Genomic DNA, 144,179 nt, shown 5'->3' with positions numbered 1-144,179 from the left:
TTTTATAATAAATCTAGTAAGTATAACTGATCCTCACAGCCAATTGCATCGCTTTTTTATTGATCCAATCAAAGAGGTTTATAACTCATAAAGAGGTCACAATATATAAATAATCTTGTTAAACATTTAAGTTTTAATAGTCTTTTGATTTATTGAATGATAACTGGGATTGGAAATGAATACACCTTTATGAAATTGTCACAAATCTACATTATCAAGACTTGAATGAATACATTTGAACATTTTCTTCTATTCTGCCTTTTCATAGACAGTTTCATTCTGTTATCCAAGCCCACTTTAACATCAGCTCTGCTCAGACAGCTCTGCTACTTATGAATTCATTGCAGAGTCTTCTGCTCAGACAAAACTGTAATAAAGTGCTTTGCAAGGATGTTGGCCTACTTCCTGTACTGCCTCAATTGAAACAAAAGGGCCAATAATCCTTATGAGAGAGTTTAGTAGATGAAACTGAATATTTATCTACATTTTATGAGAGATCAGGAGAGCTCGTTTTCCAAAATCCAAAAGAATATAGTTCACTGAGGTTCTAATTCTATTACCACCTCACCTGGGTACTTTAGTTTTGCTCATTTATAAACCAGTATCATAATGGAGCATGTCACAGCTGTAGTAATTAGGAAAGCGTCTCCTTCCATTTTTCAAGATGACATGAAAACAGTTGTCAGGAAACAAACTCATTTTCTGACTCTGCCATGATTTACAGGGTTTTAGGCAATGATGGTAGCTTGTCTGCTTGGTTTAAAAGAGCTCTTGATATAACAGAACCTGACACTGTTTACTTCAGCCTATTATGCTTGCTGCATTCACTGAATGCTTCATTGGAGAAGAAAAATCGAAAGAAGCCTATTCATTGTAATGCCAGATGCTTTTTGAAAAAGAAAATCAATTTTTGCTTGAGCTCAGAATGTACTCAGCAGGTCCAGAGTGACCTACCACTTTTGATGTCAACAACAAAAGGCTCTGCCTGCATTTCCCACAACAAATCATTCAGCATCTCAAAGAACATTGAAAATCCTAGATTAGTTTCATTTTAGTCTGTGTTCAAATTGGTATCCACTCATCCCCACAATATCACAAAATAGAGAACCTTGGGTTACAGAGCCAGAATGTAGGAGGCTAAGAAGAGAACTTGCTTCTAAACATGGGCTGAGTTATAAATTACTTAGAGCCATTTTATGACTGAAATAATTATATTTAGTATTTATAGCTGGTATCATGATGCTTTTCTCTACTACTAATTAATTATTTTATGTCCAGCATGTTTCAAATGTAATTAGGTATGGTGATAATCATAATATTTTGCATATTCATGACAACATTCTGCCTATATACAATGGAATTTGTGTATCAAAATTAGTTATTGTCCTTTTGTTACTAGGCAGGATAGTTATAGAAAAAAAACTGAGCAAATAACGATACTTTGTTCTTCAAATAACATTGTCACTCATACAGGCACTCCTGCTATTTTGTACAGGGAAAAAAAGATCTTCCAAGTGGTAGAGTTTGGCTATGGCTTTTGATCAACTCAAAGGTCACTAGCAAAGACCTTTCCTTTCTTATATACAGCTAGAGTTCCATTGAGGTCTCCAAGTAGGAATTGGAAAAAGGAAGGAATTTGGAAAGAGAGGAAGTTTCCATTGTAGTGGGAAATAAACAGCAAATAAAACAAAGTAGGGAGAGAAGTTTCAAAAATGTGAATGGCGTAGGTTGATATACTTCTTGAAATTTTTGTTTCCAGCTTCACCAACAGTTTGTTAATGTAACTGCTATCCTATAGCTAAGACACTACAGTTATGGGATGCATTATTAAACTAGATAGCATCTGGAAGAAGAGAACGAGAATGGTAAAGGATCCTGAGAGAATACTTTATAATAATCAATTAAAGTGGAAGGGAAAGGGGTATTTAACCAGGAGGAGAAGAGGCTTTAGTAAAGGTGTGATATATCACATTGTAGTAGTGTGCAAAGAACTTGGATCCAGAAGTGAGTTCAAATTTGAGCTATGCTTCTTGCTATCTGTGTGGCCTCAGGAAACTCATTTAACCTCTAAGTTTCCTATCTTTAAAACCAGAGTGACAGATATATGACCTCTAAATTCCATTCCTGCAATCCTGTACATACTGTTTTTCAGGTGAAGGTGGGAAACGGTAATGGATTGGAGTGGACAGCATGCTTTTATGTGGAATTGAAAGCCTAAGAGGGTTGAAGTCTAAAGTGCTCAGAGATAAAATTATTGCTAGATTAAATTATTGCTCAGAAGGAATCTGCTATACTGGTTGACTAATATAGAATTATTAAGTGAGCCTTAAATGAAAAAAAGTTAGAAAAAACATGCTCTTTGAAGCATTAAAATATTCTCAGTTAGCTTGTGGACAAGATCATGATGTATGCTTTTTTTTCCCAATGACTCTCCATTTTCTTTCAGTTTAAATCTCCTTGACCAGCCACAATCTTATATTTTTTCCTTGTTAAATATGCTTAGAGAAGCACTGAAAATAGCAAAACCTAAGTGTAAGGATCTATCCTCAAACCTCATTTTAAAATTATTTTTATTAAAAAACATTCCTAGACTATAGAACAATTCAATATTTTGTTTAAAATTTTGTTTATTTCTTTCTTGATTTTCTGAATTTATAATTTTGTGTTTAGTTGATTTTTAAAAATTTGTTGCTTTTCTAGTTTTTTAAAAAATGTCCATGTTCTATTCTTTCTCTCTTTTGCTGATGAAAATATTTATGGATATATTTTCCCTTAAGCTTTGGCTGCATCCTAAAAATACTGTCTCATTATAATATTCTTTGATAAAATTATCTATTGCTTCTATGATTTTTTCTTTCACCCACATTTCCTTTAGGGTTATATTATTGGTGTCTATACTACAATGTAGCATCTTTCAACTAATTTTGGACTGCTACCCCAGTTTGTATTTTAAAATATCTTAGAAACTTATTATCCCATAAATCTTGTCTTTTAAGTCTTAAACTGAATTGTAAGCTTGTTAGATACATGTATTTTTTTGCCTATACCTTTTTAAAATTAATTTGTTAATTCATTTTTAGTTTTCAACATTCACTTTCACAAGATTTTGATTTCCAAATTTTCTCCCCACTTCTCCCCTCCCGCACCCCAATACAGTGTGCATTCTGAATATCCCTTCTCCTAATCTGCCCTCACTTCTATCACCCCTCCTTTCTTTTATTCCCTTCACCTTCTATTTTCTGTAGGGGAGGAGAGATTTGTATACTCAATTGCCTATATATTCTCATTAAGAAGGCAAGCAATTTGATATAGGTTATACATGTGTATTGATACAAAACACTTCTGTAATAGTCATGTTATGAAAGACTAACTATATTTCCCTCCAACCTAAACCCCTATGCCATTGGCTAGAGTGTTCCTAGGAATTTTCCTTTGGGGATCTCTTTCACAAGGTGGATTCTTTCAATTTCTATTTTACCCTCTGATTCTAAAATATCAGGGAAGTTTTCCTTGATAATTTCTTGAAAGATGATATCTAGTCTCTTATTTTGATGATGGCTTTCAGGTAGTCCAATAATTTTTAAATTATCTCTCCTGTTCTATTCTTCCCTTCATTGGCTTTTTGGACCTCTTTTGCCTTTTGAGTTAGTCTACTTCTTAAGGGTGTTATTTTCTTTAGTATTTTTTGGGTCTCCTTTAGCAAGCTGTTGACTCGTTTTCCATAATTTTCTTGCATCACTCTCATTTCCCTTTCCAGTTTTTCCTTTACTTCCCTTATTTGATTTTCAAAATCCTTTTTGAGCTTTTCCATGACTTAAGACCAATTCATATTTCTCTTGGAGGCTTTGGATGTAGGAGTTTTGGCTTTGTTGTCTTCTTCTGGTTGTATGTTTTGATCCTCTTTGTCACCAAGGAAAGATTCTATGGTCTGACTTTTTTGTGCAGTTTGCTCATGCTCTCAGCCAATCACTTGAGTTGTAAACTCTTTGTTAAGGTAGGGGTCTGCTTCAAGTGTGGAGAATGTACTGTTCCAAACTTTGGGGGTTTTGTGCTGCTGTTTTCAAAGGTACTTCTAGGGACCTGTAAATTTTCAGTTCTTCCAAGGTGATATGATCAAAGGAGAGGTGTTTATTCCTTTTCTGGCCTGTGTTCTGGTCTATGAATGACCACAAGTGCTCTTTCCTGCCTTGGAACTGTGAGGACAATGCTTCTTCACCACTGCCGCAAGCTCTACCATGCCAGCAGTCCTCCTTTCCCCAGGACCACCACCCAGGACTGTGACCCAGATCCAACCACAGGCAAAGTAAGAGAATCTTGCCTCAGCAAGAATGAAGAGATCCCTGCAATCCCCCTCTGATCAGCCACTTGATCCCCCCACTGTCTACAGGCCAAGAGACACAGAAGTAGCCACTGCCTTAGCCATTGCCCTGGGGCTATGCCAGGGCTGTGACCAGACCATGCTCCTCTTTCACCCAGGTCCAACAGACCTTTCCTTTCTATCTTCTAAGTTGTCTTTGGCATTTTGGGGTTCATAAGCCTAGAAATGGCCACAGCTGCCAGTGATTCAGGCCCCTGAGGCCTGTTCCAGGTTCACCAAGGCCTGTCTTTGCCTGTGTAGCCCATGTTGAACTGCACTCCTCTCCCAGCCTGGTGTAACAAATCTTTCCATCAACTATCCAGGTTGTCTTGGGCTGGAAATTTTTTTCACTCTGTCTTTTTGTGGGTTCTGCTGCTCTAGAATTTGTTTGGAGTCATTTTAACAGACATTTACAGGTATTTGGAGGGATTTGGGGGAGAGCTCAAGCAAGTCGCCGCTTTTACTCCACCATCTTGGCTCCATCCTTTCCTACATAATTTTTAACAGTAATAGAGAATACAATGATGTAAATGTTTCAACTATAAGAAAATTCACAGGCAGAATCACCTAAAACCATCAGCTCTGACTGGTGAATCTTCACAGATGCTGAAACAACAGTTCACTACTCAGTTCTCTAAGGATGATGAAGTTTCTCAAGAATTCTCCTTGGTATGTCTTGGTATATCGGTTTTCTAAAGTTGCTACAGAGTCCTCACAGATTACAGTTAACCCTGTCTCTCATCAGGTGACATTTTTCTGTAGATAGACCATTATATTGTCTATCACAAAGATTCTATTTTTTTTTCCTTAAAGAGATGATAACAGTATCCATAGTCTAGAGAAGAGGAGATTTTTAAGGTAGAGTTACTTAAGCAAATAAATATTTGACCAATGACTACTTTATATTTAAGTGAAAACCCTATTTTCTGTGAAAATGAAATGGTCATAAAATTGCAGAATTGAAAAGAAACTATGGAGAGTTCACTTGGTCTAGCCTTCCCTGACTTAGATTAAACTATCTTAAAGCAGGTTCTGTTCCTGAAAATCTTTAGGAAGGACAATGCTTTTCTTTGGGAGGCAGTGTTGTTCAATAGAAAGAATTTTAGAGCTGCAAGCAAGGGATCTTGTTTTCAATTCTTACAGTCAGTTGTTATTTGTGTTACCTTGAAGGAGTCAATTTAAGTCTGTTTTATCATCAAGCTGAGGTCCCTTCTAGTTCCCTCAAAGTTTTTTAATCATACCCATGAAAAAATTCTTTCTTATAGCTAACTAATTTAATTATAGTTCAACGTGGGGCAGCTAGGTGGCGCAGTGGATAGAGTACCATCCTTGGATTTAGGAGGACCTGAGTTCAAATCCAGCCTCAGACACATAACACTTACTAGCTGTGTGACCCTGGGCAAGTCACTTAACCCCATTGCCTAGCCAAAAAAATAATTATAGTTCAACGAACATTTATTTTTCATCTACTGTGTGCAAGGAACTGGTCTTCTGTTTTAATTTAAGTTGATTTTTAAATTTGTTTGTTGAAAATAGAAAATAATTGACATATTACTGCCTTAAAACCTTTGGTGTTTTTGAAGACAACAATTAACTTAATCCTTAAGCCTTCTCTATTCTAGGCTAAGGAATGCAATTTTCTTTTAACATTTCTTTGGGATTTATTCTTAATCTTCTTTGTCACTCTTCTCTGAACTCCCTCCAGATTCCTCACATTTGCAGATTACAAAAATAGTCTTCTAACTGTCTTTCATTAGACACCTATCTTAATCTCTTAAATATCTGCCAGCACTTTGTTCCAGACCCTAAGTTAATTTTTCAAGTTTACTTACTCTGGTATTAGTCATAGACAAGTTATTAGCCTTGCTCTTGAAACGTGAGCCTATTTGGAAGAAACTTTTAAGAAGTGAACCAAAAGTCAGTGAATGATCCCCATATATACTGACATACTATTTTGAGTATGGTACAAGAGAAAGAGCTCTGAATCTGGAGTCTGAGAGCCTACATTCAAATTCAATTTACTACCTCTTTTTCCTTAGGTGAATCACAACTTCTAGAACTTATTTTCTTTATCTGTACATAATGAGGACTGGACAGTGTGGGTATATAAATTTGTATACACACTCAATTCTGGCCAAGTAAAAGTAAAGGACTTTTCATTTACTACCAAGTAAGTGACAGGAGCTAGTCATAGAATATTTGTACATTCTCTGAAGTGGAAAACTAGGACCTTCCATTCCATATCATCAAACCTTCTTCTACCATGTAGTTTGCCCTCAGCCTATTGTGCATGGTCCTCATTGGTCAGCAGTCTGTTACATGTAAAATGTGTGGGTTGTATTAGATGACCTCTTTTAGCTCTTTACATATGATTCCATGATCTTCACATACTGGTTTAATTTAATTTAATCCAATCCTAGGCCTTGGGATTCAGGTCAGGACGAAGAAAAATTCAGATGGTATAGGGATAATGTTTCAGGGACACTGAAAGAAACATTAGGAAGATTAGAAAGTTTGGGAATCTTTATTTTTAGCCAGTTTTGGTCCATTCTTGGATAGAACTCTAGTCCCTTGGGGATCCCAAAGTAATCACCTAAGGCAAGAGTAATTAATCTAGCTTTGTTAATCTGTTAATTTGTCTTTGTAACTTCTGGATTTAGCTTTGTTGTATATCCAACTTCACAAGCCAAAGTTGTGAGTTTGGCCAAACCTATTTCATAGGTCGTCATGTGGCAAATAAAAAGGTGAGACTTGAGGAAAGACTATTGACATGTCCATATATTCTACTTTGCTTCCTCATGGTTTATCTATGGCATTTAGGAATATGTATAGATTAAGAAATTGGTGGGGGAAGGATTCATTTTGCCTTTCTTCTCTAAGGAGCCACACTTAGATTTTTCTTTTATAGAAAAACAATGTTGCAAAGTTCTTCTCAAGGATAGAAATTAAAAAAAATATATTATAGTCCTAGTGAAATGCTTATGTTTATAACACAAAAGAACAATGGCATAAAAGAAATAAGCAAGTTATTTTTAGTAATTGAAGCACCTAATCAGTTCTGCCTATAATGTCTCCTGTCATCTGTTATACCTTTCTTCAGTTTACAGCAATGCTTTTAAAAAGAATATTATGGAGCATCTGTCTTTCTACAATCTGAATATAGTATAAAGGTTATATTAAAAAGGAAACATCCGTAACATTTTTTACAAACTGATATTTTATTCATTGTTATGAAATATCACTATTGCACTTCATTTTACACAAAAATTGAGAGGCCGTTTTTTGGTGATTGATTTATAGATGACAGTTGACGCATTTGGAGTGTTCCAAGAAGCACAGTATAGAGTTTATAGTTGAAATAATATGGTTTTGAAAAAATGCAGGCTAGCTATTTGAACAGAGTGAATTTATTTTATTTTTAGTATAAAAATAGTGTCTGACACTATTGCTAAGGGGTTTTTGTAGTATTATACATTGTATACTATGTCTTTCTCACTATAATGTTTCTAAAGCCTTTATTATAAATAATATCAATGTATTTTCATAAATGTTGACTTGAAGAATTCTTCTAAAGAGATTAGTGCTGACATATGTGTAACAGTACCTCATAGAATAATATTAATATGATTTATGCTGTATTGTGGTAGCTTTTAGTGTATCATTAGCTACCTCATTTTCTAAAATAGAAACTGATACATTGGACTTTGTAAATATTAGACATGACCCACTGATGACAGTATGGGCAAATGTGTCAGTATTTCTGGATAGTATCATTGACTGTTTTTGCTTCACAATGGGGATGTAAGAAAAGTAAGAATGATTCCTGTGTTTCTCTTTTTCCTCAGCTCCTACTTATTTTCATTTGAGCAAGAGCAAAACAAAACAAAAAATCACGTCAGTAGGACAGACAGTTAAAGTCAGGAAAATTCATGTACAATAGGGTTGGAGAATTTTTTTGATAGAATACAATTCTGTATATATCACTTACATAAATTACTTACATATTTACATAGTTATATTATATTTTATAAAATAATATATTTTCATCCAGAAATATGTATTTCAGGAATACACTGAAATTCTTCTCATACTGAAAAGGGTACTCTATTTGGAATTTGAAGTTCTAGATTGAAATATTGGCTCTGCTCCTTATTTCCTGTATAAAAAAATTTACTCTCTCTGGGTATCAATTGCTTCATCTTTAGAATGTAGTGTTTGAAAGACCTATATAATTACTAAAAACAGCTCATTTATGATTATGTAACACAATGTATTCAGTTATTCCCCCGTATTTGTGCAAAAATATTAATAACAATTCTTTTCTGGTGGCTAAGAATTGTTCTATGCTCTCAGAAAAACCTGTAAAAACCTTCTTTTATCCCCTTCCCCTCCTACTTTTCTATGGAGTAAGATAGATTTCAATACTCAACTGGGTGTATATGTTATTCCCTCTTTTAGCCAATTTTGATTGAGTAAAGTTCAAGCTCCCCCCACCCACCTCTTCTATCTTCCCCTCCAGTGGAAAAGCTCTTTCATGCCTCTTTTATATGAGATAATTTACCCCATTCTACCTCTCCCTTTCCCCCTCTCCCAGTTCATTTCTATTTCTCACACCTTATTTTTATTTTTGGATAGCACCACATTATATCCAATTCACCCCCATGCCCTCTGCCTATGTACAGTCGTTTTAACTACCTTAATAATGTGAAAGTTCTTAGGAGTTACAAGTATCAACTTCCCATGTAGGAATATTAACAGTTTAACCTCAATGAACCCTTTGTGATTTCTCTTTCTTCTTTACCCTTATATCCTTTTCTTGAACCTTATATTTGAAAGTCAAATTTTTCTCTTTTTCATTAGGAATGCTTGAAAGTCTTCTATTTCATTGGATGTCCATTTTCCCCCCTGAATAATTACTTAGTTTTGCTGGGTCAGAAGGTGATTCTTGATTGTAATCCCAGCTCCTTTGCCCTCTGGAATATCATATTCCAAGTCCTCAGATCCCTCAATGCAGAACCTGATAAATCCTGTGTGATCCTCTATGATCTTTGAATTGTTTCTTTCTGGCTTTTGCAGTATTTTCTCCTTGTCCTGGGAGCTCTTGAATTTGGCTATAGTCTTCCTGTGAGTTTTCATTTTGGGATCTCTTTCAGGAGGGTTTTTGTGGATTCTTTCAGTTTCTATTTTGCCCTCTGGTTTTAGAATAGTTATCATTGAAACTATTTAGTATTTACTAAAAACACTTAAGTAGATTAGTGGGGGAGAAAAAACCGGACAAGGAGAATCAGAAACAACTGAATTTAATAAGTTAGTTTTTTTTTAATAAATCCCAAAACACTTTACCTGGGAAACAATTCTTGACTTGACAAGCATTTCTGGGAAAACTGAAAACAGTTTGGCTGAAATTAAGCTTATTCCAACATCTTTCCATTATTTAATACAATGAAGCAAAAATGAATGTCTAACTTGAATACAAAAGACCACACCACCAAAAAATAGAAGAGGTCCAGAGTAGTTACCTTTCAAAGCTATGTGTTGGGGTAAAATTTTAACTTCATGAAAAGTATAGGCACACACAAAAGATAACAGGAGGGCTAGGTGGCTGCAGTGGATAGAGTTCTAGGTCTGGAGTTTCTTGAAATTGAAAGCTATGATAATATATTGATCAAACTTGATCTCAGAGAAAAGATATGATAAAGCATTTTCCTCCCTTCTTTGTGAGACTTTGAGTGTAGAGCATTTTAAAATATGTCAGATGTTTTAAAATATGTTGGTTAGTTTTATTGAAATGGGTTTATCATTAATATTTTGTATTCTTTGTTATGAATGATCACTTTCTGGGAGATGGAAGAAAGAGATATAATGGGGAATGTGGATGATATAAAAGGAATTTTTTTTTAAATGAAGGGTTTCAATAGGATAACCTGAAGTGCCTTCTAACTCTAACTTTGTTGTATGGTATATGGAAAATACATTTTTATATAGTGCATATAAACCACACATTATTCTGTATTTTAATTATCTATGTATATGGTATATAACCCTAATAGACTGTAAGCTCCTCAAAGGCACAGATTTTATCTTATTTGCATTTTGTGTCTCTATCAGTGCTAATTGTAACTACTCACACAGTTAGTGCCCAATAAATGTTTTGTTATCTGAAATAAATGTGATAAGGGAACTAGACCACAGCAGGCATTGAAGGGTTACCAGGAATTACTACATCACATGAAGTGATTAAATAATTTAAATCTTCTGGGCTATAGTTCAACTATTGTGATATTGGGGGTATGTGGCAGATGTCTTTTCTCATGGTACCATTAAAGTAAATTAGGCAGTACTTAAATATGTGTTTTCTCACATTGATAGTTTACCACTTTACACCAACTGATTACCTCTTGATTCTCTTTTCAAATTCTCTAGATTTTCTCTGGTACTCAACTGACCAAATACATAATTTCAATAAATAACAACAAAAGATTTATTTTCAACACACTAAGAAATCTAGATAGGCAGAAACTCCTAACTCCTTCAAATGGAAAAAATAGTACTTATGTAAGTATGATTGGTTTGATTTTACTAGGATGGAAGCAAGTTACCCAACAACAGATACTATATATGTTACAGATATTCTTTATAGCACTTAGTGTCTAGTGATAAAGATATAAGTAATTGCAGATATTACCTATATGGTAAAGTATCATGTATACATACAATAATGATAGCAGCTAGTATTTATACAGCACTTTAAAATGTGCAGTGTTTTATACATATTTCATTTTATTCTCTCAACAATCTTTGAAGGCAACTACTATTGTCTTAATTTACAAATGAGAAAACTGAGACAAACAGAGGTTATGTTGCACAGAATCACTTAGTTAGCAAATATATAAGGCTGGATTTGAACCCAGACTGTCCTGACCCCAGGTCTAGTATTCCATCCATTTTGTCACCTAACTGCTTATATTACAAATCAAGAATAGAATTTATTTTTGTTTTACTTTGAAAGTAATGTGCTTATGGGAGACCTCTGATAATGGGTGATTCTAGATGTAAATTCATGCTTACTAGGCCTAGTATATAAAAAAAAATACATTGCCAAAATTTAAAATGATACAAACATAAAGAAGGTATTATGCTATATAGGCAAGAAGGACTGTTCCCCAATGGATGCAACTGGCATTTTTATTTGACAGAACACTGGGGAAACTTGCAAAACTAGATTTAAAAATATTTCTGTAAAACTTATACAATTTAATGTGAGAAACAACATTGCCATTTATCAGAATTTACATGTGCTTTCAATATCTTTGGAAACTGATTGAGATTCAGCAAAAATGATGCATTACAAAGAAGCAAAACAGCTCAGCTTTCTTCCACAACTACTCCAAAATGACGAAGAAGACTAGAACAAGTGATGATCAGAAAAATGCAAAGAGAAATATTGATGGGTAATTTTTTCAACCTCAGACTTGTCAGACATCAAGAAAGTATTCGTTTAAGGAGGACCATCCAGAATTTTCTAGCATGCATCATTGGAACTGGGCAAATGCTCATAGCTTTATACAGACAGGAAATAGGAAGAAGAATGGGCCCTCTGGATCCCAGAACAGGATCTCAGATTCAGCATGGACTGAGGCTGAGACTTGTAGCTGAGTTGCCAGAATTTGGCTTATACCTGTGTTACTCAGATCCTGGAACATGATCCCAGATTCAGCCTATAGAACTGGTCTAGAGTCTATAGAACTCAGCCTATATCTGAGTAACTGGAACAGAGTGAATGTGTACCAGGACTAGGCTTATATATCTGTTGTTCTGAATCTGCAAAGTCATCTAGCTGTCTGATGGATGGAGATCATCAACTGTTTATCAGAATTTCAACCAGAGTAAAGAATGAAGTTGTATTGCTCAGATGAAACCTCTGTGGGGAGCCTGTACAAAGAGGACAGTTATTACATAATTGCCTACATCAGATAACTTATGGTTCACTGAAATTTTATAACAACGCTGACATGAGGCATCTCTGAGATCATTAAAGTATACTAGGCCCTAAGATCCTTCCCAGAACTCCCTAAAAGAAGAATCTGGCCCTAGCACAAAGTCCCAATTGACTGTAACTTAGGCTCAATTTGATTTCTCCTCTGTTGAAACTAGAAGCCAGAAAAAGTAGGATTTCTTCTCTTCTGAGCTATCACCAATTCTCTTCTCACATGTAGAGGGAGCATTGAGAAAAGAGTCTCCACCAATGGGAGAGTTATATATAAATAGACTTGAATCCCAGGTAGGTTGCTTTTGGGAATACACCAGGGAGAAACAATAAAAAGAAAAGACAGTGACGTTTAAAAAAAGATATTATGGAGCCATGAATGTTTAAGACACAAATTTAAAAAAAATATAATAACTCCACAACATTGTAAAACAAAGTTTCAAAGAAAAATACAGTTTGGCCACAAGGTAAGCTAATTGTCTTGGGAGAAATGCAGTAGAATCCAACAATATTTTGCTTACAAGAAGTAAACTTGAAGCACAAAGATTTACAGTTAAAATAAGATGCCACAGTAAATTCCGTTATGCTTCAGCTGAATCCTAAAATCTAAGAGTGACAATAATGATTTCAGAAAAGGCAAACATAGAAAAAAATTGGAAAACAATGTTGCATTGAAAGGTACCACAGACAATGATGTAATAGCCGTGTGGTATAGTGAGTAAAGTCATGGACTTGTAGTTAGGAAGCCCTGAGTTCAAATCAGGTCTCAGATATGTACTAGCTGTATAATTCGGAGCAGGTTACAACCTCTTTCAACCTCAATTTCCAATCTGTAAATTATGGATACTGAAAATACCTACATTGTGGAGTTTTTGAATGATATAACATATATAAGGTGCTTTATAAACTTTAAAGTGCTACATAAATACTGATTAACAGGGTCCCCTCTGCCCTAGGAAAATAGGCTGGCCAATGAAATAATAATGTGTATGAACAAGATATACAGAGAGCTCTGAGCTATTACCCCTTGCTGCCATATCCCTGATTACATCATCTCCCTACCCATGTATTTTCTATAAAAATCGCTATTTTCTCCTGACTGCTGCTGATGTCTCCCTTGGAGAGAAGAGCTCTCCAGGAGCATCACCCCAAATAAATGCCCTTACTTGGTTTGGAGATGGTCTAAGAATGAATTCTTTCAAGACGACACCACGACACATGCCTTACACCCCAACATCATCATTGTCAACTAGAATTAAAGAGAAGACAGCCAATTTGGCAAAATTTATGATCTTTAATGGAGTCAAGGAAGTTGCAACTTGTATATACGCAGCAGCAAGTTCTAGGAAGCTGAAGAAGAGGTTTGGGTGCAGGGTTCTTATAAAATATTAGGGCACAGGGAGAGGGGCTGCAGGTGCAAGGGGACTGGTATATTCCATGATTTCACTAGGTAAGTTGTTTTTCATAACAGCCAAAGTCCATAGAGAAAGCTTGGGAATTGCCAAGGGGAGAGTATGGGGCATTCATAAAATAATCAGAAGATGGAAGTATGACGTCTGGCCAGCTTCAGGCAATTCACTGCTCTGGAAATGCAGACAAGGTCAGCTTTAGTCTACTCTCAATCAACTGCATCCCACATTTCCTCCCCTAGGGCTAGGTAGATTCCAAATTTCATTGCTGCCCAAAGGAAAAGCTGGGCTACAAGGCGTTCTTGTGCCTATTACCTTTCCAATAGATTCAGGCTCTGGGTTCCAGCTGTAAGATAGACTAGTCCAGGGCTAGGTCCCTAGAAAATGACTTAGAAACAAGATAGTTAAGGTCTCAAAAGGTTTTGAGTAAGTTCCAGTGGTAGGACAGAAGGGAAACTTTGGTGGTGAGAGAGTTCCCATGGGGCAAAAGGATTAAGGGAAGGGCTTTGATTCTAGCTCTAAAAATGCCCAGGTAAAATCTGGGAGATCTGTCTTTAGGGAACCAGAGAAGTTCTACTGTAGATGGTCATTGTATCTTGGAAAGAATGCAAATAATGGACATTATGTGGCCCACTTTTTTCCTGCCACTTAAATCAACATGTGGCAACACTTATTGTTATATAAGCTTAATAAAAAAAAAGTGTCATATGCCATTTAAGTGACAATGGAAAGTTACAAGATGAATACATAATTTCTCAGGGTGGAAAATCTACAAAGAAATTCTCAAAAAGGAATAGCAGAAGATTTGTGAGGCTCTTAGGTTTTTGCTCAAATATATGAAAAGAGAGGTAATGATTTAAATTTGAACCTATCAATATTAGGAAAACTATCAGCATAATTAGCCATATCAATAACAAAATTAACAGAAATCATATGATTATCTCAATAAATGTAGAAAAAGTTTTTCACATACAACACCCATTTCTATTAAAAACACTGGAGAGCATAGGAATAAATGGAGTTTCCCTTAAAATGATTAAAATGATAGTATCACCCATTTAAAACCATCAGTAAGCACTGGGGACAAGCTAGAAGCATTTCCACTAAGATCAAGATTGAAACAAGGATGTCCATTATCACCACTGTTATTCAATATTGTACTAGAAATGTTAGCTTTAGCAATAAAAGAAAAAAAATAAAAGAAAGCAATTAGAATAGGAAATGAAGAGACAAAGCTATCACTTTTTGCAAATAATGATGGTATACTTAGAGAATCAACCAAAAAACAACTTGAAATAATAAACAACTTTAGCAAAGTTGTAGGATATAAAATAAACCCACATAAATAACTGCCATTTCTATATATTACTAACAACAGCAAGAGGGAGAAAGAGAAATTCCATTTAAAGTAACTGTAGACAAAATGAAATATTTGGGAATCTACCTGCCAAGACAAATCCAGGAACTATATGAACACAATTAAAAAATGCTTCTCACACAAATAAAGTCAGATCAAAATAACTGGAAATGTATGGGTTGCTTATGGGTAGGACAAGCTAATATAATAAGAATGATAATTCTACTTAAATTAATTTACTTATTCAGTGACATGTCAATTAAATTACAAAAAATTATTTTAAAGCTGGAAAAAATGATAACAAAATTCACCTCTAAGGACAAAAGGTCCAGAATTTCAAAGGAATCAATGAAAAGAAGTGCAAGGGAAGGTGGCCTAGCCACACCAGATCTAAAACTGTATCATGAAGCAGCAATCATCAAACTTAGTAGTAATTAAGAAATAGAGTGGTAGATCAGTGGAATAGGTTAGGTACACAAGACACAGTAGTGAATGACTATAGTAATCTACTGTTTGATAAACCCAAAGACTCCAGCTTCTGTTATAAGAACTCATTGTTTAACAAAACCTGCTATGAAAACTGGAAGAAAAAAAGTATGGCAGAAAACAGGCAGAAACCAACATCTTACATTATATACCAAGATAAGGCCAAAATGTGTACACAATTTAGACATAAAGGGTGAAACTATAAGCAAATTAGGAATAGTTTGCCTGTTAGATCTATGATGAATGGAAGAATTTGTGACCAATAAGAAATAGAGAACATTATGAAATGCAAAATGGATAATTTTGATTACATTAAATTAAAAAGCTTTTGCACAAACAAAGCCAATGCAACCAAGATTAGGAGGGAAGCAGAAAGCTGGGAAACAATTTTTACAGCCAGTCTCTCTAATAAAAGCCTCATTTCTAAAATGTATAGAGAACTGAATTGAATTTATAAGAATATGTATCATTCCCAAATTGATGAATGGTCAAAGGACATGAGTGGGCAATTTTCAGAGGAAGACATTAAAGCTATCTATAGTTATATGAAAAAATGCTCTAAATCACATTGACTAGAGAAATGCAAATCAAAATGACTCCGAGGTGCCATATCACACATATCAGATTGGCTTACATGAAAAAAAAGGAAAATGATAAATATTGGAGAAGATATGGGAAAATTGAACAGTAATGCATTGTTGGTGGAGTTGTGAACTGATCCAACCATTCTGCAGAACAATTTGGAAGCGTGCCCAAAGGACTATCAAGCTGTGCATACCTTTTGACCCAGCAATAGCACTTCTAGGTCTGTATCCCAAAGAGATAATAAAAATGGGAAAAGGACCCACATGTACAAAAATATTTATAACATCTCTTTTTGAGAGAGCAAAGAATTGGAAATTGAGGGGATGCCCATCAATTGGGGAATGGCTGAACAAGTTATAGTATTGACAGGATAATAGAACCTGAACACCTAAAAAGGGAGAGACCCTCAGTCCTTGAACTTTCTCACACATCTCAGTCCTGGTGTTTCCCTGAGGCTTCTGGCCCATCCCAGTATAATCCTTTCAACAGTCCTTTATTGTGGCCTACTGTTTACCTCCATTGTCTACACCTGGCACACCCCAGGCTACTTGCCATTCCTTGATCCCATCCAGATCCTCCCATAGTCTTTTTTTTTCCATATAAGAATCAGTCTTGTCCCTATCAAATTCACAGATTTACTAGATATCTTGCTAACCTAATTTGTGTATAATAAAACCTCACTACTCAGACTGAAAGATGGCTTGAGTGGTCCAATTCTTTAGAGGCAGGACTACCCTGTGCCCTTGCATTTAGGGGTTTCTAGCACCCCAAGCCACAACAGCATATGAATGTAATGGAATACTCATTCTATAAGAAATGATGAGCAGGTGGATTTCAGAAAACCTGGAAAGACTTTCATGAACTGATGCTGAATGAAATGAACAGAACCAAGAGAATATTGTACACAGTAACAGTAACACTGTGTAGTGACCAACTTTGATAGACTTAGCTCTTCTCAGCAATGCAATGATCTACACAATTCCAAAAGACTCACAATGGAAAATGCTGTTCACATCCAGAGAAAGAACTATGGAGTCTGAATGCAGATTTAAGCATACTATTTTCTCTCTCTTTTTGTTTGTTTCTTCTTTCTCATGGTTTTTCCCTTTGGTTCAATTTCTTCTTTACAGTGAGTAATATGGAAATATGTTTAATATGATTGTACATGTAATGGAATACAGGCCCAAGCAGACACCTTTGCCCCTCACTCCAAAAAGAATTTGGTTCCCATTTCTACGGGACTCTCCTTGAAATCTCCTGCTTCATCAAGGAAGTCTCACAGGCTATAATCCTATCAACTAGCCTTTCCTTATTGCCTATACCCAACCTTCCAGTTCTTTGTTACCCTTAATTTAGCCCATCTCCCCATTGTCTGTTACCTCCACATTGTTGCTGGCCACTTCCCACCCTTAATCCTATCTAGACTCCATTCTCCCTTGGCCACAAGGTCCAGGTCCCTGGCTTCCTAGTCACCCCACCTACTGGCCACTCATATCAAGATACCCCTTCTCCCAGACTCCTCCTCCAGTCACCCCAAACTACTTGGCTACTCTTAGATAGTCTTTCTATGTCATTTAGGGACTGAGACTTCCTCATGCCCACTGGTCCTTATGAGTGTCACAAATATTCAGATTCCTTAAGAGTCTGGCCAATGTGGCTGATCTTTATTAAACCTTGTCTTTGGCTGAAAGAAGGCTTGGGTCAAATTCTTTTGGGCAGGACACACATGTCACAATTTTGGGGTCCCAGAACCCCTGACATCTAAACCTTCACACATGGATATCCTATATCAGATTGCATGCCCTCTTGGGGAAGGGGAGGGTTGGGAGGGGGAGATAATTTGGAACTCACAATCAAAAGAAATGAATGTTGGAAACAAACAAACAAACAAATAAATATATAATAAATAAATAAATTTGAACCCAACAGTCTAATGTAGTACCTTACACGTGCTTGACTTTTAATGAAAAACTTGCTGACTCAATGAACAATGTAATTAAAGTTTTGATACTGATTTAAATGTTTTATTATTATATTATGTTAAGCTGTAGTTGATTTCAACCCTATTAAATAAAAGGCTACAGGAAAGAAATGATTCAGGAGATTTGGATGCTCAATTTAATAGCCGGAGTCACTATCAAGTGCTGATTTAAATAACTTTTGATAAAGGTTCACTGTCCCCTCGTGCTCAACATGAAAGTGCAGAAAGATTCTGAATGCTCCTTAAGGAGTATTTGCTAAATGTGAGATTGTTTGAACATGTGACATTTCCATCTCAATCCCTTTGGCAATGTATCTTAGAACAACTACAAACATATATGCATGAAAGAGTAAAGTATGTGACAGTCTTTCAAATGTATTAAAGGGTAGGAAACCAAAAGCTTCTTTACATAGATAGAGAATTGCACCAAAATCCATTATTGCTGCAAACCCGAATTTTGCCTTCAGAAATTTAGATATGTAGGGTGCTGGTAGGTGGTGCAGTGGATAGAGCATTGGCCCTGGAGTCAAGAGGGCCTGAGTTCAAATCTGGCTTCAGACCCATAACACTCACTAGCTGTGTGACTCCAGGCAAGTTACTTAACCCCAATTACCTCACCAAAAAAAATAATAATAGTAATTTAGATATGTGCTCTTCTGACTTTAAATTAAGAAACTGTTTCATAGAGCTATTAAGAAACTGTCAAATATAGCACCAAGGCTAAGTAGAACAGATGTTTCCCCAACCTACTGAGAAAACCTCTGGTTTTCAGATTTTCTGAAATCTTGTGCTTTTAATACTGAGAGGCTGAGTGATTTTACCCAAGATCACACAGTCATTATGACAAGGGGAGTATCTCAGTTGAGAGTGGTGTCTCTGTTTTTGAGATCATTTGACTATGTAGCTTCTCCAAGTGTCCAAGCCTAGCAGGCTTCCAATATGCCTTATAACCTTGGCAAGGTTGGTTCTGATTCCCAGGTTTTGATTTTACCTGGAAGCCATTTAGCTTAGTCAATCTGTGACCAAGAATTTAGTGCTTTTAAATTATCATACAAAAAACAAGTAATTAACAAAGGTTAAGTAAACTAGGATTGTGAAGTTTTCCTAGCCCAGTAGCTTCCCTTCTGCCCCAGAGCTATTCAACAATTTAAATATGCTACGGAGGGGGCTTTGCTTCTTTGTTAAGATTTGACTTTAATAAAGCTAAATAAATGCAGGTGGAATTTACTTTTTTTAATTTTAAGCTTATTTGTAACCTTTCCCATAGTTCTTACACCTTTGAATTTTGTAGATTTGAGGTTTAAGCATTATAAAACCTTATATCACATCAACAGCAGAGCTGATGCAAACTTATAGCCCTACCCAAATAGCACAATTAGCCCAAATAGCCCAGGCTCTAAAGAAGCAGGTCAAACTTGATGAAGAATATAGGCAAGATCTGGTGCTAAAGTGAGTGGGCATGACAATCAGATGCCCATCCAACTTCATTTGGAATAGGATAAGCTGTTAAGATTTCAAAACTATTAGGGCAGTGTGGTATAATGAGACTCTCCTCTTTCTAACTTTTAGTTTTCAACTAAAATCAAACCATCTTACTTAAACAAGTCTGGCAAGATCCTAGGACTCTGCTTTTCATAGATGGGGACATCTTAAATATATTCCTGCAATTCCAAATTCACATTAAATATGATAAATATCTATTGCATTTCTAAATGAGCAGTTTCAAGTATTTAACATCATTTTCCTCCAAATAATTGAATCTGTAACAATTTAATCTATAACTCAAAAAATATTGATCTAAAATGATCAAATATCCACATTACAGACTGGTAAACTGAGGTAACTTGTTTTAAGATTAACAAATGCTGAGATTGTGCACTTTAAAAACACTTTGTCCGAATGCCACAAAGTACAATACATCTTCACTTATCAAAAGCATCTTACTAAAAGAGCCATATTTCATTTAAAATTAGACCAGAATAAATTCAATTACACTTGGATCTGTATTCCCCAAATGGTATTCTCAATTTATCTAAGGCCCATCTACAGTTAGTATTTCAAAAAGAGAGCCTATTATTATTAATTAATTCTTTTTAAAGACACATGGTGACAATTCACAGCTTAAAACTCTATTTGGTGACCAAGAAGCCCAACTGCTCCCCAGATATAAATTGAACACAATATACAAACCTTAATTTTGGGGTTTAATTAGACTTGGATTTACAATGTCTAATGTTCCAGATCAATTTCCAATTAAAGTTTTAAAAAAATTACTTAAAAGCAGTTAAAAAATTTAAACTGTAATCATCTTCTGTCTCTCTGCTTAAATTACCTTTCTGACAATTTTTGCTTTGCTTGGTAGACAGATTTGCACAGCTCAGTGAGCTACATTATCAAAGGTAAGGGGTTTATTCAAATTAATTGGTTGGGGAGGAGAAAGGGAGCATCTGGCTACTGGCTCCCACACCTTCTCCCTTCCCCCTTCTTGGGCTGCTAGGTGGATAGGAGAAAAAACAGCTTGCTTTGTACTCAGGGACATACACATACACAGCACACTTTTATACAAATCACACTCTACAAGGACAGGCACAAAGACAGCAAACAGTAGTGGCCTACCTTCTTAAAAAAAAATTAATGTGAACAAATGTAAGTCCCCCTCCATATCCTCAAAGCTCCTTCAATTTGAGGCAGACTAACTGGTCTTTTTCAGCAGGGGCCTCTATTCAGAGGAGGTGGTGAGGCAGTAACTGGTGGCTCCATAGCTTATGCTATGGCTTGCATCAAGTTTTCTTCTAATGACTTTTTTTTTTAACCATAGAAGCACACCTAGTCACTCCAAGGGCTTGGGGCTTGCCGGGAGGGGGAAGGTCTAAAAACAGAGGAGAAAGTGGAGGTCTGTTTCAGGGCCTCTTTAAGTTCTAAGGTATCTCTTTTTAAAGCCTTCACCTGACTTTTGATTTGTTCTTTCTCCTTTAATTTGGAGACTTCCTCCTTAAGGTCACAGACCTCATTCTCAACCTTTCTTTTTCCTGATCGCAACTGTCAAATATTCCCTTGAGTGAAGGAGAGCTCAAATTCAGATTCCTGCTTGGTTGTTTTGAGGAGACACTGGGAAAAGACATCCCACTTAGGGACCTCAATCCTGGGGCCAGAAGAATCAAGAGTAAATTGCAAAAAGTTAATTGCATTGTGATCAAAGGAACCCCACTGTGGCCATTAGCATTGCAGTTCATACCTAGTTAAATTCTGCCAATTTTTCAAGTACTTGCACGAGAAGGTGCATACTTTGAAAACATTGTCAACTCTGGTAATAAATGACCAAAGAGTCACAGAGATTTTGCAACCACTGTTAATTCCAAAAATATCAAAGACCTCACATAGCTTAAAATTAAAAAAAAAACTTTCTTTATTCTGTTGCAGCAGAGACATCAGACATAAGTGTCAGGGACTCCTCTAGTAGGAGACTTGAGGCAGTAGAGCTAAACCTTGATTTATATATTCATGGCTAGATAAAGAATCAAACACTGCAGTGAAGCATCAGTGGTAAGATAGAACAGCAATAGTGACAAAAAGTCCATTCTTTTCAGGGCTTTACATCTGGGCCTGTTGGTGCTTGCCCTAGCTCAGGGGCTATCAGTTCTGTGATTTAGTTGCAGCAAAGTTCATCGAGAGAGTAAAGGATTGATGTTATGCCAAGCTCAGGGCACAGCTTGCTTGTTGGATCTTAGCTCTGGAAAAGAGGGTATCTAAAAAGAGAGGGGTGATCTTGGATCCTAACATTTCCCCTATGAACTCTAAACCCCATGAACCCCATTAACCCTACTTTGAAACAGTCTGCTCTAAGAAAGAGACAAATGAAATTGGGGTACATATGTCCACAGTTTAATTTCTCAAAGTGGCTTAACATTCATTGCATGGGAATTCAGTCCAAAACTGGACCCCCCTAATGGGGCCAGTTCAGAACTGGCTTAGTTTGGGAATTTGGGGTACAGCATTATATGCCCCAAGGGGGTGCTAATCAACCCTGATTGGTTAACATGCTAGGAGGTGGGTGGATCCCTTACATCCCTCAATCCACAGGGGTCAGTATCACCTGCTGTCAAAGGAAATACCACCCCTAATCTTGGAAGTCTGTCTCTATCCAAACCTGAGTAAGACAAAATCAATTCAGGCCTGGGTTGGAGTTTGTTCAATGCAATCTCATTACCAGAGATGTCCTTCTGAACAACTTTGGACAGAAGACTGACAGGGTGGAACTCTGAGTCTCCAAAACACAGCTTACCAAGAGAAATCATTTTTCACATCCCCTTTTGGCCCACGAGGGAGGGTCTGAAAGAACCCCATCCCTTCTGGTCAAAAAAGGAGAGGCAGGCACAAGCCAAGATGCCACAAGAGGCCAGTTGGGCCAGGACAAGATGTTGAGTTAAGGGGCAGAGCTTAGGGGTGAAGGTGGCAGATCTAGCAATTTATTAGCCCCTCCCTCTTGTTATGATAAAATGGCATTTTTATCCCAGGAGACCAGTTTCTTTAGAGGACCTATTGGGAAAGTTTATCTCAAGTAACACTGAAAAACTCCCAATAGGGAATCAGGGTCTTGGTGGTTGGGTACATAGCAATCTAGAGAAAAAAAAAACAACAGGTAGGAGAGAGGTAGTTATAACAATGTCATATATCATAACAGGGGGAAAAAATTCCTTTAGTTCTGTTTGATTCCAGGCATAAGTCATATCTGACAGCCAATCATGTAGTTACAGTGTTGAAAGTGAGGCTCAAGATTAACCAGATGGAGAATTTTCTTTTTCAGAAAGGAAATAGCACAATGGGGAACTAGAGTTAGGAGGATCCTACTTAGGCCATGCCAAAGTCTTACCCAAAACTTCCCAGGAACAGACATTCACCTTTAGCAGTTCTAAGACTGTAGCACATGCTATTTTCTACTATTGGCTTCATGACAATTCAAACAACTATCTCTGTAATCAAAACTCTAAACAGTAGTAATTACGCTCCTACAAATTTTTAGCTTAAATAGCAAAATTTCACTAACCACAACTTAGGGTTTGAATATCTTTCATGAAGTTTCCCAAACACTTAACATTTCATTTTTCTTTTACTTATAAATTAAAACTAACCATATTTTGGGGCTTCAGATAAACAGCAAAAACCTGATAGTTGACTCATCATGAATATGTAGAAGCTACATCTTTAAACCACCATATGTTTGCATAATAGCCAAAATTTTTCAAATGAAAAATTGCTGTTTCTTAAACATTATTTGTTTTATAACAAAATATAGCTCATTAAGTATTTAACAATTTTCAAATATCTATTTTTATGATATCCTTTTAAAAGTCCAATTCATATGTAACAGCATGCACATTAATTAAAAGGGAAGTTTTGTTTAACAGCATTTCTGTTACAATGGTGTCTCAATTTTCACAACATAAGAGAATTTAGAAATACTATAATAACACAAACAATATCATGCATTTAAAACATGAAATAAAACTTCAGATGACATCAATTCAGTTAATTGCATTTCCAAATTATCCCATATAAAAATCACTAATCTTATTACCTTTGGCATTTTAAACCCACTTTACAGTTATCAGGTATGTAATAACACTTAATTGAAGAAATAATAATATCATGCTCAGCATATGCCTGTCACTGTTTTAAGCATTTTATAATTATCATATCATTTTGATCCTCACAACAACCCTAGGAGGTGGGTACCATTATTAATATCCCTTTTACAGATCAGGAAACTGGGGCAAACAGAGATGAGATAACTTGCTTGAGATTACACAGCTAATAAATTTCTGCAACCAGAACACAATTTAAATTTCCCTGCATTTTTCCAGCATTTCCTTTTAGCACCTACATTTGGCAACCTGATCTGACATGAGAGGGATTAATAGGATAAGAGGAATATAGTCTCTGAATTGTGGGGGGAGAGGAGTGACAGAAGATCTTTGGTTTACACAATCTTTTCTCTTTTCATGGTCATGGAAGGGTTAACAAGAAGTGGCTACATAGTGCGAATGGTATACTTATTTTTTTTTTCTCCCTAACTCTGGAATTAATTCCAAACTAGCTACTTTCTTTCATTGCCCTAAAACAATGAAGCTATCAATTTTCAGAGGAATTTCAAATGCCATTTTACCTTTTATAGGATTTAATTCTTATTTTTCCTTAAAACAAATTCTACAGAGTGGTACCCTAAAACTTTTTAAGATATTTTAGAAGGGAGTGAGTTCTTGGAATTACTCACAATCCCAGGAGTTCTCCCCTGGAATCTTAAAAATAATAAATCTTCAAACTCCTTACTGATTAATCTCCTTAACCTCCAAAATCTACCAGATGTTTTTAGTTGTTCTACAAACTTTGGTTATCTAACTTTATTTCTTTAATTCCAACACAACCAAAGCTGAGATGACAGAAAAATAAAGTGTTTTACAGAGTTTCTCCTCACCATAACCTAATCTCCCACAGAAAGCCTAAAGCAAGAGTCAGTCCTGCTTACTGGGACGATTGCTTCAAATATGAGAGTTCATTAATCTTTCCCAGTGTTCTAAACTCTGTCCACAGTCCTTAAAAGTTTTTCTGGCTGGCTGTATTTTAAATCTCTCAAGGTAACAGAATTTACAAACAACACAAACATGACATTTGACATTTTACAAAGACACAAACACATACAAAATGATAAGACAGACACATAGATAGGACAATTTTATTTTTAAGGGAATCTAAGTTACAAAAGGCTTCTCACTTGGTGGTTTTGAGTACCATTAATCAAAAACATCTCATTTGGGGTATTTAATTTTCTTGCTGGCTTCATCAAGACATTTCTTAAAGTAATTTATTTTATCCCAATGAAAAGAACCTCAAGTTGGCCAATGGGGATGGGAGTTGTTTTAGGTCAATTTCTACCAATTAATTACATATCTGCTGTTTTGAGGCCCATGATATAGAGTTTAAGTTGCTGTTTTCTGAGGTGGATAGTCTTTGGCAGCTTGTTTACAGGCCTGAAAGAAAGCAGTACCCGTTTCTAAAGATTTTCTTAAGACCCACATTGAAACAAAGTCCAGATAAGAGACAGAAACCCAAAACCTCTCCTAGGGAGGGGCCAAACAAAATCTCTCTTGAGGGAGGGCTGATGACATATAACTGGTAGCTGTCCATTCAGGGGGACTTGCCAGAGCATACTCAAAGTTACCAAAGTTACTCATGGGTATCAAAAAAACAAATAAACCCTTGAATTAATAATAGCTTTATGAACTCAAGCAAAGAGATCTAAGTTCAGGATTTGAGAAACCATTCACCTAGGCTGGCCTTAGAGTCAAATCCAGACTAGAACACAAAAAGTTTACCACTGGTACCAAACATCCTGAGTTGAAGACAGGGCTGGCCAGACAGGAGGTTTTGAATCTCAGTGGGACCTCCACTTATGTCAACCAAAATTAAAGAGAAGGCAGTTAATATAGCAAAATTATGATCTTTAATCAGGGCAAGGAAGTTGCAACTGGGGTGACACACAGCAGCAAATTCTAGGGGAGTTCATAGACAGGCTGAGAATGGGGTTCTAACATAGTATTAGGACAGGTGCTTAGAGGTTGGGACATTCTATGGTTTCACAAGGTAAGTTGTTTTTCATAGCAACTGAAAGTCTATAGGGAAACCTTGGGAATCCCCAAGGAGAAAGTTTAGTCATTTAGAAAATAATCAGAGGATAGGAGTGATAATATCTGGTCAGACACAGGCAATTCAAAGTTCTGGGAATGGGAGCAAGGTCAGCTTCAGTCAGCTTACAATTCATTTCATTCCACATCATCAATATTGTTATTATTATCATTAAAATGTGATAAATGGCATAACACATAAGTGTTCAATAGAAAATCTAAATATTAGAGGGAAAAATAAAGGAAAACTATAATAATTTGTGAACTAAATATACTCCTTGCCAGTCTAAAAAATTTTCAAAACAATAACCAATAAAAAAAGAAGTAAAGAAAATGAATAGAATTTTTGAAAAGCTAAATATGATAGATCTCTGGTGATTATCAAATAGCAATAGAAAAGAGGATGCATATTTGTCAGCACTTAAAATATCTTTACAAAAATTCAACAGAGCCATTTACCAGTTGCTAAATTATCTAAAGATATGAGCAGGCTCTTTTCACAATAAGAAATTCAATCTATCTACAGCCACATAAAAAGACTTCATGTGACCAGAGAAATGCAAATTAGAGCTATTTTTGAGTTTCTATCTTAACCTAGCAGATTGGCAAAGAAGACAATAAAGTATAAAGCCAAATGTTTTATTGTCATGGAGTTGAAAGGAAAATTCTTCATTTGGGCTTTCACTCTAATTAAGGAGGCAAAACTCAGGACAAAAAAAAATTTAAAAAGGAGTTTGTTATAAGTAGGTCAAGGTAGCAAAACTTGTCGGTTTATTGCTGTAGATCAGCAATGGCTTCAAGGTGGGTCAACTTTTATAGATAACTTTAAGACATTTTAGATAGTTCTACTTCAGTTAAAGAGCTTGGGCCCTAGGATCTCAATTCCTCCCTAAGGTAGCAAGAATGCGACGATTTGCAGGTAGAGGCACAAAGGTCATAGGTAAGGTGTGTGTGTATGACAAAAAGCTGCAGAATTGGTGTCACCTTTCCCAAAACTGATTGACAAGCAGGGCTTGGAACAGTAGCTCACTGAGCCAACATAACTTTCAATAATAGGAAAACAGAGACATTAAGGCACTATCATAGCTATGAATTGGTCCAGCCCATTATTGACAGAGGAGTGATGGAACTAGAGTGCTGAACAAGACATATACTTTTGTATATAGTCAAAGTAGAACTTTGTTTGCTTGATTGTGTTGGGTTATTTCCTTCAGGTTATTCTTTTTTTAAAAAAAGTTTGTTTTTGGTTTTCAACATTCATTTTTATTAAGATTTTTGACTTCTAAATATTCCCCCTTCCTCCTCTTTTCACTTCCTAAGATGGCTTGCAATCTGATACAGGCTATACATGTACAATCATATTAAACATATTTGCACATTAGTCATGTTGTGAAAGAAGAATCAGAACAAAAGGGAAAAATCATGTGAAAGAAAAAAAAAGAAAATATCATGCTATCGGTTTCTGTTGATTTAGTCACAAAAGGCTCAGAATGTAATCTAAAGTTCTACTGAGATGTTAGATTGTAAATATATCTATGCTTTCATCCTTTTATGAGGTATGAAAATATCTGATTGAGTCAGGAAGGGAACAATTGATTAGCTGAGAAAATAAATTAGCCATACTCTGCTGAGAGCTTTAAATGACTGAACCCTTTGGAGAATGAGGGAGTCAAAGCTTAAAACAATTGTGCAATGAGACAGTTATAACATTGGAGTGGAGAATGGAGCTGATTTCTCTCCCTTTAAGATTTTGGAAAAGTAGATTTAGGATCCCATAGACAAAAATTCTACAAGGGGAATTAGTCCAAGATGGATATAATATTCTCAAGAATAAAATTCTGCAGACACAAAGGATACAATTCTGATAAGAAAGGAAAACAAAAATGGAGTTCTTATTTATTCATTTGTTTGTTTCTTAATTCATGTATTTTCAATCTTAAAGTTTTGAGTTCTGAATTCTCTTGTTCCTTCAGTCCCATCCCCATGTATTGACAAGGCAAGCAACATAATATCAACTATGTGTATGAAATCATGCAAAACATATTTCCATATTAGCTATGTTGCAAAAAAGGCAAGAAAAGTAAAGAAAGTGAAAAAAAAAGTATGCTTCAATCTGCATTCAAAATTCATCAGTTTTCTCTCTGGAGGTATTTCATCATGAATCTTTTGTTATTGTCTTGGATGAATGCATTAATAAAGTCACTAAGGCTTTCACAATTGATTATCATTATAATACGACTGTTACTATGTACATTATTCTTTTAGTTCTGATCATTTCATTTTGTATCAGTTCATACAAGTCTTCCCAGGCTTTTCTGAAATCATCCTGCTCATAATTTTTGTATTATTTATAGCAGCTCTTTTTTTCATGGCAAAGAATTCAAATTAGAGGGATATCTGTTAATTGAACAATGGCAAAAAAAATGTTGTCATATGATTTTGTTGTCATACTATTTTGGTATATGAAATTTACAAAACACAGCACCTTCTTTGGTATGGCCATGTCAAGATGGGTAGTCCATAGATTCAAAATTCTTCAGAAAGACCTCAAGAGTGTCCTTGTATGTATTCTTCTGACCTTCATGTGAGTTCTTGCTTTGTGTAAATTCTCTGTAAAATAGTCTTTTAGGCAAAAGTACATTTGATATTTGAACAACATGGCCACCCTATCAGAGTTGAATTTTTTTGCATCAGCGTTTGAATACTTGGCAGTTTAGCTCAAGAAAGGACTTTAGTGTCCAGTACGTTATCTTGCCAAGTGACCTTCAGAATCTTCCTAAAATAATTCAAATTGAAATGATTCAGTTTCCTTATATTCCTGACAGTTTCCCCACTGGTATACTGTCCAGGTTTCATAGGCATGCAACAATGAAATCAGCACAATGGCTCTGTAGATCTTCATTTTGGTAGGCAGTCTAATACCTCTTTTCCTTACACTTTCTTTTTGAGTCTCCCAAACACTAAGTTAGCTCTGGCAATGTGAGTGTAAACCTTATCATTTACCTAAATGCAATAAAACTTAGTGGATAAACCTTTGTAGCAAATATTGACATTTAATAGACTATGTCATTATAAGGAGAAGAGACAGACAGGATTGAGAGTGATGAAGGTGATGTTTGATGCAAAGTGCTGGACTGATCATAGACTTACCCTCTCCCAGCTAAATATTTACATTCAACAAATGCAGTGACCTCAAGGCAAGACAACTACCAGAGGGCTATTAACATTAATGAACAAATTAGAGTACTTCTCTCAGTAGGAAGAGTTTCTTGCCAACTTGGAGGAAAAGAGCCCACAGACAGTTGGCAACAGTGGAGCAGAAAAGGAGTGGGCAGGTTTCAGAGATTGGAGTGCAGCACTGTACTACTCATCTAGGATCAAACATGTGCAAGCATGAAGACTGGTTTGACAAAAAACAATAGGGAAATTCAGAACCTGTTACATGAAAAATAAGAACTCCATAGGATTTATGATCAAGGTAGTCCATTTGTTTCTAAGAAAGCAATGTTCAACTCCACCAGGAGTAAAGTGCAAGTGAAGCTTCAAGAGATGTAGGATTCTTGCCTTGTCAAGAAGACCATAGTCACACAGGCAACAATCTTGGCGTAATTATGCAAAAATAATTTGTGGCTCACAATGGGTGAGGTTTTAACACTATTTTTGTGGACAGATATGGAGAGTACTTGTCCCTGGCCTTGTCTGGCCTGGCCTCACCCTGCAAATTTCCTCTTCTTGTGCAATTGCTAACTGCTCCTACTCCTGCTATGCACTTCCTCATAGGCCATATGCTACTACTGCAACTTTTTTATTGTTTTTTTCCCCCCATAAAACCTGCTCCTAGTTTAAATTATTAGTTCAATGAGATTTTTTTTTTCAGTTTTGTTAATCACTCCTTTGATTTTCAAGATTTCTATTTTGGTGTTTAGTTGGAAATTTTTAATTTGATTGTTCTAGTTTTTTTTTTAGTTGCATTCCTATCTCTCTCTCTCTCTCTCTCTCTCTCTCTCTCTCTCTCTCTCTCTCTCCCTCCCTCCCTCTCCCTCTCTCTCTCTCTCTCTCTCTCTCTCTCTCTCATTACTATGAATTTTTCCCTAAAAACTCCATTGCCTGGATATACAATGCTTGATTGTTATCTCATTGTTGTCATTATCTTTAATGAAATTTCTGATTGTTTCTATGTATTAGATTATATAATTTCCAATTAATTTTTAATGTATGCTTCCAAAACTCTATTAAATGTAATTTTTTCTCTATTTATTTTTAGTTTTCAACATTCACTTCCACAAGATTTTGAGTTCCAAATTTTCTCCTCATCTTGCCCCTCCCCTTACCCCAAGATGGTGTGCATTCTGAATACTCCTTCTACTAATCCACTCCCTTCCTTCTATCTCCCCTCCCCCCATTCTCTTATCTCCTTCCCTTTCTATTTTCCTGTAGGGCAGGATAGATTTATATACCCCATTGCCTATATATCTTATTTCCCAGTTGCATGTGAAAACAATTTTTAACATTTGTTTTAAAATTTTGGGTTCCAAATTTTCTCCCTTCCTCCCTCCCCACCCATCCTCATTGAGAAGGCAAGCAACTCAGTACAGGTTAAACATGTGTAGTCATGCAAAACACTTCCATAGTAGTCATGTTGTGAAAAACTAATGATATTTTCCTTCATCCTATCCCACCCCCCTTTATTTTATTCTCTCTTTTGACCCTGTCCTTACTCAGAAATGTTTGCCTCTGATTACCACCTCCTCCAATCCACCCTCCCCTCTATCATCTCCCTACTCTCTGATCCCCTTCCCTCCTATTTTCCTGTAGGGTAAGATAGATTTCCATACTTAATTGTGTGTGTATGTTATTCCTTTCTTAAGCCAAATCTGATGAAAATGTGATTCACTCTTCCCTCTCATCTTCTCCCACTTCCCCTCCACTGTAAAAGACTTTTCTTGTCTGTTTTATGTGAGATAATTTACCCCATTCTACTGCTCCCTTTCTCCTTATCCAAGAATAATCCTTTCTCACCCCTTAATTTTTCATTTTTTAGATATCACCCTTTCATTTCAACTCACCCTGTGCCATCTATCTATCTATCTATCTATCTATCTATCTATCTATCTATCTAATTCCCCACCACCCCCAACTACCCTAATACTGACAAAGGTCTCACGAGTTGCAAATATCATCTTTCCATGCAGGAATGTAGACAGTTCAACTTTATTAAGTCTCTTATAATTTCTCTTTCCTGTTTATCTTTTCATTCTTCTCTTGGGTCTTGTATTTGAAAGTCAAATATTCTATTCATCTCTGGCCTTTTCATCAAGAATGCTGGAAAGTCCTCTATTTCACTGAATATCCACTTCTTTCCTCTGAATCATCATACTTAGTTTTGCTGGGTAGGTGATTCTTGGCTGTAATCCTCTGTCCTTTGACCTCCAGAATGTTATATTCTAAGCCCTCCTGTCCCTTAATGTAGAAGCTGCTAAATCCTGTGTTACCTTGATTATGTTTCCATAATACTTGAATTGTTTCTTTTTGGCTGCTTGCAATATTTTCTCCTTCACCTGGGAACTCTGGAATTTGGCCATAATATTCTTAGGAATTTTCCTTTTGGGATCTCTTTCAGGAGTAGATTGGTGGATTCTTTCAATTTCTACTTTTCCCTCTGGTTCTAAAATATCAGGGTAGTTTGATAATTCCTTGAAAGATGATGTCTAGGCTCTGTTTTTAATATGGCTTTCAGATAGTCCAATAATTTTTAAATTCTCTCTCCTAGATCTATTTTCCAGGTCAGTTGTTTTTTCAATGAGATATTTCACATTGTCTTCTATTTTTTCATTCTTTTGGTTTTGTTTTATAATGTCTTGATTTCTCATAAAGTTCCTGGTTTCCAATTGTTCCATTCCAATATTTTAGGAAGTATTTTCTTCAATGAGCTTTTGGGCTTCCTTTTCCACCTGGCCAATTCTGCTTTTTAAGGCTTTCTTCTCCTCATTGGCTTTTTGGACCTCTTTCGCTATTTTGGTTAGGCTATTTTTTAAGGTGTCATTTTCCTCAACATTTTTTTTTGGGGGGGAGTCTCCTTTAGCAAGCTGTTGACTTGTTTTTTCATGATTTTCTTGCATACTCTCATTTCTCTTCCCAGTTTTTCCTCTACTTCTCTTCCTTGCTTCTCAAAATCCTTTTTGAGCTGCTTGATGGCCTTGGACTGATTCACAGTTTTCTTGACAGCTTTGGATGTAAGAGCTTTGACTTTGCTGTCTTCTTCTGATTGTATGTTTTGGTCTCCTTTGTCACCAAAGAAAGATTCTATGGTCTGGCTTTTTTTTTTTTTGCACAATTTGCTCATGTTCCCAGTCAATTACTTGAGTTTTAAACACTTTGTTAAGACAGGTCTCTGCTTCCATTGTGGAGGGTGTACTGACCTAAGCTTCAAGGGTTTTATTCAGCTATTTTCAGAAATACTTGTAGGGACCTGTAAATTTTCCATTCTTCCAAGGTGGTACAATCAAAGGCAAGGTGTTTACTCCTTTCTTGGCCTATACTCTGGTCTGTGAGTGACCACAAGCACTCTTTTCTGCCTTGGGACTGTGAGGAGGATTCCCTCTCTACTACCACTAAAAGTTCTACCATGCCAGCACTCCTCCTCACCCTCTTGACCACCACCCAGTCTACCTAGATCCAAGCAAGGGCAAAGCAAGAGAATCCTGCCTCAGTGCCAGCAGAGAGATCCCTGAAATCCCCCTGTGATCAGCCACTCGATTCCCACTCAGTCTGTGGGCCAAGCTCTGGAAGTAGAAGCCACCCTAGGGCAGTGCCAGGACTGGGGCTGGGACTGAGCTTCTCTCTCTCCTTGGTCATAGACTTTTCCTACTGACCTTCTAAGTTGCCTTTGTTGTTTGTGGTTTGAAAAGTCTGAAAACCACCACAGTTGCCCATGATTCAGTCCTCCTAGTAATGTTCCAGGTTCACTGAGGCCTGTTCTTTGCCTGCACGCCCACACTGAGCTGCGTTATTCTCCCAGGCTGGCACAATAGACCTTTCCAATCAACCATCCAGGTTGTCTTGGGCTGGACTTTGTTTCACTCTGTCTTTTTGTGGGTTCTGCTGCTCTAGAATTTGTTTAGAGCCATTTTTTATAGGTATTTGGAGGGGTTTGGGGAAAAGCTCAAGTAAGTCTGCTTTCATTCTGCCATCTTGGCTCTGCCATAAATGTAATTTTTATTTCATAATGATCCCAAAAGGATGCATTTAATATTTATGCTATTCTGTACTTGCAGGAGAGTTTTTTATGCCATAATACATTATCAATTTTTGTGAAGGTTCCATGCACAACTGAGAAAAGGCTATATTCTTTTCTATTCTCATTCAGTTTTTTCCCGAGGTCTATCATACCTAACTTTTCTAAAATTCTAATCATATCCTTAACTTATTGTTTATATATTTTATGGTTGTTGCTGACTTGTTTCACTCTTGTCTAACTCTCTGTAACCAAATTTGGGTTTTCTTGTCAAAGATACTAGAGTGGTTTGCCATTTCCTTCTGTAGATAATTTTACATATGAGAAATCAAGGCAAACAGAGTCGCCACTTGCCCAGGGTAACACACCTACCAAGTGTCTGAGGCCAGATTTAAACTCAGGTACTCCTTACTCCAGGGCCAGCACTCTATCCACTGTGCCACTTAGTTGCTAAATTTTATGATTAGATTTACCTTGTTCTTAGAGGGGAAAGTTGAGGTTCTCCCATAGTCCAGTTTTACTATTTTCTCCTATAATTCAATATACTTTTTCTCTTATAGTTTCGATGCAATGACATTTGGTGGATATATGTTTAGTTCTGGCATTACTGGTATTACTATCTAAGGCACCTTTTTAATTTTTTTTTTTGTTTTTGTTTTTGGTTTTAGGCAATTGGGGTTAAGTGACTTGCCCAGGGTCACACAGCTAGTAAGTATCAAGTATTTGGTCTGAAGCTGGATTTGAACTCAGGTCCTCCTGTCTTCAGAGCTGGCACTCTAAGGTACCTTTTAGCAAAGTATTATTAGGTTTTGATTTTACATTCAGAGTTTTGATTACTAATTCTGAATTCTATTTCTCTTATATTTCCCCTGCTGCTTCCTTGTTGGGTACAATAGATTTTTATACACAACTGAGTGTATATGAATAGGGGTGTGTGTGTGTGTGCATGTGTGTTCTTCCTTATTTCAACCAATTCAGATGAAAGTGAAGTTCAAGCATTGCCTGTCCCCTGCTGTCAAGACATGATCAGTGGATTCTTTCCATTTCTATTTTCCCCTTCTGGTTCTAAGCTATCTGGGAAGTTTTCCTTTATAATTTCTTGAAATATGATTTCTGTATTTTTTTTTTTGGTCATAGCTTTCAGGTAGTGCAATAATTATTGCTGTCTTTGTTCTTTTTCTGATGAGAAGTTTCATATTTTCTTCTGTTTTTCACTCTTTTGACTTTTGCTTTACTGTTTCCTGATATTTCATGGAGCAATTGATTTCCTCTTGCCAGCTATAACTTTTAAAGATTATCTTATTCAGTGAGTTTTTGAAATTCCCTTTGTATTTGGTCAATTCTGCATTTTAAGGTGGTATTTTCCCCTCACTATTTTTTGGCATCAAGTGGTTATCTTTTTTATAATTTTCTTGCATTGTTCTCATTTATCTTCACCCTCTACCACTCTTGTTTATTTTTTAAAATAAGTTTTTCTTCATTTTTTTAGCTTTTCTAAGATTTCTTTTTGGGATTGTATGCAATTTGATTTTTTTCCTTTGAAGCTTTGTTTGTAGCTGTTTTCATATCTTTAACTCCTTCTGAGTTTATTTTTTGATTTTCCCTGACACTATAGTGACTTTTCATAGTCAGATTCTTTTTTTGTTGTTGTTCTTTGTTTATTTTTTCAACTTATTTTATTTTTTTTTTACTTTGAACTTTATGTTAAAATTGGACTCTGCTCATCTAGGAGAGGAGAGTTAACTTTCCCAAGTTTTAGGCTTTTTTTGTGCTGCTGTTTTCACATCTAATTCTGGAGGTGTGTAAATTATTGGTGCTTCTAAAGGAGTGTGTTCTGGGGAAAGGTGTGGTCATTGCTCTCCTGGTCTGTTCCTTGGTCCTTGCCCAGTAAGGGTCCTCCTCTCTTGCAGTTACAATTGCTAGTTCTCTTCTCTGCCCTGGAACTGTAACTCAGAACTGGGTATGGAACCAATAGCTATCAAAAAGCACCTGTTCCTGCACCCAGTGTCAGCATATGGTCCTGTGCAATTTCTTTCTCACCAGTGGGCTAATCCCCCTACTGTCTATGAGTTCAGACCTCTTGATGCTGTTGCTGCTGTTGCAACTTCCTCCAAGTCCCATAGGTAGTGTTGCCTCCATGCTATGATTTGGCCACTCCCCACCCCAGTGTCATAGACCTCTTCTTCAGACCTCCTAAGTAGTCTTGGGCTCCAAAAATGTTTCACTCCAACCCTTTTATTTTTTTGGCCAAAGAAAAGGTTTATTGGATCATGGATCAGGTGTGGGTGAGATTTAAAGAATCCACCATATTGGCCAGAATCTTAAGGAATCTAAGCATTTGTATTGTTAATGCAAGTGGGCCAGATCATAAGAATCTGAGCCCTTTGCTAGATCATGAGAATCTGAGCACCTTAATGGAGGCTTTTATATAGATGGACCTTTTATATAGAAAGACTGTGGGAAGGATCTAGGAGTGGCCAAATAGCCTTAGGTGACTGGAGGGGGGTCTCAGAAGGATCTGGATGGGAGTGGCCAGTAAGCTGGAGTGAATGTGAGGTAACAGAATGCCAGGGACCTGGACCAACTGACCAAGGGAGAATGGAGCTTAGATAGGATTAAGGGTGGGAAGTGACCCAGGCCATTGGGAGGTAAGACAATGGAGGGCTAGGATAGAGTAAGGGTAACAGAATTGGGAGATTAGGCATGGATGATAATGAAAGGCCAGTTGATAGAATTATGGCCTCAGGCAAACAGCAGAGATTTGGACATGTGGGAAAGTCCAAGGCTTTTCCTATTTGGGGTCCAGATCCCAAATACATGCTTTTTTCCTTTTAGGGGTTCAGATCCCATCCCCATTATTCCCCCCTCAAACAATGGGACCCAAATTCTTTTGGGGTAAGGAGTGAAGGTCATGGCTTCTGAAACTGATTCCTGCTGGCAAGAGGTGGACAGCTGTCCCTGCCTTTAGGGGGTCCCAAAGAGAATGTTGACTGGAACTGAGTGCAAGCTGCATCCAGAGGAGGATGGGGGGACATTGGCTGGTAACCACTGTTTGCTGCCAACTGTAGATGAATGGCCTGTAGTCTGGACGACTCTGAAAGACTCAAATCTAACAGAAAAGACTGCTGGATCCAGATATAGGGAGAAATAAAAGTATAAGAGCCCCATTAAAATCATTTACATTTGACCAGCAGGGTTATCTGATCTTCTTGCTTTTTCAAAAACTTAAGTAACACTTTTTAAAAATTAATTTACTTTGATTTATCAAAAATCACTTCCGTATGCTTTTGAGTTTAAAATTTTTCTATCCCTTCCTCCTGATCACCCTCCCAGAGATGGCTCACAATCTGATATAGACTATACATACACATTCTATTAAACGTATTTTCACATTAGTGATGTTGTAAGTAAAATTAGAACCAATAGGAGGAACCACCAGAAAGAGGAAACAAAACTCAACAGAAGTGAAACAAAATAGCAAATATTATGCTTCAAACTGCATTCAAATTCCATAGTTCTTTCTGTGGATGTGGATAGCATTTTCCACCATAAGAACTTTGGAGATGTCTTAGATCCTTGTATTGCTGGAAACAGTTAAGTTTATCAATATTAGTCATCGCATAATGTGGCTGTTATTGTGTACAAAGTTCTCTTGGTTCTGCTCACTTCACTCAGCATCAGGCCATACAAGTCTTTCCATGGTTCTCTGAAGTCGGCCTGTTCATCATTTCTTATAGCACAATAGTATTCCATTACATTCATATACCACACCTTGCTCAGCCATTCCCCAATTGATGGGCATTCTCTCAGCATTCTCTTAATTTCCAATTCTTTGCCACCACAAAAAAAAGATGCCATAAATATATTTGGACATGTGGATCTTTTTCCCATTTGTATGATCTCTTTGGGACATAGCCCTAGAAGTGCTATTGCTGGGTCAAAGGGTATGCACATTTTTATAGCTCTTTGGGCATAGTTCCTAAATGTTCTCCAAAATAGATGGATCATTTCATAACTCCAGCAACAATGTATTGGTGTTCCAATTTATTTTAATATAAATTTATTTATTTTTAGTTTTCAACATTCACTTCCACAAGTTTTTGAGTTCCAAATCCTCACCACATCTCACCCCTCCCTCACACCAATATAGCATGCATTCTGAATATCCCTTCCCATAGTCTGTCCTCTCTTCTATCTCTTCCCACCTCCTTCTCTTATCCCCTTCCCCTTCTATTTTCCTGTAGGGCAGGATAGACTTCTGTACCCCATTTCCTGTATTTCTTATTTCCTAGTAGCATGTGAAAACACTTTTTTTAAACATATGTTTTTAAAACTTTAGGTTTCAGATTTTCTCTCTTCCTCCCTCCCCACCCACTCTCATTGAAAAGGCAAGCAACTCAATATAGGTTGTACATGTGAAGTCATGCAAAACACTTCCATAGTAGACATGTTGTGAAAAATTAACTCTATTTCCCTTAATCCTATCCTGCCCTCCCATTTATTCTATTCTTTCTTTTGACCCTGTCCCTCTCAGAAGTATTTGCTTCTGATTACCCTTTCAATCTGCCTCCTCTCTATCATCCCCTGCTCTCTTGTCCCCTTCTCCCCTATTTTCCTGTAGGGTAAGACAGATTTCCATACCCAATTGAATGTGTATGTTATTCCCTCCTCAAGCCAAATCCTATGAGAATAAGATTCACTCATTCCCTCTTACCTTCCCCTGTTTCCCCTCCATGGTAAGAGCCTTTTTTTTTCTTTTTTTTTTGTGAGATAATTTACCCCATTCTACCTCTCCCTTTCTTCTTCTCAGAGTATAATCCTCCCTCATCCCTTAATTTTGTTCTCCAGATAAGACTCCTTAATCTTCAACTCACCTTGTGCCCTCTATCTATCTATCTATATATACATACATAATTTTTTCCTCCAACTACCCTAATACTGACAAAAGTCTCATTAGTTATAAATATCATCTTTCCATGCAGGAATGTAAACACTTCAATCTTAATAAGTCTTTATGATTTCTCTTTCCTGTTTACCTCTTCATGTTCCACTTCAGTCCTGTATTTGAAAGTCAAATTTTCTATTCAGCTCTGGTCTTTTCATCAGGAATGCTTGAAAGTCCTCTATTTCACTGAATGACCATTTTTTCCCCTGAAGGATTACTCAGTTTTGCTGGGTAGGTGATTCTTGGTTGTAATCCTATCTCCTTTGCCCTGTGGAATATTATATTCCATGCCCTGGTCCTTTAATGTAGAAGCTGCTAAATCTTGTGTTATCCTGATTGTGTTTCCACAGTACTTGAATTGTTTCCTTCTGGCAGCTTGTAATATTTTCTCCTTGACCTGGGAACTCTGGAATTTGGCTACAATATTCCTAGGAGTTTTCCTTTGGGGATCTCTTTCAGGAGGAGATCTGTGGATTCTTTCAATTTCTATTTTGCCCTCTGGTTCTAATATATCAGGGCAGTTTTCCTTGATAATTTCTTGAAAGATGATGTCTAGGCTCTTTTTTTTGATCATGGCTTTCAGATAGTCCAATAATTTTTAAATTCTCTCCTGGATCTATTTTCCAGGTCAGTTGTTTTTCCAATGAGATATTTCACATTGTTTTCTAATTTTTCATTCTTTTGGATTTGTTTACAGTGTCTTGATTTCTCATAAAGTCACTAGCTTCCAATTGCTCTATTCTAATTTTTAAGGAAGTATTTTCTTCAGTAATCTTTTGGACTTCCTTTTCCATTTGGCCAATTTTTCTTTTTAGGGCATTTTTCTCCTCATTGGCTTTTTGGACCTCTTTTGCCATTTGGGTTAGGCTGTTTTTTAAGGTGTTATTTTCTTCAGTATTTTTTTGGGTCTCCTTTAGCAAGCTGTTGACTTGTTTTTCATGATTTTCTTGCATCATTCTCATTTCTCTTCCCAGTTTTTATTCTACTTCCTTTACTTGCTTCTCAAAATCCCTTTTGAGCTCTTCCAAGACCTGGGACTGGTTCATATTTTTCTTGGAGGCTTTGGATGTAGGAGCTTTGACTTTGTTGTCTTCTTCTGGTTGTATATTTTGATCTTCTTTTTCACCAAAGTAAGATAATATAGTCTGACTCTTTTTGCTCTGCTTGCTCATGATCCTGGCCAATTACTTGAGTTTTAAACTCTTTGTTAAGGTAAGAGTCTGCTTCCAATGTGGAGAAGTACTGTCCAAGCTTCAGGGGTTTACAGCTGTTTTCAGATACTTGTAGGGACCTGCAAATTTTCAGTTCTTCCAAGGTGGTATTATAAGGGGCGAGGTGTTTACTCTTTTCCTGGCCTGTTACCACAAGTATTCCTTTCTGTTCTGTAACTGTGAGGAGGGGTTCCTCTCCACAGCCACCACAAGCTCCACCAGGCCAGTGCTCCTCCTCACCCCAGCACCGCCAAGAACTGTGACCCAGATCCACACACGGGCAAAGCAAGAGTTTCCTGCCTCAGCATTGGCAAAGAGATCCCTGCAATCCCTCTGTAATCAGCCACTGTTTTCCCCCTCATTCTGTGGGCTGGAAGCTCCTGAAGCAGCTGCCCCCCCCCCCAGGGCCATGTTCTTGGGGAATGGAGCTGAGACCTTCTTCTCTGAGCACCGACAGAAACAGACTTTTCCCACTGATCTTCTCAGTTGTCTTTGGAATTCATGGATTGAGGAGTCTGGAAACCTCCACAGCTGCCAGCAATTCGGTCCTCTGAGGCCTGCTTCAGGTTTGCTGTGGCCTGCGCACCCATGTCATGCTGCGCTGATCGATCATCCAGGTTGTCTTGGGCTGGAAATGTGTTTCACTCTCTTTTTGTGGATTTGCTGCTTCAGAATTTGTCTAGAGCCATTTTTTATGAGTATTTGGAGGGGTTTGGTGGACAGCTCATACAAGTCATTGCTTTCATTCTGCCATCTTGGCTCTTCCCCTAGTGTTCCAATTTTCCCACATCTTCTCCAACATTTATTATTTTCCTGTTTTGTCATGTTGGTCAATCTGATAGGTATGATGTGGTACCTCAGAGTTGTTATGATTTGCATTTCTCCAATCAATAGTGATTTAGAGCATTTTTTCATATGAGTGTAGATGGCTTTAATTTCTTCATCTGATAACTGCCTGTTCATATCCTTTGACAATTTATAAATTATAAATTGGGGAATGACTTGTATTCTTACAAATTCGACATAATTCTCTATATATTTTAGATATGAGACCCTTATCAGAGAGACTGGTTGTAAACATACTTTTTAAATTTTCTACCTTTCTTCTAAACTTAGTTGCATTGGCTTTGTTTGAGCAAAAACTTTTCAATTTAATGTAATCAAAATTATCCATTTTGCTTTTTGTAATGTTCTCTATCTCCTGTTTGGTCATGAATTCTTCTATTCTCCATGGATCTGATAGGCAAACTATTCCTTGTTCTCCCAGTTTACTTATGGTATCAGCCTTTATATCTAAGTCATGAACCCATTTTGACTTTATTTTGGTATATGGTGTGAGATTTGGGTCTATGCCTAGTTTCTGCCATACTCTTTCCCAGTTTTCCCAGCAGTTTTTTTTCAAAGAGTGGGTTCTTGTCCCAGAAGCTGGGGTCTTTGGGTTTATCAAATAATAGATTACTATAGTCATTGACTACTGTGTCTTCCCTATCTAAACTATTCCACTGATCCACCACTCTATTTCTTAGACTGTACCAAGCAGTTTTGATGATTGATGCTTTATAATACAATTTAAGATCTGGAATTGCTAGGTCGCCTTCCCCTGCATTTCTTTTCATTAGTTCCCTTGATATCCTGGAACTTTTGTTCTTCCAAATGAATCTTGCTATTATTTTTTCTAACTATAAAATAATTTTTGGTTGTTTGATTGGTATGGCACTGAATAAGTAAATTAGCTTAGGTATAATTGTCATTTTTATTATATTAGCTGGGCCTACCCAGGAGCAACTGATGGCTTTCCATTGGATTGTGAGGTTTTTATGCCCTAGTGCATGGAAAATTTTTGTGTATGTGCCATGCGCCACTGAGAAAAAAGTATATTCCTTTCTATCCCCATTCAGTTTTCTCTAGAAGTCTATCATACCTAACTTTTCCAATGTTCTATTCACCTCCTTAACTTCTTGTTTATTTTGTGGTTAGATTTATCTGTTTCAGAGAGGGGGAGGTTGAGGTCCCTGACTAGTATACTTTTGCTGTCTATTTCTTTCTGTAACTCCCTGAGCTTCTCCTCTATGAATTTGGATGCCATACCTTTTGGTGCATATATGTTTAGTAGTGATATTACTTCATTGTCTATGGTGCCTTTTAGCAGGATGTAGTTCTGTTCCTTATCTCTTTTGATAAGATCTATTTTTGTTTTTGCTTTGTCTGAAATCAGGATTGCTACTCCTGCTTTGTTTTTTTTTACTTCAGCTGAAGCATAATATATCCTGCTCCTGCCTTTTACCTTTACCCTCTGTGTGTCACTTTTTCAAATGTGTTTCCTGTAAACAACATATTGTAGGATTATGGTTTTTAATCCATTCTGCTATCCACTTCTATTTTATGAGAGAGTTCATCCCATTCACATTCACAGTCATGATTACTATCTGTATCTTTCGCTCCATCCTTACCCTCCCAGTTTATACTTCTCTTTCTCCTTTCTCCTTTTCTCTCTTCACCAGTGTTTACTTTTGACCACTGCCTGCCTCAGCCCCTCCTCCTTTCAATTAGCCCTTTCCCTTTTCTTCCCCTTTACCCTTACTGCTTCTTCTCTGCCTTCTATCCCCTCTCCCTTTTTTTCCCCTTTTACTCTTCTACTGCCTATATGGTAAGTTAGATTTCTATACCTAACTGATTATGTTATTCCCTTCTTGAGCCAAATCTGATAAGAGTAAGGTTCAAACAATGCTCATCCTCCTCCCTTCTTTCCTTCTGCTGTAAAAGGGTTTTGTGGCTTTTCCTGTAATGTAATTTACCGTTGTCTGCCTCCTCCTTTCTCAGTACATTTTCTTAGATCAGACTAATCCACTTACTTGGATCCATTTAACCCACTTGATTAGATTTTTTTTTATCATTCTATCATATCAAAGTCAACTTATATCTACCCCCTTTACCTATACTCTAACATGGTGTAATAACAATACAGTTCTTGAGAGTTGCAAGTGTTATCTTCCGTTGTAGGGTTGCAAACAGTTTGCCCTTATTAACAACATATTGTATCTTCCTGTCCCATTTACCTTTTTATGTCTCTCTTTGGTCTTGTACTTGAAGTTTAAATTTTCTGTTAAGTTCTGGCCTTTTTATCAGGAACTTTTGGAAGTCCCCTGTTTTGTTGAATATCCATCTCCTCCTCTGTTAAGATCATGTTCATTTTCTCTGGGTAGTTGATTCTTGGTTGTAATCCAAGCTTCTTTGCCTTATGGAATATCATGTTCCACACCCTAAGGTCCTTTAATGTAGAAGGTGCAAGGTCCTGTGTAATCCTGACTGTGGTTCCATGATATTTAAATTGTTTCTTTTTGACTGCTTGCAGTATTTTCTCTTTGACCTGGTAATTTTGGAATTTCTCTACTATATTCCTTGGTGTTTTCAATTTGGGATATCTTTCAAGAGGTGATCAGTGTATTCTTTCCATGGTTATTTTACCTTCTGGTTCTAGGACTTCAGCGCAGTTTTCCTTTATGATTTCCTGACAAATACTGTCCAGACTCTTTTTTTATCATGATTTTCAGGTAGACCAATAATTTTTAACTTTTTCTCTCCTGAATTGATTTTCCAGGTCAGTTGTTTACCCATGAAATACTTTACTTTTTCATCAATTTTTCACTTTTTTTTCCTGTTTAACTGATTCTTGTTCTCATAGAATCAATAGCTTCCATTTGCCCAATTCTAATTTTTAACAAATTGGTTTCTCCTATTATATTTTATACCTCCTTACCCAATTGACCAATTGTATTTTTAAGGGATTTGTTTTCTTCAGAGTACTTTTTTCCAGTTAGCCATTTGTATTTTTTAAGGACTCTTCTACTTTTCTCATTTGACTTTTAAAATCCTTCTTGAGCTCTTCTAAGAAGGCTTTTTGGGCTTCAGACCATTTCATATTCCCTTTTGAGGTTGCACATGTGGGTTTGCTGACAATGTTGTCCTCTTCAGAATTTCTGCCTTGATCTTCACTCTTCTCATAATATGAACCTATGGTATGTTTCTTTTTACTCATGGCGTTTCTTTATTCCCTGGCCTTTAAAGAGATTGAGCTCTCCTGCTGGAGAGCAGAGGGCACTGACCCAAGCTTTGTTGGTTGGTAGCCTAGGTCTTGGTCACTGGCTTTGTGTGCTGGGGCCTCCGATGCTGGCAATTGGAGGCTGTAGGCTTCTGGCAGCTTACCTGATATTGGGCTGGAATCAGCAAGGTGGGAACTTTTGGGCAACTCTAGGTTGCCTGCTTTTCCTTTCCTTTAGCTTTCTTCAGCTCCTTTCAGATGGATGTTGCAGGGTGTTTATCTGCCTGGGGCCCTTTGTAGTGTTGCTTCCCTTGTTTTTGCTGAGTCCCTGGGAGACCAGGTTGCTGTAGAATTCCAAGGCACCTGGTGGCTTTCTGAGCTGGTTTCCACAGATTCCCCCGCCCTCACTAAAGCACTTGGAGGTCCAGGTATTGGTATTTTCCTGCTCCACCACCTGGGGTTCAGGATCTCCTCCTGGTGTGCTAAATTGGGGCTTTCTGCTAGCTGGCTAGGACATCTCCCTTTCTGTATTGCTCCCCTTCCCCTAGGTCAAGAGGGGCCTTTCACGTTAATCCCTCAAGCAACCTGGGCTACTGCACTGCTGCTCCTCATCTTTCTTCTGGTTCAGCTGTTCCAGGGTTTTTCCTGGGGCAATATTTTCTGGGCTTTCAGATGTTGAGAGGGGAGAGTGAGAGTGACTAGTTTTTTACTCCTCCATCTTGGCTCCAGGAAGCAGAACTCTTTATAAGTAACACTTTTGCAGGTAGAAGCTTTCTACTCCTGGGTTCAATAGTTACATAAACAAATTTGCCAAGAGACTGACTTCATTTTAATTATCACTGAAAATTTCCTCCCCAAATCAAACTGAAAATGTTTCTGACTTCATTTCCATTGTTTGGGCATATTGAATGTGCATTCAGGTCAAAACAGCAAGACCTCACACACTTGCACTGTGCTTATATCTTTTGCTGCCATTTGCTCTGAGTACAGAAATTTGCTATAAAAGGATAAAGCAGGGACAAGATTTAGGGCCCAAATATTTCAGGATAAAACACCCTTAGCTCTGCTTGAATTCAGGTAATTTACAGTTTTCCAACCATGCAGTATCAAATCTATCTCAGAGACAGACTCAGGAATAGCCAGGTGGGTAGCATTCCTTTTATTTTTTTTTAAATTTCATTAATTTATTTTGATTTATAAATAATCACTTCCATATGCTTTTGAGTTTAAATTTTTCTCCCCCTTCCTCCCCACCACCCTCCCCAAGATGGCACACAATCTGATATAGGCTATATATTTATTTTCCTATTAAACATATTTTCACATTAGTGGTATTGCAAGTAAAAATTAAAACCCATAGAAGGAACCATCAGAAAGAGGAAACAAAACTCAACAAAAGAAAAAAATAATAGCAATTCAACTTTCATAGCTCTTTCTTTGGATGCAGACAGCATTTTCCATCACGAGGCCTCTGGAGCTGTCTTAGATCCTTGTATTGCTGGGAAGGGTTAAGTTTATCAACTTTAGTCATCATACAATGTGGCTGTTATTGTGTACAATGTTCTCTTGGTTCTGCTCACTTCACTCAGCATCAGACCATGCAAGTCTTTCCAGGTTTTTCTGAAGTCAGCCTGTTCATCATTTCTTATAGCACAGTAGTATTCCATTATATTCATATACCACAACTTGCTTAACCATTCCCCAATTGATGGGCATCCTCTCAATTTCCAATTCTTTGCCACCACAAAAAGCTGCTATGAATATTTTTGTACATGTGGGTCCTTTGCCCACGTGTTTGATCTCTTTGGGATATAGCCCTAGAAGTGCTATTGCTGGGTCAAAGGGTAAGCACATTTTGATAGCCCTTTGGGCATAGTTCCAAATTGTTCTCCAAAATGCTTGAATTATTTCACAACTCCGCCAATAATGCATTAGTGTTCCAATTTTCCCACATATTTTCCAACATCTATCATTTTCCTGTTTTGTCATGTTGGCCAATCTGATAGATGTGATGTGGTACCTCAGAGTTGTTTTGATTTGCATTTCTCTAATCAATAGTGATTTAGAGAATTTTTTCATATGATTGTAGATGGTTTTAATTTCTTCCTCTGAGAACTACCTGTTCATATCCTTTAGCCATTTATCAATTGGAGAATGGTTTGTATTCTTATAAATTTGACTGAATTCTCTATATATTTTAGAAATGAGGCCCTTATCAGAGAGACTGGTTGTAAAAATTCTTTCCCAATTTTCTGCTTTCCTTCTAATTTTACTTGCATTCATTTTGTTTGTGCAAACCCTTTTTAATTTAATGTAATGAAAATTACCCATTTTGCTTTTCATAATGTTCTCTATCTCCTGTTTGGTCATGAATTCTTCTGTTCTCCATAGATCTGATAGGTAAACTATTCCTTGCTCTCTCAGTTTGCTTATAATATCAGCCTTTATATCTAAATCGTGAACCCGTCTTGACTTTATTTTTGTACATGGTGTGAGATTTAGGTGTATGCGTAGTTTCTGCCACATTCTTTTCCAATTTTCCCAGCAGTTTTTTTTTTGAAAGAGTCAGTTCTTATCCCAGAAGCTGGGGTCTTTCGGTTTATCAAATAATAGATTATTATATAGTCATTGACTACTGTGTCTTGCCTATCTAATCTATTCCACTGATCTACCACTCTATTTCTCAGGCAGTACCAAGCGGTTTTGATGATTGCTGCTTTATAATACAATTTAAGATCTGGAATTGCTAGGCTACCTTCCCTTGCATTTCTTTTCATTAGTTCCCTTCATATTCTGGACCTTTTGTTCTTCCAAAAGAATCTTATTATTTTTTCTAACTCTATAAAATAAGTTTTTAGTGGTTTGATTGGTATGGCACTAAATAAGTAAATTAGGTTAGGTAGAATTGTCTTCTTTTTTTTTTTTTTTATTATATTAGCTTGGCCTACCCAGGAGCAACTGGTGTTTTTCCAATTATTTAGATCTCACTTTATTTGTGTGAAAAGTGTTTTCTAATTATGCTCATAGAGTTCCTGGGTTTGTTTCAGGAGGTAGGCTCCCAAATATTTTATAATGTCTACAGTAAGTTTAAATGGAATTTCTCTTTCTATCTCTTGCTGTTGGGCTTTGTTGCTAATATGTAGAAATGCTGATTATATACGTGGGTTTATTTTATAGTCTGCAACTTTGCTAAAGTCGTTTATTATTTCAAGTAGTTTTTTAATTGATTTTCTAGGATTCTCTAAGCATATCATCATGTCATCTGCAAAGAGTGATAGCTTTGTTTCTTCTTTGCCTATTCTAATACTTCAATTTTTTTTTCTTCTCTTATTGCTAAAGCTAACTTTTTCAGTATGATATTGAATAAGATTGGTGATAATGGACATCCTTGTTTCATCACCAATCTTATTGGAAATGCTTCTAGTTTGTCCCCATTACATATGATGCTTGCTGAATCTTTTATGTAGATGCTATTTACGGTAGCATTCCTTTTGAAAGGAGCATAATGGGAAAAGTGAGCCAGGAGGATCCCATCTTAGACCAAAGCTAAAATTGCTCTCTCAGCTTTTCCCGATGCTGACTCCCTACCAGTTTCACATTCTCTCTGAGTAGCTTACGACATTTTTCTCACATAGTGGATTATTGATTATAGAGGGATTATTATGATCCATCAGACAACTGAAAATAAAATAATTTATGGTTCCATGAGCTTTTACCTCAAACAGCAAGTTTCATTATCCATAGCTTAGGAAAAACATTTTTTGGACTTGCAAATTCTCTGGAACCCATAACCCAAATAGCTTTTTGTCAAGTTTATACATTAAAACAATAACCAACAATAGCCAAATTGTTTTAGCTGCAACCAAATTGTGAAAAGTTGCATGACATAACTGATAGAAAATGTCTGCCAATTTGAAACAAACCCATCACCAATCAGGTGACTTCAGTTTTATTAAATGCATTTCCAAATTACTTTACACAGAGAATCAACATCTCAGCATTAGTATTTAAAACTACAAGTTTAAAAGAGTGGGCTCACCCAAATTTGGAGGCTGGCTAGCTTCTTTATCTTGACCCATCCCCCTTCCTTTTCTCCCCATGGCTGCTAGAGGTTGAGGTGGGTGGGTGGAGGATTAGCAGGATGTGCAAAATCTGGGTGACGCTTCCAGGCAAAAGTTGCCCCAGTACCCAAGGCCATTGCCAGTGTGGTCTATGCTGTAGCTGCTGCCCCTCTTTCCTCCTTCCTTTGGCCAGGTATCACTCCAACCTTTGATTGGCTACTCTGTTGCAGAGTTTGATTTGGACATTTTAAAGTTCTTTGGAAGTAAATGTTCAGAGAGCTCAGATATATAAGTTCCTCTACATTGCCATCCTGGCTACCACCTGGAATTATTTGAAGAGAGTATGGAATACCATGGACCACCTGGAGGAACTCCCTGCTAAGGCCCTTGGGCTTCCTTCAGATGTATTAGCCAGGGGACCATGTCTGTGACTAGGTTCTCAAAGGCAGCTACACCTGCTTGACCAGATTAACTGAGCCATGGCAGAAAGCATGTGCTGAAGGACTCAGATGAACCACATGACCTCTTGGACAGGGATCCCCAGAAAAAGATTAGAGCAGAGGAAGGAAAATTACTTCTTTCACACATAAGAAAAACTCTGTGCAAGCACACCAATCTCTCCTGTAGGTGTGAAAATACCCATGGCACCTTAAATAGAGAAAGAAATTGGCAGCAAAGCCTTGAAATTGATTTTTTTTAAAAGAAAAATTTGAGTTGCAGTAACTTTTGACTAAATTTTCAAATAGAAAAATAAATCCTCAAAAAAGGAAGTGAGGTTTGAAGCAAAATTTGTTATATCAGTTATATCCTCTTTTTGGTGGGATTGTAAAGATGCTTTAGTTTACAGAAAAATAGTTCCTTTTGAAAGTTGTTAGATTTGGAAATGTATTTAAACGTATTAATATAATTTGAATGGCAAAAAAATTATGCTATGATCCAGGATATTGTTTATGTTGTTGTTTGGTGTTGGACACTCTCACTCTTGCTGGAGGAGAAAGTGAATTTATAAATATAAATTTAACTCAACCTTCAGGATTCTGTAATTTTTACTTTACCTTTAAAGATTTTGATGGAAAGATACATGGAATCATATATGGTTCATTAGGTATTGATGATTTTTACTATATTTGATTTATACCGTGAATGATTGTTTATATAAGTGATCCATTGAAGAGGTACACATACTCAAAGGATCAGAGTAGGGAATTGTGTTACTAAAATTTGATATGCTACTCTATTTTATTAAGGCTTAATCATTCTCCCTCATTATGTGAGTTTAAACCCCTTAAGCCTGCAACTTTGGTTCCCTTTTTCACTCTTGTAAGTCACTCACCACCCATTTTCAAAAGAGTTTACTTAAGATAAAGATCATATGTATTCCATGAAGTGTTGATGTCAGATATGGCAGGAAATCTAAGTCATTGCTGTTGGCCTGGGCTGTGTGAAATCTGAATTCTCTGATTCTAGACAGTCATAACTTGAAAATGCCCACATTGCTATAGATTGTGTCACCTTTATTTAATTAGTTATTTTTTTGAGGCAATGGGGGTGAAGTGATATGCCCAAGGTCACACAGCAAGTAACTATCAAATGTCTGAGGTCAGATTTGAACTTAGGTCTTCCTGAATCCAGGGATGGTGCTCTATCCATTGTGCCATCTAGCTTCCCCACCTCCAATTGTGTCACTTGTGTTGCCCTTTTGGTGTTCCTCTTTTATGACTTTAAATTAACTGCCTTGAAAGCTGAGAAATAATTTTTACATCATGTCTCTGATAAAGAGGCATTTCTCAAATATATATTCTTATATATTCTCAAATTTCTCAAATATATAAAGAACTGAATCAAATTTATAAGAATATAAGTCATTCTCCATTTGATAAATACTCAAAGGACATGAATAGGCAGTTTTTAAATGAAGACATCAAAGCTATCCATAGTCAGATGAAAAAACGCTTTAAATCACTATTGATTAGAGAAATGCAAATTGAAACAACTCTGTGGTACCACATCACACCTATCAGATTGGCTAATATGACAGAAAAGGAAAATGATAAATGGAGAAGATGTAGGGAAATTGGGACACTAATGCACTCTTGGTGGAGCTGTGAACTAATCCAACTATTCTGGAGAGCAATTTGGAACTATGCCCAAAAGCCAATCAAACTGTGCATACTCTTTGATCCAACAATGCCACTGCTAGGTCTGTATCCCAAAGAAATCATAAAAAAGGTAAAAGGAACCACATGTAGAAAAATATTTATGTAGCTCTTTTTGTGGTAGCAAACAATTGGAAATTGAGGAGATACTCATCATTTGGGGGATGGCTGAACAAGTTGTGGTATATGAATATAATGGAATACCATTGTGCCATAAGAAAGGATGAGCAGGCAGATTTCATAAAAAACCTAGAGAGGAGATGGAGAATAATTTGAACTCAAAATATTTCAAAAAATAAATGTTAAAAATTGTTTTTACTTGCAATTGGAAAAAATAAGATGCTGTTAAATAAAAAAAAAAATGAAGTAAAAAAAAGACCTACCTTGACTGTCAGAAAGGGGTCCCTGGTTGCTAAGGAATCTCAGACCCAATTTATCTACAATTGCTAGCTTTGCTAATAGAGTGATTATGCTCAGAACTTTGTTGCCTCATTTTCTATTATTCATAGATTTGAACTGCTACAACATATACGCACATACACATTCTAGACCTCAGTCCACACACCTTCAAAATTCAAGCCAAGCTAAACCAAATGAGCACAACACAACACAAAACAAAACAACACTCTCCCACAAAAAAACAGTCAGAAGCACATTGCAATAGAAAAAAAACCTAGTGGCAGCACCATTTGAAAGTCTCACTATATATACCAGGGCAACCTGAAGCCTGCAGTGTTTACTATGCAGAGAGGAAGAGCAAGGGACTAAGAGGAGCAAGCCTCAGGGTGATGTGAAACCCACAGCTTGATATATACCTGATCCAGGGTCAACAAAAGTCCTTAGCATTCTGACCTGACACAGAATAACAAATTTTCTCTCTCTCAACCTCAAAGACCTAAGAAGACATAAAACCAGGAGTGTGCTGGAGCCAACTCAAACTGGTTGGAAAGCTGATTGTTAAATTTTCAGTGTGAAAACATCTTGGAACATTTTATAAATAAGTAAATGCTACAAATCAAGGCATGTTTTGTTATTTTCTTGATGGTTTAATCTTAAGGAAGTGATGGAGAAAATGTTAATAGTGCAGACTAAAGATAGAAGTATGTCCTGTTTTTTTTTTTTTCAGTAGAGCTGGTTGTTTAAATATTTACCAAACCAAACCAAATCAACACAATACAACATGAAACAAAATAAAACAACCCCTTCCCATTACAAAACAGTTAGAAATACATTGCAGTAACAAAACAGCTAGTGCCAGCAGGCAAAACCATTTGAAAGTCTCACTACATGTGCAAAGGTGACCTGAAGCCTGCAATGTTTCTTATGCAAAGAAAGGAATAGCAAGGGACTCAGAGGAACAGGACTCAGGGTAGTTTGAAACGCACAGCTTGGTACATATCTGACCCAGGGTCAAGAAAAGTGAACATCACTGCTTATAAACTACTAGTACTCTGAGTGCAGGTGTTAGGGGAGGAGGTTAGAACCCAAATGACTCAGAAGGAAACCAAGGAGGACCAACCCACACCCCAAAACAAAGCACAAAAAAATGTGTAGGTTAAGCCTGGTTGTGACCCAAAATTGATCAACACATCAAAAAACAAGTCTGAAAAATACATGCAATGTCCTATAAACTAATAAAAAGAGAACATCAGGAAACACAGACAAGTAGGACAGGCATCAGTTTGTTGTATGTTAAATGTATTATATACATTAAAAAAAATCCTAAGATGTCCATAATAAAGATTTAGCACTTTACATATCCTTTTTTTCCTGCTCCACTTTGTATATGGAAATGCATGTTTTGAGAGGCATTTTTTTTTTAAGTTCAGAATTTAAAAAACAAAAACAAAACAGTTTGGGACTAGTAGAGGGTTGGCCTACAGGTTGATTAAGAAGTATGAGAGTTGATGAAATCAAGGAACATTTTTGGAAGTGCTGTTGCTGTAGCCAAGTTAGGAGGCCAAAGTGGGACAATTTAGGTTGAGTTACTGTGTAAAAAGTTAAGGAAGAATTCCTTGAAATAAGATATAGAACCTAAATGTGTGCCACCTAGTGAGATGAAATTCAACTTGTAGCCATGCAGCAGACAGTGTCTATACTGCCCTTTGTATATTTGAGGGACGAATGTATATCTGTGAGTGTTTGACTATGCAAAACCAATATTTTGAATATGTGTAGGGGGAAATTGCTATCAGTCTACACCCACAAAAACAGCTTTCCTAATAAAAGCTTACCACCTCCAAGTTCATTTTAATGAAAATTAACTTTCAAATGTGTGAGACACTTCATTTTTGGGAGGATGAACAGGATACAATATTTTCAGTCCTCTCAACTGATCATTTTGCTTCTAAAATTTACTGAGAAAGTAAAGGCCATCTGTTGAGAGCTTCCTCTCTACGTCTTAAAACCACCTTCCTTCCCTACTTCTCTGTTTTAGACTCTGATATGACATGGCCCCTCTCTTCATCAAGGCCAACCCCTTTACCAATAGATTGGGTCCCATTTCTTACTAATTTTTTTTCCAGAAGTTTTAATCCTCAATCACCATCCCCTTCTTCCTTACCTTTAATCCTCCATCTGTCCCTATCTACTTGTTCCTTCTCTTTTGGCATAAACAAACTCAAGTCCTTGTCACTATTAAAAAAAATACATTTCTAAGTTCTATTAACCTCTGAACTTATCATTCAATATTCCTCCTCTTTTTTTCCCAGCCAGTTTCTTAGAAAAAGCTGTTCATACTATTTTTCATTTCTTCTTCTCCCACTCACTTCTCAAATACTGGCAATCTGATTTTTAACTTTGCCACTCAAATGAAACTTCTCTCTTCAGTTACCAGCAATTTCTTAATTGCCAAATCTAATGATCTTTTCATAGCCCTCATAATTACTTATCTCTCTGCATCATTGGATACTATACACTATTTTCTCTTCTTAAGATACTTTTTTCTCTTCTGGGTCATTTTCTTTTTTTAATTTAGTATTTTATGTTTCCCCAGTTACATGTAAAAACAATTTTTAACATTCATTTCTAAAACTTTGAGTTCCAAATTCTCTCACTTCCTCCCTCCCCACTCCCACTTCATTGAGAAAGCAAGCAATTTGATATAGGTTATACATGTATAGTTATGCAGAACATATCCATAATTGTCATGTTGTGAAAGAAAACATAAACAAAAAAAAGTCAAGAAAAATGAAGTAAAAAAAAGTATGCTTCAATCTTCATTTGGACATCATCAGTTCTTTGTCTGGGGGTGGATAGTATTTTTTATTGTAAGTCTTTCAGAGTTGTCTTGGATCGTATTGCTGAGAAGAGCTAAGTCATTCATAGCTGATCATCCTACAATATTGCTGTTACTTTGTACACAGTGCATTTCACTTTGCATTGGCTCATATAAGTCTTTCCAGGTTTCTCGGAGAGCATCCTGCTCATCATTTTCTATAGTACAATGGTATTCCATCATAATCACAAACCACAATTTGTTTAGCCATTCCCCAATTGATGGACATCTCCTCAATTTCCAATTCTTTGCCCCCAGAAAAGAGCTGCTTTTAAAAGTTTTGTAATATAGATCCTATTCCCTTTTTTAAAATCTCTTTTGTGATATAGACCTAATAGTAGTGTTGCTAGCTCAAAGTTTTGATATGATACCTGGTTTTATAGTCCTTTGGGCATAGTTCCAAATTGCTCTACAGAATGGTTGAATCAATTGACAACTCCACCAACATTGCATTAATGTCTCATTTTTCCCACATCCTCTCCAACATTGGTTATTTTATTTCTCTGTTCTATTAGTCAATCTAGTAGGTATGAGGTAGTACCTCAGAATTGTTTTAATTTGCATTTTTCTAGTCAATGGTGAGTTAGAACATTTTTTTTAATATGGTTATAGGTAGATCTAGTTACTTTGTCTGAAAACTCTTCATATCTTTTTTATCAGTTCTTTACATGCATGAGAAATTAGGCCTTTATCAGAGAAACTTTTTTAATTTTTTTTCATAGTTACTATTGATAACTATATTTCCCTCCATCTGTGCCCCTGTATTTATTCTATTCTCTCTGTCCTTTCACTCTGTTCCTCCTCAAAAGTGTTTTGTTTCTGACAATCCCCTCCCCCAATTTGCCCTCCCTTCTATCACCCTCCCTTCTCTTGTCCCATTCCCTTCCTACTTTTCTCTAGGGTAAGGTGGATATCTATACTCAATTGAGAGTGTTTGTTATTCCTTTTTTGAGCCAATTCTGATGAGAGCAAGACTGTCCTTCACCTCCTCCTTCTTCTCCTCCACTGTAAAAGCTTTCCTTTCCTCTTTTATGTGAGATAATTTACCCCAATTTACCTCTCTCTTTCTCTTTCTTCCAGTACATTCCTCTCTCACTCCTTAATTTTATTTTTTAGATATCATCCCTTCATATTCAACTCACAACTGTACCCTATGTCTATATATATTCTTTCTAGCTACCCTAACAATAAGGAAGGTCTTATGAATTACAAATATCGTATTCCCATGTAGAAATGTAAACAGTTTAAGTTTAATAAGTCCCTTATGATTTCTCTTTCCTCTTTACCTTTTTATGCTACTATTGAGTCATATTTGGAAATCAAGTTTTCTATTCAGCTGTATTTTTTTTCTCAAAAATGCTTGAAATTCCTCTATCTCCTTGAATATCCATTTTTTTCTCCGTCATAGATTATGCTCAGTTTTGCTGGGTAGGTGATTCTTGGTTGTAATCCTAGCTCCTTTGCCTCTAGAATATCATATTCCAGGCCCTTCTGTCCTTTAATGCAGAAGCTGCTAAACCTTGTGTTATCCTTATTGTGGCTCCACAATACCTGAATTGTTTCTTTCTGGCTGCTTGCGATATTTTCTCCTGAGAACCTGGGAACTCTGGAATTTGGCTAGAATATTCTTGGGAATATTCATTGTGGGATCTCTTTCAGGAGGCGATCAGTGGATTCTTTCCATTTCTATTTTACCCTCTGATTCTAGAATATCAGGGCAGTTTTCTTTGATAATTTCTTGAAATAGGATGTCAAGGCTTTCAGGTAGTCCAATAATTTTTAAATTATTTTTTCTGGATCTATTTTCCAGGTCAGTTGTTTTTCCAATAAGGTATTTCACATTGTCTTCTATTTTCTTCATTCTTTTGGTTTTGTTTTATTGTTTCTTAATTTCTCATAAAGTCATTAACTTCCATTTGCTCCATTGCTTCAAATTTTTAAGGAATTATTTTCTTCAGTGAGCTTTTGGGCCTCCTTTTCCATTTGGCCAATTCTGCTTTTTAAGGTGTTCTTCTCCTCATTGGCTTTTTGGACCTCTTTTACCATTTGGCCTAGTTTGTTTTTTAAGGTGTTATTTTTTTCAGCATTTTTTTTGTGTTACCTTTACCAAGCTGTTGACTAGTTTTGCATGATTTTCTTGCATCACTCTCATTTCTCTTCCCAATTTTTCCTCTATTTCTCTTACCTGCTTTTCAAAATCCCTTTTGAGCTCTTTCATAGCCTTAGACCAATTCATATTTTTCTTGGAGGCTTTGGATATAGGAGCTTTGACTTTGCTGTCTTCTTCTGAGTGTATGTTTTAATCTTTTTCATCACAATAGTAACTTTCTATAGTCAGTTTTTTTCCCATTGTTTCCTCATTTTTCTAGCCTATTGCTTGACTTTTTAAGTCTTTGTTAAGGTGGAGCTCTGCTTCCAGGACAGAGAGTAAACTGTCCTAAGCTTCAGGGGTATTGGACAACTGTTTTCAGAGATACTTCTAGAGACCTGCAAGTTTTCAGTTCTTCCAAGGTAGTATTATCTAAGCAGAGGTGTTTACTACTCTCCTGTGCTGTGCTCTGGTCTGTGAGTGACCACAAGCTCTCTTTTTTGTGCTGAAACTATGAAGCACTCGGCTGTGTCCACAAGTGCTCCTCCTCACCCTGGGAATGCTACCTAAGACTGCAATTCATATCTCAGTATAAGCAAAGCAACAGAGTCCAGCCCCATTGCTAGTAAAAAGACCTTTGTAATCTCCTTCTGACCCATTGTTTGACCCCTTTATTATATGTGGGGTGAGAGCTCTGGAAACAGCCAGTGCCACTGCCACTACCACTGTTGTTGCCACTGCCATTGATGGTACAGATTCAGTGCTTCCCAAGGCCTGCTCCTGGTTTGCTGTGCGTTGTGGCTGTGCTGGGCTGCAATCCACTCCCACACAGGTGTTCCAGACCTTTCCTGCTGACCTTCTAAGTTGTCTTTGGCATCTGTGGATTGAGAGGCCTGGAGAATGCAGCTGCTGCCAGCAATTCAATGGCTCAGAGGCCAGCTACAGGTTTGCTGGGGCATTGGTCTGCTCTGGTGTGGTCTGGGCTGGACTGCACTCCTCTCTCATCCTAGTGTAACAGATCTTTCCTGATGACCTTCCAAGTTGTCTTGGGTTGAATTTTTTTTTTCACTCCATCTTTTTGTGGATTTTGCTGCTCTAGGATTTGTTTAGATTCATTTTTTGAAAGTATTTGGAGGAGTTTCCTCTTCTGGGTTTTTATGACATTATTCTCTCTAGGTTTTCTCCCTGCTTGTCTAATGAACACTTCTCAGTCTCCTTTGCTGTCTTTTCATTTATATCACAATGCCTTGATGGGTTTACCTGAGGGTATGGTGCGATCACTTCTCTCACTTTGTTATTATTTGGTGACTTCATTAGCTCCTATGAATTTAATTGTCACCTCTATGGAAATGAATCTAATGTCTTTACATCTAGCCCTAGTGTTCCTACTGAATCTAACCTATTGAACACTGACCTATGGATGTTTTAAACCAGACTTCCCAAAGACATTCTAGTTCAACATTTCCTTCCTCACCCCAAACACCCATTATTCTGAACTTTCCAGCTCTTAGGTGGAGTATTGGACTAGGCTGTGACTTTATGAGCTTAGAAAAGACAGAAAAAACAATGAGTCCAGGAACTGGAACTCATGCCAGAATACGTATGTTTCCAAGCCCAGTGAGGGGCTCATATTTCCATGGAGTAGTCCCACCCTCCCCAGCCCACACCTCCAGTAAGGTTATATACATAACTCTCTTCAGACTCTAAGGGTGTAGTGGAAAGATTGTGGATGTCTTTGTAACATTATGAGCTACAGCCCTCATTCATGTTAGTTTTTCCAGGTATCAATTGTCAATCCAGTTAGTGTCTTCTTAATATCGTCAGTTGACCCAATGATTAGTACCTCTGTATCATTTAACCAGCTAGTGTCAATTACTCTACTTTTATAAAGCTTTTACAAAGGAACATTTACTGAGCTTATTAAAACAGGTACAAACTCACTCTCCTCTTTTTATAGGCAAGAGTGCTGACAGTACAACCTGGGATTGTTGTGAGTGAAGAAGCTATGATGGACTTCTGCTTCTGGGAGCCAAGATGGTAGAGTAAAAAGGTAGTTACTCTCATTCTCCCCTATCAGCCTCTGAAAACACAGAAAATATCACCTGAGAAAAAACCCCTGTAACACTGAACTAGAAGAAAGAGGAGCAGCAGTGCAGCAGCCCAGCAAATGGGTCTCCCAGTGCCTCAGCAAAAATAAGGGAGGCAGAACTACAAGGGCCCCAGGCAGATAAGTACCCTGCAGCATTCATCTGAAAGGAGGTGAAGAAACAACCTAAAGGCTTCCTAAAGCCCGGCCTTGCTGATTCCAACCAACACCAACCTGTCAGAGCCCTAGCCTCCAATTAGAAGAAATCCTGAAGCCCAGGTGGTAGAGCAGGCAAACACCAACACCTGGACCTCCGAGTGCCTCAGTGAGGGGGGGGAACCGTGGAAACCAGCTCAGAAAACCACCAGGTGCCTCGGCACTCTACCAAAGGAATCTCCCAGTGCATTAGCAGAAACGAGGGAGACAACACTGCAGGGGCCCCAGGCAGATAAACACCCTGCAGCACCCATCTAAAAGGAGCTGAAGAAAGCTAAAGGAAAGGAAAAGCAGGCAACCTAGAATTGCCTGAAAGTTCCAGCCTTGCTGATTCCAGAGGTAAGCTGCCAGAAACCTACAGCCTCCAATTGCCAACATAAGAGGCCCCAGCACACAAAGCCAGTGACCAAGACCTAGGCTCCCAACACAAGAAGCTTGGGTCAGTGCCCTCTGTTCCCCAGCAGGAGAGCTCAATCTCTTTAAAGGCCAGGGAATAAAGAAACACCATGAGTAAAAAGAAACGTACCATAGCTTCATATTATGAGAAGAGTGAAGATCAAGACAGAAATTCTGAAGAGGACAACATTGTCAACAAACCCACATCTGCAACACAAAAGGGAATATGAACTGGTCTGAAGCCCAAAAAGCCTTCTTAGAAGAGCTCAAGAAGAATTTTAATAGTCAAATGAGAGAGGTAGAAGAGTCCTTCAAAAATACAATTGGCCAATTGGAAAAAAAATACACTGAAGAAAACAAGTCCCTAAAAAACACAATTGGCCAATTGAAGAAGGAAGTACAAAAACTAACAGAAGAAAACAATCTGTTAAAAACTAGAATTGGACAAATGGAAACTAATGTCTCTATGAGAGAGCAAGAATCAGTCAAACAGAAACAAAAAAAAGAAAAAATAGATGAAAAATAAAATACCTCATTGGTAAAACAACCGACCTGGAAAATCGATTCAGGAGAGACAATTTAAAAATTATTGGACTACCTGAAAATCATGATGAAAAAAAGAGCCTGGACAGTATCTTTCAGGAAATCATAAAGGAAAACTGCCCTGAAGTCCTAGAACCAGAAGGGAAAATAACCATAGAAAGAATCACCCCACCACCTGAAAGAGATCCCAAATTGACAATGCCAAGGAATATAATAGCAAAATTCCAAAATTACCAGATGAAAGAGAAGGTGCTGCAAGCAGCCAGAAAGAAACAATTTAAATACAGTCAGGATTACACAGGACCTTGCAGCTTCTACATTAAAAGACAGGGCATGGAACATGATATTCCGTAAGGCAAAGGAGCTTGGAATGCAGCCAAGGATCAATTACCCAGCAAAAATGAGCATCATTTTTCAAGGGAGGAGATGGATATTCAACAAAATAGGAGACTTCCAAACTTTCCTGATAAAAAGACCAGAGCTCAAAAAAAATTTGATCTTCAAGTACAGGACTCAAGAAGGACATAAAAAGGTAAATGGGACAGAAAGATACAATATGTTGTTAATAAGGGGGGGCTGTTTAAACCCTACAAGGGAATATGACACTTGCAACCTTGAGAACTGTATTGTTAGTATGCCATGTTAAAGGAGTATACATAAAGAAGGTGGATATTAGGTGACTTTGATGTAATGATAAAAAATAAATCTAATCAAGTGGGTTAAATGGATCCAAATAAGTGGATCAATCTGATCTTAGAAAATGTACTGAGAAAGGAGGAGGCAGACAAGGGTAAATTACATTACAGGAAAAGACACAAAATCCTATTACAGCAGAGGGAAAGAAGGAGGGGGGGAGCATTGTTTGAACCTTACTCTCATCAGATTTGGCTCAAGAAGGGCATAACACAATCAGTTGGGTATAGAAATCTAACTTGCCCTATAGGCAGTAGGAGGGAAAAGGGGAAAGAAAAGGGAGGGGAAAGAAGGGAGGGAAGAAGCAGTAAGGTAAAGGGGAAGAAAAGGGAAAGGGATAATAAAAGGGAGGAGGGACTGAAGGAGGCAGTGGTCAAAAGCAAAACACTAGTGAAGGGGAAAGGAAAAAGGAGAAAGAAAAGCATAAAGGGGGGGGGAAAGGATGGAGAAAAAGACACAGATAGTAATCATAACTGTGAATGTGAATGGGATGAACTCTCCCATAAAAGGAAAGATTGCAGAATGGATTAAAAACCATAATCCTACAATATGTTGTTTACAGGAAACACATTTGAAAAAGAGTGACACATACAGGGTAAAGGTAAAAGGCTGGAGCAGAATATATTATGCTTCAGCTGAAGTAAAAAAAGCAGGGGTAGCAATCCTGATCTCAGACAAAGCAAAAGCAAAAATAGATCTAATCAAAAGAGATAAGGAAGGAAACTACATCCTGCTAAAAGGCACCATAGACAATGAAGTAATATCATTACTAAACATATATGCACCAAATGGTATAGCATCCAAATTCTTAGAGGAGAAGTTCAGGGAGTTACAGGAAGAAATAGACAGCAAAACTATACTAGTGGGGGACCTGAACCTCCCCCTCTCTGCACTAGATAATCTAACCACAAAATAAACAAGAAAGAAGTTAAGGAGGTGAATAGAACATTAGAAAAGTTAGGTATGATAGACCTCTGGAGAAAACTGAATGGGGATAGAAAGGAATATACTTTTTTCTCAGCAGTACATGGCACATACACAAAAATTGACCATGTACTAGGGCATAAAAACCTCACAATCCAATGCAGAAAGGCAGAAATATTAAATGCATCCTTTTCAGATCATGATGCAATAAAAATTATATGTAATAAAGGGCCATGGAAAGATAGACTAAAAAATAATTGGAAACTAAATAATCTAATCCTAAAAAATGATTGGGTCAAACAACAAATCATAGAAACCATCAATAATTTCATTCAAGAGAATGACAATAATGAGACAACATACCAAAACTTATGGGATGCAGAAAGCAGCTCTTAGGGGAAGTTTTATATCTCTAAATGCTTACATAAATAAAATAGAAAAAGAGGAGATTAATGAATTGGGCATACAACTAAAAAAACTAGAAAAAGAACAAATTAAAAATCCTCAACTAAACACTAAATTAGAAATATTGAAAACCAAAGGAAAAATTAATAAAATTGAAATTAAGAAAACTATTGAACTAAATAAAACTAAGAGCTGGTTTTATGAAAAAACAATAAAATAGATAAACCTTCGGTTAGTTTAATTTAAAAAAGAAAGAAGAAAACCAAATTACCACCAAGGAAGAAGAAATTAAAACAATAATTAGGAATTATTTTGCCCAACTATATGCCAACAAATTTGACAATCTTAGTGAAATGGATACATATTTACAAAAATATAAATTGCCCAGATTAACAGAAGAGGAAGTAAAATACTTAAATAACCCCATCTCAGAAAAAGAAATTGAACAAGCTATTGATGAACTCCTTAGGAAAAAATCTCCAGAGCCAGATGGCTTTACATGCGAATTCTATCAAACATTTAAAAAACAATTAATTCCAATACTATATAGACTATTTGGGAAAATAGGTGAAGAAGGAGTCTTACCAAATTCTTTTTATGATACAAATATGGTGTTGATACCTAAACCAGGAAGAGTCAAAATAGAGAAAGAAAATTATAGACCAATTTCTCTAATGAATATAGATGCAAAAATTTTAAACAAAATACTAGCAAATAGATTGCAGCAACTTATCACAAGAATAATACACTATGACCAGGTAGGATTTATACCAGGAATGCAGGGTTGGTTCAATATTAGGAAAACTATCAATTGAGCATATCAACACCAAAACCAACAGAAACCACATGATCATCTCAATAGATGCAGAAAAAGCTTTTGAAAATACAACACCCATTCCTATTAAAAACACTAGAAAGCATAGGTATAAATGGAGTCTTCCTTAAAATAATAAATAGCATCTATCTAAAACCTTCAGCAAGCATTATATGTAATGGGGACAGGCTAGAAGCATTTCCAATAAGATCGGGGTGAAACAAGGATGTCCATTATCACCACTGTTATTCAATATTGTACTGGAAATTAGCTTTAGCAATAAGAGAAGAAAAAGAAATTGAAGGCATTAGAATAGGCAAAGAAGAAACAAAGCTATCACTCTTTGCAGATGACATGATGATATACTTAGAGAATCCTAGAGAATCAAGTAAAAAACTACTTGAAATAATAAACAACTTTAGCAAAGTTGCAGGCTATAAAATAAACCCACATAAATCATCAGCATTTCTATATATTACCAACAAAGCCCAACAGCAAGAGATAGAAAGAGAAATCCATTTAAACTTACTGTAGACATTATAAAATATTTAGGAGTCTACCTCCGAAACAAACCCAGGAACTCTATGAACACAATTACAAAACACTTTTCACACAAATAAAATCAGATCTAAATAATTGGAAAAACATCAGTTGCTCATGGGTAGGCCGAGCTAATATAATAAAAATGACAATCCTACCTAAGCTAATTTACTTATTCAGTGCCATACCAATCAAACTACCAAAAATTATTTTATAGAGTTAGAAAAAATAATAACAAGATTCATTTGGAAAAACAAAAGGTCCAGAATATCAAAGGAACTAATGAAAAGAAATGCAGGGGAAGGTGGCCTAGCAATTCCAGATCTTAAATTGTATTATAAAGCAGCAATCATCAAAACTGCTTGGTACTGGCTAAGAAATAGGGAGGTGGATCAGTGGAATAGGTTAAATATGCAAGACACAGTAGTCAATGACTATAGTAATCTATTATTTGATAAACCCAAAGACCCCAGCTTCTGGGATAAGAACCCACTCTTTGAAAAAAACTGCTGGGAAAACTGGAAAAGAGTATGGCAGAAACTAGGCATAGACCCAAATCTCACACCATATACCAAAATAAAGTCAAAATGGGTTCATGACTTAGATATAAAGGCTGATACATAAGTAAACTGGGAGAACAAGGAATAGTTTACCTATCAGATCTATGGAGAACAGAAGAATTCATGACCAAACAGGAGATAGAGAACATTATGAAAAGCAAAATGGATAATTTTGATTACATTAAATTGAAAAGTTTTTGCACAAACAAAGCCAATGCAACTAAGATTAGAAGGAAGGTAGAAAATTGGGAAAGAATTTTTACAACCAGTCTCTCTGATAAAGGCCTCATTTCTAAAATATATAGAGAATTAAGACAAATTTATAAGAACACAAGCCATTCCCCAATTGATAAATGGTCAAAGGATATGAACAGACAGTTCTCAGATGAAGAAATTAAAGCCATCTATAGTCATATGAAAAAATGCTCTAAATCATTATTGATTAGAGAAATGCAAATCAAAACAACTCTGAGGTACCACATCACACCTATCAGATTGGCCAACATGACAAAACAGGAAAATGATAAATGTTGGAGAAGATGTGGGAAAATTGGAACACTAATACATTGTTGGTGGAGTTGTGAAATGATCCAACCATTTTGGAGAACAATTTGGGCTAAAAAATGTGCATACCCTTTGATCCAGCAATAGCACTTCTAGGGCTATATCCCAAAGAGATCAAACAAATGGGAAAAGGACCCACATGTACAAAAATATTCATAGCAGCTTTTTGTGGTGGCAAAGAATTGGAAATTGAGAGGATGCCCATCAATTGGGGAATGGCTGAGCAAGTTGTGGTATATGAATGTAATGGAATACTATTGTGCTATAAGAAATGATGAACAGGCTGACTTCAGAAAAACCTGGAAAGACTTATATGGTCTGATGCTGAGTGAAGTGAGCAGAACCAAGAGGACTTTGTACACAATAACAGCCACATTGTTGTGATGACTAATATTGTTAAACTGAACCCTTCTCAGCATTACAAGGATCTAAGACATCTCCAGAGGCCTGGATGGAAAATGCTGTCCACATCCAAAGAAAGAACTATGGAAGTGAATGCTATCATTTTTTTACCTTCTGTTGAGTTTTGTTTCATCTTTCTGATGGTTTCCTATTGGTTTTAATTTTTACTTACAACTTCACTAATGTGAAAATATGTTTAATAGGAATGTAAATGTAAAGCCTATATCAGATTGTGCTGTCTTGGGGAGGGGGGGAGGAAGGGAGAAAAATTTTAAACTGAAAAGCATATGGAAGTGATTGCTGATAAATCTAAATAAATTAATAAAATTTTTAAAAAAGAAGCTATGATGAAGATTTGGAGAAGTTTTGGTTCACTTTGAGCCCAAGTGGGTTTAACTGATACCCAGTTACGAACTTTTTAATTCAGAAGAAGATAAAAGTGGTTTTTCATGCTTTACAGAGAGGTCTTGAGACCCCAGGGAACTTCCTTGATATTAATTTTTTTGCTGGTTACTTTTACATTTGTGACAGGCCTTTTAATCATCTTGGAGACTGATTTTACTTTTAGCTACATTAATATGTTTTATCAAAAGGAATTTTTATTTGAACACTCAATCTTTGAACCGAACCGTGACTGTAACTGGAAAATCCTAAATTAGGGACACAATCTGTTCTATACCATTTTGATCCTTGGGAGGAATGGGATGAAAATTAAAGTGGTTGCTACAATTTTCCTTACCAGCTTCACTTCAAAACAGCATTGCTGATGGAAGAAGTTGCTTATTTCCTTGTAGAAAATGCTATATTTGGCTGTTGGGTTAATTTACTACTGCATTATCAAGATGGTCATACCTAAGGGCTGTAGTGGTGCTTCACTAAGCCAGGCTTCTGGCAAACTTTTTCCTTCTCTGCACTCAGTATGTTGACCTTTTCAACAAGAGTTTAATTATAATCTGTGTATAGATAGCTAATAGATTTATATATCGAGTTCCAATCTGTTCCCTGATTTCAGTACTAAATCACCAATTGCTCATTTGAAATTTCAATCTGGACACATTTTAAGTTCAACATGTCAAGAACCCATTATTTTTCCCCCAAACCTCATATTTTTATTAAAGACTGTAATATCTACTACCTAGTTTTAGGTCCTTCTTATCTTTCAGCCAGATTATTGCAAATGCTCTGCTAATTGAGCTCCCTGCCTCATCTCTCCCAAATTCAACCAATCCTGCACAGTGTTGTCAAAGTGATTTTCCTTAAGCATAAATTTACCATATCAGTTCCCTACTTAAGAAAATCCAGTAACTCTTAACTGTGTCTTAGATAAAATGTAGTCTACTCTGTATAGTATTTAAGGTTTTCACAACCTGGAGCCTACCTATCTTTCCAGCCTCATTCTACATTTCTTCCCCCCCTCTTTGCATTCCAAACTGACCTCTGTGTTACTACTATATGTCATTCAATCCCCTATTTCCATGCTTTTATATTTAACATCCTTCATAACTGGAATGTATTCCCATCTCGCTTCTGTCTTACAGAATTCATCTTTACCTTCAAGATGAATCTCAATCACTATCTTCTACATAAATTCTTTTCCAAATAGCTTGTGTTCTGTTTCCCAAATTACTTTGGAGTTGATTATCTTGTACTTATTTGCATTTATTCTCTTTGTATCAATGGTCCTAGCCTACAACAACAAAAACAATCACAATAATAATAGCTAGCATTTATATAGCACTTTTAAAGATTTACAAAGACTGTTATGAATATTATCTCATTCAATCCTTACAACAACCCTAGGAGGTAGGTGCTATTGTCATCTCTATCTTATAGATGAGGAGACGAAAGCTTACAGAGTCCAAGTGACTTGCTCAGGGTCACATACCTAATAAGTGTCTGAAGTAAAATTCAAACTCGAGTCTTCCTGACTCTAAGTTTTGTGGTTTATCCACTAAGTCACTTAGTTGCATACATAATAAGCACTTAATAAATGAGTAAGATATATTCTGACCAAAAATATATGTGCTATCATCACCAGCCATTCTAGTTGTACTTTAACTTCCACTATTAGCAATTCATAGTAAGAGGTTCTCTGGTCTCTCGGCTTTCCATCTCTCTTCTCTACAGTTCATCAGTCAAGAAGCAGCTGCCAAAATAATCTTCTTAATGCAACTTTCCTGTTCAAAAGTCTGCAGTGGCTATAGAAGTGATCTCTAAACATTTTTGATTTTCTACTCCATCAGTAAAATTTTGGGACCATGTGCTATACATATATACACATGTACATTTACACATAGGTATATACATTTATATGTATATGTATGAATATATACACATTGCTATGTATACATACATATATACATATATGCACATATATTATTATATTGCACACACATATATTTACTTATAATATATGTACACATATACCATTATGATAATAATGGTAATAATACCATTGTGCTAATAATTATGTACATTATAAAACTCACAAAAATAGAAGCTTAAAAAGATGAGTAAAAGTTAAAATAATATTTGATACTATAGCCAATGGGCATTACTAGAGTTTATTGAGTATGGAAGCAACATGATCTGATTTGTGTTTGTTAGCAGTTTGGTAGTTTTTTCACAGATGTTTTGGAGCATATATATGTCTTATATATCTATAAGACTGAAAGGTCAACTTGGACACTGTTGCAATCGTCTTGGAAACAGGTGATGATGAATCAATGAGGGTCATAACTCTCTATTTTAAAGAAGAGATGGATTTTCAAGGTGTTGTGGACTTTAAATCAACAAAACTTGGCTACTTATTGGATGTATGGGCAGAAAGAGAATGGGGAGTCAAGGATATACCATGGCTAATAGCCTGGGTAACTAGGAGAATGGTGGTGCCCCTCATAGAAAAAGGGAAGTTCAAGCGAATGAGTTTGGGGGAATAGACAATGTAATAAACTTATAATGTAGCTTACCATTAATCTAGGATTCCCCACAGTTTGTGACTCACTTGAAAGACTATTCTATATTGCCAGCTCTTTAAAAAAAATTTGAATCAGTTTCTTAAATATCTTGGAAACTAGACCTTTAACAGAGAAACTTAGTACTGAGATTTTCCAGTTTTCCTATTTCCTTTTGAATTTGTTTTGAGTAATTCTTGGCTTAAAGGGTCATTTACATAAGACTTTTCACATGGGTGAATATTGAGCAATTGAAAATTCTGCATTTTCATTAGGGGTAGAGTTGCTGAGAGCTGGAGACAAGAGAGATACTGATTTGATGTATTCCAGCTTTGAGAGAGAAAACACATTTCCAGATTCTCTTCTAGTCTGTGAAGAAGATAAAGACTCTGGAAAGAAGCCAACATGTAGAGGAACTGACAACCTTGGTGTCGTCCCCACTATAACCTTATTACACTAGAGACTTTGGAGAAGACTCTCTCTTAGTTGAGTTGAGTTATTTCATTCTCAAAAGGAGAGCTTATTCACTCTATATTTTCTGGTACATACATACACATACATACATACATACATACATATATATATGTATACATGTATATGTGTATATATATATATAATTTCTATGATTTCTGTTTTGCTATAGATTTGGGTAAATGGATTTATTTTATAATTGCAATATATATTCATTTTGGAACTGGTGTTTGGTTGGAAGGGAACCAAACCTTTATCTTGCTATATGGTGTAAGATATTAATTTAAACCTTGTTTCTGCCAGAATGCTTTCCAGTTTTCCTAGTAGTTCTTGTCAAACTTAGAATGTAGAAGGAAGTCAAGAGAGAGGGAAATAGATCAGCAACAGTGGGATTTATGCTTAGCCATTGTGTTCATTAGAATTCCCAAGTCTTTCAAAGTTGTTCACTGGTTCACTTCACCTCATTTTGCATCAATTCATACAGGTCTTTCCAGATTTTTCTGAAACCATCCCCTTGATCATTTCTTATAACACCATAGTATTCCATTACTTTCATGTACCAAAACTTGTTCAGCTATTCACCAACTGATGGCCATCCCCTAAGTTTCTATTTTTTGCCATCACAGAAAGAGCTGGTATAAATATAGGTCCTTTCCCCTTTCTTTGATATTAATGATGTATAGATCTAGTGACAATATCCCTGAGTCAAATACTTTAATATATTTTGGTGCATAGTTCCAAAATGTTTTCTAGAATGTTTGAACTAGTTCAAAGGTACGCCAATAGTACATCAATGTAGCTTTCCCCCTAGCTCCTCCAGACTTTGTTGTTTTCCTTTTTCGGTTATTTTATTCAAACTTATGGATATGAAGTGGTATCTGAGGTTTTTTTTAAATTTAATTTCTCTAATTTTAGTGATTTAGAGAATTTTTGATAGCTTGAATTTATTCCTCTGAAAATTACCTATGTAGTTTTGACCATTTGATCATTTATCCTTTGGGAAATGGTTCTAAGTTTTGTAAACTTGACTCATCTCCCCTATAAATTTTAGAAATATAATCTTTATCAGAAAAATTTGTTACAAAAATTTTTCTTCCCAGTTTCTTGATTTTCCTCCAATTTCGGATGTATGAGTTTAATTTGCACAAGAACTTTTTAAGTTTATATAATCAAAATTATTCATTTTATCTCCTTTGGACCTCTTGATACCTTGCTTGGTCATAAACTCTTCCTCTAAATCTATATCTGACAGGTGATTTTTTTCCATACTACACTAATATGCTTATGATATTTTCTTTATGTTTAGATCACATACCCATTTGAAGCCTATCATAGTATGCAGTATGAGATATTGTTCCATTCTTGAAGACTCCTTTCCAGTTTTCCCAACAGTTTTTGTCTAACGGAATTGTAGCCCCAACAACTGGGATCTTTGGGTTTTTTAGACACTAGGTTGCTTTTCTCATTTACTACTATTTGTTGGATACCTAATCTGTCTCACTGATCAATTGTTTATTTCTTACCTAGTTCCAAATTGTTTTGAGAATTACAACTTTGCGGTACAATTGTGATCTGGTACTGCTAAAGTCTTTTCATTTTCACCTTTGTTCCATTGATTCCTTTTATATTTCTCCATCATAATCACAGGCTTTAGAAAAATTTTTAATCCTGTTGCACTTCTGCTCTAGCCAGTCAGAAGAGAGGGTTTTCTCTCTTATTGACCTCAGAGAAAAAAAAATTCCTTTTTTCCTTCTCCCTTCACCTAGTCCGATATAGCAGAAAAAAGTTGGTAATACCACCAGTGACAGTGGCATCAGTAACTACTAGTGGAGTTAGAGGAAGTTTAAAGACCTGATGTATTTTCAATGCAAATGTCATAGGTAGTTAGATTTTTGTGTTTCAGCACAGGGGGCTGCACATATATGATTCTATGTGACAGCTAAATACAGAAACAATCTTTGTTGCCAAAGCAAAGGTCTATGTTCCCACTAATTAAGAATGATAAATTCAGCAGAGCCCTATGATCTAAATAAAAAAGGCAGTCACAGCATAGACATTAACATCAGGAGAAACATCAAATAGAACTGATTTCAAGTGTGCTCAAATTGTCGGATTAGCCTTGCTTACTTCCTTGGATGTTAATGATTCTTAGACAGATTTAGTAGTGCCATTTTTGTATGAGTAACAGAGAATAGAAAAGTTTTATGTGATTGTGAAAACAAAGAGGCCTAAAAACAGAATGATTTTTCTTGAATTGTGGCTTGTTTCTATTCCGATCATATTTCCCACATCATTCTGTAATCTCTTGCTTTTGGATTTATTTGGATCGCTACAGAATGAGGGTTGTGATTTCATTCAAAAAATATAAGAAGAAAGGTTTGTATCACATTTTTGAATGAAAACCAAGATAGTTTCACTTTAATACTGACACTTAGTTTTCTGAAGTGGTAATCAGACCAATTGACACTGTAGACGATTTGTTATCCCTAGTAATTAATTCAGGCCTTGGTATGCTTGCGCTTAACAATATTCATAGAATGAATGAATTTAGGAATAAAGATAATATTGAAAGATACAGGCCTTTAGGACAGCTCTGAAGTCTGTTGTTGTCTTAAAAAAGAATTTATGTGGTCATGTTAAAAAAAAGTATTGCTATCCAATTCTGGCTTTAAAAATAAAAATACTAAGCCTTAGCAGGGAGGAGAAAAAAAGGGTCATGGGATCTTTACTGTAATTTTCTTGTTTAAATTTCATTTAATATATGCTTTGAGATAAAAGAAACAAGTCATCATCACTACTTCTACTATAAGACATCCCTGGCCCTTTACTGAGAAAAAAAGGCTAGATATTATGAAGACTAAGGAATAGAACTCAATCACTTTCAGCAATTACTGTGTCTTATTGATAACTTGCAGCTCTATCCTGAAAATTTCATCTTGAGAACAAAGCCTGTCAGGGATCAGACCGAATCCATTAAAAAGCTTTGATTAACATGTCCCTGGGGTATTCTGGGGAAACTTTTTATATCAAATGACAGCTCATTGCTACTGTTTCTGAATTGTACTCCTGAAACACTTTTGTGTTTTAATTGTCAGCCGTTTATTATTTTTTTTTTAAATTGCAATGACTTTGTATGACCTAAATATAAGCCACTGTTTTGCAAAGTATTTTTTCAACTGCTGGCAGATTAAATGTTTGGAGAAGTAACAATTAACTATGCTATGCATTAGCCAACATTAATTATATCTACATATATTTTACTTGTATATCTTCTATATACACAATCACCTAGGCCTTTTTTTTTATATTTTTGAATATGGAGAGATAGTCACAGACAATATGCTTAATTTAGTGAACTGGAAGCTTTGTCCTCATCCATAATTGAAAATAAATGTGTGCTTTTGAAAGCACAATCTCCCTGCCTTTCTGGGAATCTGACAGTGTCACCTAAATAGATTGTACTCTTTTAAACTAGAAACAAAAATTGATCTTTCAGGCTTAGTGTTTTCAAAGAATGAGAACTTTCCATATTCTAGGGGAGAAACACAATAGAGCTATCCTCACTATTTTGTTGTTGTTCTTTTTAATCCTGCAGTAAGATAAATGTGGAAGAGTCAGGGTCTACAGGATCCTGGAGTGTAAAGGCTACTAAATATATATGGAATTTCATGACATGAGCTACATACAGGTAGATAAATTACAGGTACAAAGCTTAATTACTCAGTGGGACTTTTTAAAAAGCCTGCTATTTTTTTTTTTAACAATCCCAATTTATTCTCTATTTAGCAACGCTGGTCAGCTATGAGTCTTGGCCCTTAAGTATATTCCTTTCTTTCTGGGTTTTGAGTTTAATCCATTACTTCACATCGAAATCATTGTCTCCACAATGAAGCAAAACATGGGCTAGTTGTTCTCTTGGAATCTTTGTGAAAAAATCCTTCAAAATTTTTCTCTTTTTAAAATTTATGTTCTGGGTTCCCTTTACCTATTATTTTTATCACCCTTTTCATTTATTTTTGTTATTGCTATACAATGGAGTTAAGTGACTTGCCCAGGGTCAGAGCTAGTTAGTGTTATGTGTCTGAGGCTGGATTTGAATTCAGATCCTCCTCTAGGGCTGGTGCTATATTCACTGAGCCACCTAGCTGCCTATGATCACCCTTTTCTAATCACATTCATTTTTTTATTATTATTATAAACCCTGATGTTTGTGAAACATCTATTTCCAATTAAGGCAGTTCGTAGGATAAAAAATTTAGAATAGGAAGGATCTTGCAGGTCAACTAGTCTAACTCTTATTTTACGCCTAAGGAAAATGAGGCCTACAGAAGTTAAGTGATTTGACCAGAACAATACAGCTACTAAACATAAGAGTTGCACACTGAATCCAGGTTCTCTAATGCAAAATACGTGTCTTTATACCACTGCCTCTTCTATGTCTTGAAATGTCAGGCATCATCTCTGAGACTCCCTGAAAAATTGGAGTTCCCATGGCATTAATATTGAAATCCAAACTCTGCGCTTTTGTTGTGAAAAATTCAATATATTCAACCTGTATTAACAGAAATATATTTTCTAGATCAAGGTAGGGAATAATCCGATTTTATTCTGCACTGAATAAACCACAATTACATTAGTATGTTCAGTTCTAGAGGCACTTAGACTAGAATCAGAACATTTCCATAAATGGGTGATCAGGATGGTGGTGAATTTGGAAACCACATCATATGAGAAATAATAGAAGGAATAGGGATTGGGAAAAGCAAAGAACTAATGCTTCTGTTATAGTTATATTCAAATGGATCTGTGATCTATTTGATTTAGGAGTTCAGGTGAAGTAGATTATAACCCATCTATGGCTACCCATTCTTTGTAACTGTTGTTCATGTTCTCTTAAGAGTTTGCCACAGGGGGTTTACCCATCATTTTTGAGGTTTTCTTTCTTTTCTCTTGAATGTTCAGGGGCATTCTCTGAACGTTTACTAGTTATCTTACTCTCTTGCAACATGGCCACTTCTTATTTTCTTTCTATCATGAATCCTTGATGGTATTCTTTCCTCTTTTTCTTCTTCAGAGGTCATCAGTTATATATTGTAGTCTACTTCCTCCTATTATGCTCTTCTCCATTGTCTTCTGTGCAATAATCATCTTTAGTTCTTTGAAAGCAGAGGTGCTTCATGTCTTGTTGCCATATAGGATAATATGCTAGTATTGAAAAAAAATGGGTCTTTGCTTTCCTGGGAAATTTGAGGTTAGTAAAAGAATTTTGCAATTCTTTCACCTCAAAAAGATCAGCCTATTCTCCTCCTTTTCAACTCTGGACTAAACTTATTATTTACTGTCCCATCTATTCCAGATATACATACTGTGAGGCAAGCTCTATAGGGTCAGCCTAGGACAGGGTTGGGGAACCTATCGCCTTGAAATAACATGTGGCTCTCTAGGTCCTCAAGTGTGGCCCTTTGACTAAATCCGAACTACACAGAACAAATCCCTTTAATAAAAGGATTTGTTCTGTAAAACTTGGACTTAGTCAAAAGGCCACACCCAAGGACCTAGAAGGCTACAGGTGGCCCTGTGGCTGCAGGTTCCTCACCCCTGGCCTAGGATCTTACCTATTTAAGTGGAAGTTAATCTACCAATAAATATTTGAGGAGAGAAATAAGCAAATTACATGAGACATTAGTATTACCTTTTCTTGTGAGATATATAAATCATTTTAATTTTCATTCCCTCAAAATTTCCTAACTGTACACCAAAAAGATTTGTGAGTCTGGACTTTTATATCCTCTTATTCTTCTTAGCTTTTAGGAGAAGTGGAAAGAGGAAAAAGTTGAGAGAAAAGGAAATGATTTTTGAGTGATGGCCAGAGATGTTTGGTGTTTTCTTATACTTTTTAGATTTTTGGATTAAAGCAACTGAATTTGTCTTTTGCTTCCTCATAGCAAACAAAGGACATTGCTTTGGAATTGTTCAAGTTATCTTAGACACTATCTTTTCAGTGAAGAGCTATAATTGACACTTTTAAGAAGATTTGCCTTGAAAATGAATGAATCATAGATGACAAATGTGTTAATCTTTCTTAGCTATGTCAGGTCACACTGATGCATTGTAGAATCCTTCAGCCTTTCCCATCTGCTGCAGCACACATCAGACCCCACCATCTGAGTTAGTTTGTCCATCTGTTAGTAGCTTTTCATTCATAGTGTAAAGAGGATGATTTTGAGAAAAAATAGTCCTTCAATATTTCATGGCCATCCTGCAACAAATTTCTGTATCATTTAAAGCAACAGGATCTTTTATACTAAGGTAAAGTACTGCTCCACACAGTTTTGAACAGAATACATATTGTCATAGGCAATCTGAGATAAAAAGGAATCAGAGCATATTAAACTCTATGGGATAATCATTGGATGCTTTTAAATAAGTCCTACTTTACCTTATTCTTTTAAGTTAAGCAGATTTGAGTTCTGATTATTCTCTGAGTGGATGGTTAATCTGGCAATGCCTACTTTCCAGACTTATTTACAGCTCTGTAATGGCACCATCTGATGTAGATACAATATTTATGAGTAATGATGAGTAATGAAAGATACTGTCTTTGAGAGAATTTGAGGGGAGACTTCCTCAGGGAAGAATTTGCCTGGTGCTAGTGAAATGTCTATGTATAAATATACATATATACATATATATATATATGTATAAATATACATATATACATATATATATATATATGACATATATTAAACCACAGTGAAGAGTGCCAGGATAGTGAGGAGTGGTAGCACTCTATGCTTCAATAGAGCTCAGCCAGGGAATAGAGAATCAGAGGGAACTGGTACAGGACAAGAGTGTATATAGGGCTGTGTGTCCTGAGAGAGAGAATCCAGTATGTAGTTACCATTCTGTGCATGTGCCTATGAAAGAGAAACTGGACTGTGCTGCTTCATCACTTTCTCATATTCTCTGAAAGTTCCACTAACTTCATAGGATATTTAATAATTTGATTTTAAAATTCAGGTTGAGACTTCCAGGATACATGACTGATGTGATAAAGGACTAGATATTTTCTCCTATCCTCATGACTTCTAAAGCTTCCCAAAATAGGAATTATTCACCAAAGATAAAGCAATTTCAGTTATCACCATGGTCTATGGCACAAGGAACCCCCAGAAAGGCAAAAACTCAATGAACAACATGGAAAGACAATCCCTAGCCCCTAACAAGCCCACTGAGCACCACACTCTCTACTGATCATTACATTCTCAGTAGTAGGAATGTACAAGCTGTCCCATATATAGCAATTTAACTCTGCCATACCCCAATACCCCTCCTCCCAGTATCATTGGAATCCAAACAGCAGAAAAGTGCTAAGGCTGGAGTCTTAGTGAAGAATGCCATGATAGTGAGGAATGGTAGCACCCTGTGCTGCAATACAGCTTGGACAGAGAATGGAGGAACATAGGGAACTGGGGCAGGACAAGTGTGTATGAGGTACTATGTATTATTCCATTAAGACTGAGGGAAAGAATTCAGCAAATAGCTAGGGCCAGTTCTTTTTTTCCCCTAAAAGTCATTCAGGGAAGAGATTGAGGTTAGTGAACCATGAATTGCCCAGCAGAGGAAGAGGCTAAGACTCTTTGAGATACAACCCCAATAGAAACTGTCATTAAAAAGGGAGGGAGTCAAAAAGTGAGTAATATGATAATACAAAGGAAAAATGATAAAACTTATCAAAGATCTCAGGAGGAAATCAAACTCAAACACCTTAAGCTTAAGCAAATAAAATAATAGAAAATATGTTAATAGCAGAAGGAAACATGGTCTTCAGATCAAGGAAAAGAATTCAAGCATCTATGAACAAATATTGTAAGGTAAAGGAAAATGAATCAACATCTGTTGAGGCATAGGAACCTGTGAGTTCCCAAGATACCACAGAATCAAGGATGATGTTCTTGAATGGTTTAAAAGAGAAATAAGAATTGGGAAAGCAGAATTTACATGCAGGTGTGTAGAAGAAATAACTGGCAGAATAGAAAAGCTTGAATCCATACTGGCAAATCTCATTAAAGAAATAAAAAAGAATAAAACTGGTTGGGAGTCAAACATATAGAAATGATGGGCAATCTTTAAGAAGAAAAGCAAATAGCAAAAGCTTTAAAGGAAAATATGATTTCTATACAAGCAAAATATAATCTCCAAGACAAACCTGTCAAGACAACTTAATAATTATTGATCTCATAGAAGAAAATGAGAATTTAAAAAAAATATGGATAACACTATACAAGGCATAATACAAGAACACTGCCCAGAACTTTGGAATGCAGAAACAAAGTGCTAATTCAAAAGAATAAAACCTTCTTAGATGGCCTCCAGAAAACAAAATAAAACAAATAGACAAAAACATATGCTACAAATTCTAAATATATAGCATTTAAATTGAACAATTCCACTAACAAAGGACAGATCTGCAAACAGCTTATATCCCTAGTGCTTAGTACAATAACTGGTACATAGCAGTCAAACCAAAAGAACAACCTTCACATATAAAGGAAAGGAAATTTGAATAACTCAACACTGTTTTTTATCTACAAGGAATCACAGGAGAAACTGGAATAATATTTTCCAAACAGCAAAGGATGTCAAGATGCAGCCCAATGTGGCTTCCCTACAAATCTGGGCCTAAATATCAATGAATAACGATCAACATTCAATGAAAAAAACAAAAGGTATTAAAAATATTCCTAGAAAGAACACTAGACCTAAAGAAATTAGTTTCTCAAATAGCTCAGAGAACAGAAACATAAGAAAGGTAAACAAATACTGCAAATAAAGATCACGTCAAAGACAAAATAGCAAAATACACTATTAAAACTTATCTTTCTAAATGTATTGAGGAACCTAGACAACTCTAACCACAAAATAAATAGGAAAAAAGTTAAGGAGATCAATAGAATCTTAGAAAAGTTAAATATGGTTGACCTCTGGAAAAAACTGAATGGGGACAGAAAGGAATATAGTTTTTTCTTGGTGCTACATGGCACCTACACAAAAATTGACCATATAATAGGGCATAAGAACCTCACAATCCAATACAGAAAGGCAAACATATTAAATGTACCTTTTCAGATCATGATACAATAAAATTATATGTAACAAAAGGCCATGGAATTATAGACTAAAGATTAATTGGAAACTAAATAAGCTAATCCTAAAGAATGAGTGGGAAAAACAATAAATCACAGAAAGAATGAATAACTCCATCCAAGAGAATGGCAATAATGAGACAACATACCAAAACTTATGGGACACAGCAAAAGTGGTCCTAAGGGGAAGTTTTATATCTCTAAATGCTTATATGAATAAAACAGAGAAAGAAGAGATCAATGAATTGGTCATGCAACTAAAAAAGCTAGAAAAAGAACAAATTGAAAATCCTAAATTAAATGCCAAATTAGAAATCCTGAAAACCAAAGAAGAGATTAATAAAATGAAATGAAGAAAACTAGTGAATTAGTAAATAAAACTAATTTCTGGTTTTATGAAAAAAACCCAATAAAATAGACAAACTTTTGGTTAATTTGATCAAAAAAAGAAGAAAACCAAATTACCAGCATCAAACATGAAAAAGGTGAATTCACCAACGATGAAGAGGAAATCAAAACAATAATTAGGAGCTATTTTGCCCAACTGTATGCCAATAAATTTGACAATCTTAGAGAAATGGATGAATATTTACAAAAATACAGTTTGCCCAGATTAATGGAAGAGGAAGTAAAATACTTAAACAACCCCATTTCAGAAAAATAAATTGAACAAGCTGTAAATGAACTCCCTAAGAAAAAAATCTTCAGGGCCAGATGGATTTACAAGTTAATTCTATCAAACATTTAAAGAACAACTAATTCCAATACTATATAAACTATTTGGAAAAATAGGTGAAGGAGTTCTACCAAATTCTTTTTATGATACAAATATTGTACTGATACCTAAACCAGGATAAGCCAAAACAGAGAAAGAAAATTATAGACCAATTTCCCTAATGAATGTAGATGCAAAAATTTTAAATAAAATATGAGCAAAGAGATCACAGCAACTTATCTTGAGGATAATACACTATGACCAGGTAGAATTTATACCAGAAATGCAGGGCTCATGAAATATTAGGAAAACTATCAGCATAGTTGACTTTATCAACAACAAAACTAATAGAAACCACATGATCATCTCAATAGATGCAGAAAAAAACATCCGACAAAATACAACACCTATTCCTATTGAAAACACTAGAAAGCATAGGAATAAATGGAGTCTTCCGTAAAATGACAGATAGCATCTATCAAAAATCATCAGCAAGAATTGCATGTAATGTGGACAAGCTAGAAGCATTTCCAATAAGATCAGGGGTGAAACAAGGATGTCCATCATCACCACTATTACTTAATATGGTACTAGAACCATTAGCTTCAGCAATAAAAGAAGAAAAAGAAATTGAAGGAATCAGAATAGGCAGAGAAGAAACAAAGCTATCACTCTTTGCAGATGTTGTGATAATATACTTAGTGAATCCTAGAGTATCAAGTGAAAAACTACTTGAAATAATAAACATCAACTCTAGCAAAGTTGTAGGATATAAAATAAAAATAAATCATCAAAATTTCTATGTATTACTTCTTTTTGGCTAGGCAGTGGGGTTAAGTGACTTGCCCAGGGTCACACAGTAGTGAGTGTTATATGTCTGAAGCCAGATTTCAACTCAGGTCCTCCTGACTCCAGGGTCAGTGCTCTATCCACTGCACCACCTAGCTGCCCTCATTTCTATATATTACTAACAAAGCCCAACAGCAAGAGACAGAAAGAGAAAATCTATTTAAAGTTATTGTAGAGGGGTAGACCCAAGATGACAGAATAAAAGCAATAACTTGGTTAAGTTCTCCTCCATAGTCCTCCAAATACCTGTAAAAAGTGACTCTAAACAAATTCTAGAGCAGCAGAACCCCAAAAAAGACAAAGTGAAACAAATTTCCAATCCAAGACAATCTGGATGGCTGATATGAAAAGTCTGTTGCACCAGGCTGGGAGAAGAGCACAGTTCAGTGTAGGCTTTGTAGGCAAACATAGGCAGCCAGTGAACCTGAAGTAGGCCTCAGGGGACCGAATCACTGGCAGCCATGGTGGTTTCTAGACTTCTTAACCCACAAACACCAAAGACAACTTAGAAAGTCAGTAGGAAAATTCTGTGGGACCTAGGTGGGAGAGAGTGCATTCTGGCCATAGCCCTGGCACAACCTGAGGGCAGCGAGGCAGTGGCTGTTTCCAGAGCTCTCAGCCAACAAACAGTAAGGGTATCAAGTGGCTGAGCAAAGGTGGATTGCAGGGATTTCTTTGCTGGTGCAGAGGCAGGATTCTCTTGCTTTGCCTGTGCTTGGATCTGTGTCACAGTCCTGGGTGGCAGTCTGGGGCAAGGAAGAGTGCTGGCATGGTGGAGCTTGTGGAAGCAGTAAAGAGAGAATCCTCCTCACAGTTTCAAGTAGAAAAGAGGGATTATGGTCACTCATAGAAAGGAGGAAACAATTCTTCTTTGATCATACCACCTTGGAACAACCTAAAATCTACAGGTACCTAGAAGTATCTCTGCAAACAGCTGCACAAAACCCCTGAAGCTTAGGCCAATACACCCTTCACACTGAAATAGAGCCCCACCTTAATAAAGGGTTAAAAACTCAAATCATTGGCTGGGAATATGTGCAAGAAGCAGAAAGAAACTCAGACCATACCATCTTACTTTGGTGACAAAGAAGATCAAAACACACAACCAGAAGACAACAAAGTCAAAAGCTCTTACATTCAGAACCCCCCAAGAAAAATATGAATTGTTCTCAGGCCATGAAATAACTCAAAAAGCATTTTGAAAAGTAAGTAAGAGAGGTAGAGGAAACACTGGTAAGAAAAATGAGAGTGATGCAAGAAAATCATGAAAAATGAGTCCCATAAAATACTGAAGAAAATAACGCTTTAAAAAACAAATTAATCCAAATGGCAAAAGAGGTCCAAAAAGCCAATGAGGGGATGAATGCCTTCAAAAGCAAAATTGGCCAAATACAAAAGGAAGTAAAAAAGTTCACTGAAGAAAATAATTCCTTAAAAATTAGAATGCAACAAAAGGAAGCTAATGAGAAATCAAGAAATTATAAAAGAAAACCAAAAGAATGAAAAAAATAGAAGACAATGTAAAATATCTCATTGGAAAAACAACAGACTTGGAAAAAAGGGCCGGGACAGATAACATACAAATTGTTGGACTACTTGAAAGCCATTATAAAAAAAAAAAGACTCATCTTTCAAGAAATTATCAAGAGTAACCAGCTGACCAGTGAAGCCAAGCTCAAAAATATCCAAGCTCAGTAGCCAAGCAATCTGTGTGGTTTAAAACAGTAATAGATGAGAATTCTGCTTCTGGGAATCCAAGAGGGTGAAGTAAAAAGGTAGTCATTCTCACCTTCCCCTATCAAACTCTGAAACCCCAGAAAATAGCACCCCAGGAAAAACCCTGGAACAGCTGAATCAGAAGAAATACAAGGAACAGCAGTCCAATAGTCCAGGTAGCTTGAGGGATTAACAGGAAAGGCCCCTCTTGCCCTGGGGGAAGGGGAGGAGTAGGGAATGGGAGGCAGCCCAGCAAGCTAGCAGAAAGCCCCATTTTAGCATACTAGGAGAAGATCCTGAAACCTAGTTGGTGGAGTAGGCAAACACCAACACCTGGACCTCTGAGTGCCTCAGTGAGGGCTGGGGAACTGGTGGAAACCAGCTCAGAAAACCACCAGGTGCCTCGGCATTCTACAGCAACCTGGTTTCCCAGGGCCTCAGCAAAAATAAGGGAAGCAACACTACAAAGGGCCCTAGGCAGATAAACATCCTGCAACATCCATCTGAAAGGAGCTGAAGAAAGCAAAAGGAAAATGAAAGCAGGCAACCCAGAGTTTCCCTAGAGTTCCAACCTTGCTGATTCCAGCCCAATACCAGGTAAGCTGCCAGAACTACAGCCTCCAACTGCCAACATCAGAGGCCACAGGACACAAAGCCAATGACCAAGCCCTACCCAACACAAGAAGCTTGGGTCAGTGCCCTCTGCTCCCCAGAAGGAGAACTCAATCTCTTTAAAGGCCAGGAAATAAGCAAACATGGTGAGCAAAAAGAAACATACAATAGATTCAGATTATGAGAACACTGAATATCAAGGCAGAAATTCTGAATAGGACAACATTGTCAACAAACCCACATCTGGAACCTCAAAAGGGAATATGAACTGGTCTGAAGCCCAAAAAGCCTTCTTAGAAGAGCTAAAGAAGGATTTTAAAAGTCAAATGAAAGAGGTAGAAGAGTCCTTCACAACTACATTTGGCCAACTGGAAAAAAAAAGTATACTGAAGAAAAGAAGTCCCTAAAAAATACAATTGGCCAACTAGAAAACAAGTACACTGAAGAAAATAAATCCCTAAAAAATGCAATTGGCCAAATGAGGAAGGAGGTACAAAATCTAAAGAAGAAAACAATTTGTTAAAAATTAGAATTGGGCAGATGGAAGCTAATGACTCTATGAGAGAGCAAGAATCAGTCAAACAGAAATGAAAAAATTAAACAATAGATGAAAACACAAAATACGTCATTGGTAAAACAACTGACCTGGAAAATTGATCCAGATGAGACAACTTAAAAATTATTGGTCCACCTGAAAATCATGATGAAAAAAAGAGCCTGAATAGTATCTTTCAGGAAATCAAAGGAAAATTGCTCTGAGGTCCTAGAAGCAGAGGGTAAAATAGCCATAGAAAGAATCCACTGATCACCTTCTGAAAAAGATCCCAAACTAAAAACACCAAGGAATGTAGTAGCCAAATTCCAAAATTACCAGGTCAAAGAGAAAATACTGCAAAATAGCCAGAAAGAAACAATTTAAATATCGTGGAACCATAGTCAGGATTACACAGGACCTTGTAGCTTCTACATTAAAAGACCACAGGGCATGGAACATGATATTTTGTAAGGCAAAAACTGCTGGGAAAACTGGAAAAGAGTATGGCAGAAATTAGACATAGATCAAAATCTCACACCATATACCAAAATGAAGTCAAAATGGGTTCATGATTTCTATATAAAGGCATCTATAGTCATATGGAAAAATGCTCTAAATCACTATTAATTAGAGAAATGCATATCAAAACAGCTCTGAGGTACCACATCACATCTATCAGATTGGCGAAGATGACTAAACAAGAAAATGATAAATGTTGGAGAAGATGTGGGAAAATTGGAACACTAATGCATTGTTGGTGGATTTGTGAAATGATCCAACCAGCTTCTACATTAAGGGATCAGAGGCCTTGGAATATGATATTCTGGAGGTCAAAGGAGCTGAGATTGCAACCAAGAATTAGCTACCCACCAAAATTGAGTATAATCCTTCAGAGGAAAAATGGATATTCAATGAAATAAAAGCCTTACAATGATGAAAAGACCAGAGGTGAATAAAAAATTTGACTTTCAAACACAAGACTCAAGAGAAGCATGAAAAGGTAAACAGGAAATGGAAATCATAAGAGACTTATTAAAGTTTAACTGTTTACATTCATACATGGAAAGATAATATTTGTAACTCTTGAGACCTTTCTCAGTATTAGGGTAGTTGGAGGGACTATATATGTATATAAACATAGGGCATAAGGTGAGGTGAATACGAAGTAATTACACCTAAAAAATAAAAATAAAGGGTGAGAGAGCATTGTACAGGGAGAAAGAGAAAGGGAGAGGTAGAACGGGGTAAATTATCTCACATAAAAGGGGTAAGAAAAAATCTTGTATAATGGAGGGGAAGAGGAGAGAGGTGAGAGAGAATGAGTGAATCTTACTCTCATTGGATTTGGCTTAAGGAAGGAATAACATATACACTCAATTGGATATGGAAATCTATCTTACCCTTCAGGAAAATAGGGGGGAATAGGATAAGATAGTGGGAATGATTGAAGGGAGGACAGATTGGGGGAGGGGATAATCAGAAGCAAATACTTTTGAGAAGAGACAGGTTTAAAGGAAATAATATAATAAGCAGGGGGTGGGATTGGATGGAGGGAAATATAGTCTTTCACAACATGACTGTTATAGAAGTGTGTTGTATGGCTACACATCTATAACCTGTATCAAGTTGTTTGCCTTCTCAATGAGCGTGGTTGAGGAGGGAGTGAGGGAGGGAGATAATTTCAAAACCAAAGTTTTAAAAACAAATGTTAAAAATTGTTTTTATGTGCAACTCGGAAATAAGATATGCAGGCAGTGACATACAGAAATCTATCCTGCCCTACAGGAAAATAGAAGGGGAAGGGAATAAAAGAAGGACGTGTGATATAAGGGAGGGCAGAATGGGGGAAAGGTTATTCAGAACACACACTGTTTTGGGATGAGGAAGGGAAATGATAAGGAGAAAATTTAGAACTCAAAATCTTGGGGAAGTGAATGTCAAAAACTAAAAATAAATAAATTAATAGCAAAAAAGTTATTGTAGATGCTATAAAATATTTGGGAGTCTACTGCCAACCTCTCCCCCCCCCCCGAACTATATGAACACAATTACAAAACACTTCCCCCTCAAATAAAGTCAGATCTAAATAATTGGAAAAATGTCTGTTGGTCATGGGTAGGCTGAACTAATATAATAAAAATGACAATCCTACCTAAATTAAATTACTTATTCAGTGCCATACCAATCAAACTATGGAAAATTATAGAGCTAGAAAATATAATAACAAAATTTATTTAGAAGAATAAAAGGTCCTGAATATCAAATGAATAAATGAAAAGAAATGTTAGGGAAGGTGGCCTAGCCATACCACATCTTAAATTGTATTATAAAGCGGTAATCATCAAAACTATTTAGTACCGATTAAGAAATAGAGGCATGGATCAGTGGAATAGCTTAGGTATACAAGGCACAGTAGTCAATAACTATAGTAATCCACTGTTTGACAAACCCAAAGACTCCAACTTCTAGGATAAGAACTCACTATTTGACTAAAACTGCTGGGGAAACTAGAAAATAGTATGGCAGAAACTAGGCATAGAGTGACATTTTACATTGTGTACCAAAAAAAAAAGAGAGTGGTTACATAATTTAGATATAAAGGCTGATACTAGAAACAAATTGGGAGAGCAAGGAATATATCACCTGTCAGATTTATGGAGAACAGAAGGATTTATGATCAAACAAGAGATAAAGAACATTATGAAATGCAAAATGGATTATTTTGATTATATTAGAATGAAAAGTTTTTGCATAAACAAAGCCAGTGCAACCAAGATTAGGAGGGACACTGGGGAAGAAGTTGTACAACCAGTGTTTGTGATGAAGGCCTCATTTCTAAAATGTATAGAGAACTGAGTGGAATTTATAAAAACACAAGCCATTCCCCAACTGATAAATGGTCAAAGGATATGAACAAGCAGTTTTCAGATGATGAAATTAAAGGTATCTATAGTCATATGAAAAACATGCTCTGAGTCACTATTGATTAGAGAAAATCAAATCAAAGCAACTCTGAGGTTAATCACAGCCATCAGATTTGCTAACATGATAAGACAGGAAAATGATTAATATTGGAGAAAATGTGGGAAAATTGGGACACTAATGCATTGTTGATAGAGTTGTGAAGTGATTAAATTTTTCTGGAGAGCAATTTGGAACTATGCCCAAAGGGCTATGAAACTGCAAACCCTTTGACCCAGCAATACCACTTCTAGGTCTGTATCCCAAAAAGATCATAAAAATGGGAAAATAATCCACATATACAAAAATATCTATAGCACCTCTTTTTTGTGGTGGCCAAGAATTGAAAATTGAGAGGATGCTCATTATTTGGGGAATGGCTGAACAAGTTGTGGTATGTGAATGTAATGGAATACTACTGTGCTGAGACATGATGAGTAGGTAGACTTCAGAAAAACCTGGAAAGACTTATATGCACTGATGCTGAGTGAAGTGAGTAGAACCAGGAGTACTTTGTACACAGCACCAGCCATAACTTTCGATGACTTAATTTGCTAGACTCTTCTTAGCAATGAAAGGATCCAAGACAACTCCAAAGGTCTCAATGGAAAATGTAGTCCACATCCAGAAAAAGAACTATGGAATATTAATTCAGATAAAAGCATGTTAGTTGCTCTCTCTCTGTGTCTCTCCTTTTTTGTTTGTTTCTTCTTTCTTGAGGTTTCTCCCTTGGTTCTATTCTTCTTTGCAACATGACCATATTGAAAAAAGATTCCATGTGAATGTATATGTAGAGCCTATATCAAATTGCATGCCATCTTGGTGTATGGGGGAGGGGACAGATGGGGAGAAAATTTGGAACTCAAAATCTTATGGAAGTGAATGTTGAAAACTAAAAGTAAATTTTTTACAAAAATATGTGTAACAAACAAAGGTAGTTAACAAACAGCATGGCAGTGTCTAGATCCAAAAAGTTCTTGACCATCTAGGACCTGGAGCTGGAACTAATAGGATCAAATTTAAGAGGAATGAATATAAAATCAACTTAATTAATACAAAAAACCCCCAAAGAAGTAATGATACATATATATCTAGAGGAGTATAAAAATATTCTAAATTCAGAAAGAAATAAAAGACTGAGGGGATAGGGAGGTGGGAGAGGATGAAAAAAGGATTTCTAGAGGGAACCCCACTCACATCAGACCTGGGGTAAAGAGAGAACAATATATACATTTAGAAGGGAATAAAAGTCTTCTAAATTTGTAAAGAAGTAAGATAGTGAGGGAATAGTATAAGGGGTGTGTCGAGTGTCTAGATTAATAGGAGGAGAGGAAAAGGGAGGGATCTTTGGAGGGGAGTAGGTTAAGTAATAGGAGGGCAAGGTAGAAAGTAGAAGCAAAGTAGAGGAGCCAGAAGGGATAAGAAATTAGAGATACACTCAAACATAAAATAAATATCAGGAGTAGGATTTATTAGGGGAAAAAAGCAGGGGTAGTAATCATGATCTCAGCCAAAGTTAAACCTAAAATAAATTTAATCAAAAGAGAAAAATAGGTAAACTACACTATATGTCAGCCGTATTAATCAATGTTATTTTAGAGTATTTAAAATAATTAAACAGTATAAGATTGGAGTATTGCTGTGGTGTAGGAAATGATGAGTTGGTGGACTTAGAAAAATATGGAAAGACTTGGACTTATGAAGGAAAATATTATCCATCCTCAGGGAGAAAGAGGAGAAACATGTGTAGTATGGTCTTACACACATGCATATGAATGTATATGTCTATATTTGAGTATGATTATAGATATATAATTATATGTATGTGTAAGTATGTGTATATGTGTATGTACATATATACATATATAGCCCTGTGTATAAATGTGTGTATATATATAATACATATATGTATGTGTGTGTGTGTACATACACACACACATATACATATACATATACATATGTAGTTATGTAAATATATCCATGCCTTTTGGGGGGAGGAGGAGGAGGAGTAGGAACAGGAAAAAAAGAACAAAGTAAAAAGTTCACAACAGAGAACAAAAGAAAATTTATAAGGAGCAAAGGAAAGATGGACAGCTTTGAACAGAACGTGTATTTGTATTTATGTAGTAGTTCATTAATATGGTATTTATTGTATAAACCTTCTTGAAATATAAATTTGTTGCTCTATACTTTGAATCTTTTCTTACATTCTGCTGTGCACAGGGCAATGTTTTTTCCTTTTCTATTTTTCATTAAAGTTTTAGTATTTAAGTTTATAACATGCTTCATCTTTTTTATTTTGTATTTGCTTTAGTATTTAAGTTTAAAATAAATTCATGAAAGGGAAATGATCTGGAAAAATGAGAAGAAAAAATAGCAGAAAAAGATCCTTAATATAGAAAGCTATTATGATGTCAGTTATGCTCCAAGAACAAACTCAGAAGACAATAAAGTCACAATTACTGTATCTAAATCTCAAAAAAAAGATTGGGCTCAGGCTATGGAAGAGCTCAAAAAAGATTTAAAAATTCAAGTAAAAGGGGTACAGAAAAAATTGGGAAGAGAAATGATAGTGATGCAAGAAAATCATGAAAAAAGAGTCAATAGTTTGGTAAAGAAGGAATAAAAAATAAGAAAATAACACTTAAAAAGCAGAGTAGACCAAATGTTAAGAGGCACAAAAATACAAATGAAGAGAAGAATGTCTTGAAAAGCAGAATTGGCTAAATGGAAAAAGATAGACAAAAATTCACTGAAGAAAAAACCTTCTTAAAAAAAAGAATTGGCCAAATGGAAAAGGAGGTACAAAAGATCCCTGAAGAAAATAATTCCTTAAAAATTACAATTGAACAAGTGGGAGCTAATGACTTTATGAGATATCAAGAAACAATCAAACAAAATCAAAAGAATAAAAAAAGAGGATAATGTGAAATAACTCAGTGGGAAAAAAATACAACTGACCTGGAAAATAGATCCAGGAGAAGTAATTTAAGATGTATTGGACTACCTGAAATCTATAGTCAAAAAAAGAGCCTAGACATTTAATCCAGGAATTTGTTTTCGCACAGTGTAGATATTTATAATAGGTTTTCTTTTTCTTGCCTTCTCAATGAGTAATGGATTGGGGCGGGGGGGGAGGGGTGCAGCAGTGAGAATTTGGCATTCAAAATAAAACCAAAAAGAAAAAAACCAAAAAGATACTGGGAAGCAATATAAACTAAAACTAAAACTAATAGAATTAATAAACCTTCAGCCAATCTGAAATATAATGAGGGCAGAGAATGAAATCAACAAAATACCAAATGAATAAGGTGATATCATAAAATGTCAAAGAAATAAAAAGAATAATAAGAACATATTATACATAGTTACATGTCAGCAAAATTAAGAACACAAAAATGAAAGAGAAGAATGCATTGACAATATATCCAAACTGATAGAAGAACAGAGATTTTAAATAACCCAATCTTAGCAATGAAAATAGTACCTGATGTAATGTAACAAACAAACAAACAAACAAACAAACAAAAAACCCTTCCTGGTGCTGATAAATACATAGTTAATTCTTCATGCTTTTAGAAAATAGTGTGTATAATAAAAAAATTATTCTTTTTTAATTTATTTATTTTTAGTTTTCAATAATCACATAAGCTTTTGAGTTTTAAATTTTCTCCCCCTCCCTTCCTCCTTCCCCAAGACAGCATGCATTCTGATATATGCTCCACATATACAACCCTATTAAACATTTTTACATTAGCCATGTTGTAAAGAAGAATTAGAACCAATAGGAGGAACCACAAAAAAGGAAACAAAACAGAAGGGAAAAAAAGAGCAAATAGTATGCTTTGAAACACATTCCAATTCCATAGTTCTTTCTCTGGATGTGGATAGCATTTTCCATCATGAGACTTTTGGCGATGTTTTAGGTCTTTGCATTGCTGAGAAGAGATAAGTCTATCAAAGTTGGTCATCACATAATATGGCCATTACTATGTACAACATTCTCCTGGCTCTGCTCACCTCCTTCAGCATCTCTCACCCCTTAATTTTATTTTCCAGATATCACCGCTTCATCTTTGACTCACCCTGTGCCATCTATCTATCTATCTATCTATCTATCTATCTATCTATCTATCTATCTACACATATAAGATTTTTCCCTCCTACTACCCTAATACTGACAAAGGACTCATGAGTTACAAATATCATCTTTCCCTGCAGAAATGTAAACAGTTCAACCTTAATAAGTCTCTTATGATTTCTCTTTCCTGTTTACCTCTTCCATGTTTCACTTGAGTCTTGCATTTGAAAGTCAAATTTTCTATTCAGCTCTGGTCTTTTCCTCAGGAATGTTTGAAAGTCCCCTATTTCATTGAGTGACCATTTTTTCCCCTGAAGGATTATACTCAGTTTTTCTGGGTAGGTGATTCTTGGTTGTAGTCCTATCTCCTTTGCCCTCCAGAGTATCATACTCCATGCCCTCTGGATCCTTAATGTAGAAGCTGCTAAATCTTGCGTTATCCTGATTGTGTTTCCACAATACTCAAATTGTTTCTTTCTGGTTGCTTGCAATATTTTCTCCTTGACCTGGGAATTCTGGAATTTGGCTGCAATATTCCTAGGAGTTTTCCTTCGGGGATTTCTTTCAGGAGTCAATCAGTGGATTCTTTCCATTTCTGTTTTGCCCTCTGGTTCTAAAATATCAGGGTGGTTTTACTTAATTTCTTGAAAGATGTGGTCTAGGCTCTTTTTATGATCATGGCTTTCAGATAGTCCGATGATTTTTAAATTCTCTCTCCTGGATCTATTTTCCACGTCAGTTGTTTTTCCAATGAGATATTTCACATTCTCTTCTATTTTTTCATTCTTTTGGATTAGTGTTACAGTGCATTGATTTCTCAAATTGTCACTAGCTTCCATTTTCTCCATTCCAATTTTTAAGGAATTTTCTTCAGTAAGTTTTTGGGCTTCCTTTTCCATTTGGCCAATTTTACTTTTTAGGGCATTCTTCTCACTGGCTTTTTGGACCTCTTTTGCCATTTAGGTTAGGCTATTTTTTAAGGTGTTATTTTCTTCAGTATTTTTTTTTGAGTTTCCTTTAGCATCACTCTCAGTTTTTCCTCTACTTCTCTTACTTGCTTCTCAAAATATTTTTTGAGCTCTTCCATGACCTGGGATCAATTCATATCTTTCTTGGAGGCTTTAGATGTAGGAGCTTTGGCTTCATTGTCTTCTGGTTGTATGTTTTGATCTTCTTTGTCACCAAAGTAAGATAATACAGTTTGGCTCTTTCTGCGCAGCTTGCTCATGATCCCGGCCAATTATTTGAGTTATAAACTCTTTGTTAAGGTGGGGGACTGTTTCCAGTGTGGAGAATGTACTGTCCCAAGCTTCAGGGGCTTTGTGCAGCTGTTTTCAGGGACACTTCTAGGGATCTGTAAATTTTCAGTACTTCTAAGGTGCTATGATCAAGGGTGAGGTGTTTAACTTTCCTGGCCTGTGCTCTGGTCTATGAGTGACCACAAGCACTCTTTTCTCTCTTGCAACTGTGAGGATTTCGTTTTGACAGCCACTACAAGCTCCACCTTGCCAGCTCCTCCTCACCCCAGGACCACCACCCAGAACTGTGACCCAGATCCAAGCATGGGCAAAGCAAGAGAATCTTGCACCAGCAGAGAGATCCCTGCAATTCCCCTCTGACCAGCCACTTTATTCTCCCTCAGTCTATGGGCTGGAAGCTCAGGAGGCAGCGGCCCTAGGGCTGAGCTCAGGGAATGGGGCTGGAACCCCACTGTGCTTCTCTTTCACCACTGCAGAAAGAGACTTTTCCCACTGACCTTCTAAGTTGTCTTTGGCCTTCATGGGTTGAGAAGTCTGGAAACCACTACTGCTCCCTTCAATTCAGTCTTCTGAGGTCTGCTCCAGGTTCGCTGCATCCTGTGCACCCACGCTGAACTGCTCTCCTCTCCCAGCCCTGCCTGATATATCTTTCTGATCAACTATCCAGGCTGTCTTTGGCTGGAAATTTGTTTCACTCTGCCTTTTTGTGGGTCCTGCTGCTTTAGAATTTGTTTAGAGTCATTTTTTATAGATATTTGGAGGGGTTTGGGGGAAAGCTCAAGCAAGTCACTACTTTCACTCTCCCATCTTGGCTCCACCCCCAAAGCAGCAAAGATATTAATGGAGATAATTATTTGCAGCAGCTAGGTGGAGCAATGGCTAGAGGACCAGACATGGAGTAAAAAAAAAAGTTCAACTCTGACCTCAGACCCTTAGCTATGTGACCTCACACAAGTCACTTAGCCTCTGTTTGTTTCTGTTTTCTCAGCAATAAAATATGGATAATAATAGCATCTACCTCTCATGGTTGTGGTGAATATCAAATGTGATGAATCTGTAAAGTGATTAACACAGTGCCTCAAACATAGCAGGCATGACACAAATGTATCATCATCATAGCTTCAGCAAAGTTAGAGGCAACCCTCAAAAGCAACTTTATTCTATATAATAATAATATGTAATCCATGAGGCAAAAGGGGGAAATTTCATTCCAAATAACTATAAAATATGTTTCTGAGAGAATATATGCCAAAGCACACAAAAGATTTATTTAATTATCAAAGTATTCTTAAATACATAAAGAATGACTTTAATAGATCTAGGAAGACAGTGCTCATGTACTGTCTGCAACAATAAACAAAAATTAAAAATACTATCAAAGTTCATTTATACTTTTAATGCTTTACCCATTAAATTATCAAAGGGATACTTTATAGAACTTGATAAAATAACAATAAAATTCATTTGAGAAACAAAGATCTAGAATCCTAAGGGAAATGATGAAAAGAGATGGGGACCAAGGGGGAATATAATTTTCAGACTTTAAACTATGTAAAAAAACAGAAGTCATCATAATGATCTGGTATTAGTTAAAAACAGAGAGGAATATGAATCAGATAAACTAGATGATGGAAAATCTGAAACAGTGGAACAACCTTGAGTTTGCTAATGCATGAAACAGAAATTGTTCAGGAGAAAATTCCTTATTTGATATGAAAAACAAAACAAGCTTTTGAGAAAACTGGAAAGCAGTCTGGCAGAAATTAGTCAAGGACCTACACCTTACACCACGTTATATAATATATTCTAAATGGATATATAACCTTAACAATTTATATAATACCAGAAAAATACTTAGAAGAGATCACACACCTTTCAGAGATGTAGTAGTAGAAGATGTATTCTTTATCAAGCAAGGAATAGAGAAAATTATAAATGATAAAATAGAAAACTTTGACTATATGAAGTTTTGAAGATTTGGCATAAAAAATTAAGTCAAATAGAAGAAGGTGTTCAAATAATAAAAAATCTTTATATCTGGCCTCAGATATGTAACACTTATTATCTGTGTGATCCTGGGCAAGTCACTTAACCCCATTGCCTACTCAAAAAAAAAATCTTTGTGTCAAATTTCTTTAAGAGTTTTGTTTCCAAGATAGATAAACAATTCATATAGAAACATACACATAAACATGCATTTATACATATGAATCCATATATGTATATAACCACAAGTTATTCCCCTGTAGATAAATGGTCAAAAGATATGAACAATTTTCAAAAGAAAAGTGCAAACTTTTAAGAACAATATGAAATAATATTCTAAATTGTTGCTAATAAAAGGGATGCAAATTTTAAAAATCACAATATTTTACTTCATAACCACCAATTGGCAAGGATGGTAAATTATGCCAATAGTCAATGTTAGAAAGGTTGTGAGAAGTTAATAAGAACAGTGTATTATTGGTGGACTTGTAAATCTGTACAATATTTTGGAAAGCAATTTGTAATTGTGTAAATAAAGTGACTAAAATGTCAATACCCTTTAATCAATCTAGACATTTCATTACTGGACTCATACCCAAAGGAGGCCATTGATAAGAAGAAAGTCCCCACATATACCAAAATGTTTATAGCAGTAACTGTCAGAAAACTGTAGCAGTATTATAACCCCTTTTTGGTGATAGCAAAAAAATTGGGGACAAAGTAGTTGTCCATTGATTTGGGAAATGGCTAAACAAATTGTGGTATATGAATGTAATGGAATATTACTATTCTGTAAAAAATTATAGAGTGGTGAATGTAGAGAAACATGGAAAGATTTACATAAATTGATGCAGAATAAAGTAAAGCCAAGAAAACATTATATGCAATGACTACAAGAATGTAAATGTAAAGAACAGCCATGAAATCATCAGAATCAAATGTTGCATAATTATAAAAAACAATCATGGCTTGAAAGAAGAGATAGGAGAAAACCTTTCTACTATGCAGATGTGGAAGATCCCCAAGTGTGACATTGGGTATATTTATAAATGTTTTTTTTGATGTGTTGATCAATTATGCTGATTTTTTCTCCTTATTTTTCTTTTCTTTCCATATTTTTGCTTTTAAAAATACCATTTTTATATGGGACGAGTCTCCTGGAAGGGGCAGGGATACTGGGAGAAACTGTGGTGTCATGTGGAGATTTAGCTATAGGTCATGTGATTTCAAAAGAGCAGGTTTACTTTCTCTTGATATGGTTATTCAGGAGATAAGCATAGATGCCTATTTTTCTTTGTGTTGAGAGATTTTTTTTTTAATTATGTAACCTTGTATAAGGCCCCAAACTGCTTAAAACCTGAGCTACCATGAAGGTAGAAGTTAATACATACACTCACATTGTGTTCCCAAGTGTTTACATATGCTCATACACAGAGTCATTGTGGGAGTTAGAACTACTTTGGAGGCTTTCAGTGAGAAACTTTATCTGTATTCTCACACTTCATAGTAACAGGGTTTTTTGCTTTGCAAAATCTTCTCCTCAGCAATATTGTATATCAATGGCTGGTGGCATCATATCTATAACAATTAAAATTTCATTTTCTCTTAAAAATATTTGTTCATTTCTAGGAAGTCATTAAATATATATCCCAACTTGGTAGGGGGATAGTATTAGTTATCAACATATATTATACTACATTAGCACTTTATTCCAAAATGAAGAGTATATTTTATATGATAACCTATTCTGAGTTAGGTGATAAAGGGAAAATGTAGGTGCTTGGTAGAAACAAAAGAACCGGAGAATCACATGCTGCCACATAGCCAAGTCAGGAAAGACAGTGGGTCCAGACGTTTTTGAAAGAGATTCTCTGATGATATGGATAAAAAAGTTTACAAAGAATGATTTTTTTAATTTCATGCTTGAACAAACTGGCCCCATTAAACCAGAGTAAGTTTTGGGTACCAAAGGTAATTTTTTCTTTCAATCTTTAATCAAAGTGTCATTTATTTTCTGATTTTTATTTTTTACTTACTTTTAACCAAAAGAAATATAAAAAAAAAACCAGAATTCTCACATTTACAAAGCAACAGAGTATACCAATGTTCAATTAGAAAATAACAATAACAGCCTAGTTATAGACAACACTCAGGAAAACATTGTTAATATTGATAAGAAGTTAGACTCAGCATATTTGAAATTTAAGAAATATCTGCTTTCTTATTTTGAAGGTACTTCTGAGGATTCTTGATTCCCTCATTTGTGTTATTTCCTTTCACCTGCTGACCTAGTTATCTGTTGATTTTGTTGATTGAATAGCATATCTGCTTGAAAACAGTTAACAAAAGGTTTGAACAAAGGGTGATTATTGTTACAAATCTTTTACAGGTTTCTGTTACCTTCTTTTGGCAGGTGTAGGTCTTTATTTGCTAAAATAACTTCCTTTTTTAGAAGGCTGGCTCCATGCCTTCTTTGTTTCAGCTGACATGCCAGCCTCTATTTAACTATTCACTTTTTTTTTTTAACTGCCAACCATCTGGAGTTAAACTGATTGTGGGGAAAATGGGAGAGAAGGGAGAGGATTTTTTTTTACCTTTCATAATTGTTATCAAGGTGAAAGGTTTTGTTAGACACATGAATGACCCTTCTCAGATCAGATTTCGATGGCACTTCAGAGTGGCAAAAAGGTTCTTTCAGATGCTTACTCATAAAACAGCAAGCAGAGGCAAAGGAACATGGGAATAGGACCAAAAAATGTGGCTAGAAATAAAGATCTGCTCAATTATAATTCAAACAAAAACAAGTGAGAAACTGTACTCTGTTGAGGCACTATTGGCCAAGCATCTGGGCTTTGGATTCATGCATAATTAAGCTTTAGACAGCTGCAGGCTTCTACAGTGCAACAGGGCCCAGGATATCATAATACACAGTAGGCTGCATATCAATGGAACTGTATTTAGATTCACATGAAGCATAAGATTAAAAGACATCAGCAAAAATTAAACAGCATTCAAAATGTCAATGAACAGTTGGACAGGACACCATAAAAACAATGGGAATGTCCTGCTTTCTCTCAATTGTTCTTTTCCCCCCACAAAGAGATTTGTGCAACACTGCTGACTTTGTTCTAGAATGAAGAGAATTAGATCAAAGGAATCAATGAGCATTAATCAAGTTTCAGGGCATCGCAGGGAGAATGAAAATGGCTTGTTTTATTTTTAAAGACTTAACTGAGGAAATCACACACAAGCATTGGAACATTGTGATATACAGATGGTGAGCTTTCAGGAGAATTAAATATTCATGAAAGATGAAAATGTTTCCAGTTACATTTTTAACACATTATACTTTTAGCTCAATGCTCTTTGTGTTCACATATTATGCAGATCCTTTTTTTTTTCCTTACAAAGTCTGCGCAGTGCTTCCTTGGCTGCATATGGGGATTGAGTCCTTTTGCACCTAAGGTGAACACACTATGCTAGTTACCTTCATTCAGGAACTTTTGTTAGCTCCTTCATTACACTTCCTTTGGAATGAGGGAAATAGCTGTCCTTGGAAACTGTGCTAAGCCTCCATCACACTCTAAACACTAAGGTCCCAGGAAACCTTTCCTGGACCAGGACAGAGAAGGATAGCTCTTTCAAGTAACAGAATTCTGAATTCAGATTGCTTGGACTCAGGCTCCCTCCTGCCAGACATTTGCTGTTTCGTTGCATATTTTCCTTTCAAGGTGAACCAAAGAAGGTTCTTAGAGGTTTTAATCTAATTAACTTGATTGGAATAGAAAGGATAAAAATGCATTGTCCTCAGGACAAGACTGCCATTGTTAGTGCCAAAATTATTATCATTAATTGCCCCCATACTGATTGGATTTATATTCCTTCTCTACCTTCTTCTTCTCCCAGCTTTAAAGAGTTTTTGTGCATTGGGAAAGATTTTTTTTGCATGCTAGTGATACAAAGAATTCATTAATGAATTAGTGAAATTAATGAAAATTATCTTGTATGCCAAGGAGTTTGAAAAGTGGGTAACAAGGTTTTCAAGACATAAATTGGCTTATTCTTGGATTTATTTTATTTTAAGAGAGGCAAGAAACTGACTGTTGCTTTCAAAAGTATTGTTATGAAATTAATAGTAGTATTCTTGTCACATAATAAACAATTCTTAGGCCTCTGTTTCCATCATTCAGTAACCCTTTCTCTGGGTATTTTAAGGTGATTAGTTTAAAAGATCAGTAATTAAAGAATAGCTAAGCTTGTTAGCAGCTATGCCACTTGAACGGTAAGCAGGTTAACTTTATTTGCATCTTTTAATTCTGCCACTATTGCTGTACACGGACCAGTCTTGGCTACTTTTCTTCTTTGTGGCAAAGAAGTGGTTAATTTGTTCAGATATTGAATATTTAATCACTTATCCTGGGTGTAGATTTCAATTCTTCAACAGGCTTATAAAGTTTAAATCTGTATTTGTCAACAGAGAAGACTTGAGAGAATCTAATCAAATTCTTTTCCCCCCTGATAATCTTTTGTTTTTCTCTCCCTTCTATTCTTCTCCCCTTTCCCTTTCAACTCTTAGCTGGGACTAGAGAGTGAAAGTTATTCATTTCCATGTGTCATATAAGTTAATGTATCATATTTACATGTATGTTTTAAAGAACAATTAAACCCTTCATTTTTACATATGAATCCATTTCATTTAAATATTTACACAGTTTAGAGATATGTACTTAGGAATTAATGATAAAACTAAACTATCACGTCCTCATCTCCAGTGGATAACATGCTATTACACAGAATCCTCATGGCCATGAGTGGTGCATTTGGCAGAGCAAGGAGACTGATGTTGCCCAGTAAACAGAGAGAAAAGTATGGGAGAAGTCAAACGGAGTGTATCAGCCAGGCAATAAGCATTTATTAAGCACCTACTATGCGTGAGGGAAAACAAAACAGGCAGAAAAGAGTTTTCATCCTCAAAGAGTTTATAATCTAATGGGGAGGCAACAAGGAAACAAATATGCACAAGCAAGCTATGTAAAGAAAATATAGGCAATACCTAAAATAGGAAAGGAAATAGAATTAAGAAGATTGGGAAAGACTTCTTGCACAAAATGTAATTTTACTTGTGACTTAAAGGAAACCACTGAAGCCAATAAGCAGAGATGAGGATGGCTAGTATTTCAGGCAATGAGGACAGCTACATAAAATGCTAGGACCTGAATGATGGAATATCTTGTTCATGAAACAGCAAGGAAGTCAGTGTCACTGGATCAAAGGATATCTGTTTGGGAGTAAGATGCTAGAAGACTAGAAAAGAGCAGGTAGGTGGTGCAGTGAATACAGAACTAGCCCTGGAATCAGGAGGACCTGAGTTCAAATTTGGCCTCACACACTTAACACTCACTAACTGTGTGACCCTGGACAAGTCACTTAACCCCAATTGCCTCACCAAAAAAAAAGGCTAGAAAGGTGGGGGTAGAGCTAAGTTATAAACATCTTTGAATATTAGAGTATTTTGTATTTGATCCTGGAGATAATAGGGAGCCAATGGAGCTTATTTAGTAGGGTGAGATACAGTTGGACCTGCACTTTGTGAAAATAATTTTGGTGGCTGAATGGAAGAAGGATCGGAGTGGGGAGAGAATTGAGGTAAGCAAACCTGCCAGCGTACTATAGCAATACTCTAGGCATAAAGTGATTAGGTACCTTGTATGTAGGTCATGATAGTATCAAAGGAGAGAAGTAGTATTTAAGAGATATTACAAAGGTGAAGTTAACAAGTCGTGACAACAAATCGGATACTGGGGTAAGACAGTGAGTAGTCAAGAATGACACTGAGATTTAGAATCTGAGAAACTGGAAAGATGGTATTGCCCTCTGCAATAGAGAAGGTAGTCAAGGAGGAGGGCTTAGAGGGAAAGAGAACAAGTTCTATTCTGGATATGCTTAGCTAAAGACATGTACTGGATATCTAGTTCTAGATGTATGAAAGGTAGTTTGAAATGTGAGTTTAGAGGTCAGCAGATATGTTAGAGTGAGATAGGTGGATTTAAGAGTCATTAGCACGGAGATGATAAGTAAACATATGCAAGCTGATGAGATCAGCAAATGAAGTAGTATGAGAGAAGAGGGCCCAAGACAAATCCCTGAGGGACATCGATGGTTAGATAATGTGATCTGGGTAAATATCCAGCAAAGGTGACTGAGGAGGAGTGATCTCATAGCTAGAAAGAGAACCAGGAAGAAATGATGCCCTGAAAACCTAGAGAAAATAAAGTATTAAGGAAAAGATGATGATCGATGGCATCGAAGGCTGTAGAAAAATTGAGTAGAATGAGGACTGAGGAAAGACTGTTAGGTTTGACAATCAAGAGATCATTATTCACTTTGAAGTGAGTAGTTTTGGTGGAATGATGAGGTTGGAAGTCAGATTCTAAGGGATTAGGAAGAGAATGAGAGGAGAGAAAATAGACATACAAATCCTGGATGACCTTTTTAATGAGTTTAGCTACAAAGGTCAGAAGACATATAAGGCAATACATCATATGAGAGTTTGTTGAGTATGGGGTTGACATTGACATATTTGTAGGCAGAAGCAAGGGAGCCAGTAGTAAGAGAGACAGAATAAAAATAAATGATAGAGTTGGGATGGTATCTCATCTGTTTTCGAAAAAATGAGACAGAATGCAATAATTTCTGCTGGTAGAGGGATTATATCTGATAAGCGGTAAGGGTAATACTTCATATGAGACAAGGATGAAGGAGAAGATAGTGGCAGAAGGAATATTAATGGGGATCCAAGATGGCAGAGTAGAAATAACAGCAGAACTCTTCCAAAATTCACCTTAAAATTATGCCTTAAATTGAATTTTAAAGTGGCAGAGCAAACCAATAAAAGGTTAGGATGAGATATTTTTCCAGCCCAAGGAAACTTCAGAGGTAGAAAGGAGAGATCTATGATGCGGTGGTAGGGGCAGGCCCAGAGGTCACATAGCATCATCACAAGCTGTAGGTATTGAAGATGAAAACAGCAAAAGCAATGACTTCAGGAACTTTTTTTTGCCCTTTCTTTTCTTTTTTTATTAATTAATTTATTTCTAGTTTGCAATATTCACTTCAATGAATTTTTGAGTTTTAAATTTTCTCCCCCCTCCCTTCTCCTCTCCCTCCCTAAAACAGTGTACAATCTGACATAATTTCGACATATACATTCATATTAAACATATTTTCAAATTAGTCATTTTGTAAAGAAGAATTAGGATCAATGGGAGGAACAAGAAAGATGAAATAGAACAGAACAACAACAACAAGAGAGGGAGCTAATAGTATGCTTCGATCTGCATTCAGACTCCATAGTTCTTTCTTTGGATATGGACAGCATTTTCCATCACGAGTCTTTTGGAGATATCTTAGATCCTTGCATTGCTGAGAATAGCCAAGTCTACGAAAGTTACTCATCATACAATGTGGCTGTTACTTTCTACAATGTTCTTCTGCTTCTGCTCACTTCCCTCAGCATCTTGTAAGTCTTTCCAGCCTTTTCTGAAGTCCACCTGTTTATCACTTCTTATAGCACAATAGTATTCCATTACATTCATACACCACAACTTGTTCAGGCATTCCTCAAGTGATGGTCATCCCCTCAATGTCCAATTCTTGGCCACCACACAAAGAGATACTATAAATATTTTTGTACATGTGGGTCTTTTCCCAGTTTTTTGATCTGGTTTGGGATATAGAGCTATAAGTGGTATTGCTAGGTCAAAGAGTATGCACAGTTTTATAGCCCTTTGGGCATAGTTCCAAATTGCTCTGCAAAATGGTTGGATCAGTTCACAACTCCACCATCAATGAATTAATGTTTCATTTTTCCCACCCCTTCTAAAACATTCATCATTTTTTTTTGTCTTGTCATGTTATCCAATTGATAGGTGTGATGTGGTACCTCAGAGTTGTTCTGATTTGCATTTCTCTAATCAATAGTGATTTATAGCATTTTTTCATATGACTATAACTAGCTTTAATTTCTTCCTCTGAAAACTGCCTGTTCATATCCTTTGACCATTTATCAATTGGATAATGACTTGTGTTCTTATAAATTTGACTCAGTTTTATATATATTTTAGAAATGAGGCCTTTACCAGAGACACTGGCTGTAAATTTATTTCCCAACTTTTTGTCTCCCTTCTAATCTTGGTTGAATTGTCTTTATTTGTACAAAAATTTTTCAATTTAATGTAATCAAAATAATCTATTTTGCATTTCATAAAGTTCTCTGTCTCTTGTTTGGTCATAAATTCTTCCCTTCTCCATTGTTCTGACAGGTAAACTATACCTTATTCTCCTAATTTGCTAATAGTATTAGCCTTTATATCTAAATCTTCTACTCATTTTGACTTTAACTTGGTATACAATGTAAAATGTTCATCTATGCCTAGTTTCTGTCATACTATTTTCCAATTTTCCCAGCAGTTTTTGTTAAATGGTGAATTCTTATCCCACAAACTGGAATCTTTGGATTTATCAAACAGTAAATTACTATAGTATTTGAGTATTATGTCTTATTTCCACCTTCCCTTGCATTTCTTTTCATTAATTCCCTTGATATTCTGGACCTTTTGTTTTTCCAGACAAATTTTGTTATTATTTTTTTCTTGCTCTATAAAATAATTTTTGATAGTTTGATTGGTATGCCAACTGAATAAGTAAATTAATTTGGGTAGAATTGTCTTAGCCTATGCATGGGCAACTGATGTTTTTCTAGTTATTTAGATCAGAGTTTATTTGTGTGAAAAGTGCTTTCTGATTCTCTTCATATAGTTCCTGGGTTTGTTTTGACAGGTAGACTCCCAAGTATATTATAATATCTGAAGTAACTATAAATGGAAATTCTCTTTCTATTTCTTGCTGTTGGGCTTTGTTAGTAATATGTAGACATGCTGATGATTTATGTGGGTTTATTTTATATCCTGTAATATGCTAACTTTGTTTATTATTTCAAGTAATTTTTTACTTAGTATTCTGGCATTCTTTCGGTATGTCATCATATCATCTACAGAGTGATAGCTTTGTTTCTTCTTTGCCTATTCTAATTCCTTCAATTTCTTTTTCTTCTCTTATTACTAAAGCTAACATTTCTAGTACAATATTAAACAACAGTAGCGATAATGGACATCTTTGTTTCACCCCTGATCTTATTGGAAGTGTCTAGCTTATTCCCAATACATATAATGCTTGCTGATGGTTTTAGATAAACATTACTTATCATGTTAAGGAAGACTCCATCTATTTCTGTGTTCTCCATTGTTTTTACTAGGAATGGGTGTTGTATTTTAAAAGCTTTTTCTGCGTCTATTGAGGTAATCATATGATTCCCATTAGTTTTATTTTTGATGTGGTCAATTATTCTGATAGTTTTCCTGATATTCAACCAGCCCTGCAGTCCTGGTACAAATCCTTCCTGGTCATAATATATTATCCGCAAAATAAGCTGCTGTAATCTCTTTGCTAATATTTTATTTAAAATTTTTTCATCTATATTCATTAAGGAAATAAGTTTATAATTTTCCTTTTCTGTTTTTGACTCTTCCTGGTTTAGTTATAAGTCCATATTTGTATCATAAATATAATTTTGTAGGACTCCTTCTTCACTATTTTCCCAAATAGTTTATATAGTATTGGAATTAGTTGTTCTCTAAATGTTTGATAAATTCACTTGTAAATCCATCTGGCCCTGGAGACTCTTTCTTGGGGATTTAATAGATAGCCTGTTCAATTTCTTTTTCTGAAATGAGGTTATTTAAGTATTTTAATTCCTCTTCCGTTAATCTAGGCAATTTATATTTTTATAAATATTCATCCATTTCACTAGTATTGTTAAATTTATTGGCATACAGTTGGGCAAACTAGCTTCCAATTATTGTTTTCTAGATTTTTTTAGTTGAATGCCAATTAATTGATCTCTTCTTTTTTCTGTTTTATTCATGTAAGCATTTAGAGACATAAAACTTTCCCTACAAAACACTTTCACTGCATGCCATAAGTTTTGATACATTGTCATTCTCTTAGATGGAGTTAGTGATTGCTTCTATGATTTGTTTTGCTTGACCCATTTTTTTTTTGGCTAAGCAATGGGGTTAAGTGAGTTGCCTAGTTTCACACAGCTAGTAAGTGTTATGTGTCTGAAGCCGGATTTGAACTCAGGTCCCCTTGAATCCAGGACAGTGCTCTATCCACTGTGCCACCTAGCTGCCGCATGACCCACTCATTCTTTAGAATTAGATTATTTAGTTTCCAATTAATTTTTAGTGTACCTTTCCATGGCCCTTTATTTCACGTGATTTTTATTGCATCTTGATCCGAAAAGAATGCATTTTTCTGTCCTTCTGCATTGGATTATGTGGTTTTTATGCCCTAACACGTGGTCAATTTTTGTGTAGGTGCCATGTACCACTGGGAAAAAGATATGTTCCTTTCTATTACCATTCATTTTTCTCCAGAGATTAAGCATATCTTATTTTTCTAAAATTCTATTCATATCCTTAACTTTCTTGTTTATTTTGTGGTTAAATTTATCTAGTTCTGAGAGGGGGAATTTGAGGTCCTCCATGAGTATAGTTTTGTTGTCTATTTCTTCCTGTAACTCCTTGAAGTTCTTCTCTAAGAATCTGGATGCTATACCACTTGGTGCATATATGTTTAGTAAAGATATTACTTCATTGTCTATGGTGCCTTTTAGCAGGGTGTAGTTTCCTTCCTTATCTCTTTTGGTAAGATCTATTTTTGCTTTTGCTTTGTCTGAGATCAAGATTGATAGCCCTGCTTTTTTTTTTTTTACTTTTTTTACTTCTGCTGAAGGACAAAATAGTCTTCTCTAGGCTTTTACCTTTACGCTGTGTGTGTCTTTCTGCTTCAAATGTGTTTTTTTTAAATACCATGTTGTAGGATTATGGTTTTTAATCCACTCAGCCATCCATTTCCATTTCATGGGACAGTTCATCCCATTCACTTTCAGTTATGATTACTATCTGTGTCTTTCTCTCCATCCTATTCTCCCCCCTCCATTTATGCTTTTCTCTCTCCTTTCTCACTTTCACTCCTTGCTAGTTTACTTTTGACCACCACCTATCTCATTCTGCCCTCCTGTCTATCAGTCCCTTCCCCTTTTTTTCCATTTCCCCTCTGACTTCCTATAGGGTAAGTTAGATTTCTATACCTAATTCGTTATGTTTTTTCCATTTTGAATCAAATCTGATGAGAGAAAGGTACAAAAAATGCTTATCTCAATCCCTTCTTTCCCTATACTATAATAGGTCTTTCTGCCTTTTCATGTGATATAATTTATCCAGGTTCTTTTTTTCATCATGGCTTTCAGGAAGACCTTTAATTTTAAAATTATTTCTCCTGGATCTATTTTCCATATCAGTTGTTTTTCCAATGAGGTATTTTATATTTTCTTCTATTTTTTCATTGTTTTGATTTTGTTTGACTGATTCTTGATGTCTCATAGAATGATTAGCTTCCACTTGCCCAGTTCTAATTTTTAACACATTATTTTCTTCAATTAGATTTTGTGCCTCCTTTTCAATTTGGTCTGTTTTACTTTTTAAGGAGTTCTTTTCAGTGAGTTTTTGTGCCTCCTTTTCCATCTGGCCAATTCTACTTTTTAAGGAGTTGTTTTCTATAGTCAATTTTTGCCCTTCCTTTTCCTAGCTCCTTTTCCAATCTTTCCAATTCCAAGATTGACTCTTTCTTGCATACCTGTCATTTTTTTCCCCCAATTTTTCTTCTATGTCTCTTATTTGACTTTTAAAATTCTTCTTTGACTCTTCAAAGAAGACTTTTTCGGCTTGAGACCAGTTCATATTTCCCTTTAAAGTTTCCGATATGAGTATATTGACAATGTTGTCCTGTTCTGAATTTGTGCCTTGAAGTAAGAGTCTGTGGTCATTGTCCATTTCTGCTTTTTGCTCGTTGTGTTTGCCTATTTCCTGGCTTTTAAAGTTAAGCTCTCCTGCTAGAGCACAGGAGACACTGATCCAAGCTTCTTGTGTTGGGGGCCAGGGACCTGGTCACCAGCTTTGTGTGCTAGGGCCTCAGCTGCTGGAAGCTTGAGCCTGTTAGCAACTTACCTGATGCTTTTTTGGAGTCAGCAGCAGTGAAGCTCTCAGGGTTGGCGCAGGTTTGGCCCCTGGAGGACCCCTGCTTACTCAGGCTGCTCTGAAGCCCAAGAAGGCTTGGCCACTAGAGGGCCCCTGCCTGCCTTGGCCTGTGTCTCCTGGAGTTGTGCTTCCTGGTGATGTGCTGAAGCACTGGAAGATTTGGCTGCTGGAGAAAGCCTGCCTGTCTGGAGCTGTGCCTTCTGCAGTTGTGCTAAAGCACAGGGAGATTTGGTTGCTGCAGGACTCCTGCATACTAGTGCAAATAGTGGTTTTCTGAGCTGGAGTTTACCCTTAATCATGCCTCTTCCAAGGCAGAAGTGGGGTCCTGGTGTTTCACTTCCCTGCTCCATGACCCTAGGGCTCAGGATCTCCCCCTGGTTTGCTGAGATGGGGTTTATATATTGCTTTCTGGGATGCCTTTTTTCCTGTACTGCTTCCCTCCACCAGAGGGGGAGGGACCTTTCCTGTTAATCCACCAAGCTTCCTGGGCAATGATTGTTGCACTCCATCTTTCTGCTGACTTAGCTGCTCCAGAGGTTTTCCTGGGGTGATATTTTCTGGGCTTTCAGAGGTCACTAAGGGAGAATGAGAGAGACTTACTTCTTGTTCTGCCCCCTTGGCTCCTGGAAGTCTCTCTTTGGGAACTTTCAAACCAGAAACAACAAGGGGATAGGCTAACTGGTAAGAAAAATAATTTACAGGACCCTTGTGCTACCATTGTACATAGGACAAGACACTTTTTGGAAAGTCCACTGCCTAAACAGCACTTCTGGGTCACCATTCCAGAATGAAGAGGAACACTTTGTTTTCCAAGAGAACAGGGACCTGGAGCAGCATTCTTTGTGTTCACAAGGGATCTGCAGCAGTGTCACTTTCAATTACAAAGAAGGTCCCAAGGAGCAGTACCACTTGAGGTCCAAGGGAATAGGGACACTACGGAGCAGCATTACTTCTGTTCTCAAGGAAAGGTTGACCAGATTATACCATATTGTAAGGACCAAAAACTTCTAAATCCTGAAAGCTAGGCATTAAAAAAAGGCAGGCCAAAAAAGCCTAAAGATTTGGAAAGTGCCCCTCTAACAACAGCCCTGGAACAGAGCCCAATTTTAATATGAAGTTCAAAGTCAAGAAATAAGCTGGAAAATGAGGAAACAACAACAATTCTGACCATAAAAAACTACTGATGGGGAAGATCAAGACATAAACTCAGAAGAAGACAGTAATGTCAAAACAGCTACAAGTGAAGCCTTAAAGTAAGACAAAAAATAAATGCAAATTGGACACAAGACCAACAAGAATTCCTGGAAGAGTTAAATGATTTTCAAAATCAAATAAGAACAGTAGAGGAAAAATTGGGTAAAGAAATTAGAGCAAGGGAAGAAAATAATTAAAAGGGAATTATACAACATCTTAAAAAAACTGACCAAATGGAAGAAAAAAAGATTTATAAAACTTCACTGATGAAAATAACTCATCAAAAAGCAGAATTAGCCAAATAGTAAAGAGCTGATCAAAGAAAATAATTCCTTAAAAATTAGAATTGAACAAATGGAATCTAATTGTTTCTGTTTAAAAAAAGGGTCATGTGAAGAGAAATACAAATAAATGCAAGTTCTTCTTTATGATAAAGCTAACAATACCATTAAATAATTAACCTTCATGACTCACTCCTGTCTACTTTTAAAGAGTAGAAAACTGCAGATGTCCTGGTCTTTTGATTTTTACCACCTTCAGCCAAAGGGCTTAGGTTTCTGTGTGGACAAAAGTTACTTTGAAAGAGATTATCCTTTTGCCTCCTTTTGTTCAAATGGCTCCATTAATTTTCATTAGACCTTTTAAAAATTCTCACTCTTTCTCTCCTTTTGACAACTCAGATGTATAATATTCTTATGTATAATTATTCTTGCAGTGTTTCAAAAGAGGCAATTGAATGAGCCAATGTAAAACATTTTATTTAAACGTAATCCTTTTCCTTAGCTCCTATTCCATATCTCCATTTGTTGGATATTTCATACTAAATATTCTTCAAGCATCTTAAACTCAACATATCCAAAACAAATTTCATTCTTTCCCTCAAACCCAGACTTCTTCTGAGCTTTCCTGTTTCTGTTGAGGGAAAGCCTTCTTGTCACCCAGGTTCACATTCTTGGCATCATCCCTGACTCTTTGCTTTCCCCTATCTTATATATTTAATTTGTTTCCAAATTTTTCTATTTCTATGCCCACACATCTTATATCCTTCTCCTTTTGTGTATTTTAGTTCATCACCTCTCTATCATACATTAGTCTTCTTTCCTTAAGTATCTACCCATTCTAATCAAATTATAATTCCTTTGATTTCTGCTCAGCCTGAGGGCTAAGACCTCTGGAAGCAGCCACCCTGGGGCTGCGCCTAGACTGGGGCTGGGACTGAGCTTCTCTCTCACTGCAGTCATAGATTTTTCCTCCTCACCTTCTAAGTTGTCTTTGGCATTTGTTGGTTGAGAAGTCTGGAAACCACCACAGCTGCCTGTGATTCAGTCCCCTGAGGCCTGCTCCAGATTCACTAAGGCCTGGTCTTTGCCTGTGCTCCCACGCTGAACTGCATTCCTCTCCCAGCCTAGTGCAATAGACCTTTCCAATCAACCATCCAGGTTGTCTTGGGCTGGAAATTTGTTTCACTCTGTCTTTTGTGAGTTCTGCTGCTCTAGAATTTGTTTAGAGCCATTTTTACAGGTATTTGGAGGGCTTTGAGGGAGAGCACTGGGAATACAAAAGGAGACAAAAGAGAGCTGCCAAAACTCAAGGAATTAATGATCTAATACGAGAGACAAGTAAACAAATATGTATAAATAAGTCACCCAAAAATGCCTGCAGCAAGAGATGGCATATATTCTTCATGGAACAGCAAGGAAGACAGTGTCCTTGGATCAAATAGTATTTGTGGAGGAGTAAGTTGTAAGAAGACTGGAAATGTATAGGTGGGGTTAAGTTATGAAGAGCTTTGAATACAGAACAGGGAAATTTGTATCGGAACATGGAGGCAATAGGGAGTCACTGAAATTTATGAAATAAGGGAAAGACATGGTCAGATCTGTACTTTAGGGGAAAAACTTTAGTAGTTGAATGGAGGAAGAATTGGAGTAGGAGAAACTTGAGGTACAAAATCCACAAGAAGGCTACAGCCATAGTCCAGGACTTGAAATGGGGTGGTGCTGTATATCAAAGAGAAGGAGTTGTATTAGAAAGACATTGTAGTAGTCAAATTCACAGGCTTTGGCAATAAATTGGATATGGATGTGAGAGATCGTGGGTCAAGTATGACACACTAATTATGAGCTTGGAAAATTGATAGGATGTTACCTTGACAATAATATAAATGGGAAGAAGAAACAAGATGGCAGAGAAAAGGCAGGGACTCCCTCAAACCCCTCTAAACATCTTTAAATAATGACTCAAGATAAATTCAGCAGTGGCAAAACCTACAGGACAAGGTGAAACAGTTTTCTAGTTGAGACAACTTAGTAGACCTGCAGGAAAGGTCTGTTACACCAGTTTAAGAGTAGAACTCAGTCTTGCATAAGCCCAGCAAACAAGCAGGAAGCCTTTGCCGGGAGGGGGTGACTGAATCAGTGATGGCAGTGGTGGTTTTCCAATCTCACATCCAGTAGATGCTAAGGAGTTTGGACAACTAATCAGAAGGAGATTACAGGGGTTCCTTTGCTGGTGCTAGAGGTAGGACTGTGTTGCTTTACCCATACTTGGATCTGGGTCTCAGTCTCAGGGCAAAGAGGAACATTAGCACAGCAGATCATGTGGACACAGGGCAGCTGGGACCCTGGTCAAAGTTCCAGGGTAGAAAAGAGTGCTTGTGGTAGCTCACAGACCATAGCACAGGACAGGAGAGTAGTAAACACACCTCTCCCTAGATCATACCACCTTGAAAGAACCAAAAACTTAATGGTCCCCAGAATTCTTCCTCAAAATAGCCACACACACAAAATCGAAACTTGGGACAGTGCCTGCTCCATCCTGGGAGTAGTGGCCCACTTTAGCATAGAGTTAAAAGCCAAGAAATAGGCCAGACTATATGATTATGTGTTTCCTTGTGATGGAACATTTCTGTGCTATAAGACAAGAAGAGCTCTATGATTTTAGAAGGATGTATAAAGTTTTACAGGAAATAATGAATAGTGAAATGAACAGAAAAAAGAGAATATTGAATACAGTAACAACAATACTATTTTAAGAATGACTTTGAGATTTCTGGGAGCTAACATGGGGGAGTAATCAGTGAATTACTCTCACTCTTCCTTATTGATCTCTGAAGAACCCAGAGATTAGTGCCCCACAATGGGTCATACTGGAACAGCTGAGAAAGTGGAAGGACAGGGAGAAGCAATCTTTTACTTAGAGGACTGCCAAGAAAGGTTGTTTCACTCAGGTCAAAAGAGGAGCACAGTCTATGATGGGAGATGCCCCAGCAAGCCAAGAGCAAGCCTCAGCTCAACGAACCAATGAGAGATCCTGAGCCCAGAGTGATAGAGCAGGCAAATGCCAACACCAGGACACACCATGTGCCTTAGCATAGCCAGGATAACTGGCAGACTCCAGCTTGGAGAACAACCATGCATGCTGGTGCAGCGCACTAGCTGTGACCTCTCCATGCTTCAGGGTAGTGGGTGGGCAGGCACGTCCCAGCAGCCAAACCTCTCTTTGTTCCAGCATAGCCCCAGGTAGGCAGGTGTCCTCCAGCAGCCAATTTCCCCATGCTGAAGCATAGCCCCAGGTGGAAAGGGAAATCTCACATGCTTCAGAGTAGCCTCAGAGAAACACATAAAAACTCTACCTGGCCTCAGCACATGCCAGACACCAATACTAGGACCCCAGCTTAGCACCAGGTAAGCTGCCAGAACCCTCCAACTCCCAGCTGCCACTACCTGAGGCCCCAACACGCAAAGCCAGTGACCAGGCCCCTGGCCCCCAGCACAAAAATCTTGGTTGCAATGCCTTCCCATTCTCCAGCAGGAGAGCTCAACTTTAAAAGCCAGGAAACAGACAGACAAAATGAAAAAGAAGCAGGAAAGAACACTGACCATAGAGAATTATTATAGTGACAAGGAAGATCAGAACACAAAATTAGAAAGAAGACAATATTGTCAATATACCTACATCTGAAACCTCAAAGAGAAATACAAATTGGTCCCAAGTCCAAAAAAAAGCATTCTTGGAAGAGCTTAAGAAAGGATTTTAAAAGTCAAATAAGAGAGGTAGAAGAAAAAATCAGGAAAAGAAAGGAGAGGTATGCAAGAGAGAGTGAACAGCTTGGAAAAGGAAGGACAAAAATTGACTGAAGAAAATAATTCCTTAAAAAATACAATTGCTTGAAAGGAAAAGGAGGTAAAAAAAATCCATGGAAGAAAAGAACTCCTTAAAAAGTAGAATTGACCAAATGGAAAGGGAGGTACAAAAGCTAACTGAAGAAAACAATTGGTTAAAAAATTAGAATTGGACAAGTATGCGACATCAAGAATCAGTCAAACAAAATCAAAAGAATGGAAAAAATAAAAGAAAACATAAATTACCTCATTGGAAAAACAACTGACCTGGAAAATAGGCCCAGAAGAGATAATTTAAGAATTATTGGTCTATCTGAAAGCCATGATGAAAAAAAAAAACAACCTGTACAGCATCTTTCAAGAAATTAAGGAAAACTGCCATGAGGCCTTAGAACCTGAGGGTAAAATGATATTGAAAGAATCCACTAAATCATCTCTTGAAAGAGATCCCAAAATCAAAAGCCCAAGAAATATTGTAGAAAAATTCCAGAATTATCAGGTGAAGGAGAAAATATTTCAAGCAGCCAGAAAGAAGCAATTTAAATATCATGGAAACACGGTCATGATTACACAGGACTGAGTAGCTTCAACATTAGAGGACTAGAGAGCTTGGAATATGATATTCTATAAGGCAATGAAGCTTGGATTACAACCAAGGATCAACTATACAGCAAAATTGAATTTAATCTTCCAGGGGAGGAGATGGATATTCAATGAAATAAGGTACTTCCAAACCTTCCTGATAAAAAGACCAGAGCTCTACAGAAAATTTGATCTTCAAATGCAAGACTCAAGAGAGGCATAAAAAGGTAAACAGGAGAGAAAAAAAAAGACATGTTGTTCACTAAGGGTAAACTCTTTACATCCCTACATGGGAAGATGATACTTGGAACTCATTTTTTTTATACATAAATTTATTTATTTTTAATTTTCAACATTCACTTCCATAAACATTTGTTAAAATATATTTTGATTTATCAACAATCACTTCCATATGCTTTTGAGTTTAAATGTTTCTCCCTCTCCCCCCCACCCTCCCCAAGACGGCACACAATACATACATACATAAATATACACACACACACACACACACACACACACACACATCCCTATTAGAACCAATAGTAGGAACCACCAGAAAGAGGAAACAAAATTCAACAGAAGAGAAAAATATAGCAATTCAAATTCCATAGTTCTTTCTTTGGATGTGGATAGCATTTTCCATCATGAGGCCTTTGGAGATGTTTTAGATCCTTGTATTGCTGGGAAGGGATAAGTTTATCAATATTAGTTATCGCACAACATGACTGTTATTGTGTAAAATGTTCTCTTGGTTCTGCTCACTTCACTCAGAATCAGACCATGCAAGTCTTTCCAGGTTTTTCTGAAGTCATCCTGTTCATCATTTCTTATAGCACAACAGTGTTCCATTACATTTATATACCACAACTTGCTCAGCTATTCCCCAATTGATGGGCATCCTCTCAATTTCCAATTCTTTGCCACCACAAAAAGAGCTGCTATGAATATTTTTGTACATGTGGGTCCTTTTCCCATGTGTTTGATCTCTTTGGGATATAGCCCTAGAAGTGCTATTGCTGGGTCAAAGGGTATGCACATTTTTATAACCCTTTGGGCATAGTTACAAATTCTCTCCAAAATGGCTGGATTGTTTCACAACTCCACCAACAATGTGTTAGTGTTCCAACTTTCCCACATCTTCTGCAACATTTATCATTTTCCTGTTTTGTCATGTTGGTCAATCTGATAGGTGTGATGTGGTACCTCAGAGTTATTTTCATTCGCATTTCTCTAATCAATAGTGCTTTAGAGTATTTTTTTCATATGACTATAGATGGCTTTAATTTCTTCATCTGAGAACTGCCTGTTTATATCCTTTGACTATTTATCAATTGGGGAATGACTTGCATTCTTATAGATTTGACTTAATTCTCTATATATTTTAGAAATGAGGCCTTTATCAGAGACACTGGTTGTAAAAATTCCCAATTTTCTACCTTCCTTCTAATCTTAGTTGCATTGGCTTTGCTTATACAAAAACTTTTCATTTTAATATAATCAAAGTTATCTATTTTGCTTTTTGTAATATTCTCTATCTCCTGTTTGGTCATGAATTCTTCTGTTCTCCATAGATCTGATAGGTAAACTATTCCTTGTTCTCCCAGTTTGCTTGTAGTGTCAGCCTTTATATCTAAATCAGGAGCCCATTTTGACTTTATTTTGGTATATGGTGTGAGATTTTGATCTTTGCCTAGTTTCCACCATACTTTTTTCCAGTTTTCCCAGCAGTTTTTTTTTGAAAGAGTGGGTTTTTATCCCAGAAGCTGGGGTCTTTGGTTTTATCAAATAATAGATTACTATAGTCATTTACTGCTGTGTCTTGCATACTTAACCTATTCCACTGATCTACCACTGTATTTCTTAGCCAGTACCAAGCAGTTTTGATGATTGCTGCTTTATAGTACAATTTAAGATCTAGAATGGCTAGGCTACCTTCCACAGCATTTCTTTTCATTAGTTCCCTTGATATTCTGGACCTTTTGTTCTTCCAAATGAATCTTGTTATTATTTTTTCTAACTCTATAAAATAATTTTTGGTAATTTGATTGGTAGGTGCTGAATGACTAAATTAGCTTAAGTAAAATTGTCATTTTAATTATATTAGCTCCGCCTACCCACGAGCAACTGATATTTTTCCAATTATTTAGATTTGACTTTATTTGTGTGAAAAGTGTTTTCTAATTGTGTTCATAGAGTTCCTGGGATTGTTTCAGGAGGTAGACTCCTGAATATTTTATAATGTCTACAGTAGATGCTTGCAACTCTTAAGAATTGTATTGTTGGGGGCAGGGAGGTGGCACAGTGGATAGAGCACCAGCCCTGAAGTCAGGAGGACCTGAGTTCAAATCCGGCCTCAGACCAAACACTTGATACTTACTAGCTGTGTGACGCTAGGCAAGTCACTTAACCCCAATTGTCTAAAAGGAAAAAAAAGAATTGTAGTGCTATGACAACATTTAGAAGGGGTATACATAGACTGAAAGTGTGGACATAAATTGACTTTGATGTGATGATAAAAAAATTAATTAATTAAGGGTTGAAAAAAAAGATTGTTCTGGGTGAAGAGAAAAGGAGGAGATAGAAAAAAGCAAATTATATCACATGAAATGGTAGAAAGACTTATTTCAATAGAGGGGAAAAGGGAAGGGAGGCCAGCATTGTTTCAACCCTACTCTTATTGGATTTGGCTTAGAGACAAGAACACACACACACTTGAGCACAGAAATCTAACTTAGCCTATAGGGAGTATGAGGGGAAAGGGGAAAAAAGGAGGGAGTAGGTACAAAAGAGGGCAGAATGAAAAGGAGAAGTAGAAGGGGAAAGGTGAAAGAAAAGTGAGGGGGCTGACATAAGGGAAGGCAGATTAAGGGAATCAGTGTTCAGAACCAATACCAGTAAGGATTGAAAGAGAGAAAGTAGAGCGAAAAGCATAAATGTGGGGGGGTATTGGATGGAGGAAAACAGACAGAAATTATAACTACGAATATGAATGGGATGAACTCTCCCATAAAATGGAAGTGGATAGCATAGGGGATTACAAGCAATAATACTACAATATGTTGTTTACAAAAAACATATCTGAAACAGAGAGATACACACACGGTAAAGGTAAAAGACCAGAACGGAATATATTATGCTTAGGCAAAAGCAAAAATAGATCTAATTAAAATCAATAAGGAAAAACACTACATCCTGCTAAAATGTACCATAGACAATGAAGTAATATCATTACTAAACACATATGCACCAAGTGGTATAGCATCAAGATACTTAGAGAAGAAGTTCAGAGAGTTACAGAAAGAAATAGACAACAAAACTATAATAGTGGGGAACCTCAACCTTCCCCTCTCAAAAATAAATAAATCTAACCACAAAATAAACATGGAATAACTTAAGGGGGTTAATAAAATTTACAAAGTTAGATATCATTGACCTCTAGAGAAAATTGAGTGGGAATAAAAAGGAATATACTTTTTTTTTGTAAGCTGTAAATAGAACTTAGACAAAAACTGATCAAATACTAAGGCATGAAAATCTCACAATCCAATGCAGAAAGGCAGAATTGTTAAATGAATCCTTTTCAGAACATAATACAATAAAAATTATATGAAATAAAAAGCCATAGAAACATAGGCTAAAAAATAATTGGAAACTAAATAACCTAATCCTAAAGAATGAGTGGATCAAACAATAAATCATAAAAGAAATCAATAACTTTATCCAAGAGAACAGCAATGAGACAATATGCCAAAACTTAGGGGATGCAGCCAAAGCAAGTTTTAGGACAAATTTTATATCTCTAAGTGCTTACATGAATAAAATAGAGAAAGAGGAGATCAATAAATTGGGCACACAACTAAAAAAAGTTTGAAAATCTCCAATTAAATACCAAATTAGAAATTCTGAAAATCAAGGGAGAGATTAACAAAATTGAAATTAAGAAGATGATTAAACTGATAAATAAAGCTAAGAACTACCTTTGTGGAAAAAATAAAGTAGATAAACCTTTGGGTAATTTGATTAAAAAAAAGAAAAAATAAAAAATAAAGCCAAATTACCAGCATCCAAAATGAAAAGGGTGCACTCACCACCAATGCAGATGATATTGAAACAATAATTATGGAGCCTATTTGCTCACCTGTATGTCAATAATTCTGACAATCTTAGTTAAATGTGTGAATACTTATGAAAACATAAATTTCCCAGATTAACAGAAGAGGAAATAAAATAAAAGTCATCAATGAACTGCCAAAGAAAAAATCTCCAGGGCCAGATGGATTTATAAGTGAATTCTATCAGATATTAAAAGAATAATTAATTCCAATACTAAATAAAGTGTTGGGGAAAATAGGAAAAAAAGATAGCTCCAAATTCTTTTTATGATACATATATGGTGCTGATACCTAAACTGGGAAGAGCTAAAAGAGAGAAACTATATACCAATTTCCCCAATGAATAAGATGCAAAAATTTTAATAAAATATTAGCAAAGTGATTATAGCAACTTATCATGAAGATAGTACACTACGACCAGGTGGGATTTATATAGGGAATGCAGAGCTGGTTCAATATTATGGAAACTATGAGAATAATTGACCATATCGACATCAAAATTAGCAGAAATCATATGATTATCTCAATAGATTCAGAAAAAGCTTTTAACAAAATACAACACTCATTCTTATTAAAAACACTAAAGTGCATAGGAATAATTGGAGTTTTCTTTAAAAATGATAATTAGCATCTATCTATAACCATCAGCAAGAATTATGTGTAAAGAAAATAAGCTAAAAGCATTTCCTATAAGATCAGGGCTGAAACAAGGATGTCCCTTATCACCACTGTTATTTAATATTGTACTACAAATGTTGTATCTAGGAAAAAGAGAAGAAAAAGAATTTGAAGAAATTAGAATAGTCAATGAAGAAACAAAGCTATTACTCATTTCAGATGATATGATGATATACTTAGAGAATCCTAGATAATCAAGTAAAAAACTAACTTGAAATAATTAACAACTTTAGCAAAGACACAAGACATAAAAGAAATCATTTGCATTTCTATATATTACTAACAAAGCCCAATAGCAAGAAATAGAAAGAGAAATTCCATTTAGAGTTACTCTAGACACTATAAAATGTTTGAGAATCTACCTGCCAAGACCAACCCATGAACTATATGAACACAATTACAAAACACTTTTCACACAAATAAAGTCAGATCTAAATAACAGGTAAAATACCAGTTGCTCATGGGTAGACAGAGCTAATAAAATAAAAATGACAATTCTACCTAAATTAATTTATTTATTCAGTGATATACCGATCAAACTACCAAAAATTGTTTTTTGGAGCTAGAAAAATAATAAATAAAATGAATCTGGAAGAACAAAATGTCAAGAATATCCAGGGAATTAATGAAAATAAATGTAAGGGAAGGTGGCCTAATCATGCTACTTCTAAAAGTGTACTATAAAGTGGCAATCATGAGAAATATTTTGTACTGGCTAAGAAATACACTGGTGGATCTGTAGAGTAGATTAGGTATATACTACACAGTATTAAATGGCCGTAGTAAAGTGTTATTGAATTAAACCAAAGAGGGGTATGAACTTATCATTTCACAATAATTTATGGGAAAAGTATAAAGCTATTTTGAAGAAATTAGACATAGACCAATAGCTTCCTCATACTTAAAAAGATCAAAATAGCTAAATGAGTTAGAGTGGTAATATCATAAATAAATGAGGGGAATGGGGAAATATTTACCTCATAAGGGAAGTGTTTATGACTGAAGAAGTTAGACAGAATCCTGAGACAACATTTAATTACATGGAATTGAAAATGTTTTACATAAACAAAAATAACATAGTTAAAATTAGAAGGAAATAGGAAAGTCAGTGAAATTTTACAATCAGTTTCTCTAGTAAAGGAACTATACGAACACAGTTACAAAACTCTTTTTAACATAAAGTCAGATCTAAATAATTGGAAAAATATCAGTTGCTCATGGAGAGATTGAGCTAATATAATAAAAATGACAGTTCTACCTAAACTAATTTATTTATTTAGTGCCATACCAATGAAACTACCAAAAATTTATTTTATGGAGCTAGAAAAAATAATAACATTCACCTGAAAGAACAAAACTTCCAGAATATCAAGGGAAATAGTGAAAAGAAATGTGTGGGAAGGAGCCCAAACCATATCAGACCTAAAATTGCATTATAAAGCAACAATAATCACAATTGCTTTGTACTGGCTAAGAAAAAGAGTGATAGATCAGTGGAATAGGTTAGGTATGTAAGACACAACAATCAATGAATATAGTAGTCTAATATTTGATAAACACAAAGACTCCAGCTTCTGGGATAAGAACTCAGTATTTCACAAAAACTGCTAGGAAAAATAGAAAATAGTATGGAAGAAACAAGGTATAGACTAACATTTTACACCCATACCAAGAAAAGTTCAATATGTGTATGGGTTTCAGATACATAATGAGATAACATAAGCAAACTAGAGATTAAAGAATAATTTACCTGTCAGATCTATGAAGAACAGAGGAATTTATTACCAAAAGTAACATAGAGAACATTATAAAACGAAAAATGGATAATTTTGATTACATTAAATTAAAAGCTTTTGCACAAACAAAACCAATGCAGCCAAGCTTAGACAGGAAGGAGAAAGCTGGAAAACAATTTTTACAGCCAGTGTCTCTGATATAGGCTTCATTTCCAAAATACATATATGACTGAGACAAAGTGACAAGAATATGTCATTCTCCAATTTATAAGTGGTTTACAAACAGGCAGTTTTTGGATAAAGAAATTAAAGCCATCTATAGCCATATGAAAAAATGCTCTAAATCACTACTGATTAGAGAAATGAAAATCAAAATGTCTCTGAGGTACCACATCACACCTGATATGATAGATTGGTAACATGACAAAGCAGGAAAGTGAGAAATGTTGGAGAAAATGTGGGAAAATTAGAATACTAATTCATTTTTGGTGGAGTTCTGAACTGACCCAACCATTCTGGAGAGAAATTTGGTACTAGGCCCAAAGAGCTATAAAATTGACCAAGCAATAACACTTCTGACTCTGTATCTCAAAGAGATTAAAAAATGGGAAAAGAACCCACATGTACAAAACCTTTATTGCAACTCTTTTTGTGGTGGCCAAGAATTGGAAATTGAGGAGACGCCCATCAATTGGAAAATGGCTGAGCAAGTTGTGGTATGTGAATGTAATGGGATACTATTGTTTCATAAGAAATGATGAGCAGGCAGACTTCAGAAAAACCTGGAAAGGCTTACATGAACTGATGCTGAGTGAAGTGAGCAGAACCAGGAGAATATTGTATACAATAACAGCAACATTATGTGATGACCAATGTTGATGGACTTAACTCTTCTCAGCAATACAAGGATCTACGACAACTGCAAAAGACTCATGATGGATAATGCTATCTACATCCATAGAAAGAACTATGGAGTCTGAATTCAGATTGAAGCATACTATTTTCTCTCTGTTTTTTTTTGTTTGCTTGTTTCTTCTTTTTCACTGTTTTTCTCTTTGATTCTAATTCTTCTTTACATATGTTTAATATGATTGTACATGTATAGTCTATTTTACTGAGTTGGGGAGGGGAGGCAAAGGAGGGGAAGAAAATTTGGAACTCAAAGTCTTATAAAAGTGAATATTGAAAACTAAAAGCAAATAAATAAAAAAAATTAAAAAAAGAAATGCAGAGGTTGATCACTGGAATACATGTATGTGTGTGCCTGTATACATATGTGTTGAGAGAGAGAAAGAGAGCAGATTGAGCCCTTCATCACCTGAGGATGGCCAAAATCCCAGACTAGATAATTGGATAGGATGATTTGAACCCTTATTAATAATCTTTTGTGATGCTCTCTGAGTGAACCCAAGGTTCTCTTGCTATGTCAGCAATCACAAGACTAGATGAAGCTGACCAGGAGAATTCTTCTGTTGATGACTGGTAAAGACCAGCTGCCTTGAATCAGACACTATCTTAATGGCATTTCTCTTATCTTGTTGTTTTTATGGCTCTCTTTTTTTTTATAACAGTCTCATGTCTAATGACATTCACTAGTTCATGGATGACAGAAACCAAACATCTTGGGGGCTCTTTCTTATTCTACTGAAATTATAATTTTAGTTGACACAGGCATAACATGTCAGAAGAGAGGAAGAAGCACTTTCTTATATAATCTCCTTCAACTAATCTTTCTTTGAGCTGAGTTTCACTAAGGCTCCCATATATGTATGATTCTGCTAGCTCATAGAAAATAAACTGCACATATCTGGCTCAATTGTGTTTGTCTCTTTTTAGACCAAACACTGAATATATATAGATATAGATATATAGATATAGATACATTGATATACATATATATGTATATATAGTTATACTTATATAGTTATATGTATGGTGTTATATATATATATATGTGCACACATATATACATATACACACATATACATACATACATATACACACATACACACCAATATGTACATCTATATGCATATCTTTGCAAATAAACAGCAAATAAATGCAAAGACTCTAGCTAAGAACTCACTATTCAATCAAAAAGCAGTCTGACACTAGATATGGATAATATCTCACAATAGATACCAAAACAAGTTCTAAGTAAGTATGTGATAGAAATAAAAGTTGAAATTATAAACAAATTAGAGGAGCAGGCTAGATATTAACTGTCAGGTCTATAGATTTAGAGAAGAAATCTTTTTTTCCCCTTCTCTTTTTGTCCACTGATTACTTAATATTTATTTTTCCCCAATCACAGGTAAAAATTTTTTATCTTCATTTTTAAAAAATTTTGATTTCCAAATTCCTTTCCTCTCTTTTCTTTCCCCTCATTGACAATGTGATATAGCTTGTATATGTGCAGTCATGTGCAACATATTCCCATATTAGTCATGTTGTGAAAGAAAACCCAGACCAACCAAAAAAACTAAAAAAACTAAAAAATAAAGTTTTTTTTTAAAGTGTGTTTCAATCTGCATTCACACTCGATCAGTTCTTTCTCTGGGGATGGATAACATTTTTCATTATAAGTCCTCCAGAATTATCTTGAATCATTGTATTGCTAAAAGTAGCTAAATTATTCACAGTTGATCATCCTACACTACTGCTTTTGCTATGTACAATGTTCTGCAGGTTGCATCAGCTCATATGTTTCCAGGTTTTTCTAAGAGCATCCTGTTGGTCATTTCTTATAACACAATAGTATCCATCACAATCATATGCAATAATTTGTTCAACCATTCCCCAATCAATGAGCATCTCCCAAACTGCCAATTATTAGCCAGGAGAAAAGAGATGCTATATTTTGTACATACAGGTCCTTTTTATTTTTGTTCTTTATTTCTTTGGGATATAGACCTAGTAGTGGTATTACTTGGTCAAAATATATTCATGGTTTTAATTGGTCTAAAAATGGTTAGATCAATATACAACTACACCAACAATGCATTAGTGTCTCAATTTTCCTACATCCTCTCCATCATGTATCATTTTATTTTTCTCTCATATTAGCCAATCTGACAGATGTGAAGTGGTACCTCAAAATTGTTTTAATTTGCATTTCTCTGTCAATAGTGAGAACATTTTAAAAATATTGATATAGATAGCTTTGATTACTTCATCTGAAAATTGCCTGTTTATATTCTTTGACCATTTTATAACTTTGAGAATGGCTCTTATTTTTGTAAATTTGACCCAGTTCTCTATATATTTGAAAAATGAGATCTTTATCATAGAAACGTAATATAAAATTTTTCACAATTATGATTACTAATTATATTTCCCTCCATCCTATTTTCCCACTGTTTATTCTACTTACTGTCTTTTACCCTGAAAAGTGTTTTGTTTTTGATTATTGCCTCCCCCAATCTGCCCTCTCTTTTATCTTAGAGATTTCAATAACCACCTGAGTGTATATTTTGTTCCCTCTTTTATCCAGTTCTGATGAGAAGATTAAGGCATTCCCCCTACTTCCCTATCTTCTCCTCCACTGTAAAAATCTATTTGCACACTTTTATGTGAAATAATTTATCCCATTTCATCTCTCCCATTCTCTTTTCTCCCTTTCTCATTCCTTTTTTTTCAAAGATATGATCCCACTATATTCAACTCACACCTGTGCCCTCTGTCCAATTGCCCAAATAACAAGTAAGTTCTTAGGAATTACAAGTATCGTCTTGCCATGTAGAAATGTAAATAGTTCATTTTTCCAGTTTACATTTTTATGTTTCTCTTGAGTATTGTATTTGACTGTATATTTTTCTATTCAGCTTTGGTCTTTTCACCAGGAATTCTTGATGAAAGTCCTCTATTTCACTGAATCACCATTTTTCCCCCTGAAGGATTACACTCGATTTTTCTAGTTGTAATTCTAGCTCATTTGCCTTGTGGAATATCATATTCAAGGCACTTCAATCCTTTCATGTAGAAGTTGCTAAATCTTGGGTGATCTTAACTGTGACTCCACGATCTTTGAATTGTTTCTCGCTGCTTGCAATCTTTTATCCTTTACCTGGGAGCCTGGAATTTGGCTATAATATTCTTATAATATAATTTTCATGTTGGGATATTATTCAGGAAGTGATTGGTGGATTCTTTCAATTTCTATTTTTTTTTTCTCCTCTGGTTCTAGAATATCAGGGCAGTTTCCCTTGATATGTTTTTTTGGCTGTCAATGTTTACTTGTTAATACAGTTACTGTGCTATTTAGTTTGGAATAGCAGGAGCATGGCTAGATGATTGGTCTTGGAGTCTGGAAGACACTTAAAGGGACCTGTAAGCTTTCAGTTCTTCCAAGGTTGTGTGATCTAACACACCTAAGAGGTATGTTTAATACCGCCCTGATGTGTTCTGGTCTATGATTGACCACAAACACTCATTTTTCAGGGGGCACTCCCCCCATTGCAGCCACTATGTTAGTGTTCCCCCTCACCCTTGCATTGGCTTCAGGACTGTAAACTGGATGGAAGTATGGACAAAGCAACCAAGTCCTATCTCAGTGCTGGCAAAAAGACCACTAGAATCTTCTGACCTGTTGTTTGACCCCCTTCCCATCTGTGGGCTGAGAGTTCCTGAAACAGCCCTTGCCCCCAATAGTTCAGTCACTTTCAAGTCTTGCTCCTTTCTGAGGCCCAGACTATGCTGATGCAGTCTGTGCTGGACTGTGCTCCTCTCTCACCCTCATTTCTGTCCCCAATTTTTCCTTTACCTATCTCATTTAGTTTTCAAAATCCTTATTGAGCTCTTCCATGGCTTGAGACCAAGTCACCTTTCTCATTGAGGCTTTGGATGTAGCATTTTTGAATTTGTTATCTTCTTAGTTTTTGTTTTGATTTTTTCCTGTCACCATAGTAAATTTCTATGGTCAGGATCTTTTTTTGTTTGCTCATTTTTTCCAGTTTATTTCTTGATTTTTAAATTTATATTAAAGTTGGGTTCTGTTCCTGGGGTGCATAGGACACTATCCCAAGCTTCAGGGGTTTTTTTGTGTAGTTATTTTCAGAATTTATTTTGTAGATCTGTAAGCTTTCAGTTCTTCCAGGGTGGCATGATATGAGGAGAAGTGTGTTTACTACTGCCCTGGCCTGTGTTCTGGTCTATGAGTGACCACAAACACTCTTTTCTGACTTAAAACTATTACAAGAGTTCCCACTCCCCTGCAGCCATAAGCTTTGGTGTGCTAGGGGCTCCTACTCACCCTGGGACTGTGATCTGGATCCAATTACAGACAATGCAACTGAGTCCTGTATAGAGTGACTGAAAATCTACTAAAAGAAAAGATAGTCTATACTGCCACAGGAAAGTTGTTCCTAACTAAATATTGTAGCATCACTAAATAACTTTACTTTGCCATTGCTGAGTAAAATTCCTTCTGATTTACAGAACATTAACATTTGTGAAAATGTTTGAAAAACTAACATAAAATATTAATTAAAAGAGAATTGTGAGTCTCCATGAAAAATTATATATATTGGTTTAACATCAATGTCTTTTCCCCTTCTTAATATAAAAAATGAACACTTGCTACTATGTCCATATGAGTGATTGTATTTTGCTTTTCCTTTTACTTAAGTCTCATCAAATAATAGCACCTCCTCCACTCATCCCCATTTTCTACTTTTAATTATAAAATAAAATTTTGTAGATTAACAAAACATAGTAAACCCTTCCTGATTGTCTAATTAGACTCCCTCCATGAGTCCAAAATTTGTTTAGCTATTTCCCAATTGAAAGACTGTTTCTAATATCTCCTACTGTAAGAAAAGAACTTCTATAAATGGTTCCATACAGCTTTAGAGTTTGTTTTTTTGTTTAGCATTTTATTTTTCCCCAATTACATGCAAAAACAATTTTAAACATCCCTTTTTAAAACTTTGAGTTCCAACTCCCTCATTGAAAAAGCAAGCAACTCATTATAGGTCATTTATGTGTAATCATGTAAAGCATATTTCCATATTGGTCATGTTGTGAAAGAAAACAGACTAAAGAAAATTCAAGAAAAAGAAAGTTTAAAAAGTATTCTTAAGTTTCTATTGAGATATCATCAGTTCTTTGTCTGCGGTTGAATGACATTTTCATTATATGCCCTTCCGAGTTGTCTCAGATCATTGTATTGCTGAGAATAGCTAAATCATTAACAGCTGATTATCTTACAATACTTTGTAGATAGTACTTTTCACTTTGCATCAGCTCATGTAAGTCTAACCAGGTTTTTGTGAGAGCATCCTGCTGATCATTTCTTTTTTGTTCACTTTAATAGTGTTTTATTTTTTTCCAATTACATGTAAAGATAGTTTTCAGCATTCACTTTTATAAGATTTTCAATTCCATTTTTTCTTCACTCCATCTCTCCCCTACCCCCTTCCCAAAATGACAAGCAATCCAATATAGGCTATATATATATACATATAATCATATTAAACACATCTACACATCAGTCATGTTGTGAAAGAAGAATCAGAACAAAATGGAAAAACCGTGAGAAGGAAAAAACCAAAACAAAAAAAAAATTAAAATAGTATGCCTGCAATTACATTGAGACCCCATAGTTCTTTCTATGGATGTGGATAGCATTGTCCATCATGAGTCTTTTGGGATTGTCTAAGATCATTATATTGCTCAGAACAGCTAAGTCTATTATAATTAGTCATAGCACAATGTTGCTCTTACTGTGTACAATGTTCTCCTGGTTTTGCTCACTTCACTCAGCATTAGTTAATGTAAGTCTTTCCAGGTTTTTCTGAAATCCCCCTGCTCAGCATTTCTTATACCACAATAGCATTTCTTTTTATTAAATTTTATTAATTTATTTTGATTTATCAACAATCACTTCCATATGCTTTTGAGTTGAAAATTTTTCTCCCCCTTCCTTCCCCCTAACCCTCCCCAAGACAGTGCACAATCTGATATAGACTTTACATTTACATTCCTATTAAGCATATTTTCACATTAGTGAAGTTGTAAGTAAAAACTAAAATCAATAGGAGGAACCATCAGAAAGATGAAACAAAATTCAACAGAAGGTAAAAATAAGTGATAGCAATCGACTTCCATAGTTCTTTCTTTGGATGTGGACAGCATTTTCCATCCTGAAGCCTCTGGAGATGTCTTAGATCCTTGTAATGCTGAGAAGGGGTAAGTTTAACAATGTTAGTCATTGGATAACATGGCTGTTATTGTGTACAAAGTCCGTTTGGTTCTGCTCACTTCACTCAGCATCAGACCATATAAGTCTTTTCAGGTTTTTCTGAAGTCAGCCTGTTCATCATTTCTTATAGCGCAATAGTATTCCATTACATTCATATATCACAACTTGCTCAGCCATTCCCCAATTGATGGGCATCCTCTCAATTTCCAATTCTTTGCCACCACAAAAAGAGCTGCTATGAATATTTTTGTACATGTGGGTCCTTTTCCCATTTGTTTGATCTCTTTGGGATATAGCCCTAGAAGTGCTATTGCTGGATCAAAGGGTATGCACATTTTTGTAGCCCTTTGGGCATAGTTCCAAATTGTTCTCCAAAATGGTTGGATCATTTCACAACTCCACCAACAATGTATTAGTGTTCCAATTTTCCCACATCTTCTCCAACATTTATCATTTTCCTGTTTTGTCATGTTGGCCAATCTGATAGGTGTGATGTGGTACCTCAGAGTTGTTTTGATTTGCATTTCTCTAATCAATAATGATTTAGAGCATTTTTTCATATGACTATAGATGGCTTTAATTTCTTCATCTGAGAACTGTCTGTTCATATCCTTTGACCATTTATCAATTGGGGAATGGCTTGTGTTCTTATAAATTTGTCTTAATTCTCTATATATTTTAGAAATGAGGCCTTTATCAGAGAGACTGGTTGTAAAAATTCTTTCCCAATTTTCTACCTTCCTTCTAATCTTAGTTGCATTGGCTTTGTTTGTGCAAAAACTTTTCAATTTAATGTAATCAAAATTATCCATTTTGCTTTTCATAATGTTCTCTATCTCCTGTTTGGTCATGAATTCTTCTGTTCTCCATAGATCTGATAGGTAAACTATTCCTTGTTCTCCCAGTTTACTTATGGTATCAGCCTTTATATCTAAGTCATGAACCCATTTTGACTTTATTTTGGTATATGGTGTGAGATTTGGGTCTATGCCTAGTTTCTGCCATACTCTTTTCCAGTTTTCCCAGCAGTTTTTTTCAAAGAGTGGGTTCTTATCCCAGAAGCTGGGGTCTTTGGGTTTATCAAATAATAGATTACTATAGTCATTGACTACTGTGTCTTGCATATTTAACCTATTCCACTGATCCACCTCCCTATTTCTTAGCCAGTACCAAGCAGTTTTGATGATTGCTGCTTTATAATACAATTTAAGATCTGGAATTGCTAGGCCACCTTCCCCTGCATTTCTTTTCATTAGTTCCTTTGATATTCTGGACCTTTTGTTTTTCCAAATGAATCTTGTTATTTTTTTCTAACTCTATAAAATAATTTTTGGTAGTTTGATTGGTATGGCACTGAATAAGTAAATTAGCTTAGGTAGGATTGTCATTTTTATTATATTAGCTCGGCCTACCCATGAGCAACTGATGTTTTTCCAATTATTTAGATCTGATTTTATTTGTGTGAAAAGTGTTTTGTAATTGTGTTCATAGAGTTCCTGGGTTTGTTTCAGGAGGTAGACTCCTAAATATTTTATAATGTCTACAGTAAGTTTAAATGGGATTTCTCTTTCTATCTCTTGCTGTTGGGCTTTGTTGGTAATATATAGAAATGCTGATGATTTATGTGGGTTTATTTTATAGCCTGCAACTTTGCTAAAGTTGTTTATTATTTCAAGTAGTTTTTTACTTGATTCTCTAGGATTCTCTAAGTATATCATCATGTCATCTGCAAAGAGTGATAGCTTTGTTTCTTCTTTGCCTATTCTAATGCCTTCAATTTCTTTTTCTTCTCTTATTGCTAAAGCTAAATTTCCAGTACAATATTGAATAACAGTGGTGATAATGGACATCCTTGTTTCACCCCGATCTTATTGGAAATGCTTCTAGCCTGTCCCCATTACATATAATGCTTGCTGAAGGTTTTAGATATATGCTATTTATTATTTTAAGGAAGACTCCATTTATACCTATGCTTTCTAGTGTTTTTAATAGGAATGGGTGTTGTATTTTATCAAAAGCTTTTTCTGCATCTATTGAGATGATCATGTGGTTTCTGTTGGTTTTGTGTTGATATGCTCAATGATGCTGATAGTTTTCCTAATATTGAACCAACCCTGCATTCCTGGTATAAATCCTACCTGGTCATAGTGTATTATTCTTGTGATAAGTTGCTGCAATCTATTGCTAGTTTTTGTTTAAAATTTTTGCATCTATATTCATTAGAGAAATTGGTCTATAATTTTCTTTCTCTATTTTGACTCTTCCTGGTTTAGGTATCAACACCATATTTGTATCATAAAAAGAATTTGGTAAGACTCCTTCTTCACCTATTTTCCCAAATAGTCTATATAGTATTGGAATTAATTGTTCTTTAAATGTTTGATAGAATTGCATGTAAATCCATCTGGCCCTGGAGATTTTTTCCTAGGGAGTTCATCAATGGCTTGTTCAATTTCTTTTTCTGAGATGGGGTTATTTAAGTATTTTACTTCCTCTTTGGTTAATCTGGGCAATTTATATTTTTGTAAATATGTATCCATTTCACTAAGATTGTCAAATTTGTTGGCATATAGTTGGGCAAAATAATTCCTAATTATTGTTTTAATTTCCTCTTCCTTGGTGGTAGCTTCACCCTTTTCATTCTTGATACTAGTAATTTGGTTTTCTTCTTTCTTTTTTTAATTAAATTAACCAAAGGTTTATCTATTTTATTGGTTTTTTCATAAAACCAGCTCTTAGTTTTATTTATTAGTTCAATAGTTTTCTTAATTTCAATTTTATTAATTTTTCCTTTGGTTTTCAATATTTCTAATTTGGTGTTTAGTTGAGGATTTTTAAGTTGTTCTTTTTCTAGTTTTTTTAGTTGTATGCCCAATTCATTAATCTCCTCTTTTTCTATTTTATTTATGTAAGCATTTAGAGATATAAAACTTCCCCTAAGAACTGCTTTCGCTGCATCCCATAGGTTTTGGTATGTTGTCTCATTATTGTCATTCTCTTGAATGAAATTATTGATTGTTTCTATGATTTGTTGTTTGACCCAATCATTTTTTAGGATTAGATTATTTAGTTTCCAATTATTTTTTAGTCTATCTTTCCATGGCCCTTTATTACATATAATTTTTATTGCATCATGATCTGAAAAGGATGCATTTAATATTTCTGCCTTTCTGCATTGGATTGTGAGGTTTTTATGCCCTAGTACATGGTCAATTTTTGTGTATGTGCCATGTACTGCTGAGAAAAAAGTATATTCCTTTCTATCCCCATTCAGTTTTCTCCAGAGGTCTATCATACCTAACTTTTCTAATGTTCTATTCACCTCCTTAACTTCTTTCTTGTTTTTTTGTGGTTAGACTTATCTAGTCAGAGAGGGGGAGGTTCAGGTCCCCACTAGTGTAGTTTTGCTGTCTATTTCTTCCTGTAACTCCCTGAACTTCTCCTCTAAGAATTTGGATGCTATATCATTTGGTGCATATATGTTTAGTAATGATATTACTTCATTGTCTATGGTGCCTTTTAGCAGGATGTAGTTTCCTTCCTTATCTCTTTTGATAAGATCTATTTTTGCTTTTGCTTTGTCTGAGATCAGGGATTGCTACCCCTGCTTTTTTTACTTTAGCTGAAGCACAATATATTCTGCTCCAGTCTTTTACCTTTACCCTGTGTGTGTTACTCTTTTTCCAATGTGTTTCCTGTAAACAACATATTGTAGAATAATGTTTTTTAATCCATTCTGCTATCCACTTCTGTTTTATGAGAGAGTTCATCCCATTCACATTCACAGTTATGAATACTACTTGTGTCTTTCTCTCCATCCTTCCACCCCATTTATGCTTTTCTTCCTCCTTTTTCCTTTTCCCTCCTCATTGGTGTTTTGCCTTTGACCACTGCCTCCTTCAGTCTCTCCTCCCTTCTATTAGCCCCTTCCCTTTTCTTGCCCTTTACCATTACTAGTTCTTCCCACCCTTCTATCCTCCCTCCCTTTTCTTTCCCCTTTTCCCTCCTACTGCCTATAGGGCAAGTTAGATTTCTATGCCTAACTGATTATGTTATTCCTTTCTTGAGCCAAATCTGATGAGAGTAAGGTTCAAACAATGCTCATCTCCTTCCCTTCTTTTCCTCTCCTGTAGTATGTTTTGTGTTTTTTCTGTAAAGTTATTTACTCTTGTTTGCTTCCTCCTTTCTCAGGACATTTTCTTAGATCAGACTAATCCACTTATTTGGATCCATTTAACCCACTGGATTAGATTTTTTTTTTGTTGTTACATCAAAGTCAACTTATATCCTTTCCCTTTATGTATATCCCTTTAACATGGTGTAATAACAATACAGTTCTCAAGAGTTGCAAGTGTCATCTTCCCTTGTAGGGATGAGACAGTTTGCTCTTATTAACAACCTATTGTATCTTTCTGTCCCATTTACCTTTTTATGTCTCTCTTCAGTATTGTACTTTAAGATCAAAGTTTCTGTTGAGCTCTGGTCTTTTTATGAGGAAAATTTGGAAGCCCCCTATTTCACTGAGTATCCACCTTCTCCCCTAAAAGATCATGCTCTTTTCTGCTGGATAGTTGATCTTTGTTGGTAATCCAAGCTCCTTTGTCTTATGGAACATCACATTCCATGACCTACGGTCTTTTAATGTAGAAGCTACAAGGTCCTGTCTAATACTGACTGTGGTTCCATGATATTTAAATTGTTTCTTTCTGGCTGCTTGCAGTATTTTCTCTTTGACCTGATAGTTTCAGAATTTGAATACTATATTCCTTGGCATTTTCAATTCGGGATCTCGGGAGGTGATTGGTAGATTCTTTCTATGGTTACTTTACTTTATGGTTCTAGAACTTCAGGGCAGTTTTACTTTATGATTTCCTGAAAAATACTGTCCAGGCTCTTTTTTTCATTGTGATATTCAGTTAGACCAATAATTTTTAAATTGTCTCTCCTGGATCGATTTTCCAGCTAAGTTGTTCCACCAATGAGGTATTTTACATTTTCATCATTTTTTTTCATTTTTTTCATGTTTGACTGATTCTTCCTCTCTCATAGAGCCATTGGCTTCTATTTGCCCAATTCTAATTTTTAACAAGTTTTTTTCTTCTATTAGATTTTCTACCTCCTTCCCCATTTGGTCAATTGTATTTTTTAGGGATTTGTTTTCTTCAGTGTATTTTTTTTTCCAGTTGACCAATTGTATTTTTTAAGGACTGTTCTACGTCTTCTCATTTGACTTTTAAAATTCTTCTTGAGCTCTTCTAAGAAGACTTTTTGGGTTTCATACTAATTCCTATTCCCTTTTGAGGTTGCAGATGTAGGTTTGTTGACAATGTTGTCCTCTTCAGAATTTCTGCCTTGATCTTCACTGTTCTCATAATATGAATCTATGGCTCATTTCTTTTTGTTCAAGGTGTTTCCTCATTCCCTGGGCTTTAAAGAGATTGAGCTCTCCTGCTGGAGAGCAGAGGGCATTGACCCAAGCTTCTGGAGTTGGGAGCCTAGCTCTTGGTCACTGGCTTTATGTGCTGGGGCCTCCAATGTTGGCAATTGGAGGCTGTAGGGTTCTGGTAGCTAACCTGGTGTTGAGCTGGAATCATCAAGACTGGAACTCTTGGACAACTCTAGGTTGCCTGCTTTTCCTTTCCTTTCCTTTCTTCAGCTCCTTTCAGATGGATGTTGCAGGTGTTTATCTGCCTGGGGCCCTTTGGTGTCCTGCTTCCCTTATTTTTGCTGAGGCACTGGGAGACCCGTTTGCTGTAGAATGCTGAGGCACCTGGTGGTGAGCTGATTTCCACCCTTCCCCTGCCCTCATGAGGCAATTGGAGGTTCAGGTGTTGGTGTTTGCCTGCTCCATCACCTGGGTTTCAGGATCTCCTCCTGGTGTGCTGAAGTGGGGCTTTCCTCTAGCTTGCTGGGATGCCTCCCTTTCCATACTGCTCCCCTTCCCTCAGGTCAAGAGAGGCCTTTTTCATTAATCCCTCAAGTTACCTGGGCTACTGCACTGCTGTTCTCCATCTTTCTTCTGGTTCAGCTGTTCCAGGCTTTTTTCCTGGGGTGATATTTTCTGGACTTTCCGAGGTTTATGGGGGAGGATGGGAGTGACTACCTTTCTACTCCACCATCTTGGCTCCCAGAAGCAGAAGTCTCCTAAAAGACTATTTTACAGAAAACTTGCACAAAGCAAGGGCCCACATGGAGGTCAGAAGAAATGAGGAAAAGATACTGTCAAGATCTTTTGAAGAAGTTATTAATTGAGACACAGGAGACATTGGAACAGGACCACCTAGCATGACATGTCTGCATCAAAGAAGGTATTGTGCTTTATGAACAAAGTAGAAGTGCATTAACTCCAAAGAAATGTGTGGTGAACAAATTTAGAGACATCTTCACCCCAAACGTTCATGTGGACTATTTGTGCCCAACCTGTAATAGTGCCTTCTGAGCTTATATTTGTTTGATGAGCCATAGTTGGGCACACTGTACCTGAACCCCAACATGGTGATGTCATTAAAGTCCTCTTCAGGCAAGGGATAAGAAAACCAAGTTTAACTTACTAATTGGGTACTATCATCTGTAAAATGAGGAGAGTGGACTAGATTCCAATGGTCTCAGAGTTCTAAATTTTTGTGATACGTATTCGATTATGAGATTATGTTAAAAAGACTGGAGTATCTACTATCTGAAAAAGGGTAATAGGGACTATTTAGCTAGAGGTAATTTGGGCCAGACTCATGGGCAATTCTTGCCTTGAACTACTTGACTTGAGACTTGAGCTCATTTGTGAGGCTGGAATGTTTAATAAATTAAATTCATTTTTATATTTAGCTTTGCTTCTTTCTTAGTGTTGAAGCTTTGTAGGTATAGTCCTGCATTTCACCTTTTAGCCCTTGATTTTTAGATATTCAGTCAAAGAGGACACAATTAGCTAGAAGCAAAGGCATTCATTAAAATAAAATCATAATAAAAGTGGCAATAAAACATCACTTACCTTCACAAAAACTGTAATGGTTTCCTCCTGCCTATAGGGTAAAATATAAACTCCTCTGTTTGGCATTGAAATCCCTTAACAATTTGCCTCCAAAGAGCATTTCTGATTGCACATGCACTTGATACTCCAATAAACCTGGAATTCAAAGTCTTCCTTCTACATGATAATCTTCTTTCTCTGTACCTTGCTCATGCTGTTCCCCATGCCTGGCAGTACTCTTCCTTTCCCCCTCAGATGCAAAATTATCTAGGTTGCATTTGCCCTCTAATGTACAGTCTTAGAACACTAACATAGTTATGTATCTCGTTTGGATAGGAATATTCTAGGATGTTGTAAGTTAGGAGCCATATACTGCCACAATACTCAGACTATTTTGATATTCTTTGTAGGGTGGTTGCTTAATGGATGACTCCTTCCAAGCAATATCCTTGAAAAAGGTTTGTCTCTTCCACTTGGGAAACAAAGAAATTCCTTTTATACATATCTGTTTTAGTTTTAGCTACCATGACTTTCAGCTTTTAATTGATGACTAGATAGGTTCCATTTTTATGATACATATATGTGAAAGGATGTACTCATCTAATGATAAAATCGCATTTTTTTTAAAAATCTGGAAGTAGATGAATACTTTATAATCAGATAAGGGGACCTCATATCTGAATATATTTTAAAGCTTCAAGTATTTATTTCTGTCTTAGAAAATTTATCATATGTATTCTTTGTTCTAAAACATTCTTTTTGTTAGTGTTCAAAGTCTTTCAGAGTTAGCTTGTAATGTCAAAAGTTCTCTTTATCTCTATGACATTATACTTCTTTTGAGACATCAGCAAATAAACTCAGTATTTTTAACTACCCCCACCATTGCAGATTTTGTGCTCTTCATTTTTTACATCCCTGCACTCTGTTCTCTGACACAATATCTTTTTATATCCAAAATATCAGTCCAAGAAGGATAGGGATCTCTCAAGAATTAAATTTTGAAGACCCAAAAGAAAACAATTTGAATGAAGTTGAAAAATGGAAGTTATCTGAAGAGGTAGATGAAAATGCACAGGGAGCCCACTAAAAAAAAGAATTAAGATCAGATAACAAAGATAATATATGAAAGTGTAGCTTAATCACAGGAATATCAAGAAGGCTAAAATTCAGAAACAACTGAGTTTAATAAGTGAAACTGAATAAAAAGGTTGGGGTTTTAAAGTTAGATATATTGAATGAAAGAGGAGGACAAAAGGAAGGAGAGGACTGCTACACCCATGGATGTGAAAATGACAGTTAAGAGCAGAGAAAAGGCTCAGCTGCTCAATTCTTAGTTTGCTTTTGCTCTTTTTTTTTTTCTGTCAAGGAGAATGACCTTTGCACTGGCATTGAAGAAGCAAAGAAATGACTAAAAAGTATTTGATACTCAAGATATGTAAGGGGAATAAAAAGAAAATACCTAGCGATTCTTGATGAATTCATCACCTACACTAGATAAATTACATCCTTGGTTGATGAAAGAACTGAAAGATATAGTTGTAGAGATATTGTCAATAATACTTAAAATACTGTGGAAAATGGAATATGTAGAGTAGAACTGGAAAAAAGCAAATATTCAATTTTTTTTTTAAGAAGAGGAAGAGTCTGCTGGTGAATTTGTCTTGAATGCCTGGGAAAGTTCTAGAACAGAGCATTAAAGAGTTACTGAACAGTTAGGAATAGAAACATTAATTACAAAGAGCCAGCACAGCTTTATCAAAAACAGATCAAGGTAGTCTACTGCTACTAAACTGGTAGCTTAGGAGAGTAGCTATACTTTACTCAGACTTTGCTGTTTTGGGGATAGGGGAGCTATATCCTTTTCAGTCCCCCAGCCCAGGACGTAATCACAAGGTTCAATCCTAGATCTTCTTCTCTTCTACCTCTGTATTACTTCACTTGGTGATCATATGCTATCCCATGGATCTAATTACCATTTCTTATGCTAATGATTCTCAAATCTGCTAATTGTTTCCCAAAGTCTCTGCTGACCTCTGGTCTCACATTTCTAATTGCCTTCAGATATCTGAGACTGAATGACCAGTAAACGTCTTTCTGCAAGCCCCAAATGGAACTCATTGTCTTTCCCCTAAAATCTTTACTCCTATTACCTCCTCTAGTACTTTGTAGTGCATCATCCTCATAATCCCTCAGTCTCTCAATTTGGGTTTCATCTTGGACTCCTCACTGTCTCTCATCCTCCAAATCCAGTCTGTTGGCATGGTCTGCTGATTTTGCCTTTATAACACCTTTCACATACATCTCTCTTCACTCTTCCTATACTATCGCCATCTAGTGTAGGTTGCCATCACCTCATGCTTGGGCAATTGTAATAGCACTGGTAGGTCTGCTTGTCCATATCTTTCTCCAGTCCAAGCCATCCTCCATTCTGCTACTAAAGTGATTTTCCTAAGTGCAGGTCTAATCACGCCATTCTCTCTCTCTCTCTCTCTCTCTCTCTCTCTCTCTCTCTCTCCTCTCTCTCTCTCTCTTTCTTTCTTTCTCACTCTTTCCCCTATCTGTCTGTCTGTCTGTCTGAACACTGAAGGCTCCTCATTGCCCCTAGGATCAAATACAAAATTCTCTTTTTGACATTCAAAGTCCTTCATAACCTAACCCCATCGTATCTTTCCACTCTTCTAGCACCTTAGTATCTGACACACTCTTTGATCCAGCAACATTTGGATGTTCCTTGAACAAAACGTTCCTTCTATTGGCTTAGGCCTTTCTAGGCCTCCTTCATGCCTATAAGACACTCCTTTAACCTACTTTGGCTTTCCTGGATTCCTTAAAGTCCCAACAAAATTCCATCTTTTACTGGAAGCCTTCCTCAACCTCTCTCTTATTCCTATTTGTTCTGTATATAGCCTGCTTTGCATATATTTGTTTATCTATACCATAAGATTATAAGATCCTTGAGGACAGGGCATGCCTTTTGCCTTTTATTTTGGATCCCCATGCTGACATCTAATAGGCACTTACTAAATTTGTATCAGTTGATTGATAAAAGAAGATAACATGGTGTTAAACTAAGTATAAGGACTTATATGCGCTAGGCCTCTCATTACAAAGTGTTAAAAAAGTTCCTGAAAAGGGCAACTGACATCAACTAGTTGAGAATTAAACATGCGCCTAGTTGCCTTTAAAAAGCATTTTAATAACTCTGAGTGAGTCCATGTAGGAGTCAGCAGTTAAGGAATAGCTCAGCCCTGAAAGAGAATTAATCTTTACCTCATATGGGAAGAGTAGAAAAGATTTTTCTCTCCTTCACTCCATCAACCAGTATCTTGAAGTGATTGGACTACTCATCTAGTAGGAATCCAACAATCAGTTATTTGGAGGTAGATAGTTGCAATGTATTGAACAGAGAGCAGTCACACACGCTCTATCAAGACACAGGCACATAAAGAAGTGGCATTTGGGGGAAAACTTTAAGGATCTACTTTTGATAGTGGGGAAGAGTGGACTATGAATGTAAGGGTGAAAAAGGCAAGGATTCACATGCAAGGAGATTGAATGATGTGTGGATGAGGGCAAGGGACACAATATGATGACTTTGTGAAAAGATAGGATATTGGGTCCCTGAAACATCAGAGGCATGAGGTGCCCTGGCCACATGTCTTCATGTTATGTGTTGTCTCATTACCATATATATATCCAAGTTTGTCCCTCACTTTTCCACAGACATTGTATATATTTCTGCAGGAGTGTATTTTTGGGAGAAGTTTCTGGTGAATTTGCAGCAATGTTAATTTTTAAGTATTTTTATACTTAATTTGACCAATTATATGCAAAAATAATCTTAAAATTCATTTTTAAAATTAATTAATTTTTAGCTTTCAACATTCACTTCCGTAAGATTTTGAGTCCTAAATTTTCCTTACCCTCTCCCTCTCCAAGACAGCATGCAATTTGATATAGGCTCTACATATACATACATATTAAACATATATTTTACGTAAGTCTCATTGTACAGAAGAATTAGAATCAATGGGGAAAACCATGAGAAAGAAAAAATCAACAACAACAAAAAAGAAAACAAATAGTATGCTTTGATCTGCATTCAGAGTTCATCATTTCTTTATCTGGACATGGATAGCATTTTCCTTGATGAATCCTTTGTACTTGTCTTGGATCATTATGTTGCTTCAGAAGAGCTGAATCATTCATAGCTGATCATCACACAATGTTGCTGATACTGTGTATAATGTTCTCCTGGTTCTACTCATTTCACTTTGCACCAGTCCTTACAGGTCTTTCCAGGTTTCTATGAAATTTGCCTGCTCGTCATTTCCCATTGCACAGTAGCATTTTACCACCTGCATATACTACCCAGGGGTGGGGAACCTGTGGCCCTCTAGGTCCTCAAATGTAGCCCTTTTACTGAATTCAAACTTCACAGAACAAAGCCCTTTAATAAAATGATTTGTTTTGTAAAACTTGGACTCAGTCAAAAGGCCACACTCAAGGATCTACAAGGCCACATGTGGCCTTGAGCCACAGGTTCCTCATCCCTGCCATAGCCTGTTCAGCCATTCCCCAATTGATGTGCATCCCCTCCATTTCCAATTCTTTGTCACCATAAAAAGTACTGCTATAATATTTTGCACATGTAAGTAATTTACCTTTTTAATGATCTCTTTGGATACAGACCTACTAGCCAATTTTACTCTTTAAGGAGTTGTTTTCTTCAGTGGATTTTTATATCACCTTTCCCATTTGGCCAATTGTACTTTTTAAGCACTTTTCTAAGCTGTTGATGCTTTTTCATAATTCTCTGAATCACTCATTTCTTTTATTTTTTCTTCTACCTCTCTTATATGACTTTTAAGCTCCTTTTTTTTTTTTAACCTCTTCCATGAGTTCTTTCTGGCTTTGAGATCACTTTCCATTTTTTTGGGGCTTTGACACTGTTGTCCTCTTCTGAGTTTAGATCTTGGTCTTCCATGTCACCATAACAGCTTTCTATGGTCAGATTCTTTTTCTGTTGTTTTTTTTTCCCCTCATCTTTTTATGTGGCCTTTTTCCTTTCTTTGAAATTTGAGCTCTGCACCTGGGGTGGAAGGGCAACTGTCTCAGGCTTCTTGTGCCATTGGCTGTAGGCCCTGGTTGTTTATCTGGTGCTGTGCTGATGCTGCCCTGAAGTCTCTGGGGGACCCTCATATCTGGTGCTATGCTAAGGGGGTGTGATAGGGTGCCTGTTGCTGTTGGAGTTCATAGGGGTCTGGCAGCTTACTTTGTGCTGAGCTGGGATCCTACTAATGATGTCTGGTGTGTGATGAGGCCTGGTGGGGTATTTCTACCTTTCCCTGGGTGTGCTGAAGCCCCTGAAGTTTGGGGGTTGGAGGATGCCTATTTGCCTTGAGTTATGTTGAAGTACGTGGGAGTTCTTGGAGCTGTAGTCTGCTGATTTCTCTGGGAGGAGGGTCCTAGTATTGGCACTTGCCTGCTCCACCATGCAGAGGCTCAGGATCTCTGCTGCTTTGCTGATGTGGGGTTTGCTGCAGGCTTGTTAGGATACTTCCTGTCCTGAAACGTGCTCCCCTTTTTCCCAAGTGAGATGCACCTTTCTTTACAATTTTCCAATTTTCATGAACTAAAAGATTGTTTCAACCCATGTTTTTGCTAGCTCTGATGTTCTAAGATTTGTTTTGGGACACTATTTTATGGTTATTTGGAGGTGAATATGGGAGAGGTACAGTGATTTACTGCTTACTTTGCCATCTTGGCTCCCAGATGTCCAGGAACTGGTATTTCTAAGAGTGAGGCACAACACATAAAAGAGGCCAGGAGTCAAGAGAGAATATGGCAACTCTTTAGAACAGAGAACTCAAAATAGAAACTATGATGCATACAGAGACTTAAAAAGGCATAAATAAGAAATGCCAATACATTTTTTAAAAAATGACATAAAAAGGTAAGGTAAACAAGAGAACAAAAAGGGAAATTTTTAAGAAAAGGTTTAGAAAAATAAATTAAGCAACCTAACAAGTTGAAGGGAAATTTTCCTTGAGTACCTACATGAGAGAACAAGAGGAGGAATTAAAAATTAGATAAAAGGAAGGGAAAAAAAGAATTAATATGTAAAGCAAAATTCCAAAATGAATGAAAAGAAAAAAGGGACAATGAAAGAAAAGGAGGATAAATGGAAAGGAAGTAATTTTTTTTTTGTGGGAAAAGAAAGTTAGGGGGTGGAGCCAAGGTGGTCAGAATAAAAGCAGTGCCTTGCTTGGACTCTCCCCCAAACACCTCCAAATACCTGTAAAAATGGCTCTAATGAAATTCTAGAGCAGCAGAACCACAAAAAGACAGAGTAAAAGAAATTTCCAGCCCAAGACAACCTGGATGGTTCATTGGAAAGGTCTATTGCACCAGGCTGGGAGAGGAACATAGGGAAAAAATAGGGCCTTAGCTAACCTGGAGCAGGCCTCAGGGGACTGAATCAAGGAAGCTATATCAGTTTCCAGACTTCTCAACCCACAAATGCCAAAGAAAACTTAGAAGGTCAGTAGGAAAGGTGACCATGGTAAGAGAGAAGTTCCATCCCAGCCCTAGTCCCAGCACAGCCGCCTGAGCAGCATCTGCTTCCAGAGTTCTCAGCCCACAGACAGATGGGGCATCAAGAAGATGATCAGAGGGGATTGCAGGGATTTCTTTGCTGATGCTGAGGCAGGATTCTCTTCCTTTGCCTTTGCTTGGTTCTGGTCACAGTTCTGGCTGGTGGTCCTGGGGCAAGAAGGAGCACTGGCGTGGTGGAGCTCATAGTGGTGGTGGACAGGAAATCCTTTTCACAGCTCCAAGGCAGAAAGAATGCTTATTATTATACTCATAGACCAGAACCCAGGCTAGGAAAGGAGTAAACACCGCACCCTTGATTGTACCACCTTGGAAGAATGGAAAATTTACAGGTCCTAGAAGTATCTCTGAAAACAGCTGCACAAAGCCCCCAAAGCTTGGGACACTACACTCTCCACACTGGAAGTAGACCACTACCTTAACAAAAAGTTTAAAACTCAAATAATTGGCTGGGACATAAAAAACTGTGCAAAGAAGTCAGACTAAGAAATCTTTCCTTGGTGACAAAGAATATCAAAATATAAAACCAGAAGAAGACAACAAAGTCAAAGCTCCTACATTCAAAACTCCAAGAAAAATTGAATCCATCCCAAACCATGGAAGAGCTCAAAAAGGATTTTGAGAAGTGTGTAACAGATGTAGAGGAAAAAAAACAGAAGAGAAATGAGAGTGATACAAGAAAATATGAAAAACAAGTCAACAGCTTGCTAAAGGAGACCCCCCAAAACAAAATACTGAAGAAAATAACACCTTAAAAAATAGACTAACCCAAATAACAAAAGTGGTCCAGAAAACCAATGGGGAGAAGAATGTCTTGAAAAGCAGAATTGGCCAAATGGAAAAGGAAGTCCAAAAGCTCACTGAAGAAAATACTTCCTTAAAAATTAGAATTGAGCATATGGAATCTAGTGACTTTATGAGAAATGAAGACTGTGGGGCAGCTAGGTGGCTCAGTGGATAGAGCGCCAGCCCTGAAGTCAGGAGGGCCCGAGTTCTAATCTGGCCTCAGACCAAACACTTGACATTTACTAGCTGTGTGACCCTGGGAAGTCACTTAACCTCAATTGCCTGAAAGAGAGAGAGAAAGAGAGAGAGAGAGAGAGAGAGAGAGAGAGAGAGAGAGAGAGAGAGAAAGAAAGAAATGAAGACATTGTAAGACAGAACCAAAAGAATGAAAAAAATATGAAACAATGTAAAATATCTCATTGGAAAAACAACTGACTTGGAAAATAGATCCAGGAGAGACAATCTGAAAGTTATTGGACTACTTGAAAACCATGATCAAAAAAGAGCTTAGACATCATCTTTCAAGAAATTATCAAGGAAAACTGCCCACTATTCTAGAATCAGAGGGTCAAATAGAAATTGAAAAAATCCACTGATCACTTCCTGCAAAAAAAAATCCCAAAGGAAAACTCCTAGGAATATTGTAGCCAAATTCCAGAGTTCCCAGGTCAAGGAGAAAATATTTCAAGAAGCCAGAAAGAAACAATTTAAATGTTGTGGAAATGCAATCAGGATCATTAAGGGACTGGAGGCTTAGAATTCCAGAGGTCAAAGAAGATAGGATTACAACCAAGAATCACCAACCCATCAAAACCTTCAGGGGAAAAAGTGGAAATTCAATGAAATAGAGGACTTTCAAGCATTCTTGATGAAAAGAATAGAGCTGAATAGAAAATTTGATTTTCAAATGCAAGACTCAAGAGAGGCATGAAGAGGTAAACAGGAAAGAGAAACCATAAGGGACTCACTAAAATTGAACTATTTACATTTCTACATGGAAAGACAATATGTGTAACTCATGAGACCTTTGTCAGTATTAGGGTATTTGGAGGGAAAAAATGTTATACATGCATACATACATATGTGTATATATACATATATGTATGTATACATAAATACTATATATATGTATATATATATATTTACATAGATAGATAGATAGATGGATTGCACAGTTGAAGATGAAAGGGTGATATCTGAAGAATAAAATTAAGGAGTGAGAGAGGATTATACTAGGAGAAGGAGAAAGGTGGAGGTAGAATAGGGTAAATTATCTCACATAAAACAGAACAAGAAAAGGCTTTTAAAGTGGAGGGAAAGCAGGGGAAGGTTAGAGGGAATGAGTGAATCTTATTCTAATTATTTGCCTTAGGGAGGGAGCAACATACATCATCAATTGGGTATGGGAATCTATCTTACACTACAGGGAAATGGGGGGAAGGGGATAAGTACATAGAGGCATGATAAAGGGGAGGACAGACTGGGGGAGGGGATAGTCAGAAACAAACACTTTTAAGGAGGGACAGGATCAAAAGAGAGAATAGACTAAACAGGAGGCAGGATAGGATGAAGGCAAATATAGTTACTTTTTCACAACATGACTACTATGGAAGTGTGTTGCATGAATACACATATACAACCTGTATTGAGTTGCTTGCCTTCTCAGTGAGAGTGGGTAGAGAGGGTAGAAGGGAGAAAATTTGGAACCCAAGTTTTAAAAACAAAGTTTAAAAATTGTTGTCACATGCAACTAGGAAATAGGACATTCAGGCAATAAGGTATAGAAATTTATCCTGGCCTACAGGAAAATAGAAGGGGAAGAGGATAAGAGAAGGGGTGGTGATAGAAGGGAGGGAAATTAGGGGAAAGGGTGTTCAGAATGCACCACTCTCTTGAGGTGGGGGAGAGGGGAGATGGGGAGAAAATTTGGAACTCAAAATCTTGTGGAAATGAAGGTTGAAAAGTAAAATTAAATTAATAAATGTTTGAAAAAAGAAAAAGAAATTTAGAGGAAATAAGACTGCTCTAAACAAAGACAAAATAACTAAAAAAGGTGAAAAATGTGGTTTAGAAATAAGCTAAACAAGAATTCTTATGAGTTAAATGAAGCAATAAAAAAGCAAATAAATTATCTTTAAAAATAAAAAAAGAGAAAGAGGGAAAATCCTTTTTTTTGGAAAAAATACAAATACAGTAAAATTTGAACTAAATTCTGATAATTTTAATGAATGAATTAAACAATCTAATAAAATGGAAAAGTGATATATTAGACAAAAAAAATCAAAATCATAAAGAAGAAGTGTAAAAATGGCAGTGAGTAAGCATTTTGGCTGAGTTCACAACTTAAAAAACACACCAGACTAAATTTTAATCATGAAACTTAGGGAAATTTAGGAAGCTTAGGGAAATTTAGAAAGATACAAAGGTCTGTGAACACTGGAGTAAAGTGGGGTGGGAAGGGAGGCTGGCCAGGAGCATAGCATAGCGGCAGCAGTGGCAGTGACAGGGAGCATTCTAATGACCAGGGAAGGTAAGGGTGCTGAGACTGAACATCAGGGCAGGCAGCACTGGGGCAGACAAAGATCACAGGGGCAGCATGAACAAGCACTAAGATGCTAGCTGGCATGTCTTTCCTAAAATATCCACTTTGATTTCATAAATCGAGGTTAGAGAAGAATCATTACAAATCGAGAGGGATGCTCTATGTATAGAGCAAGGAAACTGTTGCACAAACTTAGGCGTTTGGCTATGAGCCCATGAGCAGAGTAGTGGCTCACTTCAAACCCTTAGTCTATAGTGGGATAGACAGGATAGGAGACCAAGATCAAAAAAGAGCCAAGCAGTTCAGTTACTCTGATTGTGTAGAACTTCCCAGCAGGCTATCAGTAACTGAATCTAGCATGTTTCCCAACCACACTTAATCCAACAGACCCAAATCTGTTTCAGAAACTTGAAGAACTCAGATCATGAGAGAAGTTCAAAAAATGTTTCCAGACCACACCACCTTGGAAACACAAAAAATTGCAGTTAACCAGACTGAATTGTGAAAAAAGAAAAAGGATGCAAAAAGACAGAAGCTCAAGCCAGACATCCTCCCCAGAATAGAGCAGAGCCCAAAAATAACATAATAAAAGTCAGGAAGAGCTGGAAAAATGAGCAAAAAAACAAGCAAACAACAATCACAACAAAAACTGATCATAAAGAGGTACTATGGTGACAGGGAATCACAATATGCATAAGAGGAAAATGACTTAAAAACATTTACAATCGCAGCCTCAAAGAAAAATGTAGTTTGGAAATGAGCTGAACAAGAATTCTTCTCATAGTTAAACAAAGAGGTAAAAAAGCAAAAAGAAAAAAAAAGTTATTTTAAAAAACAAATAAGCCTGAAAGAGATCACAAGAGGAAAACTTAGAGAAATATCATAGCCAGGTTTCAAAGCTCCCAAGTTAAAGAGGAAATATTGCAAACAACAAGAAAAAAGTAATTTAAATATCATGGCATTACATAAGGATTACACAAGACCCAGCAGCTACTACATTAAAAGACTGTATGTCTTGGCATACTAAATTTCATAGCGCAAAAGAGCTGGGATTATGACCAAAGGTAACTTACCCAGCAAAGTTAAGCATAATTTCAGATCTATTTATTCAATGCAGTCCCAATTAAATCACTAAAAATTATTTTACTGAGCAAAATAATTAAGGTTCGAAGAACAAAAAGTCAGGAAATTTAAAGAGACTAAGGAAAAAGATGTAAAAGAAGATTCAGCAGCATCTGTCCTTAAACTTTATTATAAGACAAGCAATTGCTAAGGTGTGAATTGAAAAATTTCAATTATTTTAAATTAAAAATTTCTTGTATAAATAAAACCAATGCAGCCAAGGATAAAAAGAATGCAAAAAATTGGGGAAAATGTTCATAGACAAACTCTCAGATAGTATTTGACTGTGTTGGAATGCTGTTGTGGTATAGGAAACGATGAGTGTATTGGTTTACACAAAGCATGGAAAGACTTGGACCTATGAAAGAAGATGTTATCCACTTCCATAAAAAGAGATGACAAGTGGAAATATGCATTTGTTTGTATGAGTGCATATGAGTATATGTGTGTATATTTATAGGTATCTGTGTGTGTGTGTGTGTGTGCATGTGTGTGTGTGTGATTGTAACCTTCTCTAAAGGGTGGCTGGAAGGGGGGGGATAGGGTTATTTAAATAGTCTATTTCCTCTTCTGTTAGTCTAAACAATTCAAGCTTTTGTAAATATTCATTGATTTCACTCAGATTGTCAGATTTATTAGTTTATAATTGAAAAAGAGTCATTATTGTTTTAATTTCTTCTTCGTTGGCAGTGAATTCACCTCTTCCATTTTTGATATTGTAATTTGGTTTTCTTCTTAACTTTTAAAGACCAAATTAACAATGGTTTATTTTATTGGTCTTTAAATATTAAAACAACTTTAAATTTTACTTACTAATTCAATGGTTTTCTTTTAATTTTATTAACTTCTCTTTTAATATTTCAGGATTTTGAATTTGGTGTTTAGTGGTTTTTAATTTGTTCTTTTACTAGTTTCTTTTTTTAGTTGCATGCATTTTTCTGTTCTATTGGTGTGAGCATTTAGAGATTTACATTTTCCACTAAGTACTACTTTGGCTGCATCCCATAAATTTTAATGTGCTGTCATTCTTTTTAATGACATTATTCATTGTTTCCATGATTTGTTCTTTGACCCACTTATTCTTTAGGTTTAGATTATTTATTTTCCAAATAATTTTAAATTTATCTTTCTATGATCCTTGATTGAACGGTTTTTTAGTTGCATTATTATATGAAAAGGTTGTATTTGATATTTCTGTTTTTCTGCATTGGATTGTGAAGTTTGTGTTCCCTACTACATGGTCAAATTTTGTGTAAGTGCATTGTACCCCTGAGAAAAAGGTATATTCCTTTCCATCCCCATTCAATTTTCTCTAGACATCTACCATATCTAACTTTTCTAATACTCAGCTCCTTAAGTTCTTTTTTGTTTATTTTTCAGTTAAATTTATCTTGTTCTGACAGGGGAACCACTAAGGTCCACCACTAACATAGTTTTACTATTTCCTCCTGCAACTCATTTTATTTCTCTTTTAAAAATTTAGATGCTATACCATATGGTGTACATATCTTTAGTATTGGGATTTCTCCATTATCTATGGTACCTTTTAGTAAGATGTAGTTTCGTTCATTATATCATTTGATCAGATCTGTTTTTGCATTTGCTTTGTCTGAGATCATGATTGCTACTCCTCCTTTATTTTTTTTTTACTTTAACTAAAACAATAAATTCTACTCTAGCCTTTACCTTTACTCTGTGTGTTTCTCTCTGCTTCAAGTGTGTTTCTTGTAAATAACATTGTAAGATTCTGGTTTTAGATCCACTCTGTTACCTGCTTCTATTTTATGGGTGAATTCATCCTATTCACATTCATAATTATGAAGCCTAACTCTGTCTTTCCCTCCATCCTATTTTTCCTCTGTTTATCTTTTTCTCTTCTTTCACTCTGTCCCCCTTCACCAGTGTTTTGCTTCTAAGCACCAATCTTCCCTCACTTCTATCAGTTTCCCCCCATTACTTAGCCTCTCCTCCTACTTTCCTGTAGGTTAAAATAGATTTCTATACTCAACTGAGTGTGTATGTTATTCTCTCTTCGAGTCTATTCTGATGAGAGCAAGCTTCAAGTGATGCTCACTCCTCCATATGTTAGACCATAAATCCTTCACAAACAAATGCAGAAAGGCCAAAATATTCAATATGTTTTTTTTTCTGAATCTAATTCAAGAAAAATTAGATTTAATAAAAAGGCCTTTGAAGTAAGTATTTAAAATTAAATAGCAACCAAGCAACCAAATGCTAAAGAATGATTCACACAAAAAACAAATTGTGGTAGTATTCAATAATTTCATTAAAAATCACAACAATGAGACAAAATATTAACACGGTAGTCAAAGTAAGACTAAGGAAAAATTTTTCATTCTAAATCAAGCCTGCACAACCTGTGGCTGCAGGATGCTTGAGGTACACCAAAGGATTTCCTTTATGTACAAAGGATGCTTTTTCTCCAGATTTTTCCAAAGGCATTACAAAATCTTTTGGTGGACTGCAAGCAGCCTGAGGTCCATAAGTAGCCTCTGGGTTGCAGATTGTGCAGGCCTGTTAAATGCTTATATAAATAAAATACAGAGAGAATAAATCAATGAATTGTTCAGAAAACTAAAAAAAAATCACCTAGAAAAATAACAAGTTATAAACTTCCAATTAAACACCAAAATAGAAATTCTAAAAGTCAAAGCATTCAGTAACAAAATTCAAAATTAAAAAAAACACATTGAATTAATAAATAAGCTAGGAAATGTCTTCTTAAAACAAATTAGCTAATTTGTTTAAGAAAAGGGAAGAAATGCAAAATATTTTAAAAATTGAAAAAAATCCCACCTAATGAAAAAATAATAACAACTATGAAATTTATTGACAAAAATCAGATAAAAGAGAATCTCAGGGTATTAGAAAGTTATTTCTTACACAGATAAAAAAGTTTAACAATGAAAGATTCACAAACATCCACTGACCAAACAAAAACAAAAACACACCCTACATCATAACAGTGACATATAACTACTATTACACTTTTTCAGGTTGTTTGCTTAAGAAATCCAAACATGAAATATTCTGCTGGACTACGGAAGTGATATTTTACATTTGACCCATGTCTGCATTGTCCCCCTAAAGGTCTTCTTAAAATCTTTGCATAATTTTTACTCCTCTTGTTGTTATTGTTCTCTCCAATGCAGAAAATCTTCCAGTTGCCAGTCAGCTCTAAGAAACCTAGGAGCTTCCAAACTCTCAAACTCTACCAGTTTCTTTTGAGTCTATACATTCTTGTTTCAAGATCACCATTCAGTGAACTTATGCTCTGGGGGAAAACCAGAGAAGAGAAGAGACAACTAGAGTTTTGTAGTACAATCTCATACTTACCTGGGCCTCCCCTCGGCCTATCTCCAAAATGTAGGCTACAGAAGAAACTCACTAGTGAAAGAAGAAGGTCAGTATGGTGAAGAGATAGTGCAGGGTAAGAAAGCTTTAGGTGCTGAGGGACATTAATAGTGGTTTTAAGAGTGGGTTGAGAGAGTGGAAGGCCATTTAGCAATTAGCACAAAACTAAGTTCATACTTATAACTGAAAGATTACATATTCCATCTACCATTTCCAATCAGCCAAGCATGACCTACTTCATTTATTTATATTCCTTCACTCTTTAATTTTTTTCTCAATTACATGTAACTTTAAAATTTTTAGCATTGGGTTTTTAAATTTTTGAATCCTATATTTTATCTTTCCCTCTATTCCTTCACTTTAAAAAATAATTTTATTCATTTTTTAAATTTTCTCATTGTCTAAATATTCTTATTTTTTTCTCTCTTCTTCCTCCCAGAGAGCCATCCTGGATATATACCTTTACTTTTAAATAGCTCAGTCCCATAAAAATAAGGATGATATAGGGAAGACAAAAATGTTTGAGGCTATATGTCTCCACCATATTCTTGAAGAAAATTTATAAAAACAATATCGTTTCTATAACTCAGGATAATCTGGTTCAATTCTTCACTAATTTCTACTCTTTCACACCCTCACATTCTGACAACAAACTTTTTAGGGACTGTCACAAAATGCCTGTTGTTGAATTACTGACCATCAGTCACAG

Source organism: Phascolarctos cinereus, unplaced genomic scaffold (assembly GCF_003287225.1).
Source record: "Phascolarctos cinereus isolate Bilbo 61053 unplaced genomic scaffold, phaCin_HiC Scaffold_4;HRSCAF=312, whole genome shotgun sequence".
Classification (NCBI taxonomy): Eukaryota; Metazoa; Chordata; class Mammalia; order Diprotodontia; family Phascolarctidae; genus Phascolarctos; species Phascolarctos cinereus.
Note: the sequence above shows the minus strand (reverse complement) of the source record.